Source organism: Cupressus sempervirens, chromosome 7 (assembly GCF_028749045.1).
Source record: "Cupressus sempervirens isolate cs-2001-9-10 chromosome 7, ASM2874904v1, whole genome shotgun sequence".
In the NCBI taxonomy this organism is placed as follows: Eukaryota; Viridiplantae; Streptophyta; class Pinopsida; order Cupressales; family Cupressaceae; genus Cupressus; species Cupressus sempervirens.
Window position 1 is genome coordinate 622,251,317 of NC_143124.1, and position 144,179 is coordinate 622,395,495.

Here is a 144,179-nt window from a genome sequence, read left to right on the forward strand (position 1 = left end):
TAATATCTTTATTAAATATAATAACGTAATATATATGTATATATATATATATAATTATATATATATAATTATATATTATTATATTAATATGTATGTATATTATTAATATATATGAGTCAAAGGGGGTCATAGGTCCTTTTCACCAATTAAATGACGATATATGTCCCTACAGGTCCTAGGACCCCGAGGGACATTTGAATCGTTCATATGGGTCAAAGGGGGTCATAGGGTGACCTATGACCCCATTTAACCCATTAAATGACGACATATGTCTATAGGGGTCCGAGAACCCCTAGGGACATATTTGAATGGGTAATATGGGTCAAAGGGATTCATAGGTCCCTTTCACCCATTAAATGACGACATATGTCCCTAGGGGTCCTAGGACCCCTAGGGACATACTCGAATGGGTAATATGGATCAAAGGGGGTCATAGGGTGACTTATGACTCTCTTTGACCCATTAAACGACGACATATGTCTCTAGGGGTCATAGAACCCCTAGGGACATATTCGAATGGGTAATATGGGTCACAGGGGGTCATAGGGTGACCTATGACCCTCTTTGACCTATTAAATGATGATATATGTCGCTAGGGGTCCTCAAACCCTTAGGAACATATTCGAATGGATTATATGGGTCAAAGGGGGTCATAGGGTGAGCTATGACCCCCTTTGACCCATATGAACGATTCGAATATGTCTCTAGGGGTCCTAAGACCCCTAGGGACATATTCGAATCGTTCATATGGGTCAAGGGGGTCATAGGTCTTTGATCCATTAAACGACGACATATGTCTCTAGGGGTCCTAGAATCCCTAGCGACATTTCGAATTGTTCATATAAGTCAAAGGGGGTCATAGGGTGACCTATGACTCCCTTTGACTCATTAAACGATGACATATGTCTCTAGGGGTCCTAGAACCCCTAGGGACATATTCGAATTGTTCATATGAATCAAAGGGGGTCATAGGGTGACCTATGACCCCCTTTCACCCATTAAATGATGACATATGTCCCTAGGGGTCATAAGACCCCTAAGGACATATTCGAATTATTCAAATTGGTCAAAGGGGGTCATAGGGTGACTTATGACCCCCTTTGACCCATTAAACGATGACATATGTCCCTAGGGGTCCTAGGACCCCTAGGGACATATTCGAATGGGCCATATGGGTCAAAGGGGGTCATAGAGTGACTTATGACCCCCTTTGACCCATTAAACGATGACATATGTCCCTAGGGGTTCTAGTACTCCTAAGGACATATTTGAATCATTCATATGAGTCAAAGGAGGTCATAGGGTGACCTATGACCTCCTTTGACCCATTAAACGACAACATATGTCCCTAGGGATCCTAAGAATCTTAGGGATATATTCGAATCATTCCTATGGGTCAAAGGGGGTCATAGGGTGACCTATGACTCCCTTTGACCCATTAAACGATGACATATGTCCCTAGGGGTCATGGGACCCCTAAGGACATATTCGAATCGTTCATATGGGTCAAAGGGAGTCATAAGGTGACCTATGACCCCCTTTGACCCATTAAACTAAAACATATGTCCCTAGGGGTCATAGGGACATATTCGAATAGGCCATATGGGTCAAAAGGGGTCATAGGGTAACATATGACCCCCTTTGACCCATTGAAAGATGACATATGTCCTTAGGGGTCCTAGGACCCCTAGGGACATATTCGAATCGTTCATATGGTTCAAAAGGGATCATAGGGTGATCTATGACACCCTTTGACCAGTTAAATGATGAGATATGTCCCTAGGCGTCCTATGACCCCTAGGGACATATTCGAATCGTTCATATGGATCAAAGGGGGTCATAGGGTGACCTATGATCCCTTTTGACTCATTAAACAATGACATATGTCCTTAGGGGTCCTAGGACCCCTACGGACATATTCGAATCATTCATATGGGTCAAAAGGGGTCATAGGGTGCCCTATGACCCCTTTTGACCCATTAAACGATGACATATGTCCATAGGCATCCTAAGACCCCTAGGGACATATTCAAATCATTCATATGGGTCAAAGGGGGTCATAGGGTGCCTTATGACACTTTTGGCCCATCAAACGACGATATATGTCCCTAGGGGTCCTAGGACCCACAGGGACATATTCAAATCGTTCATATGAGTCAAAGGGGGTCATAGGGTGTCTATGACCTCTTTTGACTCATTAAACGATGACATATGTCCTTACGGGTCTTAGGACCCATAGGGACATATTCGAATCGTTCATATGGTTCAAACCCTATGACCTTCTTTGACACATTAAACGACGACATATGTCCCTAGTGGTCCTAGGACCCCTAGGGACATATTCAAATCGTTCATATGGGTCAAAAGGGGTCATAGGGTGATCTATGATCCCCTTTGACCCATTAAACAATGACATATGTCCCTAGGGGTACTAGGACCCATAGGGACATATTTGAATCGTTCATATGGGTCAAAGGGGGTCATAGGGTGACTTATTACCCCTTTTGACCCATTAATTGACGACATATGTCCCTAGGGGTCCTATTACCCCTAAAGACATATTTGAATGGGCCATATGGGTCAAAGGGGGTCATAGGGTGACGTATGACCTCCTTTGACCCATTAAATGATGACATATGTCTCCAAGGATCCTAGAACCCCTAGAGACATATTTGAATTGTTCATATGGGTCAAAGGGGGTCATAGGGTGACCTATGACTCCCTTTGACCCTCTAAACGATGACATATGTCCCTAGGGGTCATAAGACCCCTAAGGACATTCGAATTGTTTAAATTGGTCAAAGGGGGTCATAGAGTAACTTATGACCCCCTTTGACGCATTAAACGACGACATATGTCCCTAGGGGTCCTAGGACCCCTAGGGACATATTCGAATGGGCCATATGGGTCAAAGGGGGTCATAGGGTGACTTATAACCACCTTTGACCCATTAAACGACAACATATGTCCCTAGGGGTTCTAGTACCCCTAAGGACATATTCGAATCGTTCATATGGGTCAAAGGTGGTCACAGGGTAACCTATGACCCCCTTTGACCTATTAAACAACGACATATGTCCCTAGGGGTCCTAGAAATCCTAAGGACATATTTGAATCGTTCCTATAGGTCAAAGGGGGTCATAGGGTGACCTATGACTCCCTTTGACCTTTTAAACGACGACATATTACCCTAGTGGTCATGGGACCTCTAAGGATATATTTGAATAGTTCATATGGATCAAAGGGGGTCATAAGGTGACCTATGACCCCTTTTGACCCATTAAACGATGACATATGTCTCTAGGCATCTTAGATTCCCTAAGAACATATTCAAAATTTTCATATGGGTCAAAAGGGGTCATAGAGTGACCTATAACTCCCTTTGACCCATTAAAAGATGATATATATCCCTAGAGGTCATAAGACCCCTAAAGACATATTCAAATTGGTCAAAGGGGGTCATAGGGTGACTTATGACCCCCTTTGACCCATTAAATGATGACATATGTCCCTAGGGGTCCTAGGACCCCTAAGGACATATTCGAATGGGTCATATGGGTCAAAGGGGGTCATAGGGTGACTTATGACCCCCTTTGACTCATTAAATGACAACATATGTCCCTAAGGATTCTAGTACCCCTAAGGACATATTCGAATCATTCATATGGGTCAAAGGTGGTCATAGGATCATCTATGACCCCCTTTGACCCATTAAGCGACGACATATGTCCCTAGGGGTCTTAGAAATCCTAAGGATATATTCGAATTGTTCTTATGGGTCAAAGGGGGTCATAGGGTGACCTATGACTTCCTTTGACCCATTAAACGATGACATATGTCCCTAAGGGTCATGGGAACCCTAACGACATATTTGAATCGTTCATATGGGTCAAAGGGAGTCATAGGGTGACCTATGTCCCCCTTTGACCCATTAAATAATAACATATGTCCCTCAAGGTCCTAGGACCCTTAGGAACATATTCGAATGGGCCATATGGGTCAAAGGGGGTCATAGGGTGACTTATGACCCCTTTTGACCCATTGAATGAAAACATATGTCTCTAGGGGTCCTAGGACCCCTAGGGACATTTTCAAATTGCTCATATGGGTCAAGGGGGTCATAGGTGACCCCCTTTGACCAATTAAACGATGACATATGTCTTTAGGGGTCCTAGAACCCCTCAAGACATATTCGAATTGTTCATATGAGTCAAAGGGGGTCATAGGGTGACCTATGACCCCCTTTAACCCATTAAACGATGACATATGTCTCTGAGGGTCCTATAACCCTTAAGGACATATTCGAATCGTTCATATGGGTCAAAGGGGGTCATAGGTTGACCTATGACCCCCTTTTACCTATTAAACGACGACATATGTCCCTAGATGTCCTGGGACCCCTAAGGACATATTCAAATCATTCATATGGGTCCAAGGGGGTCATAGGTCCCTTTGACCCATTAGACAATGACATATGTCTCTAGGAGTCCTAGAACCCCTAGGGACATATTCGAATTTTCATATCGGTCAAAGGGGGTCATAGGGTGACCTATGACCCCCTTTGACCCATTAAACGACAAAATATGTCGCTAGGGTTCATAAGACCCCTAGAGACATATTCGAATTGTTCAAATTGGTCAAAGGGGGTCATAGGGTGACTTATGACCCCATTTGACCCATTAAACGACGACATATGTCCCTAGGGGTCCTAGGACCCCTAGAGACATATTCGAATCGGCCATATGGGTCAAAGGAGTTCATAGGGTGAGTTATGACACCCTTTGACCCATTAAACGATGACATATGTCCCTAGGGGTTCTAGTACTCCTAAAGACATATTCGAATCGTTTATATGGGTCAAAGGTGGTCACAGGGTGACCTCTGACCCCTTTTGACCCATTATACGATGACATATGTCCCTAGGGGTCTTAAGAATCTTAGGGACATATTCGAATCATTCCTATGGGTCAAAGGGGGTCATAGGTTGACCTATAACTCCCTTTGACCCATTAAATGATGACATATGTCCCTAGGGGTCATGGGACCCCTAAGGGCATATTCGAATCGTTCATATGGGTCAAAGGGAGTTATAGGGTGACCTATGACCCCCTTTCACCCATTAAACAACAACATATGTCCCTAGGGGTCCTCAGACCCTTAGGGACATATTTGAATGGGCCATATGGGTTAAAGGGGATCATAGGGTGACCTATGACCCCCTTTGACCCATTGAACAATGACATATGTCTTTAGGGGTCCTAAGACCCATAAGGGGTCCTAAGACCCATTCAAATATGTCTTTAGGGGTCCTATGACCCCTAGGGATATATATTGTCGTTTAATGAGTCAAAAAGAGTCATAGGACCCCTAAAGACATATTTGAATGGTTCAAATTAGTCAAAGGGGGTCAGAGGGTGACTTATGACACCCTTTGACCCATTAAACGATGACATATGTCCTTAGGGGTCCTGAGACCTAGAGGGACATATTTGAATCGTTCATATGGGTCAAAGGGAGTCATAGGGTGACCTATGACACATTTTGATCCTTTAAACAATGAGATATGTCCCTAGCGGTCCTAGGACCCCTAGGGACATATTTGAATTGTTCATATCGGTCAAATAGGGTGACAGGGTGCCTTATGACCCCCTTTGACCCATTAAACGATGACATATGTCCCTAGGGGTCCTAGGACCCATAGGGACATATTCGAATCGTTCTTATGAGTTAAAAGGGGTCATAGGGTGACCTATGACCCCCTTTGACCCATTAAATAATGACATATGTCCCTAAGGGTCCTAAGACCCCTAAGAACATATTTGAATCATTCATATGGGTCAAAGGGGGTCATAGGGTGACCTATTACCCCCTTTGACCCATTAAATGACGACATACGTCTCTAGGGGTCCTAGGACCCCTAAGGACATATTTGAATGGGTAATATGCATCAAAGGGGGTCATAGGTCCTTTTGACCCATTAAATGAAGACATATGTCCCTAAGGGTCTTAGGACCCCTAGGGACATATTCGAATGGATAATATTGGTCAAAGGGGGTCATAGGTGACGTATGACTCTCTTTGACCCATTAAAAGATGACAAATGTCTCTAAGCGTCCTAGAACCCCTAGGGACATATTCGAATGGGTAATATGGGTCAAAGCGGGTCATAGGGTGACTTATGATCCTCTTTGACTTATTAAACAATGACATATGTCGCAAGGAGTCCTCGGACCCCTAGGAACATATTCGAATGGGTCATATGGGTCAAAGGGGGTCATAGGGTGACCTATGACCCCCTTTAACTCATATGAAAAATTCGATTATGTCTCTAGGGGTCCTAAGACCTGTAGGGACATATTCAAATCGTTCATATAGGTAAAGGGGGTCATAAGCGACATATGACCCCCTTTGACCCATTAAATGATGACATATGTCTCTAGGGGTTCTAGAACCCCCAGAAACATATTCAAATTTTTCATATGGATCAACCCTATGACCCCTTTTGACCCATTAAATGACAACATATGTCTCTGGGGGTCCTATAACCCCTAGGGACATATTCAAATCATTCACATGGTTCAAAAGGGGTCATAGGATGACCTAAACCCTTTTTGACCTATTAAACGATGACATGTCCCTAGGGGTCCTGGGACCCCTAAGGACATATTCGAATTGTTCATATGGGTCAAAGGGAGTTATAGGGTGACCTATGACCCCCTTTGACTCATTAAACGATGACATATGTCTCTAGGCATCCTAGAACCCCTTGGGACATATTCAAATTGTTCATATGGATCAAAGGGAGTCATAGGGTGACCTATGACTCCCTTTGACCCATTAAATGATGACATGTCCCTAAGGGTCATAAGACCCCTAAGGACTTTCGAATTGTTCAAATTGGTCAAAGGGGGTCATAGGGTGACTTATGACCCCCTTTGATCCATTAAATGATGATATATGTCCCTAGGGGTCCTAGGACCCCTAGGGACATATTCGAATGGGCCATATGGGTCAAAGGGGGTCATAGGGTGACTATGACCCCTTTTGACCCATTAAATGATGACATATGTCCCTAAGAGTTCTAGTACTCTTAAGGACATATTCGAATCATTCATATAGGTCAAAGGTGGTCATAGGGTGACCTATGACCCCCTTTGACCCATTAAACGACGACATATGTCCCTAGGGGTCTTAAGAATTCTAAAGACATATTTGAATCGTTCCTATGGGTCAAAGAGGGTCATAGGGTGACCTATGACTACCTTTGGCCTATTCAACGATGACATATGTCTATAGGGGTCATGGGACCCCTAAAGACATATTTGAATCATTCATATGGGTCAAAGGGAGTCATAGGGTGACCTATGACCCCCTTTGACCCATTAAACAACAACATATGTCCTTAACGGTCCTAGGACCCCTAGGGACATATTTGAATGGGTCATATGGGTCAAAGGGGGTCATAGGGTGACCTATGACCCCCTTTGACCCATTGAACGTCGACATATGTCCCTAGGGGTCCGAGGACCCTTAGGGAAAAATTTGAATCGTTCATATGGGTCAAAGGGGATCATAGGGTGACCTATGACACCCTTTGACACATTAAACAACGAGATATGTCCCTAGGCATCTTATGACCCCAGGGACATATTCGAATTGTTCATATGGGTCAAAGGGGTTCATAGGGTGACCTCTAACCCCCTTTGACTCATTAAAAGATAACATATGTCCCTAGGGGTCCTAGGACCCCTAAGGACATATTCGAATCATTCATATGGGTCAAAAGGGGTCATAGGGTACCCTATGACCCCTTTTGACCCATTAAACGATGACATATGTCCCTAGGCATCCTAGGACCCCTAGGGACATATTCAAATCATTCATATGGGTCAAAGGGGGTCATACAGTAGCTTATGACACCCTTTGACCCATTAAATGATGACATATGTCTTTAAGGTTCCTAGGACCCATAGGGACATATTCGAATCGTTCATATGGGTCAACTTTTGACCCATTAAATGATGACATATGTCCCTAGGGGTCCTAGGACCCATAGGGACATATTCGAATCATTCATATGAGTGAAAGGGGGTCGTAGGTCACCTTATGACCCCCTTTGACCCATTAAATGATGACATATGTCCCTAAGGGTCCTAGGACCCATAAGGAAATATTCAAATCATTCATATGGGTCAAAGGAGGTCATAGGGTTACTTATGACTCGCTTTGACCCATTAAACGAAGACATATGTCCCTAGGGGTTCTAGTACCCCTAAGGACTTATTCAAATCATTCATATGGATCAAAGGGGGTCATAGGGTGACCTATGACCCCCTTTGACCCATTAAACAATGACATATGTCTCTAAAGGTCCTAGAACCCCTAGGGACATATTCGAATTGTTCATATGGGTCAAAGGGGGTAATAGGGTGACCTATGACTCCCTTTGACCCATTAAACAATGACATATGTCCCTAGGGGTCATAAGACCCCTAAGGACATATTCGAATTGTTAAAATTGGTCAAAGGGGGTCATAGGGTGACTTATGACCCCCTTTGACCCATTAAACATCGACATATATCCCTAGGATTCCTACGACCTTTAGGGACATATTCAAATGGGCCATATGGGTCAAAGGGTGACTTATGACCCCCTTTGACCCATTAAATGACGACATATTTTTCTAAGGGTTCTAGTACCCCTAAGGACATATTCGAATCATTCATATGGGTCAAAGGTGGTCATAGGGTGACCTATGACCCCCTTTGACCCATTAAACGGTGACATATGTCCCTAGGGGTCCTAAGAATCCTAGGAATCATTCTTATGGGTCAAAGGGGGTCATAGGGTGACCTATGAATCCCTTTGACCCATTAAACGACGACATATGTCCCTAGGGATCATGAGACCCCTAAGGACATATTCGAATCGTTCATACGGGTCAAAGAGAGTCATAGGGTGACCTATGACCCCCTTTGACCCATTAAACAACAACATATCTCCATCCCTAGGGACATATTTGAATGGCCATATGGGTCAAAGGGGGTGATAGGGTGACCTATGACCCTCTTTTACCCATTGAACGATGACATATGTCCCTAGGGGTCCTAGGGCCCCTTGGGACATATTCGAATCGTTCAAATGGGTCAAAGGGGGTCATAGGGTAACCTATGACACCCTTTGACCCATTAAATGATGACATATATCCCTAAGGGTCCTAAGACTCCTAGGTACATATTCAAATTGTTCATTTGGGTCCTTTGACTCATTAAACGACGACATATATCCCTAGGGGTCCTAAGACCCCTAAGAACATATTCGAATCGTTCATATGGGTCAAAGGGGGTCATAGGGTGCCCTATCACCCCCTTTGATCCATTAAACGATGACATATGTCCCTAGGGGTCCTAGAACCCTTAGGGACATATTCGAATCGTTCATATGGGTCAAAGGCGGTCATAGGGTGCCTTATGACACTCTTTGACCCATTAAACGATGACATATGTCCCTAGGGGTCCTAGGACCCATAAGGACATATTTGAATCGTTCATATGGGTCAAAGGGGGTCATAGGGTGCCTTATGACACCCTTTGACCCATTAAGAGACGACATATGTCCCTAGGGGTCCTAGGACCCATAACATATTTGAATCGTTCATATGGGTGAAAGGGGGTCATAGGGTGCCTATGACCCTCTTTGACCCATTAAATGACGACATATGTTCCTAGGGGTCCTAGGACCCATAGGGACATATTCAACTCGTTCATATGGGTCAAAAGAGGTCATAGGGTGACTTATGACCCTTTTTGACCCATTAAATGACGACATATGTTCCTAAGTGTCCTAGGACCCCTAAGGACATATTCGAATTGTTCATATGGGTCAAAGGGGGTCATAGGGTGACCTATGACCCTCTTTGACCTATTAAACGACGACATATGTCCCTAGGGGTCTTAGTACCTCTAGGGACATATTTGAATCGTTCATATGGGTCAAAGGGGGTCATAGAGTGACTTTTGACCTTCTTTGACCAATTAAACGATGACATATGTCCCTAAGGGTCCTAGGACCCCTAGGGACATATTTGAATCTTTTGTATGGGTCAAAGGGGCTCATAGGGTGACCTATGACTCCCTTTGACTCATTAAATGATGACATATGTCTGTAGGGGTCATGGGACCCCTAAGGACATATTCGAATCGTTCATAGGGGTCAAAGGGAGTTATAGGGTGACTTATGTCCCCCTTTGACCCATTAAGCAACAACATATGTCTCTAAGGGTCCTAGGACCCTTAGCGACATATTCGAATGGGCCATATGGGTCAAAGGGGGTCATAGGGTGACCTATGACCCTCTTTGACCCATTGAACGAACACATACGTCTCTAGGGGTCCTAGGACCCCTAGGGACATTTTCAAATTGCTCATATGGGTCAAGGGGGTCATAGGTGACCTATGACCCCCTTTGACCAATTAAACGATGACATATGTCTTTAGGGGTCCTAGAACCCCTCGGGACATATTCGAACTGTTCATATGTGACCTATGACCCCCTTTAACCCATTAAACGATGACATATGCCTCTGAAGGTCCTATAACCCCTAGGGACATATTCGAATCGTTCATATGAGTCAAAAGAGGTCATAGGTTGACTTATGACCCCCTTTGACCCATTAAATGACAACATATGTCCCTAGGTGTCCTGGGACCCCTAAGGACATATTTGAATCATTCATATGGGTCAAAGGGGGTCATAGGGTGACCTATGACCCCCTTTGACCCATTAAATAATGACATATGTCTCTAGGGGTCTTAGAACCCCTAGGGACATATTCGAATTGTTCATATGGGTCAAAGGGGGTCATAGGTCACCCTATGACCCCCTTTGACCCAATAAATTATAAAATATGTCGCTAGGGTTCATAAGACCCCTAAGGACATATTTGAATTGTTCAAATTGGTCAAAGGGGGCCATAGGGTGACTTATGAACCCATTAAACGACGACATATGTCCCTAGGGGTCCTAGGACCCCTAGGGACATATTCGATTCGGCCATATGGGTCAAAGGGGTTCATAGGGTGAGTTATGACACCCTTTGACCAATTAAACGACAACATATGTCCCTAGGGGTTCTAGTACTCCTAAAGGCATATTCGAACCGTTCATATGGGTCAAAGGTGGTCACAGGGTAACCTATGACCCCCTTTGAACCATTAAATGACGACATATGTCCCTAGGGGTCTTAAGAATCCTAAGGACATATTCGAATTGTTCCTATGGGTCAAAGGGGGTCATAGGGTGACCTATAACTCCCTTTGACCCATTAAACGACGACATATGTCCCGAAGGGTCATGAGACCCCTAAGAACATATTCGAATCATTCATATGGGTCAAAGAGAGTTATAGGGTGACCTATGAACCCCTTTGACCTATTAAACAACAACATATGTCCCTAGGGGTCCTAGGACCCTTAGGGACATATTTGAATGGGCCATATGGGTCAAAAGGGGTCATAAGGTGACCTATGACCCCCTTTGACCCATTGAAAGATGACATAAGTCTTTAGGGGTCCTAAGACCCGTAGGGACATATTCGAATCGTTCATATGGGCAAAAGGGGGTCATAGGGTGACCTATGACACCCTTTGGCCCATTAAACGATGACATATGTCCTTAGGGATCCTAGGACCCTTAGGGACATATTTGAATTGTTCATATGGGTCAAAGGGGGTCATAGGGTGACCTATGACCCCCTTTGACTCATTAAACAACGACATATGTCCCTAGGGGTCCTAAGCCCCGTAAGGACATATTCGAATCGTTCATATGGGTCTAAGGGTGTAATAGGGTGCCTTATAACCACCTTTGACCCATTAAACGACGACATATATGACTAGGCATCCTAGGACCCATAGGGACATATTCGAATCGTTCATATGGGTCAAAGGGGGTCATAGGGTGCCTTATGACACCCTTTGACCCATTAAATGACACCATATGTCCCTAGGGGTCCTAAGACCTATAGGGACATATTTGAATCGCTCATATGGGTCAAAGGGGGTCATAGGGTGCCTCTTACCCCCTTTGACCCATTAAATGATGACATATGTCCCTACCGGTCCTAGGACCCATAGGGACATATTTGAATCGTTCGTATGGGTCAAACGAGATCATAGGGTGATCTATGACACCCTTTGATCCATTAAACGATGACATATGTCCTTAGGGGTCTTAAGACCGCTAGGGACATATTCGAATCGTTCCTATTGGTCAAAGTAGGTCATAGGGTGACCTATGACTCCTTTTGACTCATTAAATGACAATATATATCCCTAGGGGTCATAAAACCCCTAAAGACATATTCGAATGGTTCAAATTGGTCAAACGGGGTCAGAGGGTGACTTATGACACCTGTTGACCCATTAAACGATGACATATGTCTTTAGGGGTCCTAAGACCTAGAGGGACATATTCGAATCGTTCATATGGGTCATAGGGTGACCTATGACACATTTTGATCCATTAAACGATGACATATGTCCCTAGCGGTCCTAGGACCCCTAGGGACATATTCGAATCGTTCATATGGGTCAAATGGAGTGATAGGGTGCCTTATGACCCCCTTTGACCCATTAAATGACGACATATGTCCCTAGGGGTCCTAGGACCCATTGGGACATATTCGAATCGTTCATATGGGTTAAAAGGGGTCATAGGGGGACCTATGACCCCTTTGACCCATTAAACGGTGACATATGTCCCTAAGGGTCCTAAGACCCCTAAGGACATATTTGAATCATTCATATGGGTCAAAGGGGGTCATAGGGTGACCTATTAGCCCCTTTGATCCATTAAATGATGACATATGTCTCTAAGGGTCCTAGGACCCCTAAGGACATATTCGAATGGGTAATATGCATCAAAGTGGGTCATAGGTCCTTTTGACCAATTAAATGAAGACATATGTCCCTAGGGGTCTTAGGACCCCTAGGGACATATTCGAATGGATAATATTGGTCAAAGGGGGTCATAGGGTGACGTATGACTCTCTTTGACCCTTTAAAACATGACATATGTCTCTAAGGGTCCTAGAACCCCTAGGGACATATTCGAATGCGTAATATGGGTCAAAGTGCGTCATAGGGTGACCTATGACCCTCTTTGACCTATTAAACAATAACATATGTCGCAAGTAGTCCTCGGACCCCTAAGAACATATTCGAATGGGTCATGTGGGTCAAAGGGGGTCATAGGGTGACCTATGACCCCTTTTGACCCATATGAACGATTCGAATATGTCTCTAGGGGTCCTAGGACCTGTAGGGACATATTCAAATCGTTCATATGGGTAAAGGGGGTCATAGGTGACCTATGACCCACTTTGACCCATTAAATGATGACATATGTCTCTAGGGGTTCTAGAACCCCTAAGAACATATTCAAATTTTTCATATGGGTCAAAGGGGGTCATAAGGTGACCTATGACCCCCTTTGACCCATTAAACGACAACATATGTCTCTGGGGGTACTATAACCCCTAGGGACATTTTCGAATCATTCATATGGTTCAAAAGGTGTCATAGGATGACCTATGACCCCCTTTGACCCATTAAACGATGACATATGTCCCTAGGGGTCTTGGGACCCCTAAGGACATATTCAAATCATTCATATGGGTCAAAGGGGGTCATAAGGTGACCTATGACCCCCTTTGACTCATTAAACGATGACATATGTCTCTAGGGGTCCTAGAACCCCTTGGGACATATTCGAATTGTTCATATGGATCAAAAGGGGTCATAGGGTGACCTATGACTCCCTTTGACCCATTAAAAGATGACATATGTCCCTAGGGGTAATAAGACCCCTATGGACATAGTTGAATTGTTCAAATTGGTCAAAGGGGGTCACAAGGTGACTTATGACCCCCTTTGACCAATTAAACGATGACATATGTCCCTAGGGGTCCTAGGCCCCTAAGGACATATTCGAATGGGCCATATGGGTCAAAGGGGGTCATAGGGTGACTATGACCCCGTTTGACCTATTAAACGATGACATATGTCCTTAAGAGTTCTAGTACTTGTAAGGACATATTCGAATCGTTCATATGGGTCAAAGGTGGTCATAGGGTGACCTACGACCCCCTTTGACCAATTAAATGACGACATATGTCCCTAGGGGTCCTAAAAATTCTAAAGACATATTCGAATCATTCCTATGGGTCAAAGGGGTTCATAAGGTGACCTATGACTCTCTTTAACCTATTCAATGATGACATATGTCCCTAGGGGTCATGGGACCACTAAAGACATATTTGAATCGTTCATATGGGTTAAAGGGAGTCATAGGGTGACCTATGACCCCCTTTGACCCATTAAATGACAACATATGTCCTTAGGGGGTCCTAGGACCCCTAGGGACATATTTGAATGGGCCATATGGGTCAAAGGGGGTCATAGGGTGACCTATGACCCCCTTTGACCCATTGAATGTCGACATATCTCCCTAGAGGTTCGAGGACCCCTAGGTACATATTCGAATCGTTCATATGGGTCAAAGGAGATCATAGGGTCACCTATGACACCCTTTGACCCAGTAAACAATGAGATATGTCCCTAGGTGTCCTATGACCCCTAAGGACATATTCGAATCGTTCATATGCGTCAAATGGGGTCATAGGGTGACCTATGACCCCCTTTGACTCATTAAACGATAACATATGTCCCTAGGTGTCTTAGGACCCCTAAGGACATATTCGAATCATTCATATGGGTCAAAGGGGGTCATAGGGTGCCCTATGACGCCTTTGACCCATTAAACAATGACATATGTCCTTAGGCATCTTAGAACCCCTAGGGACATATTCAAATCATTCATATGGGTCAAAGGAGGTCACAGGGTGGCTTATGACACCATTTGACCCATTAAATGATGACATATGTCCCTAGGGTTCCTAGGACCCATAGGGACATATTCGAATCGTTCATATGGGTCAAAGGGGGTCATAAGGTGCCTATGACCCCCTTTGACCCATTAAACAATGACATATGTCCCTAGGGGTCCTAGGGCCCATAGGGACATATTCGAATCATTCATATGGGTCAAAGGGGGTCATAGGTCACCCTATGACCCCCTTTAACCCATTAAATGATGACATATGTCCCCAGGGGTCCTAGGACCCATAAGGACATATTCAAATCGTTCATATGGGTCAAAAGAGGTCATAAGGTTATTTATGACTCCCTTCGACCCATTAAACGAAGACATATGTCCCTAGGGGTTCTAGTACCCCTAAGGACTTATTCAAATCATTCATATGGATCAAAGGGGGTCATAGGGTGACCTATGACCCCTTTTGACCCATTAAATGACGACATATGTCTCTAGGGGTCCTAGAACCCCTAGGGACATATTTGAATTGTTCATATGGGTCAAAGGGGGTAATAGGGTGACTTGTCACCCCCTTTGACCCATTAAATGATGACATATTTTCCTAAGGGTTCTAGTACCCCTAAGGACATATTCGAATCATTCATATGGGTCAAAGGTGGTCATAGGGATACCTATGACCCCCTTTGACCCATTAAACGGTGACATATGTCCCTAGGGGTCCTCAGAATCCTAGGGACATATTCGAATCGTTCCTATGGGTCAAAGGGGGTCACACGGTGACCTATGACTCCTTTTGACCCATTAAACAACGACATATGTCCGTAGGGGTCATGAGACCCCTAAGGACATTCGAATCATTCATATGGGTCAAAGGGAGTCATAGGGTGACCTATGAACCTCTTTGACCCATTAAACAATAACATATCTCCCTAGGGGTCCTAGGACCCCTAAAGACATATTCGAATGGTCATATGGGTCAAAGGGGGTGATAGGGTGACCTATGACCCTCTTTTACCGATTGAATGATGACATATGTCCCTAGGGGTCCTAGGGCCCCTAGGGACATATTCAAATCGTTCAAATGGGTCAAAGGGGGTCATAGGGTAACCTATGACACCCTTTGACCCATTAAATGATGACATATGTCCCTAGGGGTCCTAAGACCCCTAGGTACATATTCAAATTGTTCATTTGGGTCAAAGGGGGTCATAGGTCAAAAGGGGGTCATAAGGTGACCTGTCACCCCCTTTGACCCATTAAATGATGACATATTTCCCTAAGAGTTCTAGTACCCCTAAGGACATATTTGAATCATTCATATGGGTCAAAGGTGGTCATATGGTGACCTATGACCCCCTTTGACCCATTAAATGGTGACATATGTCCCTAGGGGTCCTAAGAATCCTAGGGACATATTCAAATCGTTCCTATGGGTCAAAGGGGGTCACAGGGTGACCTATGACTCCCTTTGACCCATTAAACGATGACATATGTCCATAGGGGTCATGAGACCCCTAAGGACATATTCGAATCACTCATATGGGTCAAAGGGAGTCATAGGGTGACCTATGACCCCCTTTGACCCATTAAACAATAACATATCTCCCTAAGGGTCCTAGGACCCCTAAAGACATATTCGAATGGCCATATGGGTCAAAGGGGTTGATAGGGTGACCTATGACCCTCTTTTACCGATTGAACAACGACATATGTCCCTAGGGGTCTTAGGGCCCCTAGGGACATATTTGAATCGTTCAAATGGGTCAAAGGGGGTCATAGGGTAACCTATGACACTCTTTGACTCATTAAATGATGACATATGTCCCTAGGGGTCCTAAGACCCCTAGGTACATATTCAAATTGTTCATTTGGGTCAAAGGGGGTCATAGGTCAAAAGGGGGTCATAGGGTGACCTATGACCCCCTTTGACTCATTAAATGACAACATATGTCCCTAAGGGTCCTAAGACCCCTAAGAATATATTCAAATCGTTCATATGGGTCAAAGGGGGTCATAGGGTGCCCTATGACCCCCTTTGACCCATTAAACAATGACATATGTCCCTAGGGGTCCTAGGACCCCTAGGGACATATTTGAATCGTTCATATGGGTCAAAGGGGGTCATAGGTCCCTTTGACCCATTAAACGATGACATATGTCCCTGGGGGTCCTAGGACCCCTAGGGACATATTCGAATTGTTCATATGGGTCAAAGGGGGTCATAGGGTGACCTATAACCCCCTTTGACCCATTAAACGACGACATATGTCCCTAGGGGTCCTAGTACCCATAGGGACATATTTGAATCGTTCATATGGGTCAAAGGGGGTCATAGGGTGACCTTTGACTCCCTTTGACCCATTAAACAATGACATATGTCCCTAGGGGTCCTAGGACCCCTAGGGACATATTGGAATCATTTCTATGGGTCAAAGGGGGTCATAGGGTGACCTATGACTCCCTTTGACCCATTAAACGATGACATATGTCCCTAGGGGTCATAGGACCCCTAAGGACATATTCAAATTGTTCAAATTGGTCAAAGGGGGTCATAGGGTGACTTATGACCCCCTTTGTTTTATTAAACGACGACATATGTCCCTAAGGGTCGTAGGACCACTAGGGACATATTCGAATCATTCATATGGATCAAAGGGGTTCATAGGGTGACCTATGACACACTTTGACCCATTAAACGATGACATATGTCCTTAGGGGTCCTAGGTCCTCTAGGGACATATTCGAATCATTCAAATGGGTCAAAGGGGGTGATACAGTGACCTATGACCCGCTTTGACCCATTAAACGACGACATATGTCCATAGGGGTCCTGGGACTCCTAAGGACATATTCGAATCATTCATATGGGTCAAAGGGGGTGATAGGGTGCCCTATGACCTCCTTTGACCCATTAAATGACGACATATGTCCCTAGGGGTCCTAGGACCCATAGGGACATATTCGAATCATTCGTATGTATATGGGTTAAAAAATGAAAGGATATATATATATTATTTATACTATTTTATAATAATAATAATAGTAATATAAATAAACATTAAATATTAATATTATTATATCTATAGTAATAATAATAATAATATTATAGCTATAATAATAATATATATATTAATACTATATTGTAGCATAATAATAATAATAATATAAATAAACACTAAATATTTACACTATTATATCTATAGTAATAATATTAATACTATTATGGGTATATTAATAATATTGATACTATAGATATATTAATACTATATATTAATATTTTTACATATTAATACTATTATATATTAATACTATTGATACTTTATATTAATACTATTATACTATTGATACTATTATATATTAATACTACTATACTATTAGCTTAGTAATAAATGATAATCGGTTTCCCTCCAATGATTTTCATAATATTAATATAATTATGGAAAAGGAGGGAAATTATAGCAAGTTTTCCCCCCTAAAAATTCACTTTACATAATCGGATATCTGATTTCAATAATTCCCAATAATTCTCTATCCATGTACCTTAGGTGTTCGAATTTTTCATTTGAATAGGGAGTAGCAGTCGTCGAAAGGATAAATGCAAAAAGAAGATATCCAATGAAGACATTGCGGCATATAGGGAAAGGGACAAAATGGAACACCGAAGAAAAAGACAAGGTATGCTAAATATCAGTCAAGTTGACGATGAATTAATCGAAGGTGAAATCATAAAGTCAGATAATGAATATGTATAGTTGGGGAATGAAAATGTACCTATTGAAAATGATAATGCTAAAATTAAAAATTTGGAGAATGAAAAATTTGAAGAAGAAATGCCACCAAGTCATAATCCAAATTGCATGATTGACCATGTCGAAGATGACAATTCACAGGAACCTAATGCACAAGAACCTTACATATCTCCTAATTATAATCGACATGAAGGTTCTAAAACACCAAAATGGATAATTGAAATTGATGAAACAATTATTACTAGTTTGGAAGGAAAAAAATCAGAAAGAACCATTCGGTTATGGGCTTCAAGACTATATCATATTTTTTTCGGCAACAAGACAGTGGTAGAGCAATGTCAGCTTTTCATGCACTTATTAAAGATGCAAAAGATGAGACCTATGCTTTCCAAATTGAAGATTCGTGTCAATAAAAAGTTGGAAAGAAATGCCATTATCGTGAAGAATCTTTTCAGTGCTCTCAATAGCATTGAAAAAAATAGCAGAGAGAAGGATAATAGAGCTGCTCAAAGGGTCATTACAACCTCTTTGGTAAGTCATCATTTGAGAAAGGGTAGATATATGAGACAAACTTGTATTGATTTGAATCTAAATCGTACTACTTTGAGAAGAGCACTTAGTCGACGAGAGAAAATTGATGATCCTCTTCAAAATGAAGCATGGGCATTTGGTGGGAGACTTCCACGTTTTGATAAGAAGCTATCCGACAACGTGAAGGAAGAAATTACACAATTTTGGCACTCTAACTCACGAGTAATCACCCAATGCTAAAGATGTCTTAAAGTTGAGAATTGGCATTAGAGACTACACACCACATCCTAAACACCATTTAGAGGTAAGTCAAACTATGTTATTCAAAAAATTTAGAGAGAGTCGTCCAAGTCTTCATATATCACAAAGGGCTTTTGAATCTTTGAAGCCATTTTATTGTGTGCCACTCAATATTCGAAATACATGTTATTGCAAATATCATGTTGAGTTTTCTATGCACCATGAACTATTACGCTCCATCCGTTCTACTTTGCATAGTAAAGAAATGTTGGAGGATTGTGGGGCTAGTGGGCTTCCAAAATCATCAAGAGACTTGCTAGATCAACTCTTATGTCGTAGAGTTGATGGTTGTTCCTTTTATAGAAATGCTTGCTTAAATGAGAAGTGTTCAGAATGTGGTGGCTTATCCAAGTTTGACACATGTTTTCATGAGGGTGCGAACAAGATCTTGGAAAGACAATACTGAAAAAAAGGGTATATGAAACAGTGAAATACACATTGAAGAGTGGGAGTGAGAGCTCTATATGTGAATTGGTTAGAAAAGATATCAGTGTGGCTAATTTTATTTCAGATTTCAAGGCAAATCTTTTTTACAAGTATGCAAGACATAGTCACAGGTCTCAGTGGTCGGATCAACAATTTAGAACATGTAAGGAGACTTTTCCCATTGGCACTATTATATCAGTTGTTGATTTTGCTGAGAACTACACATTGCAACCTCAAAATGAGACACAATCTCAGTATTACAACTCCACTCAGATTGCAATTTTTGTTCACATAACATATAGACATGCCCCTGATAGTGTGGAAGATAATCGAAAGATTATTAGAGAGTATCATTTTTTTATGAATGATGATATATCTCACTCTCACGAGTTTGTGCAACATTGTTTTGAGAATTTTTTTGATTTCTTACATGAGCATGCAATTGCTATGGATAGACATATCATTTGGTCAGATAACTGTACAGGTCAATTCAAGAATGCTCGCATATTTTATTGGTTGTGTAGGATGCACGTAGAGAGAGGGGTGCCTCATATTTGGAGTTTTTTGAGTCCGGCCATGGAAAAGGGGAACATGATGGAGCAGGGGCATGTGTGAAGAGAGCTCTAGTTAAGGAGCAACTGAAGATTTCAACAACAGAGCTTCTTTATGCTCGTAGCATTGTTGATTCGTGTAGTTTAGCATTATCACAGGGGGAGACTCTTGATTCAGTGGTACGCAGGTTCTTTTGGTTGGTTGAGGAAGGGTCCATAGGTGATAGATCAGATTGTGCTACAGTGAGAGACTCATCAAAAATGCATTCATTTTAGAGCTCTGATTCTAGTACATGGACCATTTGGACACGACAACTAGCTTGTTTTTGTCGTACTTGTTTTCAGTGTGATTGGGATCACTATGAGTCAAGTGAGTGGGTGGACACATGGGCTCCACATTATCTTACTCCATTTTCTATCGTACCCTCTATCAAAAATGATGACATGGAAATTTCACTTGAGCATATCCATCTAGCAGATCTACTTCAGCCATGACATGTCTTTGCATTGGTTGCACCATAGGGGAATGATGAGAAATTCGATTATTGGTTAGCATGTTGTGTAAGAGGCAAACAAAAACTTGCACAACCGATCACAAATGATGATGGATTCACATATCCTACTGGTTCAATGGTTGTTGCTAGAACATGGCTATGGACATACATGCTTAGAAGGAATGAAATTCCTGCATTCGAAGACTATCAGAAGCACAAAGTAATTCTCATATATTCACATCTTATTATAGCAACAAATGTAAATTTATTGAAGCGTCAAGGAAGACCAAAAGTAAAAGAACTTTTTACTATTGCTAATGCTAATCATGAAGCCCTGTTGGAGACCCTAAAATAGAGAGAGGACCTTATTGGAATACTCGACTAGGTATATATACTTCTTACGTTATTTTCTTCATAATGATTTAATGAATTGATGATTATCTTATTTAATACAATAAGTTACTGATTTTTTTATGATATTGGAATGTAGGTACATCATGAAGAGTTGGAGGGGAATGGTATTGGGGAGAATTTCTAAAATTTATAATGTATTATGATGTAAAATGTGTACTTTTTTTATATATGGTTTTTGTATTTTGGTAGGTTCTTTGTAAGGAATTATAAGAGGAAGATATTGAACAAGTTCTTGCAAATCATATTTGCATGTGATACAAGGCTATAAGGACAATTTTAAGAGCATTTATAATTATATGAAAGATAATTGCATGCGGATATCTAATTACAAATTTGGTTTTTTCCTTATTTGACATAAAGCTGACATTATGATTATTAAAATTATTTTTATCAAACTAATCAATTAAAAAAAAAATTGAAAGTACGGATGAACAATTAGAATACTTGATTTATTCCATTTTGCAACCAATCATAGCATTTGAAAGCATAAAGAGTCATAATATTGTATAATGTTTTGAAAGACTTTCATATTGAAAAGTTGTATGAAGCACATTTGGGATAAGCCATGAAATCCATGAAAGAAGATAACATGTAGGATACACAATTAAAGCCAATAAGCAAGATAGCACATGCATAATGACATGATATGAAGTTGGATATGAAGGCTATGAGTGAATGAGAAAGTAAAATAGGGAATCTCATGGATAAGATAATGGTTTTCACCAAGGCACATTTTTTATCTTCTTTTCTATTTTTATTTTATTTTTTAGAAATAGGTCAACTATTTTCAAGTTAGATAGTGTTCCTAAAGGAAATATAAGTTATGATAAGCCAAGACCATAGATAGGTATGCTCAATGATGTTGATAAGGTGAAGGAAGTGAGATGATAGAAGGATAAGAGTTCATTCCTTGGAAGGATTGTATGAGTATGGATAGTAGGTAAGTGTAGCTTTGAAAACATTGCATAAGGGTAGGTGACAAAGTGGGGAAGATCAGCATTTACACACACCTTGGAGAGTTTCCAAATGATGGAGGAATCATGGAGGAAATGGATCAAGGTTTAGATGTATGATCTAGTAGGACAATGTTAGAAGAAGATTGAGTGGAATATTTGTAAGCTTTTGAGAAAGATGTTTGGAAGAAAATGGAGTGGAAGCCTTTGGAATATTGAATGTCAACTTAGATTTATGTTCAATATTAAAGTCTTTCAAGAGAGACTTTGGAGAGCTAGAAGTAGAAAGTGTAGGAGAAGGTTTGAAGACTTTAGATTAGATGGATAAGGACCAAGGATAGAATTACGAAATGCAAAGGGATAGTGACTAGGGATTTCAACATCTTTAGAGTGAGTAGCATGACCAAAGTCATCAATAGACTAATGAGTACCTTTTATAGGAGAAAGACCTTTGATAGGAGTGTTTGAATCTTGAGCATAGTTTTGAAGTGGATATGGAGAAGTAGAACATGAGGGGACACTTTGATCTTGACATCTTTATTTATATAGCATAGAAAGATCACTTTTCCCATAAGTTTCAGTAAGCTCAATGGAGGTAGTGGAAGTGGTATCCTCATCATATGTAGGAGGTGGGTAACACACAGGATATAGAAAGGTGAAATTTTGGATGAGATGAAAAGGTGTTTGATCTTGATGTTTATTTATATATTTTTTCTTTTGAGAGTCATCTTGATATGGAGCACCTTCTAAGGACAACGGAAAATGTGAGGTGTGCATGATAGAATCTTAGAACAATAATGCAAGATTAGCTAAAGTGGGCATAGTAATCATAGTATTGCATGAATTTTGAGGATCTTTAGTCTTAGTAGTATGGAAAAGGTTTGCAGACAAGTGAAGGTTAGCTTGATTTTCTTTTAGTTGTAGCCCTTGAGGGTACGCATGGTCTATATGGAAAGAATTAGGTTCTTTGTTTGGTGGAGGCATTTTCGAAAGCTTTGACACTTTAGGAGGTTCATTAGTGTTATAAGAAGTGAAGGTGTCAAGGAAATCATCACTTGACATAGGTTCATCAGCATGATCTTCTGACACATGAGTCATTAGAGGTATCAACAATCCCATCATAAATGAGATCTTCGATTTTATATTTCAACACTATGGAATCTTTAGTTTTATGAAATTTTCTTCCATGGAAGTGGCAATAATGATAATTTCCCCACCATGGAGGTTTGATTTTGGGTTCATAAGGTCTAGAGTTGTCTAGTAATGTGATGGATTCATTATCAAGAAGTGTTTGCAAGATGTTATCATGAGAATCTTCCAATGGAGTAAAAGTTCTCTCAAAAATTTCTCCATGATAATTTTGTTGTTTCTTAAGTGAATAGAATGCATCCATGTCTTCATCACTATCTCGGTCAAAGATAGGTCCATAATGAAAGTTTGGCATAGGCTCAAAGGAGGTATCACTTGCTTGTGATCTAAAGAGGTCTTTAGATCTAGAAGATGAAGATATTTGATGTCTTGGCGTAGAATATGTAGACCTTGAAGAAGATGACCCGTTTGTATGTAAAGGTCTTAAGGGAGATTAATTTAAGAATGCAATATTCTCCTCTAACCTTTTCTCAAGTTTAGAATTGATTTCTATCATGTGCTTAGAGAGATGAAGGTAAGAAAGATTATTTTTCCCTTCTAGCTCTTTGTATTGAACATATAGATCTTGAAACTCTTTAGTGGCATGGAGGATATCATGATCATCTAGATTTGTTTGAGGTTTGGTAGCACAAGGTTTGAATACCATAGTGGTAGATAGATAATAAAGCATAAAGGAGACTAGAGGAAGCTAATAAGGTGACACAAGATAACTTGATGTCCAAACTAGAGAGGTAGAGTGTTCACATGTCAAAGAGAGGTAGAAATGAATGAGTGACTTGTCAAACAAATTGTGCAAGCAGGTTACAACACTAGTGACTCAAGTCAAGAGCTATGAAAAAATCCCAAATAGCAATGTAGATAAAGAAAGAGAGATGACAAGTGAACAAATTTAAGTGTAGTCAATAGATCAAGGAAACCATTTAGTGAAAGAAATTCTTAGTATGCATAGCATAGACCATGAAGTTAGAAAATACCAATAGCTCTAAGACCAAAGAGCCATTTTAAGCATGTTCAAGCACTAGAGACATAGAAAATCAAAGTCAATTTATGAAACTCCCCTTAGCAAAAAATGCAAACAAATATTTGCACTTGACGTTTTGACTTGGTTGAAAAAGTTTGACAATAATTGATAATATTGCAAGCTTGATGTTCAAAAGCAATTTTTTTTCCAAGAAAGATAGTGACACATGGAGTAGTCTTCAAACAATCAAGCAAGGCACAAAGCAACCTTTCATGATACAAGTCAAAGGGGTCAACCTTTCTTGACAACTTTTCAAAATCTAACTCCTAATGGCTACAAGTCAGTGCCATTAGCTCCGAGTGGGTGGGTGAACCATAGTGACACCCTTTTTCCAACCACGGAGACCCTCTATCATTCATGGCCACCCCGTACCGAGGAGTCCCCAAGGCTCTCTAAGTGCGTTTTGAGGTCGATCTTCAGAGGGTCATAACTCAGAGCTCGTGAGGGCTATCGACAAACTATCAAATACTACAGGATGCTGATATTGAGGCCTAAAATAACCTTTCTCATTTTTGGGATATCACATTCTATTTGGATTCAGCATAGCAATCTCGCTCGATGCCAAAACTCGCAGTGTGCCTCAATTCATAGGTGCACCACAACGTAACTTTGAAACCATTGATCTTGGCATCGAATCATCAGTGCCATTAGCTCCGTATGGGCGGGTGAACCCTAGTCACACCCTTGTTCCAGCCACTGAGACCATCCATCATTTGCGGCCACCCCGTACCGAGGAGTCCCCAAGGTTCTCTAAGTGCATTTTGAGGTCGATCTTTCAAGGGTCATAACTCAGAGCTCATGAGGGCTATCGATGAACTATCAAATGCTACAAGATGGTGATATTGAGGCCTAAAATAACCTATCTCATTTTTGAGAGATCATATTCCGTTTGAATTTAGCATAGCGATCTCGCTTGATGCCAAAACTCACAGTGTGCCTCAGTTTATAGGTGCACCATAGCGTAACTTTGAAACCATTGATCTTGGCATCGAATCGTCAGTGCCATTAGCTCCGGATGGGCAGGTGAACCCTAGTCACACCCTTTTTCTGGCCATGAAGACCATCCATCATTTGCAACCACCCCGTACTGAGGACTCTCCAAGGTGCTCTAAGTGCATTTTGAGGTCGATCCTTCGAGGGTCATAACTCAGAGCTCGTGAGGGCTATCAATGAACCGTTAGAGGAGACAAGTTTGTAAGGATGGAGTGGCTTAGTGTTTTTGCTAAAATAAGTTAGTGGGAAGGCTTTATTAGAGGGTCTTGGCCAAACTAGTGGGGTGTTTGCCCACTCTCTAATTTTAGAGATAGTTAGGTTTTGGAGGGAGATTAGGGGAGCTCTACTACAACTATCCTTACCCTAGCATGGAACAAGGTTGGTATCTCAAACTTGCTTCTTTTCCATTTCTTTCTTTTAGCATGGTTAAGCAAATATGCAAGTGTGGAGTTTATCAATGGAGCATGCATTGCATTGCATTGTGGAGTAGCATTCATGTGAGTGCTTGAATGGTGTTCATTCCATGTAGATTAGTGTGACACCATTGTGCATCTTGTTGTATTGTGTGGAGTATTGTGAGTATGAGGTTTGGATTTCGTCTATTTCCTTGTTGTATTATGGGTGTTGATATTGTGTTGTAAAAATGTGATGTGCTCTTGAAAATTTCTTGTTTTATTTCTACCTGGTTTTGTTTTCTTGTTTTGTGCTTGAGTATTGTTATGGGTGTGGGACTTACACTCACCCTTGTGGGAAGGGAAGAGAAGTCCAGGGTGAAGGGCTTAAGTTGGGTTCAAAAAATGTATTGAGAACCTTGGAGTATGGGCTCCATTGTATGCCATAACATTTCATATCTTGCTGGGGGTGATAAGGAAAGTATGGTGTAGAAAGGAAGTTTGAGGAGTTACAGCTGATGGTAGTGGGTTTGGAGGAGGAAATGTGGAGGCCCCGAGAGGGCATCAAATTGTTGATTTATGATAGCCCTGAGAGGGCATGAAATTTTTTGAATTATGATAGCCCCGAGAGGGCATGAAAATTGTTTATTGCAGATATGGTTTGGTATGGCAAGTCTCCATTTTAGAACATACCTTCACCCTATGTTTATGGTTCCATCTGTGAAGCCATTATGAAATAGCCTTGGGGGGAAATTGTTCAAGTTTGAAATGTAATGTTTATGCATTGAAAGATTGTATGTGTATCCCAGTTTGAGCCTTGTTCCCTAGCGTGGGGGTGGTCTCTTTGAGGCCTACGGTTGGGTGGAAAGCACCCATGGTCCTTGTTATTTTATTGTGTTGCATATGCAGATTTGTTTCCAAGGGAGCAATGGAAATGGCTTGGAATGATCATCTTGCAGATTGATGTTGGATGAGAAAACTTGACATTGTGCCTTCATTTGTGAAGGAAGATTCACCAGCTTGTTCATGTTCTCAACGATCATGTTGGACAATGTTCATGCTACTCATTGTCCATATCTTTCAATGTTCATGTTCCTTATGATTTTGAAAAGTCCCTTATGTTGCCCCATTGTAATGGAAGGAGATTGTATCATTGTTACCTAATGTACGTGTAGAGGAAATAATTGATAAGGTTGTATATGCATGTTTCATTTGGAGTTTATATTGTTATGAAAGCATTGGTATGAGTCACAGATTTGCTTTGACATCATTGTTATCATTTGAAAATGTGAAAGAAAGTTTTCTCCTTGTGGTATTGTAAATGACTAGTTGATAATAACAATCCATAGATGTTATGTGATACCATTGATTGTATAAATTTAAAACTTAGTAGATTGCTTACAATCTTGTTGTGCACTCAATAATTTGGAAGGAAAATTTTATGTTCATATCACATGCATGGATAACATTGATTTTAATTACCAAGCTTAATGCAATTCTAAGCAAGGAAATCATCAAATTAATTTCATGATATAACAAAATGAAGTTTGTTGTAAGAGAAGACATAATAAAATCTATGAGATACATTGTTGTAGGCATGCATTTTCCTCTTTGGAAAATGTATGGTGAAGGCAAATAAATCCCTTCCTTAATACAGAGCAATAAAATATTAAAGAATATTCCCAGATTCTAGACTGCTATCCACTAAAAATAAAAATAATAATAGCATAAAGAGACTAATGAGTGTCCTAGACTAATATATTTCCTAAGTGACAGAATGGTACACATTACAATCTTGTGACCTCTAAGTCACATCCAACACTCAAATAATGAATTAGTAATTAAATAAATAAAGGCATATTAGTGTGCATGTTAGAGTATATGACAAATTTAAATATTTAACTCAAAAATAAAATAAAAGCCAAGATTGATCTTGACCGCCCTTCTAGAGTAGCCCCCAACATTTCCTAAGCCATCATAATGCAAAAAGTTTTCTCCACTCCCTAAGGCATATTGTTAAATTTGACATTCATTCTGACATGTCATGTCAAAAATTTTATCCTTGAGCTTGCCTCCTTGAAAAGGGGTTTCATCCCCATTAATATACTTGGGTGCATAGGAGAAAGGGTTTATTTCACATCCTTGTCTTATGCACTAGTCGTCCCCTCCTTGTAGCAGTGGTCACGTGTTCCCAAGCATAGGTAGTCGATTTGAAATTAAGGGGCAGTGGGATAGCAATCCAAGGGATTTTTACTTAGGAGAATGTCAAGTTGACATTTAATATGACTTGTTCACATTAGGATTGTTGATTGGAGGAATGAGAAAAATATGTCCTAAGGCTTGGATTAGCCAAAATTCTACACATGACCCACATGGGACCTTGTGGGGACCACGTGTAGGAAGAAATGTGGCCTTGGTAAGAGTTAGGGAATGATGAGGATTTAAGATAGATAGGAGATTCACCCTTTAGATTTGTTTTTATTTTTATTAGATAATTATTTAATCATTTCAAGTCTTGAATAGAGGATAATGACACTTAGTGTATTTGAGCTTAGTTTAAGGGTAATGTTTATATCAAGGGGCTCATTTAGAAACATGTAACAATTAAACCATATGGTAATGGAAAAGCTCAATATAGGAAAATAAATTAAATAAGCATTGAAATGGGTAGTGTCACTTGGGAGATTTTCTTGGAGATTTTTCATGAGCGATTCCTACCAGAGGAATGGAAGCAGCATAGAGCAGATGAGTTCCATAACCTGAGATAGTTCACTATGACCGTTGTAGAGTATGAGCGCAAGTTCTATGAGCTCATGCCTTTTTCGAGATTTAGTGACAACCTAGCACAGTTGGCACAACATTTCATCCGAGGCTTGAACAACTGTTTTATTGGGGGTGTTAAGGTATTTGAGCCTAAGACCCTCAAGGATGCGGTACATCGAGCTATCTTGGTAGAACAGAGTGTCAACTTTGGGCAAGGAGGATTTGTGGGAGCGCCTACTATAGCAGGATCTAAGGGCAACCACAATTTTGGTGGAATCAGGAAGCCTCCCTTCCCTAGGAGGAATCAGTATTCTCAGCAGCATTCTCAGCAGCAGCCTCAACAGCATAAGGGATTTTACCCTCAGGCATAGAGTGGTGGCAGTGGATCCAACTCTAGGATCAATCGCAATGCTCAACGTAATAGACAGAATCAGCAATCTCAGCCTGCACAAAGCAACCGGTCTTTTGCTAGCAGGGGTAGCCACCAGCGGTCAAATGCACCACCTATAGGGAGAGGATCTAGTAGAGGCACGAGATGTTATTCATGTGGACAGATTGGTCATATTGTAGCGTACTGCCCACAACGAGCATCTCAGTATTCAGGACCTAGGCCAACAGCATCTGAGCCTACAGCCGGAAATACAGGTGGATCTCATAAAGTATTTGCAGCGGTGGATCACCGTCAGGCAGACCATCAGGGGACAGTAGTTGAGACTACAGGAGCTATCTGAGGTACACCTCTCTCTGTATTATTTGATTCAGGTGCTACAGATTCTTTCATTTCTCCATCTCTAGTTGACAAGTGTAAGCTGGAGTCGGTTAAGCAAGATCATGGTTAGCAAGTGGAACTAGCCTCAGGCACTAAAGTTTCCATAGATTCTGTAGTTCATAAGTGTGGACTTAGCATAGGAGGGTTTGAGACTTAGTCAATTTTCGAGTTATTCCTCTTGGCTCCTACGATGTGGTCTTAGGTATGGATTGGCTTGGCTCTCATAAGGCTAGTATAGACTGCAGAAAGAAGACCATTATGTGTCATGATGACCAAGGGAAGGATGTTGAGATTGTGGGGATACCAAGGCCTATATCCCTACGGATGATCTCTGCTATGCAACTAAAGTGAAGCTTTCGTAAGGGATGTCAGGTATTTGCCGTTACGGTAAATGAGCTAGATGAGGAAGAATCTACGAGGAAGACCCTAGATCACCCTATTTTACAGGAGTATGCTGATGTCTTTCTGAGTGAGATTCCAGGCATGCCTCCGAAGAGAGAGCAGAACCTATCTCTAGAGCTCCGTACCGTATGACCACTCAGGAGTTAAGTGAGTTGCATTTGTAGTTAGAGGAACTTTTGGCCAAGGGTAGTATTCGACCTAGTGTATCACCATGGGGAGCTCCAGTGCTCTTCGTGAAGAAGAAGGGTGGTTCTTTGCGCCTTTGCATTGATTACAGACAGCTGAATAAGGTGACAATAAAGAACAGGTATCCTTTACCAAGGATTGATGATTTATTTGATCAAATCAAGGGGGCTACAGTGTTCTCTAAGATTGATCTTAAGTCAGGATACCATCAACTTCGCATCAAGGAGGCTGATATTCATAAGACCACCTTTCGAACTCGCTACGGGCATTATGAGTTCACAGTGGTACCCTTTGGGCTGACGAACGCTCCATCAGTATTCATGTGCTTAATGAATGGGGTGTTCTGTTCCTATCTTGATAGATTTGTTCTTGTGTTCCTCGATGATATTCTGATATATTCTAAGTCCCCAAAGGAACATGAGGAACATTTGAGTTTAGTTTTGCAGTGCTTGAGAGATAATCAACTTTATGCCAATGCGGCAAAGTGTGATTTCTTTCAATCAGAGATACAGTATTTGGGACACGTTATTTCAGGCGAAGGTATCTTTGTAGACCCTGCGAAGATCCAGGCAATAGTAGATTGGCCTGCACCCACTACTGTGTCGGAAATTCGTAGTTTCATGGGTCTAGCTGGGTATTATCGCAGATTTGTTCAAAACTTCTCCAGAATAGCACACCCTATTACCTCCCTTCAGAGGAAAGGAAAGAAGTTTCTTTGGACAGAAAAGTGTGTAGAAGCATTTCAGAAACTCAAAGAGCTTCTGACTAGTGCACCGATCTTAGCAGTACCTGATCCAGAAGGTGATTTTATGGTGTGTACAGATGCTTCCCTTGAGGGTATTGGAGCAGTTCTAATGTAGAATGGTCGAGTGATTGCATATGAGTCACGCAAACTCAAGGATCATGAGTTGAATTATCCTACACATGACCTTGAGTTAGCAGCAGTAGTTCATGCCCTAGTGAGATGGAGACATTTCTTGTTGGGACACAGATTTGAACTACATAGCGATCATCGTAGTCTTCAGTACATATTCACGCAGCCTAATCTGAATGCTAGGCAAAGGCATTGGATGGAGTTTTTGTGCGAGTATGACTTTGAGGTAAAGTATATCCAGGGGAAGGAGAATGTTATAGCTGATGCTTTGAGTCGCAGGAAACATGTGATATCATCTATGACTCTTAGTGTCGATTTGAGATGTCAGATACTTCAGGCACTCCCCACTGATTCATGGTATCTGGAGGTGTGCAGTGAGATCAATTCAGGGAGACCCTTGGAGGGTAAGTTTTCAGGCTATGTCCTAGAGTCAGATGGCCTTTTGAGACATTCAGGAAGGATCTATGTGCTGCTACTGGATGAGCTTCGCATATTGATCCTATCAGAGGCCCATCGTGCACCTTACTCGGCACATCTAGGTGTCAAGAAGATGCATGCAGATTTGTGACATTTATTCTATTGGTCCGGGATGAAGCGCGACATTGCTGATTTTGTGGCTAGATGTCTTGAGTGTCAGAGAGTCAAGGCAGAACACCAACATCCGGCAAGACTTTTGCAACCGAATCTCGTTCCTTCATGGAAGTGGGACATCATCTCTATGGATTTCATAGTAGGATTACCTATGACTCTTCGTCGTCATGATGCTATCATGGTCACCGTTGACCGGTTGACCAAGGTGGCACATTTTGCACCAATCAGGTCTTCCTACATTGCAGCTTCAGTAGCTAATGTCTTCATGCGTGACATTGTGAGACTACATGGTATTCCCCGAAAGATCATTTCTGATAGGGATCATGTTTTCACTTCCGCATTTTGGAAATCACTATAGCATGATCTTGGAGCGCAGTTGAACTTCAGTTCAGCATATCACCCAGAGACAGATGGGCAGACGGAGAGAGTGAATCAGGTTTTTGAAGATATGTTGAGGATGTATGTGATGGATAGGCAGACTCATTGGGAGGACTATCTCTACCTAGTGGAGTTTGCTTACAACAATGGGTATCACAGTTCTATTGGCATGGCACCTTTCCAAGCCTTATATGGACGCCCTTGTCATACACCTTTGAGTTGGGATAACCTTGAGGATTGCATCCTGTTGGGCCCAAAGATGCTTCGTGACATGGAGCAACAGGTGGTGCGTATCCGAGAGCACTTGACAACGGTACAGGATAGGCAGAAGAAGTATGCTGATGCACATAGGTCAGATAAGCAGTTTACTGTGGGAGAGAAGGTTTTCTTGAGAGTGCGTCCGCGAAAGAGTCCGATCCGTTATGGAAAGGGCTCGAAGCTAGCACCTTGCTTTGTGGGACCATTCAATATTCTAGAGAGGATTGGTCCAGTTGCCTATCATCTTGCTTTACCACCCAGCCTTGCTCGCATTCACGATGTTTTCCATGTTTCAGTACTTAGACAGTACATTCCTGATGTTGTACATATTCTTGATTGGAATGCATTGCAGGTAGAGGACGGGCAGCTGGCTTTGGAGCCAATACGTATTCTGGAGCAGCGGGAGTTGACCCTCAGGGGTCGAACCATAGAGTAGGTAAGGGTCCAATGGGACCCTACTAATGACTCTTCAGCTACATGGGAGGATGCATCTAGATTACGGGATTTATATCCCTATTTGTTTATAGGCTTCCAGGAGTAAGCCTAAGTCTAGGGGGGTGGATGTAGTGCCTGCCCCTAGTCTACATTTTCGAGCTACATTTATGATATGATTGCCAAACTCTTTTAGGTCAATTTATGTTTGATGATTAGTATTATTATTTTAGAGATTATCAGATGATGTTTACACTCAGTTTATTATATGATGAGATTACTTGGTACTCTATATTTCATGCATGTATGATGATTATTCAATGGTTTCAATTATCGATGATGATTAGTTAGATGGGTTATTATTTCATGTGCTTCTTATGGATACTTACCCCATACTGCATGTGTATGGTGTGTGTGTTGTTTTATTTATGTATGGTGTTTTTGATATGGTTAAGGAAGGGAGTCATAGTCACCTGCTAGTCGGGATCTACACGATGCACCACTTCCTGCCATTGTCTGTTTAGCTTAGAATATTGTGTTTGTACATGTGTGGATTGTATGCAGGTTGCAGGTACCGGGTATCGACTTCCCTGAATTGTCAGGATGAGCGTACCCTATCGTACTGTCTCAATGGTAAGAGAGGGGAGATAAACTCTTAAGTCCAAATCCTAAACCCTTTAGCCAATTGTCCTAATTGATAATTAGGACAAGTATCTGAGTTAAGTACCCTCCGAATGCATCAAATGATGTAATTTCGTGATTATAACCCTTTTGTTTGATATGGTATGTATTTTTCTATGATGGGTTTTTGTATGTTGCTTTATGAGTCCTTGGTGTATTTTCTACTAATTAAGTCTAATTAAAAAAAAAGATTAATTAATGATTTAATTAAATAGAAAATTATTATGATATCTTTATATTTAATTAATTAATTAATTAATTAAAAGAATTAAATTTGGAGATTAAAATTCAAGGATAATTTAGAACAGGATAATATTTATTTAATTTAATAATAATATATTTGGAGTTCATTTTTAAATAAATGCTAAATATTATTGTTATTTAAATTAATTAAATATGTTATCAATTAAGTTCTAAAATAAATTAAAAGTTGAAAGATATTAATTTATTAAGAATTTTAGATCGCATGATCTAAACATGAGTTTAAATATAAGAATTAAATTAAAAGATTAAATTATAGAAATTAATAATGTTATTTTAATTTCTTAAAAGTGCACATAAGATTTAAAGTAATAAATTAATTAAGAATAGAAGTCAAGTGAAATATTAAATAAAGTTATTTAATAATTCAACTTAATGTGCATGAAAGTTGAATGCAAAAGAATAAGAAAAGATAATAAAAGTTAATTTGGAGTTAACTGAGTTGTGCAAAGAGTCTTCTCGGGTAAACGCACAATTAGTGCCCTGATTTGAGGGGAAATTGTTTATCACAACTTTGGGGGGTTCATTTTTGAGATGGACGAATTTGGACGGGAATTTTTGGGAGACAATTTTTGGAAGCAAATTTCAGAAGGCTGATACCAAGAAAGTTTTCCAGGGGAAGGTTATTGAGAGGAGCGAATTCGCATACAGTTCCTAGAGATTGCATAATAGAATCAGGATCAGGTAGGGTCTTGTGTTTTGACTATCCATTAAATATGCAATTATCCCTTCCTGTCTTCTTCGTGTCTGGGGTTTGTAGATCTAAATTCTCTGTGATGAAAGTTTTAACTGTTCAATATTGTGAATTTATTAATTGCTCTTCAATAATTTATGTATCCATGGAGACTGGATGAATTATTAGAACCCTTGTTTTCTTGATTTAGAAATTAACATTTAATTTAGTAGGGGTTTTGATTTTTTTTTTTGAAATTGACAAGTTCTAGATAAATAAATAAATAAATATATATATATATATATATATATATATATATATATATATATATATATATATATATATTTATTTATATATTATATATTTATCCTTTGGAAGAAATTGTTTTATTGAAAATTAAACAAAATTAATTTTTTAAATAAAACTTGATTTATTTTATTTATATTAAAATAAAATATATATATATATATATAAATATATATATATATATATATAGTGGGGGGGGGAGGGAATCACCCCGTACCCACCCCCCCACTGTCGGAGGACGACAGTACCTGCGTCGCAGGTACTGCGATGCCAGGTACAGAGTACCTGCCGCCACAGGCCCTGCGACCGTAGGCCTGCGGCCAAGCCGACGGGCTATAAACGTTGTTTAAAATATATATATATATATATATATATATATAACTTTGATTTCGCTTTTGTTTTTTTGTTTTTTTTTTTATATAATTTTTAATTTATTAAAACAAATTTTATTTATTTAAAATTTTTAAATAATAAAATTATAATATATTTAATTTAATAATAGTTTAAACTTTATTAATATTTAATAAATAAATATTAAATGCATAGACATAGTTTGTAAATTTTAATTTATTAATAATTTTGCTTAAATATTAATAAATTAACAATTAATGGTTAGATTAAAATAAGTAATTAGATCAAATGATTATTGATTAATTTAATTAAAATTAGTTTAATTAAGTTAATTAATAATGAATTTTATTTGACTAAATTATAAATTTGGATATTGATTTAAAGAAAGTTATTATAGAAAAGGGATAATCGTAAAGGGTAGTTGAGAAAACCTAGTTACTTGAATTTGACATTAAACTGAAACAAAAACCTTACCTTAACTCAAACAATATACTTCCAGATCCAATCTCTGAGACTTTGATGTTGTCTTTGTACTTTGAATGTTTTGGGGTTGGTTTAGCGTTGACCAGTTCAGGTTGTTACCAGAGGCTCGGGGTGGTGAATGTGATGTCATGATGATTTGGTCTCGATCTTTCTTAACCTGACCATGGTAATGTGATGAAGTGCTCTATGACATGATTGTGTTACTATTTGTTGTTGCTTTCCAGTTTCCTTGTGTGAAGCTGAGGTGTATGTATTTGAGAATACCTAACTTAACCATTTTTGAGTCTCGATCAGTTATACTTGTATTACTTTCTGGTTGCTCCTTGGAGAACCATTGGATTTTGTGACTTATCATTGATGCCTTCAGTTGCTGATAGAGAACTGTCTTGATCATGTGATTACTTTTTGATGTTATCTGTTGCTCATGAAGAACTGATATAATTTTGTGGATTATCTTTTTATGATGTTTTTCAGTTGCTCGTATAGGACTGAGATGGTTTTATTATGATTCTTTGATTTACGAGTTCATGAGCTAGGGTAGGTTATCTATGTGTAGAGTCGGGAAGTGGCTTGCAATGGGGGTCGGAGCCCTAAGAGGCTGCCTTGAGAAACCCATTGTAAGTCGTTTTTAATAATTGAAAACATTTTACACTAAATGAGAGAAAATGAACCTAACAAGATAATTGTATGTTCTCTCCCATGCCATGAGTGCTAGTACAGACTAGGATGGGGTAGAGAGGACGCTTGGTTACAACCTTGCATTCCATAGTATGCCTCGTCAGTATGAGAGGATACTAGTGGCCGCAGGATCAGTAGGGACCCGAGATTCCTAAGGGATTGCTCGGGTAACTTCTACGTGACTTTTGCGATGACACTTTCCCGCTTGCATATTAGGTTTCCTACGTGTCTTGTGGTACCTCTGGGAGTTAGATGTCGATCTTTTTAGGAACCCTTGAGTTAACATACTTATAGGATTTCCTGGACTTAGAGAGTGTTTTTTATTATAGGTTTCATTATCCTATTTGGGACTTGAGACTATCTCCTCAGCGCGGTGGGAGTGGACCATTTAGGTTCCACGCAGTCGGGTGGTAGTGCTTTTACTCTTACCATTGAGATCTGTTCTGTGGTCACCGTGGCTGGAGTTTTCGTGATTGGCATTTACCTTCACTATGTTCTTGGATTATTATGATGGATGGTTAGATTTTATGATAGATGTGTTATCATTATGGATGTATGGATGTATCATGTATGGGAATAGTTTCATATATTTTTACTGTACTTTGTATCATGGATTTGAGAATGTTGTATCTTGATCTTTACATATGTATATTTTTTTAAGCCTTTCATACCCTGTGACTTGTACAGTAAATGATTGAGCATTCTGAATTAATTTGCCGAGAGGCATTCGGAACAAATGTATATTATGGACTTTGGAGTTTCTGATTATTCTTTCATATGTATGTGATAGTTGTTAGACTTAGAATTAATTAAATTTAAACGTGACTCAACGTTTTGGGATCTTTAAGAAATGTAACTTGCAATGTATGTTTGTCGGTGATTACATGTTATTGCTTCTGCTACTAGGTGTTTGATGTGTATGTCATACTTTCTTATTAAAAAAAAAAAATGTTTAGCAAACTTAGTGAAACTTTAGGTTAATTCTTTTGGATCCCTTGGCGGGGCGTTACAGAAAATTAGTTTTGAATTTATTTATGAAGATAAGTGATGCAGGAGCATCCCATGCTCATCAAGGGAACATTGAAGATCCAAGGCATTACAAAGGTCATGGAGCATCTCTTGAAGTCAATTGGGCAATCCTTGCACCAATTATGGCTCATGGAAGCATACAAAGTTATAATGTTGGACTCATATGTGGAAAAAAGTTGTAATTGGGCATGAGATAGGATTTTAGGATTTCATATGGTAGATGAGTCATTTGATAGGTTCATGTAGGTTTTCATGATCATATCTTGTCATTAGACAAGTCAAAACGTTCAATAAGCCCATTAAAAGCATAGTTTAATAGTTAGAAATTTGAATAGTAACAGTTATGTGTTTTTTGGAGGGAAACTCCATAATTTAAATTTTATGAAGAGTTAACAAATGAAACTGATTGGAGGTGGTTGAGGGGGTTACTAACCATCCCTTGAAACTTATAAATTGTGATTGTACACCTTGGAGGGTCAGATTTGTACGAACTGTCTCAGAAAATTGAATGAAAGTGCTTGGTTTTCAAGAGCAACTTGAAGAATCCTTTGTTTTGTAAGTGCTTTCTGATATTGGAATGAGTGGTAATATCATCTTAGATATGTAAATTCATGGTGAATGCTGAAGGAGAAGTTCTAGAATTGAGTTTTGGGGTTTGAACAAGCAGGCCCTAGTTTTTAAGCCATTTTAAGGAGGGTTTTGAAGTTTGGGTGTTTAGGAGTGTGACCAAGACCTATAATCTTGAAAATCCTTTGATTTGGATCATTAATAGAGACTATGAAAAAGGATTAAGTCAAAGTGCAAGTTTGAAGGGTACTTGCTTTGTAAAAGTGGTCTAATTAGGCCTAATTCTGAGACAAACTACCCTGTTTTGTACAATCTTTCCAAAGGAGTGATATTTGATTTTTGGATATGTTATAAAACTAAAAAAAGGGTATCTTAAAAACTAGTTTATTTTCTTGGTGTTTTGGAAATTTTGGGAGAAAAACTAAGAAAATAGGGTCTGTTGATCCAAAGAAGAGAATAGCCTAGTAAATGGAAAAACTGGTCTCTTTTGTATCTAGTAAAGATTTGTGGATTTGGAAACCTTAGAAACATGTTGGTTGAAGTTTTTTAAGGTGTGTAGAGGTGGAGGGAACACTTGGTGAATGTAAATCCAAGTTTGGAGTCTTTGGTGGCATTGTGTGCATTTGGGAACACCATTGAAACATAGGGGTTGGGTCCATATTGTGCTTGAATTTGCAAGTTTGTGGTTAGATCCTCCATCCTCTGCATCAAATGGTATCAAAGCATCAACAAGGTCTTTTGGAAGTAGATAAGTTGTAGGTTTCGTCATCATAGGAGTCTTTGTCATCCTTAGTGTGCTGGTCCCTTTGTTGAAGCCTTGGCGTGTCTAATTCCTCCTTGTGTGTCCCAGAGTTGAAAGGTACATAAGTGGTGTCCAAAGATTTCTTGGTGAGGAAAGAAAGAGAATTAGTGAGTTGGCCCTTGGGAAGGAAGAAAACTTCTTTTGAAAATGCCTTCTAAAAATCAAATGGCTAGAGAACTTGAAGAATTGAGAGAAGAGTTGGCAAGAGAGAAAAGAGAGAGGAGAGAACTTGAAACATCTAGAGTGAGGGAAGAAAGACAGATGAGAAGAGAGAGGCTGAAGCTTATTGCAAGGATAGAATCCTTAGAAAAGGAAAGGCAAGAACCTAGAGGAGAAGAGGTTAGAGGAAGGAATCATGGAGAGAACCATGAAGAAGAAGAGGTTGGTAATGCAAGCCAAGAGCATGAGATAATAGATGATCCTAAAGAAAGGAGATTTATGAGAATCATTAAGGAAATACAAGGTAATGGTGGGAAGAACCATATTGATTTGCCAATATAACAGGGTAAAATGGATAGTGAAGAAGTGCTAGGGTGGATAGAGGCCCTTGAGAACTACTTTGATCTTGAAGACACAGAGGCAGATAAGAAGGTAAAAGTAGCAAAAGCAAGACTGAGAGGAACATCACTCACTTGGTGGACTAGTATTCAGAATGAGAGAGAGGAAAGGTGGTGCAGGGCACCTAACCTATGTGGCAGGGGGGAACAAGTATCTATGTTGTCGAACACCTTGCCACTCCATGAAAGCGAGGATTTAAGTAGATTAGGAAGTTGGAATAAAGGTTTGGTCCATATTTGACAAGTTGGTTTATGTTTTGTAATAAAGGCACATGTAAGGCCCACAAGAATTTTGGTGTGGTTATAAACCAAGTGATTCCATGGGACCAAAAGGCCTTAGAATAGGGTATTTAGAGTCTAAACAGTATTAGCAAAAAGTGGTTGTTTGTTTGTTTTATGGTTGGGAACACCTATATGGTTGTTCCAACGGTCATGTAGACCTTTATATATGTCATATGTGATCTCAGTTGAAAGGGGGAGATCAAAGTGTACAGTGATTTGGAGAAAAAACAATAATAACTTCAATTTTTTGGAAATTTACTGGTAATCGTCGATTGTTATACTGGTACGGATCCGTATCGAACTTTTATGATTGCTAAGTGTATGAAATAGTTGCAAGGGTGAGTTAGGAAACTTTTGGTTTTGGTTTGACTCAAAAACGAGTTGGGGTTTAAAAGTTATCTGCATTTTAGTAGAAGGTGGTCTGAAAAGCCTTGTTTCCTAGACCCTTCCACCAATGCATCCCTAACTTGCATTCCCACTGGTGGCACCCTCTAAAACTGAGGGATATGCAAGTTAGGAGACTAGGAAACATAATGCCAGAGGTTGGAGGCCTGGAGAGAAGGGCAACTATTTTTCCAAGTCAGCCCTAGGTCAAGCAAGCCCATGTGCTTGACCGGTTTTTGCAAGGTAATTGGTGACAGTCATGGTTGCAAGCACTTCTGATCAGTTTGAGTGCTGGAGTTGGATGCATTGACTATGTTGGAGATTTCCTTAAGTGTTTTGGGTCTTGGTAACCCAACTTGCCCATTCTTCCTTGAAGCCCTAGCCTAACTTGATCAACTAGGCCTAGGTACCAAGAAGCAGTTTGGAGGGTGCTGGAGCAAGATCAGCCCAAAAGCTTTTGGATTCTTAGTAGGTGCCAAGAAGGGTGTTTGGACCTATAGAGAAGTCCCTATGCTGTTAAGGGATATTGGGAGAAAAGTGCAAAGAAGTTAATTGGAAGGCTACAAGGTTTGTAGGCCTAGAAGTGCATAGGTGTGTTGAGAGTTTGGTGGAACCAAACAAATTGATGATTTTGGGTTGGAACAGTATGTTTATGATTGTCTCCGTTTTTGGTGATAGTTGGTGAGGCTTTTGAAGTGGGATTGCCTTGTTTGGCTTGGAGGTTGAGTATACCCGGAGTGGGTAAGAGGACTTGCGAGAAGTCCTAGAATCCTAAGTTGGATTGTGATAGCCATTTATTGGCTTGTGGAAGGTAGTTGTTGCAGACTCTACATCAAAAGGGGATTGAATAAGATTTCAGATTGGGAGAGAATGAAGACCATGGTGAGAAATCAATTCTTGCCATCTGATTTAGCAATCCAAATAAAGATAAGAAGGAACAATTTGAAACAGAGGGATATGGATGTCATGTCCTATACTGAGCAATTCCATACCCTGAGTATTAGGGGAGGACTGGAAGATGAAGATGAGAAGGTGGCTAGATAAATTAATGGCCTCAAGTACAATATTCAAAATGAAATAGGATTGAATGTACCAAGGACACTTGGACAATGTTTTTAGTTGGCAATCTGAGCAGAGGAGAAGTTGAAAAGAAAGAATGAGAGGCAAGCAAATCAGAGAGGAGGTGGAACAATGAGAGGAAGAGGTGTAAGAAGTCAGTTTGATACTTCAAACAATCAAGACAAAGATAAAGGAAAAGAGATTACATCTGAGACAAGAGGAAGTTTCAAGGGAGGAAGATTTGGAAGTGGAAGAGGTAATAGTGTTTTCACAGGTAAATGCTTCACATGTGGAGGAGTAGGCAATCAATCCTACAAGTGCCCTGAGAATGGTGTGGATTTCAGGAAGGAGGAGGGGAGAGTCACCTTGACCCAATGAGAAGAGGAAGAAAAGAAGTATGATAATGCAAACCCTGAACTTGAAGGAGAATCTTTGATGGTGAGAAGAGGACCACAAATGCAGCAACAAAAGGAGACCAGACCATCCATTTTCAGGACAAATTGCATGAGCCATGGTAAGATTTGTAAGATGATAATAGACTCTGGTTCCTTTGATTATTTAGTGTCTTATGAAATGGTAAATAAACTAGGATTGAAGAAGTATCCTATTGATAGACCATATAGGGCATCTTGGGTCAGTGATGCACAAAATATTGTTGTAAGGGAGCAAGCAATAGTGGATTTCTCTATAGGAGAATATAAAGATCAAGTTATATGTGATGTCATTCTAATGACATGCTGCCATGTAATCCTTGGAAGGCCTTGGCAAGCCTCAAGGAACACTATTCATTTTGGCTCATAAAATGTTTATATAGTACACAAAGATGGCGTGAAGTTTAAGCTAAATACTTTCGCTGGTCATGATGAGGAAATAGTTATTTGTTTTGGCAAGAAAGAGTTTGTGGACTTGCAGGAGTAGAGGGAGAGTAAACATGATATGATAGATCTACCACTGAAGCCATCTCTTTTGGTTATGAAGGATGAGATTGTTCAAGACAAAACTCAGAATTCTGCTTACAAGCAGACAGTGATAGCAAAAGGAGTGATGATAGGAATAGTATGGTGTCCTTTGGTGATGAGAGTGAACAAAGAAGTGAACATATCCATGGAGGATAAGAGACAGGGTCAGCATGACCTCAAACAACAAGTTATTCAGCCTTTGTCAAGGATAAAACATGACTGTTCACAATCAGCAGGCAGTAAGGTTACCATGACTGGTAACAAGGATCCAATGCTTTTTGTTTCTAATGATTTGTATGCAGGTGTGCAGGGTAATACATTGCAGGTGCAAAGTTGCAAACATCCCTCTAGAAGGATGGGAGGAAAGAAGATAGTACCCCTTAACTCTTGGGACAAGAGTTGCTTTAAAGGTGGGGTGTTTGGTGCAGGGGCACCTATTAAATCATCTAAGAGAGCCTTGGTACTAGATGAAGATAGAGGATCAAAGACATCATTGATTATTAATTGGGATATATTAAAACCAATAATGGAATTATGTAATAAACAATGTACTTTGAAAGACAAAAGTCATAAAAGTCCTAGTAAGGACCTAAGGGCAACATGATGTAAAATGGCCAAAAGAGCCATATGGGGTAGTCTTAGGATAATTTCATACTTAGTTGCATTTAGTAAATCCATATGACCAATTTTGAGTCAATGGAATAGTTTAGAAAGTTAGGGAATGCATAAAAACTATAGTTTGAAATTTGAATTTCAAATTCAAACAGTCATATTAGTTTTGGAGGGAAAGTAGTAATTTGGTATTTGTTTGATTAAATGAACCTTTGTAACCAACTTGGTCGGTTGGACAGGTGCATATAAGCCTATTTTAGTTGTAATGAACATATGCAAGACATGAATCATTATTGGTATGGAAAAAATCATAGAAATTGTACAAAACAACAATCATACTTTTCTCTGCATCAATAAGAAAAATAAAAAATAAATGATACTTATACATACAATGGGGCTCTCTATGCGAATGGAAATCCCTGATGATCTAGGACGTCGAATCTGTATAGGCTCATCGCCAGTAGCCACACCCTATATACAATAAAGAATGTAATTAAATGAGATTAACACAAACATTTTACAAGAATGCATCGATATTTAATCAATTAGAAAACATCTAATTACCTTTCCTTTGTCAGTGCATGCTGGCTCATCCCCCGCACTTTGTCCCCCCGGGGTAGGTGGTATCTGCAAGATAAAAGAAAGATTAGCAACCATATATGCTACAATATCAAATAGAAAAAAAAAATGCAGACACAACATAATGTACCGTAGATGTCTCAAGGCCAAATGAAATGGCCGAGAGTGTAGCATCGTCTATCTGTCTGAGCTCCTCCTCAATCATCAACTAAACATGAATGAAGATCACATATATGTAAAAGTCAGTATAGCTTAAAAATTAAAATTACTCTATTATAAAAATTAACTTTAAATCGCATATGTCATAACAAAATAATGTATACACGTACTGACACCGAAGGAGTCCATGCCTCTGCATTCCCCTCCTCTCTCGCATCAGGGTCTATAGCCTCTGCATGTGCGTTTGGTGTATCCTCGTCTAATACAAAATGATACTCAGGAAGATCACCTATGGGACCCAGGCAAATATTCTTGCATGTAATGCAAGTGTGAGGCACACAAATGTGTGATGAGCTAGCCGATGATGAACTGGCACCAACATCATTAACACGAGGAGGCAGGACTGACCTAGCCTGAGATATCATTAGGCTACTCAACCTATGAATGGCTCTGATGGTCTGAGAGCTAGCCTCTGCCATAATATTTGGATGTTGCACTCGAGGAGGGGGGGAGATATCGAGGGGGGACAAAAGTGCCAAGTTTCTTCCACTGGGAAGAGGGTCTATCCTGAGGAGCTCCTAGTCCTAAGCCCATGTTGGGCTTCATACTCCAATAGTTCACTTTAAGTTTCAACAAAAATTCTGCATATAATTTTCTAAGGAAATAAAATGGTATGTCTAAATTTCCATGTGGAGGGATATCAAAGACCATCCACCAACGATCCTAAAAATTTGCACGTATGGCATCATTTGTGCACCATTTAATTGATAGTTTGGTTTTTTTTGGATCAACTGGTATACCCATTTTTGGGTTAGCAAAAAGGCTAGCCAAATCGTCTTTGGTTATGTTGAGGGCCGCGACCTCATCATAATCCAAACCATCATCAAACATCTAGTGCATTTCATCATGCCAACGAAGAGCGGCATTTTGTTGGTTCGTAAGGGTTTCAATGTTATCCACTATGGTGTTTAACATGGATAACATAGGAGCCAGTGCAAGTACATTATTATATGTTCTATGCAAACCTCTCAACTCGGTGAGATTTTCATTTATCAAATCCTCGATTCAAGGAGGGTTTTGAGGAGGTAGAGGATCATTTGGTGGACAGTTTTGTGGGGATACTGGATCATTTGGTGGTGGGTTACGAGGAATATTATTCCCTACCTCAGTGTCATCAATTTGATCAGCCATTCCTACTGAATTGCAAAACGTAATATATATTTTTAAAAAATATAAATTTTAACCATTTTTGTCAAAAAAACCCTACATTCAACTAAAACAAACAAAATCATCCTAAAATCTATTAAATTTAGGTTAAAAATGAGTTAGGGGAAAAAAAACATACCTGAATATCTGATATCTGATCTCGTATTTGATATCCGATCCACAGTGGTAATACTGGCCCCAAATTCGCGTAAAATGAGGGCCCTCGGGTCTGTGATTTTATTTATCCAATGCACAGGTATTGGATATCCGATACTATATCAGATATCAGATATTGTATCGGATATCCGATATCTCCCAATAAGTATCATATATATAATATAACATATAACATATAATATATATTACATTATATTACATTTTATATTTTTTTTTTATTATATTCTATATATATTATATTAATTTACTATATATTATAATATAAAATATTATATTATTATAATATTATATTATTATAATTTATAATATATTATACTTTTTTATTATATATTATATTATAAGATATTACTTTTTATTATTATATTATATCTTATATATATATATATATATATATATATAATATTATATTACTATATATTATAATATATTAAATATTATATTATATTATTATAATATAATACATTATAATATTATTATTATAGTATAATATTATACGATTATAATATAATAATAATATTATTATTATTATTTAATATGATATTATTATTATTTAATATAATATTATTATTATATCTTATTATTATTTAATAATAATATTATATTAAATAATAATAATATCATGTAATAAATATTAATATTAAATAATATATCATATTAAATAATAATAATAATAATAATATTAAATAATATATCATACTATTATATGATAATAATAATTATTATTATTATAATATTAAATAATAATAATAATAGTGGCATAATATTATTACTCTAATTATCAAATATCTGATCACATGTTGGATATTCAATTTAAAATCGGATATTCGATATTATGGGATATCCGATGTCAAATCGGATATCTGATATGATATCGGATATCCAATAAGGCTCGGCCTTACCTTCCAGGTTTGGTTCCTCGATAGGTGAAAAAAAGTCAGAGCGGATTTTGAAGCGCTTTTAGGCATCTTCAAACTCTCTTTTTTTCACATCGCCACTTTTTGGCACACCATGATCCTGCACATACCCTTAAGCATAATTAAAAAAATAAAACAATAATAAAATAATATTAATTTTAAAACCTCTCATCTTCTTTCTTTCTTTATTTTATCTGAAGTCAATTTGAGGGTATTTGAATTGAATCTTGTAATTGTAGGTAGCCATAGAGACAAGCTCCTATATTATGAATTTCTTTAGTCATCTATTGACATTCTTTTCTTCTCTCTCTTTTGGCTTCTATAAACCATTAGCAATCGAAGTTCCCTATCAACCATCACTGTATTGTCTGAACCTTGTCCAAATCATATCCTGATTAAAATTTGAACTAATATCATCTACTATGGATTGCAAAGCAAAACTGGAAAATTTATTCAAGCACAGGCCCATCTCATTGTTTGGTGAAAGAGAGCCACGTAAGATATTGTTAAACCTGTATAACCATTTCACTTCCTTTTTATGTTAAGAATGCAAGATATAATCTATGAGTCGGCAATTTTGATAATGATTTCTTTGACATTAGCAAGTGTAAATAAAACCCATATTGAATATAAGTCTATTGTTTTCCATTATCAAGTTTGATGTAATTTTTTTGAGGTTATACGACAACAATAAATACTTGAAGTCTGTCATATTCAATGAGATTTTCTTTTTATGATAATGTACACTACTTTATATAAGTTTGATGATTTTCTTTATCCTTATACATATCCAAGTATGAATTCTCTAAATCATTTAAGTTCAATGAATAGAAGATTATCTTCCAACTAGATATTAATTACATCCTGATGTAATACAAATAATTGATATTAAGATATTGAATACAGTGTACCAAGCAATTCACCTAGCAAAAATGCCAATATATGGTGAAGATGGTGTAAAATATCCATGTGAAGTTAATATGAAGGCACCAAGGAATCACCGGCTTGAAGGCCTAGATTTGGTGAGGAGGTGTAGAGATATCTGCAAAACAAGAATGATATCAGAATTAAAATAAATAATGCATTAGCTCATGCATGTTCAACTCATGAAGTAAGTTGTCAAGCCAAGTGGTGGAGATGGGGTTGTTAACCCACAATTTGAAATCCTTGGCTAGGGTGAAATTAGGCAGATTTGCCGAAACAAGTGATCTATGTTGTTGTCCAAATGCTTCAGTTATTTTGTCGAATAACTATTGGGACCTCAACCCACCAAGATACTCTGATGGCTAGATTTATAAACATCCCAAGCCCAACCTCGGGGTAGGGAGGGCCGTTCTATTAAAATAGAATAAGTGGGGATAAGTAGTGGTCCATGGTTGAGAGGTTAAGCCTATGTCAATGCTTCTCCTCTCACCAATGTCAGGGCTTGGACAATGAGTAAAAGAAGTTTCACAATTTTCACTGTATATTCTTTTCACCTCTAAATGTATAGTATTTCTTTTCAAGATGAAAATTATTTACTTTACAAATAGTTTCTTCGTTAAGATAGTTAAATGGTCATAAATATATTGTTAGATATCTCTTATTTCTTTTCGAAGAGAATTTTCCATTTAATTTTTGGGATGAAATATTAGAAGTTGTTAAATAAATACATCTAATATTTACTTTCAACCGATTAAGTTACTTGATAACATCTCATTTTTTATTCTTGATAATTTAGTATCATAAATAGATTTCTTTTCAGTTTAAACAGTTGTTGGAAATCTTAGTCATGTGAATAGAGTTAGAAATCAGTTAGTTTGAGACTAAAACTAGTTAATGAAAAATCATATGTTACAATTTATAGTTTTGGTAAGACAATCTACTTTGACCTTATCTTCACTGTGCCAATTAATTCCTTTAATAATGTCATATGACCCAAGGGGTGCTACATATAAGTTCAGTTCCATTGAAAAATTTGATTCGTCAATCTGAGCTTCAAATAGACATTACTCTACCTTAGCCCTTGACTAGTTTGCATATTCGACTATCCATAGTTTTGCCATAAAACTAGATCTTTTCAAAAACCTACTTAGTAGTCTAGGTGGTATAAAACATTCAGATGCTCCAATATCAATTAATATGGACACAGGGTTTCCATAGATCTTACCTGGATATCTTTTGTTGAAAAACTTATTATTACTGAGGTAAAGGTGGTCGCTATGGCTGAATGATGTTGGGTTTACTACAACACCAGTTTACATAATGATCTCCTCCACAGTTAAAACATCCTCCCGGTGGTCTTTTCTTTTCATTATTCTTGTTGTTTTTACTTGTATTATAATTGCTTTTGGAATCCTTAGCTCCATTGTCCTTTAGCTCTGGTTTGATGTATTTGTAGTCCTTAAATTGCTTTTTTTGAGGCTTGAAATCAGCACTATCTGAATTTCCAGGTTGTCTTACTCTTGTTGTCTCAAATGGAGTCATCTTTTCTGATCTTGTGTTCTTGCCAAACAGCCTTCTCTAGGGCTTCTTCCATGGTTCGCGGAGCGAGAACATCAATAGATCCTCCTATCCTATTGTTCAAACCCATGATGAATTTACTCACCTTCAAATTGGTGTCCTGTTGATATGGTGGCACGTATTTTAGCAATCAAGTGAACTTCTCCCAGTGCTTATGTACCGACATGTCTCCTTGCTTTAAGTTTTGGTAATCTAAAAGCTTCTGATCATAAAAGGTTTGAGGCAGCCAACGGTTCTAGAAAAAGTTCACAAGCTTTTCCCACGTGATCTCAGTGGTTCTTATGTTCTGTTCAAGAATGATATCAGAATTAAAATAAATAATGCATTAGCTCATGCATGTTCCACTCATGAAGTAAGTTGTCAAGCCAAGTGGTGGAGATGGGGTTGTTAACCCACAATTTGAAATCCTTAGCCAGGGTGAAATTAGGTAGATTTGTCAAAACAAGTGATCTATGTTGTTGTCCAAATGCTTCAGTTATTTTGTCGAATAACTATTGGGACCTCAACCCACCAAGATACTCTGATGGCTAGATTTATAAACATCCCAAGCCCAACCTCGAGGTAGGGAGGGCTGTTCTATTAAAATAGAATAAGTGGGGATAAGTAGTGGTCCATGGTTGGGAGGTTAAGCCTATGTCAATGCTTCTCCTCTCACCAATGTCAGGGCTTGGACAATGAGTAAAAGAAGTTTCACAATTTTCACTGCATGTTCTTTTCACCTCTAAATGTATAGTATTTCTTTTCAAGATGAAAATTATTTACTTTACAAATAGTTTCTTCGTTAAGATAGTTAAATGATCATAAATATCTCAAATATATTGTTAGATATCTCTTATTTCTTTTAAAAGAGTATTTGCCATTTAATTTTTGGGATGAAATATTAGAAGTTGTTAAATAAATACATCTAATATTTACTTTCAACCGATTAAGTTACTTGATAACATCTCATTTTGTATTCTTGATAATTTAGTATCATAAATAGATTTCTTTTCAGTTTAAACAATTGTTGGAAATCTTAGTAATGTGAATAGAGTTAGAAATCAGTTAGTTTGAGACTAAAACTAGTTAATGAAAAATCATATGTTACAATTTATAGTTTTGGTAAGAAAATCTACTTTGACATTATGTTCATTGAGCCAATTAATTCCTGTAATAATGTCATATGACCCAAGGGGTGCTACATATAAGATCAGTTCCATTGAAAAATTTGATTCATCAATTTGAGCTTCAAATAGACATTACTCTACCTTAGCCCTTGACTAGTTTGCATATTCGACTATCCATGGTTTTGCCATAAAACTAGATCTTTTCAAAAACCTACTTAGCAGTCTAGGTGATATAAAACATTCAGATGCTCCAATATCAATTAATATGGACATAGGGTTTCCATAGTTCTTACCTGGATGTCCTTTGTTGAAAAACTTATTGTTGCTGAGGTAAAGGTGGTTGCTATGGCTGACTGACGTTGGGTTTACTACAGCACCAGTTTACATAATGATCTCCTCCATAGTTAAAACATCCTCCCGATGGTCCTTTCTTTTCATTATTCCTATTGTTGTTACTTGTATTATAATTTCTTTTGGAATCCTTAGCTCCATTGTCCTTTAGCTCTGGTTTGATGTATTTGTAGTCCTTAAATTGCTTTTTCTGAGGCTTGAAATCAGCACTATCTAAATTTCCAAGTTGTCTTACTCTTGTTTTCTCGAATGGAGTCATCTTTTTTGATATTGTGTTCTTGCCAAATAGCCTTCTCTAGGGCTTCTTCCATGGTTCACGGAGTGAGAACATCAATAGATCCTCCTATCCTATCGTTCAAACCCATGATGAATTTACTCACCTTCAAATTGGTGTCCTGCTGATATGGTGGCACGTATTTTAGCAATCAAGTGAACTTCTCCCAGTGCTTATGTACCGACATGTCTCCTTGCTTTAAGTTTTGGAAATCTAAAAGCTTCTGATCATAAAAGGTTTGAGGCAGCCAATGGTTCTGGAAAAAGTTCACAAGCTTTTCCCACATGATCTCAGTGGTTCTTATGTTCTGTTCAACCTTGTTATTTCCCCCACTAGGTTGCAGCTTTTCTGGTAAAATGATATGTTCCACAAAATGCCTTTGACATTTTAGAGAAATTCCCAATCTCAAAATATTGTTCCATCTCAGTTAACCATGCGTCTGCTTCCTCCCCGGACTCAGAACTGAAAAACTTAGGTGGTTTTATTGTCTTAATGTCTACTAATAAATCAGCCACTATCTCTTTCTTCTTTTGTTTCTCTGATTGCTTGGGAGAGGGAGTTTTTTTATGCTCAGAGACTTCTGTCTCTACTCTAGGAGGTGGTGGGGTTTGAGTTTCCTCGCAGTTCTGCGCTCTTTGGGCTATCATTTCACTCATTCTTCTTTCCATAGTTTCTAACTTTAGTTGTGTTTCTTGCAAGATCTGGAGTAGCAATTCATTAGAAGATTGAGGGTTCTCACATATTATATCTTGATTTACATTGTTCTTGTTCCTATTCATTTTTATGTTTATGGTTCCCACCTGTTAATTTACAATTGTGTCAATTATGTGGGAAAAGAAGAGATCTTTACAAAAAGAAAAGTCTTACAAACGCATGATTTTCAAATAACTTAATTTAATTTATTATTTCATTTTGTTGCTTCACTTAAAGCAACCTTATTTACAAAATTTCATCTATTGAGGATGTTTACATCAACATAACATTTAATCTTGCTTTGCATCACTTAATCTTGGTTCAATTTGGTATATATCCTGCACCATCTAGGATCTATGAAACTATAAGAGAGGATTTCTTTGTCGAGTGTTCTAGCTTTGAATCAGCTTGTTTCTATATGCTACTATGCTAGCAGGAGTCCACTTGACTCTTTCCTTCTTCATCGGTTGAATTGCCTGATTTAGAGTTTCATTATCTCGGGGTATGGAACAACAAGTGTAATCATATTTAGTCATATTTTTAATGAGATAGAGAAAGATGGGGTGTCAAGTCTTCTTACAGGGTGTTTTTTGTACTTGCATCCTATAATTAGTCCAGAATTCTTTCAGGTTTTAAAAAGCTAGGGTGCCCTAGGTTCAGTGTCGAACCCAGTGCTCTGATACCATATGTAACAAACAAAATTTCCTAAACAATTTAAAACTCGTAATGATCTAATAACTAATTCCATTTCACATGAAAAATATTTCCTTCAAATAATTTTAACTAGAAGGGAGTAACTACTATAAATTATAATCATCTATTGAAATTAAATAAATAAATGAATACATTGCTAACATATTTAATCATTCTAACTGATAACATGTTTAGCTGAAAGGAAAGAACAACTATCAACCAATATCTTTAATCTAACTGATAAAATGTTCAGCTGAAAATAAAGTAACAACTAATATCTTCAATCTTTCTGATAACATATTCAGCTGAAAGTAAAGTGACATCTATCTATTTAATCTTCTATGAATCTAAAAGTAAAGGTGCAAAGAACATACAAAAATTAATGGAGAAATCCCTTTGTCATATTGTTCAAGCCTTGGCATTGGTGAGAGGAGAAGCATTGACATAGGCTTAACCTCCCAACCAAGGACCATACTTATCCCCACACATCCTAACTAAATAGAACAGACCTCCCTACCTCGAGATCGGGCTTGGGATGTTCTTAAGTCTAGCCATCCGAGCTACCTGGTGGTTTGAGTGTCTCATCAGTTATTCCTAAACAACTGAAGCATCTAGACAAACAAAAAGATCTCATGATCATCACATCTGCCTATATCTCCCTTGGCCAAGGATTTCAAATTGGGTTCGCAAACCCGACCTCCACCACTTAGCTTAATAACATGTTTCATCATTAGGACATGCATGAGCTATTGTATGTTTTTGTTACTTGGTTATCTGATTTCAATCTTGATCCTTACAGGTTATCTTCACCTCTTCACCATTTATGGCTTCCATGCCGGTGAATCCTAGGTGCATGAGAGATTATATTCACTCTATCTTGATTTACACCTCTTCACCATTGATGGCATCCTGGCCAGTGAATTCCTTGGTGTTTAGACTTCATGATATTATTTACACCTATGCATGATGTATAAAAGAAATAGAAATAAATTCGGATAGGATCATTAGTTCATGGTTATCATTATAAATTTCGTCTTCCATATCCAAGGCTAAGACAATCTCATGGTTAATGAATAGGAGGTTACACGATAACAAACCCTATGAAAATCTAACTAAGGAAGCTATGTTTATATATGCATATTCCATTTAGACTGTATATAAATCTAGCAATAGTATTTACTTTAACATGGAAAGATGAACATAATAGAACATCGACTCGTATGGTAGTAAGAAAAGAGGAAATGATAGATCAAATGCGAATCAATTGAACTTAGCATGACTCACGTGACTTGTACCAAATTGTTCCTTCCTCCCATGGCTAGAAATGATGAAGTTCTACGTTTCCCTTGCTCTAAACTCGTGGATGAATAAAGATGTGAAGGTGAAAAGAAGTGGGATGGCAAGTTATGAGACCGATATTATTCTCAAAATCACTTGATTTTTCTTAAATGCATTAGCAAGTGAATAGAAGGGTAATGGAAATGAAGAGAGGAAAGAGTTATATCAAATGTGATCAATGATACTCTATTAAATGGCCGGCTTGGCTCTTCGGCTACCTTTGGTTATCAAGAAAGTCATTCGAATGCCTCAAAAATTGAGTTATAAAAGAAGAAATAAAGAGGGAAAGAATAAGGAGTTGAAGAGTTTTAAAATATTTATTTTATTATTATTATGCATTCTTATTAATGTTCATGTGTACATATTGGTGAATGACATCATTAGATTATAATTTTATAATTTTTTGGTGTCACCTCATTTTTATATACATGTGTTCGTATTCAAGGATTTATAATAATGATTAAATAAGAGATTTCAATAATAAATCTTTAAAGGTATGAATTTTATATTTTTAATTTAGATTATTTAAGTTTTATTACATCATTTTCTTAATAGCTCATGTGGTCCTATAATGCAATCTGTGGTCAAGTCTTCGTATCCTTTCCAAGGTAGTCGTAGGTCATACTTGTCGATCCTGATGAGTGGACCAATCGACCATCCCCTTCCGATGATCCCATTTAGCAATATTTCTCCTCTTTTCAGTCTTCTTCCTACAATCACCCAAGCAAAACATTCTCGCCAAGAAATTAATTCAAAAATATATTGATCATTAATTCTAATCAATTAATTGTCATTCATCTAATGATAGTTATAGGTTGCTTGATTAATTTCCTCAACGTCTATAATAACTAACTCATTTCACATGATCATGAAAGAAATAATTCATTATCAGTTGGAACAACATATATAATTAACTACTCATTTCACATGATCAGGAAAGAAGAAATAATCTGTTAACAGTTGATAAAACTTATATAATTAACTAACTTGTTTCAGATGATTAGGAAAAAGAAATAATTCGTTAAACCAATAGTCATGATCAAATCCAAAAAAAAAAAAAAAAAAAGGGGCAAAATTTGGGATGTAACAACTAATAACCTTGTTGTTGAAGAGATGGTTCAGAAACTTGGTTTGAAGAGAGTGAGACATCTTTATCCTTATTAGATTGGCTAGTTGCAAGGTAAGCATGCTTTGTAAGCGCAGGAGCAATGCCTTGTTAATTTCCAGATTGGGCAATATAAGGATCAAGTGTTGTGTGATATTGTGGACATGAACAGTTGTCATGTGTTGTTTAGTAGACCTTGGTAGTATGATTGCAGGGTTGTGCATGATTGTATTAGGAATGTGTTTAATATTGAGAAAGGTGGGAGGAGGTTTTCCTTGACTCCTTTGTAGAATGAAGAGCTCGCCAGAAGGAACCTAAGTATTGGCAGCTGAGTGGAGTTGGCAAATTCTAAGAAGGTTGGAGATCAGCATGAAAAGCAGACCTATGGAACACATGTGGTGGATGTGAAGAAGAAGAAGAAAAACAAGGGAAAGAGTGTGCAAGTTGAAGACTTGGAAGACATGTATGCAAAGAACCAGTTTGGGATTTATGTGTTGAATCCCAGAAGATGTTCTTCTAGTTACTAGAACATCTTTTCGAACCTGGGGTGTCTAATGCAGGAGCATCCTAGGCTGTTTGGAGAGATTTTGGTTAAGTGTTGAGGAGCACCGAGCTTGGATTTTAGTGGAGTTATGTATTCATGGTTAGGGATGTGTTGGAGACACATCAGAGAACCTTTCCTCATGATTTCATAGAGATTGGATGGATTGAGTTGAAGTTTGATCTGTTTCTACATTGTTGCTGGAACTGCATTTTTTCTAGTTTCTAGGTGGTTGTTGCAGACTGTGTAACTAATTATCCTTAATGAGTTAGAGGCTGCACACTTCAGGGATTGAATTCATCCTAGAGTAATTTCCATGATCCAAGGAGCAAGTTCTAATTCATTATGAGTTGAGAGATATGGCAATTCTCCTACAATATCGATTTCTGGCAGACTACACGACAAGTTTTTGTGTGTGACTTTCGGGATAGATGCACACTTTTCCTTGATGAATCAGCCTTTTCGCATTTAAGGGGTTGTAGAGGACTTAAAGTACTACCTATGGTTCAAAGTATGACTTCTAATTCAACCGGAGCTAGAAGATATTGCGATTTTACTTGGGTATCGATTTTTGGGCATTTAATTGTTGTTACAAGCCAACTTGTGGCATTTAATTTATGTATGGGTATTTAATTTATGTTCTAGGCCGACTTGTGATTTAGATTGGTATAAGTAGGGGTATTTTGAAGTCTTTTAATTATGGAGAAAGGAGTGAATCATTCATTCAGAAGAGGATTGAGTGTGGGAACAGCTAAAGGGCAAAATTTATTGAGTCTGTGAGCAGAGGACCGAATGTGAGGCAGTTTACAATAGGATTGTGATGAAATTGTGAATGTGTGGATAGAGCACTGAATGTGAGGTAGTCTACACTTGGATCTTGGATCGAGTTTGAGAAGAGCTAGTAGTTGCAGCTTGAAAAAGAAGGAGATTGCTTGGAGGACTTGCAAGCACAAGTTTAGATTTCCTTGGTGGTTTCTTCTAGATTGTTGTTATGTTACAGATCTGGGCTAGCTGGGATAGTGTATGGATTGGATCTTAAGGGATCTTGCTAAACTATTGCTTGCTTTGTATTTGGCCATAACCGAGAAGGCCTTACAGTCTGGTGCATTGCATGTAATCAGTTATATCTATGAATATATTAATGTAATTTGGTATCACATCTTGCATTATTGCTTCTTGCTATTGTGTTTCCGCTGCGTGGTTATATTGTTGGGGGCTAGGACATCTCCTTTGGGGATCCTCCTATCTAGCACTGCATCAGTTTATAGACTCTTAACAAGGTCCATCCTCTAATAAGCAACATTTATATTAGTACATCATCTAGTGGGTATCATCCTCACCGGGGTTTTCCCTTGGCCAAGGTTTCCCTAGTTAACAAAAAATGGTGTTATGAGTTCTATCTATGCATGGTTACTTTGTTGTTCAGCATTACTGGTTTACTTTCTTATACATGGTTCAAAGTAATAAATAATATCTAGTTGGTGACAAAAGTTTGTAGAATACTGATTCACCCCCCGCCCTCAGTATTCCCTATTTCTAACAATTGGTATCAAAGTACAGTTACTCAAAAGAGGCTTAATAGCTTGAGTAAGATCCCTATGGATATGGAACAATTGATAAAGAACCTTGAAGAGGCACTTGAACAAATTGATCTCCTTACTAAAGAAAGAGATAAGATGAAAGATAGATATGAGGACTCCAAAGTATACATCAGACAACTGAAGGACAATATTGAACATCTTAAATCCAAGCCTAAATCTACTAAATCTAAAGCTAGTGATGATGAATATTCAAAACTAAAGATTGAGTACAAGATTTTGAAGCATGAATTGAACATTAGCAATCTAAAATCGAGTTTGAAGAATGATACCAACAAAGTTGAATCTAATATGAAGACTGAAAATTTAGATCTTAGAGCGAATCTAGCAAAGAGGACATTTGAATTTGAAACATTAAAAGAAGATCATGAAGAACTTCATAAGCACAACACTATTGTGAAAGGTGAACTAACTTAGTGCAAGCTACAGCTTGAAAAGCTTTATTCTAGCAAAGAAATGCTTGATGAATCAATGTTAATACAAGACCTACCTATAATAAAATTGGTCTTGATTCCCTATTTAACATGTTTGCAAAGAAACCTAAAAGTGGAACAAATCTGAAAGAAAAAGATAACCCTGATGATAAGATTGAATCCAGTAAATCTTCTGATAAATCCAAAGAAGTTGGACAAGAGAAGGAAACTGTGAAATTGGATGAACTTAAACAAGTGGAATTGCCTAAGGAAGCCAAGTATGAATTTAAAGGTAACTGTTTTTCATGTAATGAAATAGGTCATATGAAAAGAAATTGTGCAAATAAGTTAATTAATCATGTTTCGAATTTTTATTGTCATAATTGTCATGGTATGGGTCATAAAACAATTGATTGTAAGAAACCCAAATGTGATAATGATAAAAGAAATAGCAGAATGTCTGGAAATACTAATCCTGTAGATAGAAGAAGATCTAATGAGAGGACATCAAGAGAAAGAAGACCTTTTGATGAAAGAAAGCAGATCATGTGTTATAAATGTAACAACATCAGACACATAGCCTAGAATTGTCAAGCACCTATTCATCAACAGAATTCTAGAAGCAAAATCCTAGTATGTCAGTTATGCAACAACTTTGGACATACAACAAAGTACTACAGAATGGACAGAAGCAACAATGGAAGAAATTTTGGAAATGACAGAAGGAATCATGAAAGAAACTTCGAGAACAGAAGCAACAATAGAAGAAACTTCGAAATGATAAAAGGAATCATGAAAGTAACTCTGGAACTAAGAAAGACAATGAAGATCAAACAAATGTAGTCAGTGAACTTCGAGAAGAACTTGATGAGGCATTTGTAAAGGGTTAAATATTTTTGAGGAAAAGTTAGAAGATGTAGAGACATGAAGATTGAAGTCAAGAATTGATTTTGATTCAACCAAGTTGAATTAACCTTGTTCACAGCACCAGAATTTGAAACTTCATTTAGAGATCAAGCTATGAGCAGTGAGGTTTAGAGAAGATGTATCTAGAAGAGTTGAGATTGTAGCTAAGCTCACTTGCAATTTGGAGCTTATCGAAACAAGTTATGAAGGCAATAAGAGTTATTGTTATAGCAAAGAACATTTATTCTATGACTGATGATGAAATCTATGTTTTCATAGCAAATTTCATGAAGCGAAGTCTTTTGGAGCATTTTCATGATGAAAGGAAGCTATGATTAACCTCAGATAGCATCAAAAGATTGAATAGATGATCTTGAGCAGATATTTGATTTCAGAAGCAAAATAAATAGCTTTTTCAATTTGACAAAGTACACAATTAATGCAAGTTGTAGCTAAATAAATGAAGTATGAACTCGATTATTTCCACATTGCAATTATCTCAAAAGCTTAGAGCACTCACAAGCAATTTGACAAGGCGATTTCAAGCAAAACTGTACTTTGAAAAAAGGTATTTTATCATTTTTCGCACATAAATTCTTTGATAAAATTCTATTTGGTGTAATCATGGACATGTCTATAGTTCATAATATTGAGAATATTGAGGCACCCAAATTGAAGGTTACTCCTATGAAACTCGTAAAGGAAAACCCTAATTCGGCTTTATCTATTACTCCGAACAATGTCGTATATTTGGAAGATGTAGGAAGTTAGTTGTCTAGTAAATTTGAAAATATTGGAGGAGAATTCATGAACAAAGATATGGAAAAAAAATTCAATCATGATATGACTACAAAGTTCGGATATGAGCATCTAAAGGATTTAGACTTAGTCAGATATTACTTTTACCACGAACTTGATACTAAAGCGTGGACTTAGATTATATTAAGCAAAATTCATAATGGAAAAATTTGGATGGGAGAAAATGTAGTGGACATCTCTACCAACCTTATTCATGAGATTACTAGTCTTAGCAAACAAGGCAGTATACCCATTGGTGAGAAACTAGTTAAGAAGGTGGAACTTAACACTAAGGCAATTTATAATGGTAAGGCAATGGTGATCAACACCATCAGACAACATGATGTGAGATTCTTGAGCAGAATCATTGCATACTCTATTTGTGCAAGTTCTAATAGTGATGAGTTGTCGGCAAAATTTATCTATGCAGCCTACAAGATCTGTGTTGAGAAGGAGCAAGTAAATTTAAGTGAGATTCTGAGAGTACAACTCCTTGAGAATTTGGAAAAGATTAAGAGAACTAAAAATGGTGTATTCAGATTTTGGTCTCTGATTAATCATATTTTCTTTCATGTATTCAAGAGATTTCCATTTTTGTCAATTACAAAGATTATTAGCTATGAAAGATGCACTATGGATAAGATAATAGATGTATGCAGAAGGCATCCTGTAGAGAAAATCTTGGATTGTGCTAATTTAATCACGAGGACATTTCAAAATGAGATGAAACAGAGATTCAGAATTGTACCTACAATTGTTGACAAATTTAAGAATGATATATGTTTGATGGTGGATACAAACCTAACTTATTTTAAAGTAGTAGAACCTCGGGAAATATTTCTTGATCCTTAGGTTATGAGTTAAGTGATGATGTAGCTATTAGTTACATTGATTTTTTGTTGAAATCCGAAATAGATCAAGCATCATATAGATTTGGAACGTATGAGGAGATAACTTTGTCATCTTACCAGGCATCATTAGAGAAAGCATCTTGTATGGAGGTTGCAACTATAATGAAGAAAGCACTATTTGAGGCCGGTATGTCAGAAGAAGAATCACAGGCAATTAGACAAAAAATCTTCGGATTGAAACAAACTAGTGAACAAGGTGTGATGTATGTAAAACCTCTGTTAGTTTGCCAAGCATCCAATGCATCCATTGCAGAAACTCCTGCAAAATAGAGCATTCCATATGTTGTTGTATCAGTCGAGCAACCTAGTGGATCTACAAGGCAATCATAGAGAGATAAGCAGCAAGCTACTAGACCAGAGAAAAGAAAGAAGATATTGTTGACAATTAAAGATTCTAGTGATGAAGAAGAAGAGGAACAAGAAGACAAACAACCAAAGAAAGTTATTGTTTCCAAGCAGCCAACAAGTAAAACAAGGCAACCTTGGAAACCAAAGATAGAGAAAATTAAAACATCAATTTTTAATGAAGGGAACTTTGTGCAAATGAACAAGTTCTATGATTTGTACAATGACATTAAGAAAGAACACATTGATATCTCTACTGTGAGATATATGATTATTAACAATTTGCAATTCAAAGACATTAAAGGTTTTGTCAATCAAAAAGTCTATGACAGACTTATAGCAAAGAAAGCACCAATTTGGGAAGAAGATGTGGAACTTCAAAAATCGATGATAAGAACTATGTTCAAGATTGAAGATGAAGAAGAAATAAAGAAATTGATGGGTAAACTAGCGCCCTGTCTATGAAACAAAATGAGGCCAATTCTATTTATGGGTGGTGACAAGAATATAATTGGAAGTGAAACTATTGCAGCTATCAATAAAATGATGATTAAGGTAGAGGCAGCTACTACCACTGCGGAAGTCTTAGTAGGTGGTGACACCATGAAAATTGATCAAACTAATATTACTATTAACATTGATGATTTTGAAAGCTTTGATCAGCCTGAGCCCCATTCCGAAGATATTCAGGATCAGTTGAGATTAACTGAAAAAGAGAAATGATGGTTAGAAGAAGAAAAGAAGAACATTGAAGAAGCCAACCTAAAATTGCTTGAAGAGGAGAAGAAGAAGAAACAGGAAGAAAAGAGGAGAAAAGTAGAAAAAGAAAAGAAATTAGAGGAAGAAAAGAAAGAAAAAGAAAGAAACGAAAGTGAGGAAAAGGAATCAGAAGAGAGAAAATCAAAGAAGGCAACAGAGAAGAAATAAGAGGAAGATGAGGTGAAAGCATCTAGTTCATCCACTCCTATATCTCTTGCTAACCTTACAGGTGATGATGATGATCAATCTAACTTAATCTCATCTTTGAACAAGTTAATTGAGAAGAACAAAGCAATCAAGAGTCTACAGAGAGTATTAATGGAGGTGACTGACAGATTGCACAGCACCCTCACAGCCAAACATACAAAAGCAGACCTCGAACAGAGAGTACATGCACTTGTAAAATCATTTGATGATGAGTTTACAAATTTGTTGAATCTAAAACTCAAAATTTACACGATGCTAATCTTTTTAGCACCATTTGTCAAAACATTCAGAATGATTTGTTGAGTCTTGATACTTATCAAGGAACTTCGAAGATGTCAACAAGTTGACAAGGTATTGTACATCAAATGTACTTTATCTCATAAGTTGACCAAAGATTTGGATAGTAAGATTCAAGGGAAGCTAAGTGAGCTAGAAGCTCTAACTAGTCAGATACAACAACCCTCTTGCAAAGTTGATGAGTTTGAAGGACAAGTTGTTGGTGTTCATGCAGACATCAGGATACTACAACTTCAAAAAGAGCAATTTATGAGAAGACTATCCAAATTGAAAGAGTCTATTGCTCTAAAGATATCAGCCATTGAGAGACAGTTGGAATAATGTGTGAAAACAGCGGACACTTATTCCAATTTCACCTACTCTGACCTTAATGCAATTGAGATTGTATCATATGCCTTATGTGCAATGCTCACTACTTCCGAAGCAATAAAGGACACATGGGAGAAAGGTATGAATAGTCTGAAGGCAAACTTTGATGATTGTATGAAGATGATAGCAGCTTGAGGTAGCAAGACAGAAATTTTGACAGTTTTTGAAAGTTTTTTTTACAATAGATAGACAACACTTTTTTGACAGTTTTTAAAATTTTAACCTTTGTCATTGATGTCAAAGCAGGAGAATTTGTAGAAGAAAATTGTAGTAAGTTATGTATGTAGTAATCATATCGAAAGGGGGAGCATTTGTAATATGAAGTATATGTAATATATGATAAGCATTGTAAGTTTTGATAAGGTTTTGTTGCTTAGCCAATTTTACTTAATTTGTTACCATCAATGCCAAAGAGGGATAGTGTTGACAACTGGCTATATGTAGTGATGTAATTTTTGTCATTAATGGCAACACATGATGTACATGTTGTAGAAAACCTCGAGAATAAAGATACTTAGCTTTTTGGTACTCAAAAAATTGTCTAAGTATGAAACAGGTTTACAACAGTGTATCATTTTGATGTATAACTTGTTTAAATGGTGTTATTTGTGAAAAAGAGGTTAGATGGAGACAATGTACATGTTGATGATGATGTGTATGACCTTGAATATCAGTACAGACAGTACAAAAAAGAGTTATGTAAGATTTATAGAACAGTGAAATGAAAGGTAAAGGAATTATTTAGTTTACAAAATAATTACTTGACCAATTAGGGCCGACATCCTAGATGTTTACTCTAAGATGGAAAAGTATATTGTGGTCCTAGCCAACCCAATAGCAATTTGTGAAAAGGCGTGGTATTTATGCAAGGGAATCTTGCGAGATTATTGTGAAGTGATTTTGGTAGTGTAATGCAAAAGTTGTGAATGCAAAGTTTTGTATCACATGCATAAGCGAATTTTGATAACTTGATTTTATGATCCGAGATTGAGATGAGGTCAAAGATCAGTTGAAAGAAGGTACAACATCCATACTTCTATATTCAAGGAACTTTAATCACTTGTTTGGGAAATGAGCTCTTCTTGTAATTGAAAGTGCATGTTTAGGAAGTGAGCTCTTCTTGCACTCATTGTACCACAACTCCTAACAGCATTGGAATCTCCTAAAAGGGATTCAAAGTCTCCTAACAAAGACTCATATGTATTGAATAAGTTTATAGACTCCTAATAGGGTCCACCCTCTAACAAGGAACATTTATATTAGTATATCATCTAGTGGGTATCATCCCCACCAGGGTTTTCCCTTGGCCAGGGTTTCCCTAGTTAAAAAAATATGGTGTTATGAGTTCTATCCATTTATGCAAGGATCAAAGTAATAAATAATATCTAGTTGGCAATAAAAGTTTCACAGGCTCACCTAGTTCCTTCCCTATAGCTAAAGGTGGAGCTAGATCAAGGAGGTGTGGTCCAATCAAGGTTCCTACTCACTAGTTCACCAACCTACCCCGATATAGCTTATACAGAGTAGGAGCCACCAACCTAATCATCTCATGTCATTGAGGTCTATATCTAGACTAGGATAGGGGTAATTCTAGTATGCTTGAGAATATTATGCAATCAGTGTCTTCTTATATGCCCAATGTGACATAGGGGTGAAGACTTTCAATGAGGCCTTTAAAATTTCAATAGTAGTTGAATATCATTTCCATTTTCTAATGACCCACTTATTTTCTCTGCTAATGGGAGTGGGTGATTGATAGACCCAATATTATTCAGGTGGGTGGCCCCTTGAATCAATAATCACCAATTCAAACTTAAACTTACGCCCAATCAAATTGATTAACACTTTGACCTCTTAAACATTCAATTAGCATAATAGGTAATATCAAAATCCACACAAATTAGTAATCACCAATTCAAACTTAAACTTACACCCAATCAAATTGATTAACACTTTAACCTCTTAAACATTTAATTAGCATAATTAGTAATATCAACTTCAAGCAACATGTAAACACATGAAAATAATCCACACAAATTTGACACAAGATATATCTCATGGAAACCCAATCAAAGTGAAAACTAGGGTGTGAGAAAGATGCTCACAAATTGTGTACTCTTCTAGAATATGCCATGTTAGAAGCTTGCTCGATTAAAGGTTACAAAAGCATTGTTAAATGCTACCATGTTAAGGGATTCGCCTATAGAACTGTTAAAGTCTTTACCCTGCTACGAGTAGCTTGATTAGAGGATTTTGAACACTCCTTACACCCGACTAGAAAAATTTACAATAGGACATGTTAGGATCCACCCATTTAAGGGATTATGTTGTTACAATTACTAAAGAGAAATAGATAGAAAATGATTTGTAAAATACCTTTGCAAGATAATATCCAATTATGTATTGTAACTCAAAAACATGCCATACTTGATTCCCATGCATCCTTTGTGACTGCAACCTAGTCCAACTTCACATTCCACTTGCAATCATCAATCAACCTCTTCTTTGTTTTTCCCTTACATACAAATCATTTCCACTACCTTAACAAAACTTAAATCCAATGATCCAAATTAATTATGTCATCACAAATCACATCTAACCATTCATTCCATATTTTCTCCTACCCATGTCAACTAACAATCAATTTATACCTTGGAAATTGTTCAAACTTCGTATGTTGTTTTGACTCAATAGAAACTTCTTGAAGAATCTTCCTCAAATGTATTACCTCTATTAATGTGTTGTCAATTCTTTCCATAAATCATGCATATACCTTCTAACTCTTTGAAAATCATCATCGATCCCAATAATAATTCAAAATTCACGATCGCTCCTCAAATCTTTACAAACTGTTCTTTATTATCAATTTGCCATTCTCCTATTCACTTGCTCATTCTTTCTACATTTTCGTCCAATTCCCCTCTTTGCCTCATACACCTATTTGTCGATGCCTATCAACATCACTTCTTGATCACTAAAATACCTTTACCTCTAATCATTTTAGGGTGCTATCATAACCATATCATCTTTACATAATCATCAACCATGTCTCATAATTGATCCAACTAATTAATAACAAATCTAAAGTAACATTCAAATCATGTTTATTAGATGTCCACAATCCATATTAGATGCTTAATTTCTTTTATGGGATCGATTGTGTGATAGTTTTTAGCATCAACATTTTGGATCATACTACTTGATTCATCATCATGATGCTGGAGAGAAAGGGCATGATCTGAAATGTTGATGCTAAAAACTATCACACAATCAATCCCAGAAGAGAAATTAAGTAATATTCAAATCATTTATCTAGTTGTCACTAACTAGTTTAGCAATAAACCCTATTTGATTCCATCACACATAACTTACTCAATTCTTCAAATTAATTAGTTGTCAACATATACATAAAATCATGACTCATTTCTTAACCTTCTTGTAAGATAGCAACACTTGATTCACTCATCCTTTGCTCCAATGAATGTGTTAACATACTAAAGCACTAACTCAAACATCAACGACAACCAAATAATTGATTTACCTATCATCAAATATTTTCCAATCTTCATCAACTCATCATCAATCATAGCTAACAATTTCCTGGTGGCATTTCCTCAAGAGTTATGCTAGCAAACATCATCATTAATGAGTTATGCCAACAAAGGGAGGTGGGTTGCCCTACAATTCAACTGGGGAATTATAGGACCAATAAACAATTTTGTCTCATCCTATTGCAATGAATAGCTTGTTGCAAAATCAGTAGGAAGGATAAGAGACACAAAGGGCATTCATTGAAGGTTTGATTCTACTATTCTAGATGGGAGATGGCTGGGTGGCAATAGTTGATAAGTGTCATGTCACGATTCGTTTAGAGATGCAATGAAAGGATAATGCTTTGATTCCCATCCTTGTAAAGAACCCACATCAGTCATTTAGGATTTTGTTGGGGGATCTACAATAGGCATTAGTAGACCCTCAATCAACCCCTTCTCCCAAGTTGTTATAGTGGATGTAGTGCCTCTAGTCTCGAACCAAATGGATGGAGACATTTGAACTAGATAGATACCGGTTGGGGTAGGAAGAATGAATCTTTAAGAGTTTGATATTATTTGAGTTAGGCTCCTTGTTCAACCCATACCCTTGTTTCCACTCATGTAGTCCCTCAATCACTCTAGTCCATCTCCCTTATCATTCATTGGACCCACTAAGTGAGAAGTTTTATCAATCTTTTCATGGATCAAGGCTCCTTGTGTGCCACATAGATATATATTATTTTATAACCACTCCAATGCTAGTTCTCCCCCACTTCAATGGCTCGAACTAGATACAAGGAGATCTATAACCAGTAAAGAATCATAGAAAATGGGATTGAGCATTTGATCACCTTGCCCCAATTATCATCAATTAGGGTTTTCCAGAATAGAGAAGTTGATCTAGGAGAAGGTTTTAACCACTCCTCAGGAGGTATATTACCGTAAGTGCCACTATGTCAAGGTCGTTATTTTGTGTTTTTGGAGGTAGGAGCTTTTACAGGGCCTTTTGTGGCAATGGGAGAGGGGTGGGATATAGATTGATGGTCTCTATGGTGGTGGCAAATAAAGATACTAATTCTGAGGGAAGGAAGGAAGTTGTAGAGAAAATCTATAGGGGGTTAGGTCATAAATAAAAGAAAGATATGGGTGGGGTAGGATAGGTAGGTTAGGATGGTTGTGTCGATGTAGAGCTACAGAGGTTTGGGTGGATCATCCATGATTATTATATTAATCTCTTATCCCTACTATTGAGTCAGGGCAACTTATTCCCTTCCTGCCACTTTGAACTGATTCTGCCCAAAAAAGAACATATTTTGGTTTGCACTTTAACAGAGCGACATTCCAATTTAAGGTGACATATTTAGTCACTTTTTTGTTATGATACTGAATAGTAGGCCTTTGAAACACCATTATGAGCTAGCTACTCTAATATTAGTGAAAAGTGGAACTACTTGTGGAGGCATTCCAATTGAAAATCAAATATTACTTGGTTGAATCTAGCTATATCCCCACTAGGAACATCTTGTCGGTACACAAAAATTGAGGTCACCACCCCCTATATTGAAAGGGTCACCCCTACCTCTATATAGGCAGGTTTTGGAGGATTCATTTAGATGCTAACATATATAATATAGGAGGTTAAAATGGAATAGGATATTAGGTTCAAAGGGTGGGGCTTCCTACTAATCATGTGATGTGATGTATAGATCATTTAACTTAGCTCATATCTCAATCTCAATGAATGGAATAATAGTAGGGGGCCCTTACATCTAGTCATCGTTTTACATGGAGAATAACAACTTAGATGGCGGGTGTACACTAGAAATGTGTCACGCTCTAAACCCTTCTATCCAAACAATTCCATGAGTTGGAATGCCTGGATGCTGGCTTAGAGCTCCCTATCCACGGAGTGCAAGAAGGTATTGTTTCAAGTTTGAAGGCTCTCAGCCAAGCCTTAGAGATAAGCTTCTTACTAGTAAACCATGCAACAGGAGGTTCTTTGAGATAAGAGCAAGAATGCAAGTGTCTACAATGAATCCATCAAGGATACAAATGCGAATATGAAGACTACACTAGAATGAATATGCAAAGTACAACTATTCTAAGCATGAATGAGAGTGTTACAATACTATTATTAAGCTATGTGAGATTAAGCTACATGTAAAAATGAAAGCTAAGATAAGCTAGAATGCCATGATGTCATGGATGAGAGAATGTAGACAAGAAATAGAAGTTCTCCACAAAGCTCCAAAGAAATCTATTAGAAAACCTGCAGCATAACAATATTCAAAATGAGGATGGATCCTTTGAGGAGGAAAGCTCTCTCCTTTTTAAAGTCATACGGACGGTAGAGATCAAGATGAAGATGGTGGATGATCAACAGTGAAATTTGAAAAGAGGAGTGATCCATGTGCACACACAAGTCAACCAATAGAATATAAGTTGACTTGTCATATAAGACAAAAGTCACAAAGCCTTTTCTTTTAATTGAAAAATAGAAAAAGGACTTTATGTGTGCACTTTAAGTGGGTTAAAAGAATGGGATCTTTTATTTAATTAAAAGGGTACATGTTCTTTTAATCAAATAATGAACTTAGGATGGCATGGTCAAACTATAGGTTATAATCAAATAAATTGATTATTAGCAATTTGCTCTAGGTAAATGATTAAATTAATTTAGCCAAAATGTTGAAAAGGGGGCTAATAGTCTAAATGACCATTTTTAGATGATTACATTTGCCCCTCTTTGACTAATGCGTGATCAATCTAGGAATACATTATGTCAAAGAAAATAGAAAGCCATGTAGGCGGTGATAGATATAGATATCTGATTTTGAAGAATGAAATGTAGAAAAAGATACCAAGTCCTATATGTACAACTTGATAGTGGTAGTACTGAACACTAGGAAAAGATGATGTTAGAATTCAAGAAGAATGCTAACACTTAGCAAAGTAGATAGATCAAGAACAAGTGAGAAGATCAAACAAATGCTCCTAACAAATAGATAGTTGTAGTAATCAGTGATAGAGTATTTCTGCCCCCTCGGGATCGAAATTGAAATGAGGTAAGGGGATGCAAAAATCGGCTAGACATGAGAAAATTAGAATATAGCAATTTCTGATATGATAGATAAATGATTAGAACCCAAGAATGACTATAAAAAACTAATAAAATGCCCTAGTTTGACCAAAGTTGACCGTGAAAAATAAATCATAAAAATTAGGTCAAATTGAGTAGAAAGAGGATTTAGATGTGAAAAGGTGAATAGAAGTAGATATGAAGCATAGAAATGATGAAGTCATGAAGAAATGAAGATGCCCCAGCGATGATTCAAAGATTAGACCTCAAACGGTCAGCTAACTGCTTAGAAGAAGATAAAATTTTAAAATGCGATTTTCACCATCAAGATGAACTCGAATTTGGATTTCGATCCCGAAAATGAATCTGGGACGTCAAAATTATTTAAGAGGTCAAACTTTATATAATGTGATGATAAGATAGAAAAGAGATGAAGTGAAAGATTAAGAAGGTGAAAAGACATGAACAAGAAGAAAGTAAAGAAATATATGAAAGGAGTTAGCCGATGTGTCTATGAAAAGATGAAGAGAGAGCTCTCCCCATATGCAAGAATGCAAGACTAAGCTAGAAAATGAACCTAAAATGCAAGCTAATATCCAAAGTGGTTTACCAGCAAGAAGCGCATAACATTTAGACTCTTAATTTCATCATTGAGCATTTATTAGGGACATCATGAGATCATACAACCATCACTAGTATAACTATGAGGATATGAATATGATCGATATCAGATAGGTATGTGAAAATCCAATTTAAGCATCAGAGACATGTAAGTCAAGATAACTATGCGATTAGATTCCCTAAGTTTAATTTAGCAAGATTACACCTGTATCAAGGCATAAGCGCTAGGATAAACCCCAAGTATGGTCTTGCGAAATAGTCAAGGATGATACATTTATAAGTCAAAGTGTTGAATAGGACAAGCACGAATGCTTACAACACTATAGACAAACAAAGTATACCCACAAGCAGAAATCAAGAAAACATGCCCCATGCCCCTAGTCTTCTAGTCAATGACATCCTTGAAAGACTATTAGGGATGAAACATATAGTAAATAAATCATCATAGACATCACACAAAGTAGATAAAGATTAGCATAGCTTAGTTGTTTTAAGTGTTAAAGTGTGTGTGTGTAAGTCACTTGGCCATTTCTTCAAGACTTAATTCTAATAGTGAGAAATATCATGACATCAGAGACCGTAGGTAAACTATTTGAAAAGTGTTGAAAAACACTTGATGTCAAGGTGGGGGAAGTGTTGAGAAACACTATTTTGTGAGTTGTCCAAGAAACCCTAATGCACAAAAATACCTCAATAGGCTAAGCAGTTGTGCCCCCAAGATGAGGACAAGAAACAATTCCAAGCCAGGAAATGTGTAGCAAAATAGGTGATTTTTTCACTGACAGCCAGAGGTGCAAGGGTCTCAAGTAGCACCTATTTCCAGATTTTCACCACTTGACATATTTTTTCAGGACTTTTTTCAATTTTTTTGTATTTTTTTATTTTTAAATTTTTTTGGTGATACATCAAAGCACCTATTGCTGGGTTTTCACTAAGATGATCATTTTTCAGGACATTTTCTGATTTTTAGGATTTTTTAGAAGGTTTTAGAGATCACTAGTTTTCAAGAAAGATCACATCATTTTCTCCCAATGTCTAGCAAGGTGTAGGACATGATGGAGCAGAAAGTTGGTGGATAGACAAAGATGGATAAGAAAGGAGTATGAAGCAAGTGAAAGTGATCATCAAGGACGCACTCCTCAAGAGTACCCAAGCTAGGGAAAGAGGTGAAATAGTCATATGAAGCATATTTTGGATAAGAAATGGAAGCAATGAAAAAGATAGCATGTAGGATAAGCGGTGAAGCCAAAGAGTGTGATAGCATATAAGATAAGTGATGGAAGCCAATGAGTAAGATAGCATGAAAGCGTGTAATCCAAGAGAGTAGACATGTCAAGAGGCCTATGAGAACCATGTTTTATATATTGTGATCAAGACTCAGGGGTCAACTAGATAAGATAGTAATGGGATAGAGTAATAAGAATAAAGCTCCAAATAGAGGCTATGAGTGAATGGAAGAGCACAATAGAAAATCTCGTGGATAAGATAGCCAGTATGCAAAGATAGCTCAACAATGTCAAGATCAAAGAGAGAAGAGGGGATAGATGGATGATGGAAGAATTGCGCATGATGCCTGTTTGCCAGGTTTTCATCATGGTACTTATCCAAGGTACCACAAGATGTAGTTTTCACCATAGGACGCATTTATTTCTCTTTACTTTTGCTACCAAGGTGTCACAAGAAGTAGTTTTCACCAAGGCACATTTTCTTTTTTCTTTTTCTTTTTTGCTTTTCTTTCTTTTTCTTTTTCTTTTTTGAATTTTTAGAAAGAGCTCAAGCTGTTTGAATGTAGATAGTGCTCTGATAGAAAAGATAAGTCATGATAAGCCAAGACCATAGAAAGGTATGCTCAAAGATGTTGATACGGTGATGAAAGAGAAATGTTAGTAGGAAGAGTATATGGAGGATAATAGTTCATGCATAGAAAGTTAGTGTAAGCTTTAGAGAATTTCATGAGGGTAGTTGAAATATTGTACAAGATCAACATTGACACACACCTTGAAGGGTATTGGAATGATGGAGGAATCATGGATGAAGTAGCTCGAGGTTTAGATGTATGAGGTGGTAGAAGAGATTTGGAAAAAAGTGGAGTGGAAGGCTTTGGAATAATTTTAGGAAGATTTTTGGAAGAAGATGGAATGGAAGCCTTTGGAAGCTTGAATATCAACTTTGCAATATTTTCAATATTCAAGTCTTTTAAAAGAGACTTGGGAATCCACATAGCTTTAGATTTTCCTCGTTCTTTGGGTGCTTGAGAGTGCCTTTGTATAATGATGGATTTAGGAACCCATATTTTTTTTGGTTTAGCTCTTTGAGTAGTGGACCTTTGCGGTCTCTTTTGTGCATTCTCCTTCTTAGCATTCACATGTCGATTAGATGGGACATAGTGATCTTTCTTTTTCAATGGATTCTTATGTTTATTCTCACTTCCAAAGGACTTGGGATTTGTGGATGAATAAGGATGATATGACTGGTTTAGATGTATAGATGGGTGAAAAGTCATCAAGGATGAGTGTCTTTGTTGATCTTGAGGTAATATAGGAGAGCTAGGGAATGAGCTATGAGTGAATGTAGGAGATGGAGGAACATAAGGCCCCAATATGGATGGAAGGTTTGAATGCTTTAGCTTAGATGGATAAGGACCAAGGATAGATTTAGAAGATGCAAAGGGATAGTGGGAAGGGATATCAACATCTTTAGAATGAGAAACATGGTCAAAGCCATCAATAGACTCATAAGTACCTTTGATAGGAACAACATTTTTAATAGAAGCACTTGAAGCTTGAGCACAATTTTGAAGTGGATGTGGAGAAGTAGAACATGAGGCAATGCTTTGATCTTGACAAGTAGCTTTGGATAACATATGAAGAGAACATTTCTCATAATTTTCAGTAAGCTCAAGGGAGATAATGGAAGTGGTATCTTCATCATACTTGGGGGGTGGACAAGATATAGGATATGGAGGGGGAAAATATTGAAAGAGATGAAAGGGTGCTTGATCTTGATCTTTCTTTAAATTTATAGCTTTTTCTTTTTGAGAGTCCTCTTGACATGGAGCCACTTCCAAGGACAAGGGAGAATGAAGAGTGAATGGAGTAGTGTTTGGATTAGGCATAGTAGTGCATGAAGGTTGAGGATGTTTAGGATTAGTAGCATGGAAAAGGTTTGCAACCAAGTGAAGGTTAGCTTGAGTTTCTTTTAGAGATAGCCCTTGAGGATACACATAGTCAATGTGGAAAGCATTAGGTTCTTTATTTGATGGAGGCATGTTGGAAAGATTTGAAGTGTTGGGAGATGCACGAGTGTTGGAAGAAGTGGAAGATGTAATAGAGCTGCTACTAGACATAGGTTCATTAATGTAATCTTGCTCAAGAAAAGTATCCTCATCGCATGAATCATTAGAGGTATCAATAATTCCATTATCAATAAGATCTTGGATTTTATGTTTTAGCTCAATGCAATCTAAAGTACTATGCTCATTATATTGATGATAAGCAAAATAGATATCCAAGAATGGGTTTCCATATGAGCTAGACGTTGGTAACATGATGATCTTATTGCTAAGAAGTTTTTGCAAAGTGTCATCATAAAAATCTTCCAAGGGAGAAAAATTTCTATTAGAAGTATGTCTAAGATCTTCTTGTTGTTTCTCAAGTGAATAGAATGCATTCATGTCTTCATCATCATCTTGGTCAAAGATAGGTCCATCATGAAATTTTGGCATAGGCTCAAAGAAGGTATCACTTGCTTGTTCTCTAAAGAGGTCTTTAGATCTAGAAGATGAAGACATTTGATGTCTTGAAGTAGAGCATGTAGACCTAGAAGAAGAGGATGACCTCAAAGAAGGTGACTCACATGCATGTAAAAACCTTAAGGAAGATTCATGTAATGATGCAATCTTCTCCTCCAACCTTTTCTCAAGTTTAGACTTCATTTCTATCATGCGCTTAGAGAGATGAAGGTAAGAAAGATCATTTGTCTCTTCTAGTTCTTTGTATTGTGCATATAGATCTTGAAACTCTTTAGTGACATGGAGGATATCATGATCATCTAGATTTGGTTGAAGTTTGGTAGCACAAGGTTTAGATCCCATAGTTTTAGATGCAAAGCCAAGCATAAAAGAGCCTAAAAGATAACTTGACGTTGAAACTATAGGAGGTAGAGTGTTTACTTGCCAAGATAGTAGAAAGAGATTAAAGTGACTTGTCAAACAATATGTCCAAGAAACTTACGACATGAATGACTCAAGTCAATAGCTAGGCAAGATGCCCAAATAGCCAAATAGATAGAGCAAGCAAGGTGACAAGTGAACAACTCTCCAACCCAAGAGTGTAGTCAAGAAATCAAGGCAACCATTTCAGCAAAAATATAACTAGCAAGTGGACATAGACCATGAAGATAGAAAGACCAAGAGTACCAAGACCAAAGAGTTACTTTAAGCATGTTCAAGAACTAGAGACATAAAAAATAAAAATCAAATGATGAGAATCCCCTTTGATGTTTTGACTTGGTTGACAAAGTTTGACAATAGTTGATAGCATAGCAAGTTTGATGTTCAAAAGCAATTTCTTTCCAAGCAAGATAGTGACACATGGAGTAGTCTTCAAACAATCAAGCAAGGGACAAAGAAACCTTGCATGATACAAGCATATGTGAGGTCTTAAAAAAAAGCCGTATAACTATCATCATGTGTATGTTCCAAAGATTTCCACAGGTCTAGCACATTCGAGAACACATCAAGCAATATCTACCTAAAGGTCATGGTTCATTACTCAACAACTTGGCCCACGCTTGATGCTCCTTCACCTCACACCAAGTGGTTGCCCACAAGAGATATTGGCTTTGTCATGGAAATTTCATAAGCATAACCAAGGGAACACATATGGTGAGTGTAAATCTTGGGGTGATCCGGGTAGTCCACTAGGATCAATCCTTGCACCAAGAAGTTGAGCGGCTAAAAAGGGTAGTTACTAACTTACGGTGTTTAGATAGGGCTTTTGTTCATAGTGTTCCTCTTGCTCCCAATTATGAGACACCTCATCTTGCGATGAGTAACCGATCTCACAACCACAAGAGTACCTTAAGCATTTTTGCCTAGTGATCTCCCTATGGTCGAAATCCCATAAGCGATCACACTAGGCGAAGACAAACACTATGTCTACCAAAGTTTTGTGTCCTTGATAGCCTTGAGTTTATAGTGGGTTGGAAGAGTTGGGTAATCTGCTTGTCCCCACTTGGGTCGTTCCTCTCAGGTTGTTCGAGAGCAGGCCCTCTAAAGGATTCTAACTAGACTAAGAGTGGATCAACTTTCAGAAAACAAGATTTTTGATTCGCCACAAGGGTGAAGAGCATACTCTCCTATTCCAATCATTTTCTCCCAAACATGCCAAAAAGATTCAGTTGCGTCTTACTTTTGAAATCAAATGGTAAGTCAAGATTTCTGATTCACCACAAGGGTGAAGAGCATACTCTCCTATCACCAAAAGATCCCAATTGTAAGTTTTAATGTGCCTAAAAATAAACAAATAGTATATGCCGCACATGTAAAAGTAAAAAACAAGCAAAATTGGGTTTTTATGCGTTGGGCAGCCCTACAAACAATCGTTAGTAGCCCTTGTGCATTTGAAGTTTTGACATGCGTTCTTTTTACGCAATGTTTCAATTTTTTTCACAAGGATGGCAACCTGCAATCACAACTTGTTAGCACCACAAGTTAGTGTGAAATAACATAAAAAACTAAAATAAAAAGTGGTTAGTTTCCTCAAATATCCAAGTTATCTTCCAATCAAGTGTATGCAAAGAAAGGGCAAACTAATCACAAATGCTCTCATTTTTACTCTTTGCTTTTGATCTAGTCAACAAGATTATACTTTTTTGTTATTATTTCGGATCCAAAAACAAAAACGAAAAGAAGAGACCCCTACTAAAAATCAGAGAGCTTTCCAAAAATGCAAGAAATTTAAAAATATCTCTTCATTTGCTCCCTAGAGACCAATTTTGTCAAAACAGGCCAAATTTATCAAATCGGGTTTTTGATCCCTAATACCACCTCAAAAGTCAAAACACAAAGAGAGTACCCCTCTTAGAATTCAAAAAAAATTCTAAAAATGTAGGTTTTTCTGAAAAAATTCGCTAATTTGCGATCATAAATGACTTTTTATGAAAAATAAAGAAAAATTCATAACTCTCGAAAGTCACATCAAAATACTCTAAAAATTGGATTGAGACATTACGAACACATACCCAAATTGCAAAAAAAAATTATCACTTTGGTTTTAAGGCTAACCCATAAGTAGATTGGTTTGAAGGCCAAAAACTTAGTTGGTTTAAAGTCTACTTATGGGTTAGCCTTAAAACCAAAGTGATAATTCTACAAAAGCACTTGATTAGATCCAATATGCTGCTATAAAAAAACCAGAAATAAGAAATGAAAGCAAATGGAGCTAGAAACTTGATTCATGCCCCACGGTGGGCGCCAAAAATGTACACTCAAATTGTGTCCCACTCTAAACCCTTATATCCAAACGATTTCATGAGTTCGGAATGCTTGGATGCCGGCTTAGAGCTCCCTATCCACGGAGTGCAAGAGAGTGTATTTCAAGTTCAAGGGCTCTCAGATGAGCCTTAAAGATACTCTTCTTGCTAGTAAACCATGCAATGGGAGGTTCCAAAAATGTACACTAGAAATGTGTCATGCTCTAAACCCTTCTATCCAAACGATTCCATGAGTTGGAATGCTTGGATACTGGCTTAGAGCTCCCTATCCACGAAGTGCAAGAAGGTATTGTTTCAAGTTTGAAGGCTCTCAGCCGAGCCTTAGAGATAAGCTTCTTGCTAGTAAACCATGCAACGGGAGGTTCTTTGAGACAAGAGCAAGAATGCAAGTGTCTACAATGAATCCCTCAAGGATACAAATGCGAATATGAAGACTACACTAGAATGAATATGCAAAGTACAACTATTCTAAGCATGAATGAGAGTGTTACAATACCATTATTAAGCTATGTGAGATTAAGCTACATGTAAAAATGAAAGCTAAGCTAAGCTAGAATGCTATGATGCCATGGATGAGAGAATGTAGACAAGAAATAGAAGTTCTCCACAAAGCTCCAAAGAAATCTGCTAGAAAACCTGCAGCATAACAATATTCAAAATGAGGATGAATCCTTTGAGGGGGAAAACTCTCTCCCTTTTAAAGTCATACGAACGATAGAGATCAAGATGAAGATGGTGGATGATCAACAGTGGAATTTGAAAAGAGGAGTGATCCATGTGCACACACAAGTCAACCAATAGAATATAAGTTGACTTGTCATATAAGACAAAAGTCACAAAGCCTTTTCTTTTAATTGCAAAATAGAAAAAAGACTTTATGTGTGCACTTTAAGTGGGTTAGAAGAATGGGGTCTTTTATTTAATTAAAAGGGGACATGTTCTTTTAATCAAATAATGAACTTAGGATGGCATGGTCAAACTATAGGTTATAATCAAATAAATTGATTATTAGCAATTTGGTCTAGGTAAATGATTAAATTAGTTTAGCCAAAATGTTGAAAAGGGGGCTAATAGTCTAGATGACCATTTTTAGGTGATTAAAGCGGGGAAAACAAAATAGATCAGATTAAGGAAGGGGGTCTCAATTCAAGTTGGGAGATATCATAACATATGGGTAGATAATGAGTGGGTGAAAATAAAGGCAGGCTTGTCTGAACATTTTATTAAGGTGGGGTTTAATATCTTTAGTCACATTAGAGAAGACTTTGGTGATGGGGGAGATACAGGAGCCCAGGATCAAGTGGGATAAGAGAATTAAAAAAAAAAAACCCTCAAGACACTTGCTCAAAAGAGATATGTCATCACTATATAGGGTGAGATAGCTAAGTAATGACAACTCCCCAATTTGAAAATATTAAGGTAACAAAATAGGATTGTGGTAGAGCTCACCTCCCTGCCCATAGATATATAGTTGAAGTAAAGAGTAAGAACTAGGTGAAATGGAGTTAGAGAATGATAGAAACTGATATTACCCTAATATAGCTAGTAGTAAGCCAAACAGTATCCTTATTAGGATCTATTAGAGGATAGAAGGCTACTAGTTGACTAGGCTATTTTGAGGTGGGTACAATGATTTATTTGGTTTTGTATGTTGAATATTCACAAAACTTTATAGGGCTCTATATTGGAGAGGTGAGGTAAACTATGCTAATGTCTACTTTAGGGGAGGTTGGTAATCAATAAGATCTCTGCCCTACTAAACATTGGATTGAACCTCCCCACTATCAATCAAATTTTTTGATCGCAGAAATTTCCTAAATATGCCCCATTTCTTCATCTCATTCTCCCACTGCACTAATATAATAGCAGCATTCATAGAAGAAACAAATCTAATAACAACTATAGAAATTAGGGTTAGATTTAATTATAACTAGAATAGGGTGGTTCTATTTTTTCCTCATATCACAAATGGGATGTTAGCCCTTTACACCACTACAAACCTCACTTCACATCTATGAAGGATAACTAAGCACACATTCAGGATGAACACTCCACAAGGAAAGATTAATAGATCAAAAGGAGAGATGGAAGTAAAGATGGATTGATTGATGAAATTAAGGGGTGGGGGATTACAATAATAGACTATTATCGTTACCTCCCTTTCAAGAAGGGAATCAAAATTCAATTCCCAGGTAATGAAATATAAATTGAATGGAACAGTTCATGATAGAATAATAGGGCAACCCTACTAGCCTAAAAACAACAAAGCTGGGGGTGAAGGATAACCTTTTTACCAAGAGTTGCCAAACAAGCCCCTAACAATAAGCATTTCAACGTGGATGAAAGTAGGGAATGATGGATTAGATACAGTTTGATCCTGAAAAACACCTTACCCTTCTAATTGATTACTATTCTTATCTAATCGACATCAATAGAGGTTCTTAATTGAAGGCAAATTATATGTGTAACATGATATAGTAGGAAGTCATGTTCCACCCTGACACATACTCAAGCACATGCTTTATTTTGTATTATACTAGCTCAAAATGGATACTTTATATGTCCTAATATATTATGACTCGCTTATAGAATTTTATGGCACCCATCACCTGCTAGTATAGAGGTAGGGGTGCATCAATCTAGAACTAGCCAAAAATTATCAATATCCCCTTACCCCTACACCTACTATTTATAAGTGTTAAGGACTAAGGGTCGCCCCTCCAAAATAGTATAGGGTGTCAAGGGTGCCTCGTACAAGCTTAATCAAAGTAGAAAGGTTTCAAGTGCTAAGAGGTCCTTCTCTAAATAGCATGACATGGATGTTGTCTCGACGATCACTTGATTTGCTAGAACATTTTCTGAGACTGCAAAACCTATATCTACCTCTGTAGTAATCCTAGATCTGGCAATAAATCCTAGATCAATTTTTATACTCTATTTTTAAAGTGGCCCTATTTTATATTAAATGATTCCATCTGTAACAAAAAAAAATGAATTTCTCCATCCTTAACTTTCTAACTAAGCAAAATTGGACACCTCTATGAAGGGAAATATCTTTGGAATGTGAGGCCAAAGGTCATGAAAATAAAATTTTCATGAATAGCATGGAACGATAAGGGATTAGACTCAAGGATGGATGGATGTCATATGTTTCTAATCAACATCCTACTATTCTATGGTGGAACACATCCATAACCAAAAAGTGACTCCATCCATCACTCACCAAAAATAGTGTCCCTGACATTCCCACTTTACCTAATAAGGGGATTGGGTGCCTCAATAAGATAACTATGTTGGAAAAGGTGAGGAGTAAGGTTTTTCTCAAAAACTGTGGGTGGACACTAAGGTTCACAGATCAATTCTCTAACTCCTAGATCTCCCTCTTTGATGTGCTTCACATCTATCGAACATTATCTTATCCTCCCTTGATCCTTATTAGATATGAATCTTGTTCATCACTTCTATGAAAAAAAGTTAAATAAAATGTGAATGCGAAAAATCTAGCTATTAGCCCCTATAGAATTGCACGTGGATCAATGCATATAGGATTTTGTTGTTTAGTCAATTATAACTTTTTAAGTTCTAAGAAAGGAGAGATCCTTAAATAACTTTACTTCAATATTCAAAATAGGGAATTCTATTGTGCAAACTTATGCAAAATTCTAGCTTTAATCTCTCACCCCTACTATTTTAAAGGGAGGGCCCTATAATTCTAAGGTTGGTGTTGAGATTATGTGTGTTGAATATGGATGTCGTAGAGGAGATATCTAGAATATTAGAGTTATAAAATATTTGAAAAATATAAATAGGGTAGGCAGTGTATCTAAAATGGTGATGGTAAGTTTCTACATATCTTATGTGTTGTTTGATAATAAATGATTTAAACATTATACATTGAGGTTCAATTCATAGTCTAAAAGTATTAAATAGTCAAAACTAACTATTTTTTTCCAAATTTAATGCTTGCTATATTTTTTTGAACGGGCATTGTCATCCAGAAGACAATGAAGATGGTCTATCCATTTTTGTTTCCATACAACTACCCTGCTATACAAAATGTGGTAGCACAATTTACAAAATGCCATGTTGAAACACACATGGTGGCACCTCCTGCAAGCTAAACTCTTAACAAATAATTTAATTTTCATTTCATCTGATTTTTTATTAATTATAGTTATTTTGCTTCATCTTTCTAAATGATGCTAGTAACAATCTTCACAAGAGAGGATTAATATGCATTGTTTGAGACAAAAACGTTAGTCAAGAAAGGGAGGAAGGTAAAAATTTTGAATAGCTTAACCCTCTACTAACAAATATTAGGTAAGAACTTTTGAAAATGAATGGGATTTTTAAGGCCATTGTTAATGCAAACAAGGTAATAGCTTCGGTTGAAGCAAACCCTGAAATGGTAAAGGATTTCTTTCTCTAAGAGACTAGACCTATCTGTGACTAGATTCACCCCATGTCCCAATACTCTACCTTGAGAATGCAAAGTATTTGTATCAAGTCTCTGTTGATGGTATCTCGTGTCTGATTTAGAGATTTCTTACTATTTGAGAGGCATTGCTCTACAAAGCATAGTTTGTCATTTTCTTCTAGATATAAGCTCTCATGTTAAGAACTACAAATCTATCTCACATACCCTAATGGTATGTCTAATATCAACTATGAAGTTAAGGTTCCTATAGAGTGATTACAAAACCTCATCACAGTCATCTAGATGTGATTCGAAGATACACTCCCATTCCTAAGGGTTCGTTTGGCAGCAGGAATATGAGTGGAATAGGCATATGTAAATTCTTAAAAATTTAAATTCTCCATTTGGGTGCACCAAATCAGAATTGTGAATAGGAATACATATTCCAATTTTGGCCTTAAAATGAGCATTTGCAATTCCAATTGGAATACGTATTCCTATTCCAGTTTTATTTATTCTAGAAAACATAAATTTTTGGGTCCGTGAATTCCCCATCAAATTTCGACTAAACCAAACAAGAATAGGAATACATATTCTTATTTTCCATTCTAGAATATGTATTCCTATTCCCATATTCTTATTCCCGCAGCCAAACGGACCCTGTAAAAGTATCTCCAAACCTTTGGTGTTCACCAAATAACTTCATCTTGGAAAGGAATAAGGGGGTTGCCCCCAATCCAATGGTAGAGGTTGTTCTTCTACGTGTGTGTGTGTGTGTGTGTGTGTGTGTGTGTGTGTGTGTGTGTGTGGGTGTGTGGGTGTGTGTGCGTGCGTGCGTGCGTGTGCGTGTGTGCGTGTGCGTGTGCGTGCGTGCGTGCGTGTGTGTGTGTGTGTGTGGGTGTGTGTGTGTGTGTGTGTGTGTGTGTGTGTGTGTGTGTGGGTGTGTGTGTGTGTGTGTGTGTGTGTGTGTGTGGGTGTGTGTGCGTGTGTGCGTGTGTGTGTGCGTGCGTGTGTGCGTGTGTGTGTGTGTGTGCGTGTGTGTGTGTGTGTGCGTGCGTGCGTGTGTGCGTGTGAGTGTGCGTGTGCGTGTGTGCGTGTGCGTGTGTGTGTGTGTGTGTGCGTGTGTGTGTGTACGTGTGTGCATGTGTGCGTGTGTGCATGTGTGTGTGCGTGCGTGTGTGTGTGTGTGTGCGTGCGTGCGTGCGTGCGTGTGTGCGTGTGCGTGTGCGTGTGTGTGTGTGTGCGTGTGTGTGAGTGTGTGCGTGTGTGCGTGTGTGCGTGTGTGTGTGAATTTTTTGGAAGAATTATTTTTAAAATATTTGCACATTTTATCCTATATATATAGTAAATTGTGATTTTTTTGAAAGAGTTATTTAAAAAATATTTGCACATAAATTATCTTTTATTAAATTCAATCGCTAACATTCAATATAAATCCTAACAAAAAAGCATAATCCTAACTCTGCCCTTGTTATGATTATAGTCTAAACCCTATCCTGAACCATGACATTAATCATAAGCCTAACCTAATAGTGACCATATATCAAACTATCTAACCCAAACCCTAATCCTAAGCATAATCCTAACCATATGTAGCATAATTCGAACCAATATTTGAATGCTAACTCTAACGTAATCATAATCTTGAATTTAAACATATTATAACTATTATTCTATCATAATCATACTACTAATCTCAACCACTCTAACCATAATTCTAACACCTAACCCTATCTTTGATGTAAACTTAAACGAACTATCCTAACCATGACACAAAATTATAATCACAAAGATAAATGTAACCCTAACACTAAACATTAACATTGAACCCCAACCTTAACTATAACCCTAATCATAAGCCTAACAATAATTATATAACTAAACAAAATCCTAACCTTAATGCTAATCTTAGCCTTAATCCTAACCTTGACTCTAACCCTAAACCACCCTAATCACACCTAAATCCTCACCCAATCTCTAATTATAATTCCAATTCTAACCCTAATAACAATTCAAACTATATCCTAAACACTTACCAAAACCCTATTTTCAAACCTATTTCTATTATAATTATAATCCAAACCCTAACCCTAACCATAATTCTAGACCTATCCCCATGCTAATAATGACACTTAACCTAACTATATTTTTAACCTAATCTATAATCCTAATCATAATCCTAACTATTATGTATAATCTAGCCCTAACACTTGCCTTATTCCTAATCTTGAGCTTAAACGTATCATAATTCTTATTTTATCATAATCGTAATCCTAAACCCTACCCTAACCTTTATGCTAACCTTACCCATAATTATAATTCTTGCGCTTACCATGATGTAACCCTTAAACATTATTCTCACATTGATATTGAACCCTAATCGTAAGCATAAACCACCCTAACATTAAACCTAAACCAAAATTGTAATAATAAATCTAAACTAGACCTTAAACTTAATGCTAACTCTTAACATGATTGGTGCCTACCCATAATGCTAACCCTAATCATAATATTTGAATATATATTTTTTAACAACAAAATTATTATTATATTAAATTATATACAAGTATATATTATGACATGCATTCATTGCAATGTTGGGTAGAGACAGTTCACTAGAGCTTGTACTTGGCAAGGGCGAGCATTTTCCTTTAAATCAAAAGAGTTGGTGGCTTTGTTCATCCTTTGGGTTGTGTCTCGTTTTGCATTGTGTGTGCCCTTTTCTGTTGCCATGGAAGCAAACTTTTCTCTGGAAACTTCCGACTAAATCCCTAAGTTTTACTAGCCCCATTTCAATTCACAGAATGAAAATGTGTTGAAGTTTGATCAGGTGAGGTTATGGGAAGCGATGCCGGAAATCTTGGGTGATGAATTTTTGAAAACGTTCAAGCGCATGAGGACTAATTTAATTCATCCTTGTTTTTGGGCTTAGCTCTTTTGGTCGATTCATCTCAGTGGAAGTGCTCAGGGTGGCATGTGCATGTTTGGAGCCAAAGTGGGCTGGAGGGATGGAGAGAATTGTCAATCGAGATGAGGTCAGGGTGGGTCTTCACATGTACCACTGACCTTCCTGTTTGATTGGGGGTGGAAGAGAAGAACTCCAACCTCTGTGGTTTTCACTTGCACTCAGCCTCAAGAGAAACATCTGGTGGATGCATGCAAGGGCTAGCATGCCTTGTTGAGTTTTCTGCATGACTTGGAGGAGAAGGAGTCGCAAAGTGACGCCAGTGAGATCTATGACTCCTCGTGGGAGGGAGGGTCGTCCCATGCTACATAGGCAGCTCAAGGTGAGGGATCAGGATGGTGGAGAGTCTGGTGGAAGTGCATGGGAAGTCGGGGAGTTCGGTGGCTCAATGGCGGCTGGTGGCCCAGCTACGGTGGGTAGCCTAAATTTCACAAAAGTGGACACGATAGGTTGGTTCAAATAGTTCACTGGGCGGTTTGATGTTGGGGACTTTTTGAATTGATATCATCTTTCTTGGTTTGGTCTACCTTTGTTTGTGTATGTATTGCAGTGTCCTAAGTTGCAGGAGGGATGAGTTTTGTAATGTAAATTGGCCAAATGAGCGGCTAGTTTTTGTGGGTCTTGCTTGTCTTAGTGTATCTGTCAACTTTGTGGCTTGTCTTTTGATGGTGCTATAAATTCATTTTGGCCAAGGAGTTTTTTTGGAATGGCCTAATTATGTACTGAACTTTCTATCTATATTTTAAAAATCAAATATTATCAATCAAAAAATATATTTCTCTAAAAATACTTAATAAAATTCTACAAAATTCAAGATTCTACAAAGTTTCATTTTTCTCAACGTATGATGATTCTACAATTGTTTAACTGGAACATCTATACTAGCACTCGTCAAAATTAAGTATCTAGTGATGTTCAGTTCTTGGAATTCTATTTTCCATAGCGAATAGAAAGACTTACTTATTTAGTGATAGCTGTAAATTATTAGAAACCCAAATTCGATGCTAGTGATCACAATTAGGTGCAATATTTATCAAAGATAGGTTAAAAATGGAAGGTTGTAGAAATGGTTTATGGAACTCTGAATAGTTCTTAGACAGTACTGGATAGAAGATAATTAATTTATATTCTATTAACTTTTCATTTCTAGCACTTGATGGTTGAGTGACCATTTAAATTTAAGCACTAACTCTACAGTGGTTATAGAAATTTGACGATGCATTTTTTTCCTACTTTAATTTGTTGAGTGACGAAGTGCCACCGTACGGTGAGTTCCCATACGGTGAATCCCTGTAGATGGTATGTCACCGTACGGTGACTGTTTTAATTTTTTAGTTTTTTAAAATTTTGCACGTACGGCGTTGGTACAGTGATGCAAAGTGTATGGCGTTTAACATTATTTGGTGTCGGATGCATTGTGCCGGTGGTGTCATGGTGTCCGAGGCGTGGTGTCGGATGTGGTGCTGAAGGCATGGTGCCGGACAGTATGATGACAGTACGTGGTGTCAGACGGTGAAGTCATGTTGTGTATGGCAAAGCAATCTGTGTTCATCGAAGGCATCAATTGACACATGGTTGGCAAACTGTTTTGCCTGTAATTGTTGGTGGTATTTTGTAACGAATTTGCAGGATGTTTTAATGGTTGCAAAAATTCGTTTGAATGCATGTTGATAAATTCAGGTTGATTGAAAAGACAGTCTGAGCCTGTGAAAATCTAGAGTGTTATATGTAAACTTCGTTTACTGTAATACTATTGAAAATATTGAATATAGAGAGAAATACACAGAGAGAAGACAGAATAAAACTGAGAAAGCAAGACAAATTTTATTGATCTGTAAACTCTTTATATAATCGATCCATTGTGGTTAAGCCTCTATATATAGAGCACATTCACCAGTCGGATATCAATAACAAGTTTCCAGAACTATCTCCTAAGTGGGCAAAGTCAAGTGTGCGTGGAAGGAGGAGTGTTACAGCACTGATAGTTTATTTATTTGTTGATTAGGCAAGCACTACAGACTAGCATTAGACTGAAAGATCTGTTGTAACTTATTGATGACAGACTGGCAGTAGACTGAATGTTCTATCATAGCTATTTGATGGTAGGTGTTTGACTACTTCTAACACAAGGAGATGTGGATTTTATAGAGTTGTATGACCTATTCTAGAGGACAGCATCCATATCCGTTCAACAAAAAAATTTGTAGCGATTATAATAAAAGCTGATGTGGATTTGATTGGCATGGGTTTTTGACTTTTCTAACACCCTCCCTTAATTTCTACCACTAAAGAATCTCTGAGTGGGAGAAATTACAATAAGAAATTTAAACATGATAGGCCCCGGCATTAAGCCTTTTGAGGTACCCATTTACAACATAGAAATTTTTAGTTTCCCCTTCTGTAGGGCTTTTCACCCAAACAAGTGGTTTGATTTACCACAAACCCTTCAAGACTTTTAGGTTTTTCACCTAAATAAGTGGTTTTGGCTTACCACAAACCGTTCAATAAATTTACTTAAACAAGTGGTTTTGGATTACCACAAACCCTTCAAACTTCACAAAACCATTACTCCAATGATAGGGAAACCAACTCTAAACTTTTCTCTTGCATACTAATATTGAGTCCATATGAAAAATAATCCATCTATCGAGTCACATGGGTACCCAGCCGCTGTGCTCGCTAGTCTCTAGGAATATTTTTCAGATACATGATTCATCAATATAGTAAAAACTTTTAAGGTGTCGGGTACAACCAATAATGCAACTCTTACAATGGATTAGGTACAATACTCACTTGAGGGATATTTGATTCAACAATCTTCCATTATATGACCAAAACTTGACAACATAGTCTTCCCATTTAGATAGACACATCCGCTTACTACCAATCCATACACTTACATCCCTTGTCATCTTCATTGTGATAGCAAAAACAAACTCTAACATACCATCTCACAACTATTTCTATACCTAGACACTCAACTTCAATAAAAGAACACAGATTAAACAGCCAACATAAAGCCCAAACTATCCAATTTTTTTTAAGAATTACACAAACATCAATATCTTTTCTTACTATGATTTTCAGCATTTTTCTGATCTTTCTTCAGCTGGAGAGTATAATTGCTTCAAACAATGCCTCTTTCTTTCTAATCTTGAGCTCCCATAGCCACAACAAATGCACTCACCACAAATGATATAATCATCCAAGGCTTTGAACAGTAGTTTTCCCTTAACTGAATCAGTCATAACTTCCAAACACTCTTACAATGCGTTCTGCAATCTTTCATTACTTTGTCAATTTTTGGAACTCCTCTGAACATGAGGCCATCTCCAAGATGATTGAGCATAATAGCAACCTCTTCCTCAGTGCCAAGATTGCTGCTACTGATTAGATATTTACGCAGTACAGCAACTTCCCTCTGTGAATCCTATTAAAAAATAGAAAAGAATCTTCACAGCCCAAAAAGATCTAAATGCTCTGATACCATATTGAAAATTAAAACTATAAAGAAACATGGTGACAGCAGATAACAAAATTATTTCATTAATCTAACTGCACACAAACAACCAATTACATAACCTCTATAAATAGAGGATTCCAGCTACAAAACCAGTAGAGGAAAATTCTAGACTTTTGACAAGTGGATGGTTGCATGAGCTGTAAGACTTAGTCCACAAGGAGATGTGGATTTTATAGAGTTGTATGACCTATTCTGGAGGACAGCATCCATATCCGTTTAGCAAGAAAATCTGTAGCGATTATAATAGAAGCTGATGTGGATTTGACTGGCATGGGTTTTTGGCTTTTCTAACAAATACAAGAATTTGCTCGGGTTTTGGGTGGTGGGTTTTTTCCCGAAAGAGTTTCTCACGTTAAATTTGTGTTTTCTCTGTGTCATGTGTTTGATATGGTTTTCTAATAGTTTATTAATCTACACATCTCTGTAAGTTTGTTTATGCTTATTTCCCTGTCAGTTGACATTCGGAAAGCATTTCTGCACCATTGCTTTCCTAACATAATTGAGCAATTTGTTTTCCACAACGACTTGAGAGGCTGAATCTTTCAACCCTATCATGATTAGTCTAAAGAAAAAGAAAAATATATTATATCAAGATCCACAAATGGATTAGTGGGTCGAAGAGAATTAATTAGTCCATTTAGTTGTAAGAGAGATCATTCAAGATTAAGGGAAGCCTCATTTTTTAATCTATTCAGCTGCTTCTTTGAATAAAGATGGAGGCTGGAAATTCGAATGAAATGCTAAAAAAAATAAAAAAGATCCGTGCGTGTACAGACTTAACAATTAGGATCAATGTGTAGGTGGCTTGGAGGGTAAGTTCTAACAGATGATGCCAGAGGCTTCCAGTACTTAGAATCTGATGAAGTGAAAGTGCATTTAGCCGGCCTTCATCTTCAGGAGTTTATATATCCTTTTTGTGTACCTTAATTACACATATTTGTAAGTTAATCTTATAAATTTGATTCATGGTAGATATGGAACACTGTCTCATCTGCAAATGAATACAAGATGAAACTTCAAACTAAAAAATGATAAATAAATAGCCAATAGGTTTTATTAAAGTAACTTGGAGAATGAATATTCTTTATAGATTGAGAGGATCACTAGTGGGTCCAGTATAATCTCAGTAGAAAATAACTGTGAATTGAGTTGAACAAACACATTACAAATCTGTTAACAACAATAGGATGCTGTAGCTACCTATCATAAAAATCAAGCATAACGAGAGGCAATGAAACAAGAACCCATTGATAGAAACTATAGCGGAGGACAATGCCTCTGGAGCAGGGCTGAAGGAAAACATTGAAAACTAGTATATAAGTAGTGTTATTTTCCTCAAACAAAACAGTGCCTTTTCCCTCTGTCAAGATTTACTCTGTAAACAACCATGAGCAATTTGAAGGGGTGGATGGAGTGGATCAATTATTTTTATCAAAACAAAATCACACAAATTTAAAAATACACATCCAAATGTAATATACAAAATATTCAAATATATAAATTCTGAGCTATAGGACAAATCTTCATTAATCAATATAACAAACTTTATTACATCTCCAAATGCATCAGTATTCTACTTCCACACAAGATTGACATTGATCAGATAAACATCTAATGATTAATCCTTACACAATGCCTTTATTTATAGAGGACTTAGAACTGTTTGGAACTATCATAATATTCATGTGTTGGATATGGATGTCGGTAGAGGAGACATCTAGAATATTAGAGTAATAAAACATGTGCAGAATATAAATAGGGTAGGCAGTGTATTCAAAATGGTGATGGGAAGTTGTTATTTCTAATGTTCTGGTTGACAATAAATAGTTTAAATATTATACATTAAAGTTTAATTCATAGTCTAAAAGTGTTAAATAGTCAAAACTGACTTATATTTACGAAATTTAATGCTTGCTACATTTTCTGAATAGGCATTGCCATCCAGAAGACAGTGAAGATGGTGTATCCGTTTTTGTTTCCATACAACTGCCCTGCTATGCAAAATGTGGCAGACAGTTTACAGAATGCCATGTTGAAACACACATGGTAGGACCTCCTCCAATCTAAAACAACTCTAATAAATTCTTTAATTTTTCATTTCATCTGATTTCTGATTGATTACAGTTATTTTGCTTCAACTGTCTAAACGACACTAGTAACAATCTTCACGAGAGAGGATTAATATGCATTGTTTCAGACAAAAACGTTAGCCTATACAGACAGGGACTGATAATACAAACGATTGGACCCTAGTCAAGAAAGGGAGGAGGTAAAAATTTTGAATAGCTTAAAAAGGATGGTTGGGTCCACAGTCAAGGTTTCAAGGGTTTAGGACAATATTGTTTACCTACATTTTTAATGTTTCCACTTTTACTCAGATTGAGTTTTATACTTTGATCTTATATTATTATATCATACTATCTATAGATTGAATGCTAAGTCTATATTGATACATCTCACTTTTATAATCAGTTATTGATCTATTATTATTGTATTAATAGATTATATTTTGAGCCTAAATTGATGTATTAAACATGCAAACTCACTTATAGACCTTGTTTTATTACAAAATGCTTCTAGAGTATATCATTTACATCTTTTGTGCATTCCCTTGTCCATGTGCGTATATGTATTCTTACATTTGAGGTGTTATTCATTTCCTCTACATAAATTTCACCTTGATTGTTACATCTGTACATTGGGAGGCACTATGCCTTCCTCATTAGGGACAACATGATTTTATCTTGGCATATTTTATCATATGTTCCTTACATATGGGGCGCATCGATTGGTAACTTGAACAAGACCTTGTGTTTTGTATATGTACTCTATGATCTTTTTAACTAGTGTATACCATTATGTGCTAATATATTGGTCACCACATTAGAGGCAAATATTTGTCTAGTGCCTTAATACCTTCACAAAAGTGTCTACACAAATTAAGGGTTTGTTTGTTTCACAGAATTAGCAAAACTAGGATTTGATTTAAAACATGGTTTTGTCAAAATTGGGTTTTGAATTTTGAAATCTAATTTTGAGAAAACAATTATTCCTATTTAGTTAACCTAGAAGATTAGTGGGCATCTTCCTCGTTTGGTTCGTAAAATTGGAATTGGATTTTTTTTCAAATTTTCTATTTTTTTAATTTATTAAATTTGAATATTTTTATTATTTAATTAATTTTTCTATTTTAAAATTTATTTTTATTTATTAAATATTAAAATTAAAATTTATTTGTGAATGAGATTATTTTTTCCAAGTTATAAAAACTAGTTAAAAATAACAAAATAGTTCATGAACTGAAGAACAAAACATCTAGTATGCATACCTATGGAGCAACTGCAAGTTGAACTAAAAAAAAGTAGAGGCAATAATGATAAGCGGAAAACCAAAGGCAGAAATGACAAACCAAATAGGTTTGTGGTAGACATAAAAAAAATTGCTTTCAAAAACCTCCCTCAGAAACTCCCCACCCCTAGAGCCAAAGCAAAATCCCAAAAAATGTTGGAAGACACACCTGGAAAATATAGTCGCCTTCAATCGCCATGATACAAAAAATAATTTTCAGTCAATGGTGAAAACCATGGCAGCGTGATAGTTTGAGTTTCCTTTTAGGTTAGAAATTCAACGGATGCCAAAAATTGTTCATTTCAATTTTGTTATAATCCCCAAAATGTCAAACCTTGGATTCAATTCCCAATTCTTGCTATTTCGACGGAAGACTAGTATCCTCATTTTGGGTCAAAATTAGAAGACTACAATTCTAATTCCATTTTCACAATTTTGATCCAAATGCCCATTTTGACAAAACTAGGTTTTGTCAAACCCAATTCTGGTCCAATTTCATGAAACAACCTAAGGGTCACATCACACTTCCCATGGTGTCTTGGACGACATCATGTCTTGATATCCTATCTCTAATTTGTATATGCTCATGTTACACTTGGTCATTCTACATGTCAAGTGCAATTATGACATGATGTACTAATTATTCTTCAAGTATTTTATGTTACTCATATGCTTACATGCTTATTTATAGATTTCACTTTTATGTGTGACTTTTCCTCTCTTTCAATTCTTTAGTTCCTACATAACCAATTGAATATATATATATATATATATATATATATATATATATATATATATATATATATATATATACATATATAAATATACACATATACATATATGTGTATATGTATATATATGTATATGTATATGTATATGTACATATATATACATATATACATATATGTATATACATATATGTATATATGTATATATATATGTGTGTGTGTGTGTATATATATATATATATATACATACATATACATACCTGTATATACATATACATATTATATATATATATATATATATATATGTATGTATATATATGTATATGTATATGTATATACATACATACATACATATTTATTTATTTATTTATTATTTTTTTTTTTTTTAATTTTTAAATTTTTTTGTCACTGATTTTTATGTTGATTTATCTAATAGTGGAGCATATTGCACCTCAATACCATAATGAAATAAATTATAATCACATGGCATGTCTTATGTTTCATTTACCTTGACATGTTATGGCCCATCAAACCAAGTAGAAAAAGCATGTCATTATTGTTTAGGGGAAAAGAGAGACTCCTTAATAGGACGTAGATATCCACCTTCCATTGCTAAGACATTCAAAAGGAAAGGAATGGACAAAGGGAAAGAGATGATCCCCAAATATGATTCCTCTCTATAACCCAAGTTAGATTCACTAGGACCCAAAAGAGAAAGGGCATCAATTCTGAAATAGAATTATAAAGGAGAATACAATATAAGGAAATACACTCGTTGGCCCTTATAGGATAAGGTGCATGCAAAATTGAACTAATTGACTGAATAATATAAATCTAGATGTTAAGTGTACAAAACCAACCCAATTAAGATATAGATCTAGGATAAAGACATGAAAAGAAATAAAATATAAAAGAACCACCTTGAAATATGTAGTAGAAGATGTATTTTAGCTCCAAAAGTTGGTGATCTAAGCATGTTTCTAAATATTATGGATTCCAAAATGAAATAACAAGATGAACAAAACCAAGAAATCATTTTTTCTAGAAAAGTGGTGTAAGAGCACCTAGGGTAACGTCAAACCCTAAGTCTAATTTTTGGTTTTTAGATGGTATAACAAAGCCATTGGGATAATAAGGTCTAATGGTAAAGTCCCAAGGTGGGATTAAGAAGTTTGAGTTGATAGATTTTGATTTGGGAGTCTAATTTGGTCAATTAGGTCCTGATAAGAGGAAATTGCAAAAATTGCCCTAGGAGGAAAATTGAGGAGAAATGACATGAAAAGGGGAAAAGAGGTGTGTAAATATGTCCCTTAGATATTCTAAGGTAATCCTAGGATGTTTTATAACATTATTTTCAATTTTGAAGAGTCTAGGAGCAAAATTACAATTGTAGTCAAAAAGTTGCATTGACAACTTTGCAATTTTGTGAAATTGCTTGACAACTTTTTAGGAGGTTTTTGCAAAACCAATGAATTTGGTAGTTATGATTCAAACCATAGTCTAGGATGAAGGATGAAGTATATTTAAGACTTTTCCAACTCAATTCCAAGGGTTGGATAGTTGGGTGTACAGACAACACTAGCAACAAGATAGTTTTTGAGCATTTGAAACGTAGTTTAAAGTTTTGCTTGGAATTTTGGATTGAAAAAGGAACTATTTTTTATGGAGTAGGATCTTGTGTTCATGTCTTGAATCTATGTGTTGTTTTTTTTTCTTTCAAATAGGAATTTAATAAGGTTTAGACAATTGTTTATTTTTGGTAATCCTATTGGTCAATTTTGTGTAACAAGTATGGATTGGGCTATAGCTTGAGTGTCCTTGGTCTAATCACCATGACTCTTGGAAACCAAGAAATAGCCTCTTTACATAGTGTAAATATGGTCTACAGAGGTTTTGAAAGGCCAAATTCTATTTTTACAAGTGAGCCCTGGGTAAGAAAACAAGCTTGACAAGGTGCAAGCAGATGCTTGTTAGGAGTTGTTGTGAAGAGCAAATGATTGGCATGGGTCAATCTTGAATTAGTCAAGTAGGAGAAATGTGTGAAGGAAGGTAAACTCAAAGTAGGAGGCTAGGTATAGAGTTTGATGCTGGTAAAGAAGAGAACACCAACATTGCTTTCAAAACACTTAAAAGTAGGGTTTTCTGAATTCGTACAATACAAACATTGTTGGAATCCTAGACCTACAAAATGTTTAAGGGTTGGTTGTAGGGAAAAAAATTCTAGTACACACCAAGGGGTCTTATTAAGTGTTTTTGTGAGTTATAGCTCTTTCCTTGTTTCTCTAGGAGGGCTAATAGGGGCTCTTAGGGCTACAAGGCCTAACTAGTCAATTTGGTGTTTTGGGTGAGAGAAACTTGAAAGAATGGTGTGGAATGATGGTGAATGAGTCAAGAACCTTAAAAGGAAGGTTCAATTTTTTATTGAGGCACTTTTTGTGCTCGAGGGAGCTTTGGAAAACTAGACCAAAGAATGCACTTTGGGTGAATTGGAAGAATGACATTGAAGTTTGAATTAGTGGGTGAGCTTCTTGGGAAAATGGAATTGTAGAGGGATCCTCTAAGCTAGGGTTAGGAGAGAAGACCCTACAGTGGACCAAGGGTATCCTGGGAAGAGCTAGAAAGGCTCTTAGTTGAAGAAGCACCCCATCAAAGTGGTATCAAATCCATAAGATTAAACTTGTGGTGGCATGTTGTATTCCACTGAGTCAAGTGGATCTTCCAAGATGGTGACCAATGCATATTTAGCAAAGGAAATGGATAAGAAAAAATCTCTTAGAAGAGAAGATCAGGGTTTTAGATGATTCCCTAGAGGAGATGAGAGACAAGTTGAAAGAGATAGAGGATGGAGCCCTGGCTAAGTAAGATGAAGACTTTGGAAAGGGAAAAGAGATGGTGAGTATGGAGGATGAGATACCTAAACCAGATCCTCCACTTGGTGTGTAGGAACCATTCCTAAAATCCCTTAGAGAATTTGGAGGGAAGAGTCTAGAGAATGTTTCCTTATTCCATGGCAAGATGGATGCAGAGGTAGTCTTAGAATGACTTGAGAGCATTGAGAACTACTTTGAGTGTGAAGGGACAAAAGAGGCCCAAAAGGTGAGGTTTACAAAGTCTAGGTTGAAAGTTCAAGCTTTGACATGGTGGAAGTTTGTGCAGGAAGAAAGAGAAAGTGAAGGGAAGAAGCCTATAGCTAATTCAAAAGAAATGTTGGCAAAGATAAAAGAAACATATCTACCAAAAGATTACGAGATTTAGATCCATAAGCAGAGGTAGAACCTCAAGCAAAAATATCTTGATGTAGCTACCTATACTGAGGAGTTTTAGAAGTTGGAATTAAAATCAAGGGCGCAAGAAGAAAAGATTATCAAGGTGGCAAGGTACTTAAATGGCCTTAAATGGTCCACACAAGATGAGTTGATTTTGGTTATCCTCACCACTCTTCAAAGTTATTTTTGAATGGCTAGGAAGGTGGAAGAAAAGCTAAGGAAGAAAGGGGACTCTAGTTCTAAGAATAGGGGCAGAGGTAAGGACTTCATAGGTGGTTCAAAGGGAGGCTCTAGTGGTAGGAGTAATGAGTATAGAAGGTATTGAGACTCTAAATTGAGTGAGTAGACCAATGAGACCAATTCGAAAGGAGGATCTAGCAGAGGTAGAGGATCCAACAATGGTGGTAGAGGTAGATATGAAAATAGCAACAGAGGTTCACACTTTAGTAACATGAAGTGCTACAACTGTGGTAAGCTAGGACACCCTACTTAAAAATGTCCAAAAAAGGCATCATCTTCTTATCAGGAAAATAAGATTACCTATGTCCAAGAAGAGGACAATCAGAAGGTAGGAGAAGTGGACCTTGATGTGGAGAAAGGTGAAAACCTTATGTTGAGGAGGGTATTAGTTAAGGAGTCAGTCAAGGATGAGCCAAAGTAGAGGAGAGCATTGTTTAAAACCACATGCAAAATATTGAGCAAAGTATGCAAGGTGATCATAATGTCCTATCAGAGGAGGTTATACAAAAAATTGGTTTGACCAGGATTCCACATGTGTGTCCTTACTAGGTGACTTGGTTGAATAAGGGGTAGAATATCCTAGTGAATGAGCAAGTGTGGGCAAACATCACCATTGGAAACTATTAGGATAAAATCTTGTGTGATGTGATTCCCATGGATGCTTGTCACTTACTATTGGGAAGACCTTGGCAGTATGAAAGGAAGGCAGTACACCATGGGAAAGAGAACAAGTATTCCTTCAAGAAGGATGGAGTCACTTATAGGATTCAGTCTATAGTGGAAGAAGACAAGGTGGAGAGGTCTAATGTGCTCATGAGTGGAAAGGAATTCCTTAAGGATTTGAAGGAGGGTGAAGGAGTAGGTTATGTCATTATGCTAAAACCTAAGGAGGAAAATACATCTTCATCTACACCTATACTTGCATAAGTGCAATAGCTATTGGACCAGTTTAAAGACATAATTTGTGATGGAGGACCACCAACCCTACCACCTAAGAGGGTCATAATTCATCAAAATGACTTCATACCATGAGCGTCAGTATCGAGAAAAGATGCACACAGGATGACTCCATAGTAGAACAAGGAGATTGCAAGGAAAGTTCAAGAGTTGCTTGATTAGGGGCTAATTAGGAAGAGCATCAGTCCATGTGTCCTACCAGTGGTCATAGTACCCAAAAAGGGAAGTAAGTGGAGAATGTGTATTGATTCTAGGGTAATTAATAGAATCACAATTAGGTATAGAATCCCTTTTACTAGGATAGAAGACTTGATGGAATGTCTAGTTGGATCTACATACTTCTCCAAAATTGATCATAAAAGTGGATACTATCAGATTAGGATGAAAGAAGGGGATGAGTGGAAGTCTACATTTAAGACTAATGAGGGTCTCTATGAGTGGTTGGTAATGCCATTTGACCTTCCCAATGCAACAAGTACCTTCATGAGAGTCATGAATGAGGTTTTGAAGGACTATTTAGGGGTATTTGTTGTAGTATACCTACATGACATTCTCATCTTCAACAAGACCAAGGAGGAACATATGAAACACCTAGAGTTGGTATTGAGGAAGCTCCAAGAGGAGAAGTTGACAGTAAATTTAGAAAAAAGCGAGTTCATGAAAGAGGAACTGGTATATTTAGGGTTTGTAGTATCCCAAGGGAGTATTAAAATGGAGAACGACAAGGTAGAGCTATTTTGAGTTGGCCTACACCTAGATCTGCTACTGAGGTTAGGAGCTTTCATGGATTGGCACAATCTTATAGGAAGTTTGTAAGAAGGTTTTGTGAAATTTGTGCACCTATGATGGATACAATCAAAGGGGGCATGAAGACTACATTTACATGAACCAAGTCTGTAGGTTAGATTTTTGAGAGACTAAAGAAGGAGGTAGCAATCCAACCTATCTTTGTTCTACCTAGTTTTGAGAAACCATTTGTGATGGAGTGTGATGCTAGTAACATAGCAGTTGGGGCAGTTTTGATCCAAGAGGGTAGATCAATAGCATTTTTTAGTGAGAGGCTTAATGAAGCCAAGACAAGGTACTCAACATATGACCTAAAGTTTAATGCACTTGTCCAAGCCCTCAAGAAGTGGAGGCACTACTTGTTGCCAAAGGAGTCAGTTTTCTTCACAAATAACCAAGCTTTGAGTTTCACTAACTCAAAAGAGAAAATAAGTCCAAGAGACATCAAGTGGATGGATTTTTTATAGTCCTATACCTTCACTATCAAGCATAAGAAGGGGACAAATAATAAGGTGGTAGATTCTTTGAGTAGGAGGTTGCTGACAATGCAAGAAGTCAATTTGCAAAGTAATGGCTTGGAAGGCTTCAAAGATTTGTATGAGGAGTACACTGATTTTTCAGAGGCTTATAAGGTATGTACTAATTTTTCTAATCATTTTCATAGTGATTCTGTTGAATATACCCTGTAGAATATACTATTGTTCAAGGGTCAACAATTTTGCATCCCAAGGGGATCCATGAGGGAGAATCTCAAACAAGAGAAGCACAATGAGAGCGTGAGTGGATGCTTTGGTCTTAAGAATACCTTGGACCTTGTGGAAAGGTTCTATTAATGGCCTAAAATGTAGAGAGATGTTAGGAGCTTTCTGGAGTAATGCATCATATGTCAAAAGGCAAAGGGAACTTCATCAAATGCATGGCTCTACCAATTTCTCCCCATTTCTTATAGGCATTAGGAATGTATCAGCATGGAATTTATAGTAGGATTACCAAGGACTAGGATAGGGATGGATAGTGTCTTTGTGGTGGTAGACAAGTTTAGTAAGATGAGCCACTTCATACCATGCAAGAATACACATGATGCAAGTAATGTTGTCAACCTATTCTTCAAGTAGGTAGTTAGAATACATGGCTTGCCAAGGAGCATAGTAGATGACAGGGATTTTGATTTTATGGGGCACTTTTGAAAAACCCAATGGTAGAGGCTTGGGACAAACCTAGCACATATCTCTTCCTACCATCCTCAAACTAATGGTTAGACATAGGTGATAAATAGGGTATTGGGCAACCTATTAAGGTGCATCACCAAGGAATGTGGACAAAGTTGGGAGCAAGTTATTCCCTAAGCTGAATTTGCATACAATGATAGAAAGAATAGGACAACAAGGTCAAGTCCTTTCCAAGTGGTGTATGGCACTCACCTAAGAGGTATAATGGAGTTGAGGGACCTATCTTCACATGACAAGATCAGTGGACAAGCTAATGACTTTGTCCAATCAATGAAGGCGATACATGATCACGTGAAGCAAACTTTGATGGAAGCCAATTAGAAGTTGAAGGAGAAGAAGGATGAGGGGAGGAGATAGTTGCAATTTCAAGTGAAAGACTTGGTGATGGTGTATCTCAATAAGGCCAGGTTACAAAAAGGAATCCCTAGCAAGTTGCAGATGAGGAGGATTGGGCCATGCAAGATCCTTGAGAAGTATGTACCCAATGCCTACAAGATATATCTACCAAAGGACATGTCTCTTTCTCCAATTTTTAATGTAAAAGACCTAGTACCATATAGAGTTCCTAAGATGGATGACATAGAGTATTAGGAAGATTTGAACAAGGATTTGGTAGACTTGAAAGTACTTGAAAAGAAGCAACCACAGATTGAGAAGATATTAGATTCCAAGGTGAAGAAGGGCACAAGAAATAAGGCCTACAAGGAGAATTTGGTTAAATGGATGGATTTACTTGAGGCTGAGGCAACTTGGATTGCTAAGGGTGACTTCAATAAGCTAGGCATTATCACTGAGTTCTTATCTCCAACAGTACCTTAACTTCTTCATGCAGGGGAAGAATGCTGCAAGAGCACCTAGGGTAAGGTCAAACCCTAAGTCTAATTTTTTTGTTTGTAGATGGTCTTACAAGCCATTGGGATAATAAGGATTGATGATAAATTCTCAAGGTGTTATTAGGAGGTTTGAGTAGGCAGGTTTTGATTTAGGAGTCTAATTTGGTCAATTAGGTCCTGATAAGAGGAAATTGTAAAAATTGCCTTGGGAGGAAAAATGAGGAGAACTACCATGAAAAGTGGAAAATTGGTGTGTAAATATGACCCTTAGATGTTCTAATGTCATCCTAGGAGGTTTGATAACATTATTTTCAAATTTGAAGAGTCTACGAATAAAATTGCAAAAGTTGTCAAAAAGTTCCATTGACAACTTTGTAATTTTCCAAAATTGCTTGACAACTTTTCAGGTAGTTTTTGTAAAACCAATGAATTGATAATTTATGGTTCAAACCACAGTAAAGGATGAATGATGAAGTCTATTTGATACTTTTCCAACTCAATTCCAAGGATTGGACAGTTGGATGCATGAACAACACTAGTAACAGGACAATTTTTGAGCATTTGAAGCATAGTTTGAAGTTTTTCTTAGAATTTTGGACTGAATAAGGAACTATTTTTGATGGAGTAGGATCGTGCATTCATTCCTTGAATCTATGTGCATTTTTTTTTTTCAAATAAGTATTTAATAAGGTTTAGAAAATTGTTTGTTTTCACTAACCCTGTTGGTCAGTTTTGTGTAACAAGTATGGAATGGGCTATAGCTTGAGTGTCCTTGGTCTAATCACATTTCTCTTGGAGAATGAGAAATAGCCTCTGTAAATATCGTAAATATGGTCTATGGAGGTTTTGGAATCCCAAATTTTATTTTTACAAGTGAGCCCTAGGAAAGCAAACAAGCTTGGCAAGGTACAAGGAGATGCTTGTAAGGGGTTTTTGTGAAGAACAAGAAATTGGCATGGGTCAATCTTGAATTGGAAAAGTAGGAGAAATTTTTGAAGGAAGGTAAACTCAAAGGAGGAGGTTAGGTATAGAGTTTGATGCTTGTAAAGAATAGAACACCAACATTGCTTTCAAAACCCTTAAAAGTTGGGTTTTCTAAATTTGTATAGTATGGATATTGCTGGAACCCTAGATCTACAAAATCTTTAAGGGTTGGTCATAGGGGAAAAAAGTATAGTATACACCAAGGGGTGTTATTAATGGTTTTTGTGAGTTATATCTCTTTCCTTGTTTTTAGGAGGGCTAATAGGGGATCTTAGGGCTACAAGGCCTAACTAGTCAATTTGGTGTTTTGAGTGAGAGAGACTTTAAAGAGTGGTGCAGGATGATGGGGATTGGGTCAAGAACCTTGAATGGAAGGTTAAATTTTGTTTTTGAGGCACCTATTGTACTTAAGGAAGTTTTGGCAAACTAGACCAAAGAATGCACTTTGCATGAATTGGAAGAATGGCATTGAAGTTTGAATTGGTGGGTGAGCTTCTTGGGAAAAGGGGATTGTACAAGGATCCTCTAACCTAGGGTTATGAGAGAAGACCCTATAGTGGGCTAAGGGTGGCCTAGGAAGAGCTAGAAAGGCTCTTAGTTGAAGAAGCTCCCCATAAAAAAGTAGCAAGGTGTAGGAAGACTTAGAGGCTCATATTCTCATGAGGTTGACATGTAACAAGGGTGCTATAATAGATTCAAACTCTCATGGAGTGATTTTCATAATCACATGTGAAATCTTGCTATCTTGTTCCTACACATAGATAATGAAGGGTTTTTTTTTGTTTGGTGGGTGAGAGCTTACCTTGGTCAAGCCCTTGATTGAGGAATCTAGCTTGAAATGATAAATATAAGTGTAAATATAAATGACTAAAACAAGATAAATGTTAGGATTCACCTTGCTTAAAACCCATGTCAATAAGGATTTTGTTTGTAGTATGTTGTAGATCTTGAATCCACTGTATGAATGTAGGATATCTCCATAATTTGTAATGGATCTACCACAATCACATCATGGTGTCATGGATGTAAGTGTGCATCGATGTAGAAGATAATGAATGGTTCAATGCAAATCTCATCCCTTGATGGCCAACAATAAGCTAGATCTTAAAGAGGAAATGCCCATAAAAGATCCTTTAATGTTTGATAGAAATCTCCCTTTCTTGAATGCTTGAACTCCTTGAATGAAAATTATGTTGGCAATATGGTCAGTAAGATGTTTTGAGTGTTGTCATTTATGGCAACATAGATTCAACATTTCATCTATGCATTTAGAGTTAGAAAAATTTCTAAGCATTAGACAGTTTTTAGCAACACTAAGATGGATATGATGTGTGTGGATGACACACTTTGAATTACCTTATGCATAGTTGAGGATGTCTTTAGGACAATGTCATGATGATGTGGTTAAGTATGCATAGGTATATAGACAATACGACACAAGTTATATATGAAATACCAATACAGGTATTTGATAAAGCAAAATAGAGCATAACAAAGAATTGAGTTGTTTGACTTAAGGAATTATTTTGGTAACAAAATAATTACTAAGTCATGATGAGCTGACTTTGTGGATATTATTCCATAATTTATTTTACATTACATCAAGCACATGAACACATGAAGGCCAACTGAGTAGAGAATTATTAATTTGCGAAGTATAAGTACAAATCTTATCTTGCGCAAAGAATGTGAAGTCGATGAGATGATATATATGATATGTGAACTAAGCCTTATCTGATGTGAGATCTAATGTATGATCAAAGAAAGTGTGAATTACAACAGTGAGAAAGTATTGTATGTATATCTATTCTTGTGAAGAACTTATTGTATAAATACATGTTAGGCCAGTGGGCTCTTCATGCATAAATTGTATTTGATCTACCAACTCCTAATAGGGTTGAAACAAATCATAAAAGGGTTGAATCTTCTAACAAAGCCTAGTCCCCTAACAAGGACTTGAGATACTATATGTACTTCATAGACTCCTAGCAAGGTCAATATCCTTAATAGGATCCTTTTGTTTAGTGAATCATCTCGTAGATATCATCCCCATCAAGGTTTTCCCTTGGCCAAGGTTTCCCTAGTTAACAAGTAATGGTATTTGAGTTCTCTATGCATATGGTTATATTTACTATTCAACATTGTTGGTTTACTTTCATATGCAAGTTATAAAGTAATTAACAATATTCAAAAATGGGAAAAAGTTTGTAGAATACTAATCCACACCCTCCCCTTCTTAGTATTATCTATTTCTAAAAATTGGTACCAGAGCCCAGTTACTCTGAAGAAGCTTAACAATTCGAGTAAGATCCCTATGGATATGGAATAGTTAAAGAGAAACATTGAAGAAGCTCTTGAACAGATTGACCTTCTTACAGAAGAAAGAGATAACCTAAAATATAGGTGTGAAGATGCACATGTTTACATTAGCAAACTAAAAGACAAGATTGATAATCTGAAATCTAGCAAGGAATTAATTGTGTAGACTAATGGCAATGATGAAGTAGGAAATCTCAAGAAAGAAATTAGATATTGAAACATGAGCTGAAAATTGTTGAACTTAAGTTGAGTCTTAAGAAAAATGGTAGTAAGAGTGAACCTAATTTGAAATTAGAGAATGCAGACCTTAGACCCCAGTTGAGTTAAATAATATTTGAATTAGATTCTATGAAGATTGAGCATGCAAAATTAGGAAAGTAAAATATCATTGTGAAAGGAGAATTGACACAAGCTAAGCAACAATTAGAAAAACTTTATTCCATAAGTGAAAAGATTGATGAACAAATATTTCACTAGAGACCTTCTTATGAAAAGATAGGACTTGGATATCTTAATGTTGCAAAATCAGCCAAGAAAGTTGAAATTAGAAGAAAACTAGACCCAATTGTTGAATTCTCTAAAGAATCTGATCCGGGTAAAGTTGAATCAAGCACAACTACTGAAGTATCTAAAGAGATTGAATTAGTTGATTAATAAGAAAAATATGATGAACCTAAGAACACATAGCAAGTTGATAAACCTAAGCAAGATGAATCACCCAAGGAAGTGAGAGATGAATTTAGAGGTAGATGTTTCATATGCAACAAAGTTGGTCATATGAAAAGAGATTGCATAGGTGAGTCTTTTAAACCTAATACTAATTTTTATTGTTATAACTATCATGTTTATGGACATAAAGCAGTAAATTGTAAGAAAACTAATTTTGATGATAATAATACAAATAATAGAATATTTAGAACACTAACCCTATAGGTAAGCTAAGAGGGAGATCATAGAGAAGATCTAATTATGGATGAAGATTTATTGGAGAAAAGAAATAGTTTGTGTGTTACAAGTGTAACAAACCTAGACACATTGTAAGGAATTGTAGAGCACTTGATAGTCAAAATGGAACCAATCAAAGAAGGAATGCACCTATATGTCAATTATGTAATAAATTTGGACACACAATGAGATATTGTAGAATGGATAGAATGGATTTCAATAGGAATCCAAATAACATAAGGAACAATAGCATAAATGGTAGAAGGAATGGAAATGGCAATGATAACAGTCAAAAGGAAGCAATCAAGGGACATGTTGATGAATTCAAGGAAGTATTTTTGAAAGATAAGGATCTAGAAAGTTCTTATAAAGTGTTGGAGGAACAATATTTTGATGTACCTAATCAAACATTGAAGTCAACAATTTTTTGTGACTCATCCTACCTCAAATGAGTAGTTGTAGCAGAGATAATGTGTCAGTTGGTCAAAATTGATAGTAGAGAAAGGATTAGACGTTGCACAGTTAATAGAAGGTAGAAGACATAAAAAGGAAGCTGTAGTCGAGTGCGCAAGAAAATTTATGATCTTAGGAAGATTTAAGAAAGAAAATTATGTTACTAGTAAATAGAGACAATTTGTAAATTTGTGTAGATACACATTTAATGCGTAGTGCGATTTGAAATGATTTAAGGATCACAAACAAGATTGTGAGTACCATTTGATCAAGAAAACTATCTAGAGAGAATTGAAGAGTGATTTGACAACAATTTGGAGTGCAAAAAGAAATTCTTGAAATGCAAAGTTGCAGAAGCTCTAAACATGATTTTAAGGTATTTTGCGAAGCACAAATTAAGTTTTTAGTGCATACAGTTAAGATATAATGTCCAGACAATCAATTTATGATGTTAGTGATAGAGCAAGATATGTATTAAAGAAACATCCATTTGTTTTTCTTGTGGATGATCCATTAGGCACATTTTTACAAATCCTACAGAATGTGCTTCATGTTGAAGACATTAGAAGTTATATTCATTGCAAGATTGAGAGTATAGGAGATGAAGATATACACAAGGACTTAGGAGTCATGTGTAATAATGACATAACTTTGAATTCTGAGTATGCACACCTAAACAAGTTAAACCTAGTGAAGTATATGTTCTATATTGAGTTTGATAATCACGAATGGACCCGAATCATTTTGAGTAGGATACATGGTGAAATATTTTGATTAGGAGATTTGCATGTCAGAATTGATAATGACCTAATTCAAAAGGTCGCAAGACTAATTAATGAGCGATGCAATCCTATAAATGAGAAGAATGTAAGGAATATGGTTGAAACAAAACTAAATACAAGATTTTACATGGAAAAAAACATGAAGGTTGATACTATTCAAGACAAATGAGTAAAGCTATTAAGCTATTAAGTATAATTTTAGGATACAATTTTAACCATGGTTCAAGGGTTAATTAAGTACTAGTTAGTTTCTTGCATGCAACATATGTTATGGTAGTTCAAGGAAGGAAAATGTGAGATAATCATATTGTAGTTGCTGGAAAACATTGCTAAATTGAAGAAGACCAAGAACATAGTATTTATATTTGAGTCCTTATCATCATTTGTTTTTCTATGCAAATAAAAAGTTCTCAAGAATAACTAATTGGGAGAGCAATAAGTGCGTAATGAAGTTGGTATCTTAGTGCTACAGATCAAAGCTAGAGAATGTCAGAAATAATGGCATTTACAAAATGATGAATATTTTCCAGTCTAAAATGAAATAAAGGAGGTATTTACATAATACCTCCCTCCATGGTGGAGAATTACAAGAATGATATATGCTTCATGGTGGAAATTGATAACACTTGCATGGAAGTTGTGGAACCAAGGGTAAATTTCATAGAGCCCATGAGATATGAGATGAGCACAAAACTTATTGAAGGATATCTACATACCATATAGTGAGTGCCCTAGATGGGGAACCTATGAAGAGAAGATGACATAATTTCATTTTGAACTTCATAGTAAAGAGATAAATAAGGTGTGCAAAAGAAGATTGATTCCATCCTTAAGGAATCAAGTATGTTTCATGAGGAGTTTAGTGAAATTAAAGGCATTGCATTAGAAATGGAGGCAAGTGGGCAATCTGAGGTGATAGCAACAACACCTATTGCTATTTCAGCACCTTTAGTAGGTGTAAGTATAGCTAAACCTAGTGCAAAGGCACCTTATGCAATAGTTGCAAGTGCAACCAGTAAGGTCAAGAAGTGATCAACCAAGGAGGTAGTCAGAGGTGGATACACCAGTTGCACAATGAAAGTCAGAGAGACTAGTAAAGGGTAAGCATGAATCATCACCATCCACCAAGAAAATGGTTAAGAAAACCACAAGTGGACTGGGAAAGAGAAGGAAGACATTACAAGTCAGTGATTTTGAGGATTTTGAGGATGAAGCAAATGGTAGACTGGTAGAGAAAGTCACATAGGAAGGAAGAACACCAGGAAGAAAGAAAGCATGGAAGCACAAGGTAGAAAACTTTAACATGCAAATAATTAATGATGACAATTTTGTACAATTGAATAAATACTATAGTTTGTACAATAATATGGATAGAGGGAAATTAGAGAATGCAATGGTCTGAAATATGATTTTGCGAAAAAAGAGGTTTTATAGCATTTTGAATAAGATACCAGAAGACCCATATAATAATGTTGTTAAGTAGAAAGAAAAGAGTTATAGAAGAAGATACTAAGTTAAGAGAGATTATGGTTAATAAGATATGTCTAAGGAGGATTTAGATAGAATTTAGAAGGCTATAAAGCCCTTGCTGAGCAACAAAAGAAGAGCAATTATTCTAATGGGAGGCAACTATGAGGATGTGAAAAAGGAGACACAGGAGGCCATTGTGAAATACATGACCTCGATGCCTACAGTAGCAAAGGTGAGTGCATAGTACAAGCCCAAGAGCCCCATTTTGTACATGTAATCACACGTTTGAGTGATGAGGAAGAAGCATGAGAGACACAACAAACATTGTTACCACCACATATTGTTATGGGTATTGAATCCATGCAAGTTGATAGTACACACATAAATATTGATGCAAAGGAGAATCCTTTTGTCATATTTGGCCAATCCATTATTGGAAATATCACAACTTATTTAAGCTTTGATGATGATAAAGAAGAGGAAACGAAGAAATAGACTGAGGATAAGGGAAAAGAATAGGTAAAGAGGAGGGAAGAAGAAAGGAGAGAGGTAGAAGAAGAGAAAAAGAAAGAAATAGAGAGATTAGGAGGGAAAAAGAGGATAGAAAAGGAAAAGAAAAAGAAAGAAGAAGAGGAAAGGAAGAAAGATGAACAAAAGTCAGAGAAAGAAGCCAAAAAAATGGAAGAAGAGAGAAAGAAGTTTAAGGAAGAGAAGAAGAGTGTTGAACTAAAATCATTAACACTCATCCCAATAGTAACTCCAATAGTAGTAGTAGCAGTAGTAGCAATTTCATCTGATGATGATGATGATAAAAAAGGACTAATGAGTTCTTTGAGCAAGTTGCTCCAAAAGATCAAATCTGTAAATTCTTTGGAGAAGACTCTAACTAAAATCTTGGATAGAAGCAAAAGACAGTTACCACAACTGTAGCTAATCTATACTTGTAGAGAAAATCAAAGGCATCAGGGAAGACCTTTGATGAGGAATTCACAACTCTAGTTGAGGTAGCTACAATGCAACAAGCCAAGCATGATGCAACACTATTTGATACAGTGTGCACAAGAATGAGAAAGAACTTGAAAGCACTTGATGCAAGCATCAAAGAATTAAGAAAATACATTGATGAAGGTAAGAAGTTGTATGGATAGTGTGTGTTATCATACAAATACTTGACAAACTTTAAGAGTCAGATTAAAAGGTAAGTTGAGTGATCTTGACACACTCATTACAAAATCATAGCTCGCTGAGACTAGTATTAAGGAATGTGGAACATAAGTGGTGAAGATCCATAATGTGATTAGAGGTTTGGAGTCTGACAAGGAAAAGATGGCTAAAATATTCTCTACTCTTAGAGAAATTCGGTCACTAAAAATTAGCATATTGCAGACACAACTGGAGGAATGTCTTGCAGCTAAGACTTCTTATGATAAGTGTAAGAATTTGTCTTAGGGAGAAATTCACCTAGGAACTAAGAAATCAAACACAAGCACAATTGTAGACCAGAAAGAGAAAGTATGATCACAATGATAATTTATTCATTCAATATGCATTCAGAGTACACTAGGAGTACCTATATATAAAGGCATCTGAGATGCATCTAGAATGCCTCAGAATCAACTACATGATAAGTCATACAACTAGGCACATGTCCACTAGATATGGGTTATCCTCCATTAAGCATGAAAGTAAGTGTGATGATGAGAGGATAAGCCTACAAGGGTGTAACACACAAATCAGTGTTGTAGACATGTGCTAAAAAGGGAGTGCAGATAACTGTGTTGTCTACATGATAACTCAGTGAATGATGCAAATTCTAATGTTGTAGACACCATTTTCTGAAATAAAATTGTGTACTTATGTGTTGTCAACATGAAAACTCAAAAAGGTACACAAACTCCTAAGTGTCTCACAAAATAAAATAATAAAATAATGCATTAACCTAAGTAAACTTAAGTGAGTGTAAATAGTAAATATGTATTTACACCAAAACCCCCCCTTGAGTGTAACATAGGAGAATTCCCTTAAGCTTATGAAAACTAGGATGAAATGCATAATGGGTCTCAGCTACTAGGCCATGTTAGGTACCCATGTACGTAATGAAATGCAATCTCTCATAAAGTGGAGAAAGAGGGAAAACCTCATGGGAAAAACCCTCCCCTAAAAAGAGAAATAAAAGGGATGAATGGATGGATGGAATAATCAAGGACCCTCCCCCCCCAATTATGATATACATCCACTATATACAATAGTGGAGAATGAGAAGAATTAAACCTCATAAGAGGAAAAAGTCCTCCCCATAAGAAAGAAAAGGAAGAGAGACAGGGTAGCCCCCCCCCCCCCCCCCCCTCCCAAAATGAAGAATGTCGACCAGTGACAGCTACCTTCAAGGAAGAAGCTAGTCGAAGAGTGCAAAATGTTGTTCCTTCCCTTTGGAAGAAACAATGGCAAAGGTACAATCCTAAAGATGTATGGTGGCCCTGAAACCTGCTCAAGTATCCCTGTGTTGATGGTGATGTTTGCCCCTTCCAACTGTGGTGTAAAGAATGAATGCACACCTAGAAAGGATGTTTGTTGAACCTATTCTAATGGACCATTTGTCTCCTCTACTGATAAAAAGACCTCCGATAGCTGCTGTTCATAAGGATCCACAATCATGCCAACTTGTAAAGATTGATCATGTAGAGAATGGACATGAGGGTTACAGTGAGAACTTGCAACAACTATAGAAGGATCACCATCATCAAAGAGAAGATATAAATCATCAAGGTTGTCTCCCAAATCTGTGGTGTGTAACTCCATGAACAAACCTACAATGTCTGCCATGTAGTCATCAACTAAAGCTGGAGCTAGAAGGCAACATGTACCATACTATGTTGGACCTTTCACTGTGGCAATATAAGCATGTGGACTAGACTGATGTTGTGACCTCTCACTGCAACTGTTAATAGAACCCCACGTGTCTAAATCTATTGAAGCATTATTGTTGTTGTCACTATCAGTTTCCACAGTATATGAAGTGAACTTTCCTCGAAGTGAACATCCTTCTCCATAAAAATCTCACGAGTCTCTAGATCCATAGGTTTGTAAGCCTTCACATTGTCTTCATATCTGATGAAAGTACAAGTCCAAGGTGTTGGTGCCTTGCATCCCCTGGAAGATAGGTTTGCACATGCTGGACAACTAAAGACTCTAAAGTGACTCACAACTAGTTTTCTACTGCACCATGCCTCAAAAGGAGTTTTTCCATCTAAGGCATTATGAGGAGACCTATTAAGTATGTGAGTAGCATTACTAATGGCTTCAACTTCAAGTGTTAGATCAAGAGACTTGGCTTTTATCATGCAACTTGCCATGATCTTGAGAGTTCTAATCCTCATAGCTGCAACATCTGTCTTGTGTAGACTGAATGCTAGTGGGTTTTGAAGATCAATTATCTCATGTTTGCAAAAGTCCTTAAGTCTTCTATTCACATATCTACTTTCATTGTCCATCCGTAGAACCTTGATGGCTTTCCTTGATTTTTGTTCAATATGGCTCTTAAAGGCTTGAAGCTTATCAACCACTTCATTCTTGTGATAAAGAAAGTAGACCCATGTGAAACATCAAAAGTCATCAAAAAAAGTAAGGATATAGTGGCCTTGGTTGATTGATGTCATTGCAAAAGGTCCTACTAAAACCATGTAAACTAACTGGAGAACAAATGGTGCTCTTGAAGACTTCCCTTTATCATACTTCTCCTCAAGATGCATATCCACTGAACATGAGAAACACTCACCATTAGAAAAGTTGATGTTAGGTAGACCTTTAACCATGTGTTTTGAGAAAAGTTTCTAAAGAGAGCGGAAGTCAAGATGACCAAACCACTCATGCCATAATGTAGTTTGTGAAGTAGAGTAAGTTAACAAGGCTTGAGAAGGAGACTTGGGAAAAAATGGGAAAAGGAATAAAGCTTCTTGTCATGATTGACTTTCCCCACTACAACCAATGAATCATCTCTAAGAATCATCTGTAAGACTACACACCATTACTAAATCTAGAAGTAAGTCAACTTTGTGACCATCTCCAAGGTGAGTGATTTGGTAAACTGATAGGAGATTGGAGCTAAGGTTTGGAACATAGAGAACATCTTTGAATTCTCCATTGTCCTTTTCCACATGTCCTTTCGCTTCAACTTCCATTTTAGTATCATCTCCTACGAATATGTGTGGTACCTTTGACTGCTTCAATGAAGAAAAGTCTTCCTTTGAAGAACCCATATGATAGGAGGCACCTGAGTCAAGCATCCATTCTGAAGAAGAACTTGTTTGCCATAAGTGCTTGCCCTTTTCCCTTTGAAGAGGTTGGAATTGAATCCTTGGAAGTACCTGGCACTTGTATCTTGTTCCTCCTGAGTAGGTTTTCCAACTCATCAATTCTTTTAGTCTTGCAATGATGCTCATCACGATTTGGATTTTTACAATATGCACAAAAAAGTTTGTCCTTCTTTTCATTACTTCCCTTCTTGTTGGGAGAAGAATTACCTTACTATGAGGAGGATTATTGTGTCTTAGATTATGATTTTTTCTTCCACTACTTCTTCTTCTTGTTGCTAGAACTTTTCCCTCCTTAACTTGATTGGTGCTCATCACTAACCACCAAGGCTTTGGTCTTTGATGTCATGAGAAGTCCTAAATCCATCAAGTCAGATTGTTCAACAATCAACATCTATGTAAATGCATCAAATGTAGGCTTCTGGCAAGCAATTCCCATGGTCAACCTGTGAGTATTAAAACTCAAAACAAATGAAGCATACCCTAAAGGTAGCCTCTTCAGGATGTGATGAATCAACTTGTCATCCTTCATGGGATTACCACAATCTTTAAGAAGTGTCATATAATCATTGGTTTTGTTGATGTAATTCTAAATTGTGTCAAAGTTCTTTGGATCCAAGAGAAGTAGATCATCCTCAATCTAAAACCCCTTTTCCTCATTCACCTTACCATACAATGATTCAAGTTTTTCCCAAGCTAGTTTGGATTCTGTGAAATTGGCAATGTGGAAGAAGAGATCTCTATGTACATAACTCCTAATAATTCCTAAAGCCTATTGGTCTTGTTTTTTCCATTCAATGAGTTCTTTAACATCGGTAGGTTTGGTAATTATACCATCAACATAAAGACTATAACCTTTTTCCATTAATCTTCTCCATGCAATATCTTTCCATGTAGAGAAATTGTGTGAAGTTAGAGGTGGACATTTAAATGAACCCATGATGTAGAAATAAAAAGAGCACAAAAGAGAGACACAAGAAACACAATACACACCCCCCCCCCCCCCCCCCCCCCTCGCCCCCCCACTTTCATTGAATCAAAAGACTCCCCCCCCAAAAAAAAATGCTTTATGCACTTTATAAGTAGTGCGTGTACAATGGGCCACTTGTCAAAATGAACAAAGCGAACTTTTTGATTTTGCTTTTACAATTGCCTTTTGAGGCCCAAATCTATCGCTAAGCACTATAGCTTAGATGTACAACAATTCTGAAAAGTAATTAAAGCTTTACAATGCAAAAAAAGGCCTAATTCTGAAAGTGAGAATTTTGTCCACACAACCCTAGAATCTGACTGTAGATCTGGAAATTAGACAAAAAATAATGCACTTCAGAAAAAAATGAAACCTGAAAAGGTGACCAGATGAACCTGTACAGAGCATTTGAAGTTGCAAAGTATAGGATTAAGTAGGTATAGTCACCAAAAAGCATAATTTCTACAAAATCCTTGCACCAAACTAGAAAAGAACACCCCCACTTGAAAGTTTAAGAAATTCTACCCAATTTTTAAAACAATTGCACTTGAATTGGAGTCTGGATGACCAAGTTATGGGCTCACAAAGTAAGGTTTCCAAATCAAAAAGTAATCTGGAGAGGGGTCTGGAAGGAAAACTATGTGCTTGAATTTGACGGTCAAACGACTATCGCAGCAATTCTAAATTGCTTGGGAATGACAATCAGATGGTTGTCAATTTTTTTCTCATAAAATGCTGATGTCAACAAAAAAATAGTAGCCTGGTGACTAGACTTTTTGTATAGTATAGACTATATGGCCATGTGATGTGGCAATGTATGGAATTGTTGACATGTGTTGTACAAGTGATAGGTATGATGTGTCACCTACCATGGCATCTGAAGTCACCTACACAGCTAAGATGGCAAGTTAGGTAAAGCTTATGTGGTGGATTTTGGATAGTTTACGTGGAGGGGTTGATCACTGCAAGAAGCCACGTATGTCACTAGAAAACAGTCGCGGCCGGGAGCAGTGAAACCCTTACTAGAATAGTTTAGTAGGCTGAAAATCCTTCATACAACTAGAAATGAATGGTAGGCTGAGCATTTTAGTTACAATCATTGCTAGTATATATGTGAGCTAAATATTGGTAACATGACTTTGGAGAGACAATGAGCTAGGAACACTCAAATCAACACCAAAAAGGAGGAAATAGGTGCTGGAATAGATAAATCAATGCCAAATTTAATGTGCGAGATTGAAAGTTAAATTTTTTTATCCCACATTCATGGGTTAGTAGCAGACATGGTTTATAAAATGAATGCCACTAGAAACATATGCAACAATGAGCCACTGAGTTATGGGGCTCTGGCCAGATTGCTTGTTGTCTACCAAATTTATAAGTAAAGGTTGGTGGTGATGGAGCTTACCAAAAATATTTTGTGTGGTCCACTGCCAATAAATACTGTGATAAATCCCACCATACTAATGGAATATTTTTAGTAGAATATTCTTTGCATAGGGCCAAGATCTAACAACCTCGTACCTGCAAAAAAATTTCTCTACTGGTTACTTGAAGAGAAATTTTTTTTTGAAATAATATAGACAAAAATGGTAGAGAATTTAAAATGCAAACCCACAAAATTAATCAAATAGATCTGCAAAAAATGACCGTACCCAAACTGCAAATCAGGGCCTCTGGGTGCCGATTTGCAAAATATTTTGCCTCATGATCAACTTTGGCCTAGGGTATTTGATTTTATAGTTGATCTTCACCAAATCAGCATTCCAGATGTAATGGCGAGGTCAGATTTGGCTCTTGATGCTCCCAATTTTCTACAGTACTCTAGATTCAAGCTAAGGTGCTAAAGCAACAATGGTCTCAAATGGCTATGTGTTGAGAAAATCTCCAAGATCTGATACTATGTAATAATTTTTCTTAGGGAAAAATTCACCCAGGAACTAAGAACTCAAACACAAGCACACCTGTAGACCAGAAAGAGAGAGTATGATCAGAATGACGATTTATTCATTCAATATGCATTCAAAGTACACTAGGAGTGCCTATATATAAAGGCCTCTGAGATGCATCTAGAATATCTCAGAATCAACTACATGATAAGTCATACAACTAGGCACATGTCCATCAGATATGAGTTATCCTCCATTAAGCATGAAAGTAAGTGTGATGATGAGAGGATAATCCTACAAGGGTGTAACACACAAATCAGTGTTGTAGACAACATGTGCTAAAAAGGGAGTGTAGATAACTATGTTGTCTACATGACAACTCAGTGAATGATGCAAACTCTAGTGTTGTAGACATCATGTGCTGAAATAGAGTTGCATACTTCTATGTTGTCAACATGACAACTCAAAAAGGTACACAAACTCCTAAGTGTCTCACAAAATAAAATAATAAAATAATGCATTAACCTAAGTAAACTTAAGTAAGTGTAAATAGTAAATACATATTTACACCAACAATAAGTTTTCCTATACTGACTTGAGCGCAATTGAAGTGGCATCCTATGCACTATACACATTAATCAGTATCTCTGATATAGTAAAGGAGAACTAGAAGAAAGAAGTGGAATGACTAAAACCTATATATGCAAATAATTTTTCCAGGATATCAAATTGATCGGTAGTAGGCCACAAGTTTTTGTATACATGTTTTGATAGCTTTGCCATTCATGTCAAAGGGGGAGTAATATGCAAGGAAAATTGTATGTATGGAAAAAAGAAATAATATGTAAATCATATGGTTGTATATGTGAAGGGGGAGTAGTCTTATGTATCAATGTAAGGAGTGACAAGGAATGTAATGATCCATCAAAACATGAATAAAATTGTTATGTTTTGAAGGCAATTTTGTGTAGTTACTTTTATTTGTTTTGTTATGCATGACATCATTTTGGGATTTAGCCAATTTTTCCAAATGTTTCCATTAATGCCAAAGGGGGAGATTGTTGGTAATATGGTCAATAAGATGTTTTGAGTATTTTTATTTATGGAAACATATATTCAACATTTCATCTATGCATTTAGAATTAAAAAATTGTTTAAGTGTTAGATAGTTTGCAACAACACAGTGACAGATATGATGTCTATAGATGAAACACTTCAAATTAGCTTATGCAAAGTTGATGATGTCTTTATGATAATGTCATGATGATTTGGTTAAGTGCATAGAGGTGTACAAACAATGTGGCATAAGTTACAGATGAAATACCAGTACAGGTATTTGATAGAGCAGAACATAGCATATAACAGAATTGAGTTCTACGACTTAAGGAATTATTTTGGTAACAAAATAATTACTAAGTCATGATGAGCCAACTTTGTGGATATTATTCCATAATTTATTTTGTATTATGTCAGGCATGTGAAAAATTGAAGGTCGACTGAGTAGAGAATTATTAATTTGTGATAAGTATAGAGCTTATCTTGCACAAAGAATGTGAAATTGATGAGATGATATATATGATATGCAAACTAAGCCTTATGTGATGTGAGATTTGATGTATGATCAGAGAAAATATGAATTGTAACAATGAGAAAGTATTGTATCCATATCTATTCTTGTGAAGAACTTTATTGTATAAATGCATGTTAGGGTAGTGCGCTCTTCTTGCATACATTGTATTTTATCTACCAACTCCTAATAGGGTTGAGGCTTCTAACAAGGCCTAGTCCTCTAACAAGGGCTTGAGACACTATATGTACTTCATAGACTCCTAACAAGGTCAATATCCTTAACATGATCCTTCTGTTTAGTGAATCATCTCATGGGTATCACCCCCATCGGGGTTTTCCCTTAGCTAGGATTTCCCTAGTTAACAAATAATGATGTTATGAGTACTCTATGTGTATGGTTATATTTACTATTCAACATTGTTGGTTTATTTTCATTTACAAGTTATAAAGTTATTAACAATATTCAATTATGGGCAAAAGTTTGTTGAATACTAATTCACCACCCCCCTTCTCAATATTATCTATTTCTAACAAAGTATAGCTTGCTTGTCTTCTCAAAAAGTGGTGATTCGTAATGTGTGTGAATTGAGATATGAATTATGAAAACAAAGCATCTTGTTGTAGATCTTGAGTGTTTTTTACAATTCAAGCGAATCCATAATCTTGATTGTAAATTAATAGAGTCTTAACTAGGAGTAATTTTTTGAAAGTCTATTTTGAGATATGTTCTTGGTTATAATGTGATTTTTATTGTATTAGTCAGTAGGAGTATATGTATTATGATACATGAAATAATTATGCATATGCAATAACCATCTGGTGGCATATGAGTAGGAAATGTGATTCAAGTGGATCCACACTCTCGGTGGTAGATCAATAGAGTATATTTTGTAAGTAATGCCAACAATATACATAATATATGGATGTAAATGTGGTGCTTGAACATGTCATAATGTACAATTGTGTTTTCTTTGATGAATTTTATGTTTGTGTGTGTACCTAGTTGTTTTGTCTTATTGTCATATTTTCTATATTTGGAATTGTTTTTGTGTCCTCATTTATTTAATATTCTTGATTGGTCATGTGTTCCTTGTACTCCCTTGGTTGAGTTGTGATCTTGTCTTTATTATGATGTGCATCCTTGTGTAAAAGGAATATTGGTGCCTTGTGTTTGTTAGAAATAATTTGCATGTTTATTTATGTGTGTTCTTGCATTGTATTATACCTATGAGCAAAGTGGGGAGGGCATGAGCGTTACTCTTGGTCAGGTGGCATGACTGGATTAACCACCATTGGGGTTAGTGAATATGATGAGTAGTCCTAGAATTATTCTACATCTTCTTCATGACCCTATGACATCTTAGTGGTGCAATCAAACACCTATGATGTTATCTTGATGTATTTATACTCCTTGTAATGATCTTATATTTTTTGGGCAATGGATAAATGATGTGTTAATAATATATCCTTATTTAATGGGAGTTTTTAAAAAAATTTAATAGCATTAAATATTGTATATTTGATATGTTAGAATAAATATTTCATGTGGTTAAGTAATTGGTTTTTTTTTTTTCTTAAAAACCTTGTTTTGTGATGTAGGAGCATCTTGGGTTAATGAGTAATCTTGCATCAACCTAAAATATTCATGTTTTTCTATACCAATCTACTACTCATGAAGTGGCTATTGTCGATGTTGGTTTCAAGTTGAGTGTAATTCACAACATGTTGAGGACCTATCCTAGATCCTTTTCCTAAGTGTGTGCATTTTGATGTTTCATATTCTTCAAGTTCTGTACCATTCTTTGTGCTCTTTATTCCTTGTAGTTTTCTTCTAGCAATGCATTTTGTTTTTGTTCATGCAATTTTTAGTGATGTCACAGTGCTTTGCTCAGTTGGGAGCTAACTCCTAATTCCTGTGAGTATCTATTGTTAATTGCATGTGATCATATCTTGTTATTTTCTTTGGTTTTGGTTTACTCTTCCAAGACTATACCTATAATGTAATTAATGCCTGACTAGCTGACTTGTGGATTAGTTGGCTATACAAGAAGCTTGGTTAGATGTAGGAAGAGGGAGTCATCTATGGATTTATTTTAGATCTAGAAGGTAGTAGATGTGATCTTGGACTCTAAATTATGACTCTTACTCTTCTTATAAAGACTGTAACACCAAAGGCCTTACAGTTAGGCATGTTTCTTTTTTACATACAAAGTTAAATAATTATACATGTTGAATTGTTTCGTATGGCCTCTTGCTCCTTGTTGTATATTTAATTGATCTTCCATGTATAAATTGTAGCAAGGGTAGTTTGTGGTTTTTCTCCTTGAGATACCTTGGCCTGGTGTTAGGTGGTATCAAAGTCTAGTTTTTTCTTCAGGTTTGGATTGTGGAGAACCTTGTTGAATTGGTTGCAGGGTGGCAGATCTAAAATATGACCTATAACTTGTAGAAGGTTATGATCTTCCAGGAACTATAGTCAAGATGGTTCATGGTAGAGAAAATGTTATAATGGACATGTTGAAGCATATTGTGACGAGAAATGAAATTGTTGAGACAATGCAAAGAAGAGGTGTACATCTTTAAGATGTTAATGATGATGAAGAAGTAGTACCTAATCCTAATCGTGAACCTAAGGTTGAACAAGATGTGGAAAGGTTTTTGAGATTTTTGTCTAGGGCACATACTAGACCCGTTATTGAAGTTTCTTGCTATGATGGAAGAATTGACATTGATGGTGTATTGGATCGGATCTTTGAGATGGATAAGTACTTTGAGTATGAAGGTACTCCTAATAATAAGGTCAAGATAGTAGTCACCAAGTTGAAGGGTCATGCTTCACTTTGGTAGGACCATTTACACACTAAAAGAAAGAAGAGAGGAAAATAAAATATCAATACATGGGCAAACATGATTGGAAAAATGAAGAAGATGTTTCTCCCTATAGTTTCCAAAGTTAACTTGTTGAGGAAAATGTAGAATCTGAGACAAAAAAGAAATGAGTGTGAAGGAATATACTAAGGAATTCTACAAGTTGGATATTAGATTTGGACATGTAGATGATGAGGTTGAGAAAGTGGCTAGATACATGAATGGTTTGTAGACATCAGTTCAAGATGAGATCAGTTATGTTAAGATGGACAGTGTGGAAGAAGCATATGAGTATTCTCTAAAAGATGAAGAAATATTGGCAAAGAATCATGATCAAATATAGAGAAGTAAAGGTGGAAAATTTCAAAGAAACAAAGGCAAAACCTATGGAGAAAGTAGTAGATCTGAAGTACAACAGAAAGGGAAATCTGATTGGAAAGATGACAATGTTGGAAAGAGAGATAACTATAATAAGGGTAGCTATACCAGTTACTCTAAGAATATTAATAATGGTACGAGGGTGAAAGATCTTGGTTTAAAGGTACTTTTTATAAATGTGGTGAAGAAGAACATAGGGCTTTTGAATGCACTAATTCTAGTAACAAGGTTGGAGGAAGTGGTAGAAATGTTTTTTCTTGTGAAGAATTTATGAAAATCCCTAATGAGCCTAAGAATGGTGAGAATAAATGATAAGAATAGTCTTTTGGAATGAGAAATCCAATAAAGTACCTATTTTGGGGAGAAATCTATTCAAAACTAGATGTAAAATTGTTGGGCAATGTTGCAAAGTAATCATTGATACTAGTAGTTCAAAAAATTTTGCTACTAAGGAACTGGTAAATAGGATGAAGTTGTAGATGTTGAGACATATAAACATTTATCATGTTGCTTGGATTTAGAATGAGCATAAATTACTAGTAAGTAAACAATGGCTTGTAAAATTTAAAATTTGGAATTATTATGATGAAGTCTTGTGTGATATTATGCCTATGGATTGTTGTCACATTTTGTTGGGTAGACCTTCTCAATATGATTAACAAGCATTACATGATGGTAGATTGAATCAGTATACTATTTGGGCAAATGGGAAGAAGCAAATTTTGTTACCTTTGATTGAGAAAATTGATGAGAACCACTGTACTACAATAAAAGTTTATTTGGTAGATAGAAATCAATTTGTTAAAGATATGAATGAAAAAAACATATGCATTGCCTTGATTCCTAGGAAGGGTGGAAAACAAGATGAAATTGAGCATGCACCCAAGATAAAAGATTTGTTAAATGAGTTTCAAAATGTTATTTATAAGGATGTAGCTAATGGATTGCCTCCTATGAGAAGTATTTTTCACTGTATGGATTTGATACCTAGAGCTAGCTTATCAAATAAAGCACCACATAGACTAACCCCTAAGAAAATGTTGAATTGAATGGAGAAGCGCAATAATTTATTGAGAGATGTTTGATAGGAGAAAGTTTGAGTCCTTGTGCAATACCTATTGTGTCAGCACCTAAGAAGAATAGAAAATGGAGAATGTGTACCAATTCCTAAATTGATACAAAGATAAAATATTACATTTGATTGGAAGGGTGAAGGAGGAGAATAAAAATGCCAAAGATAGAGGAATTTTCATTGACATGGAGGTAATTTTATAGGAAATCAATGATGACACCAAGATCGAGGAGGTAGGTCTTGATTTTCATGCTTGTTTCCTTCCATCTTCCTTATCCTTTTCTGTACTCTATAGATTAGAGAGTGATTCTGGTCATAGGTAGGTATTTTTGAGGCTGACCTATTCCTAGGAATTCAACATGTTCCCAAGGTTTATATTTTCTTTCAAGGGAGCAAGTTGACCTAATCTTAGGGAAGTTGACTTTCTCTCTAGGAGGTTGACCTATTCCTAGGGAGGTTCACTTTTTCTTGAGACATCAACCTATTGCTGAGATCAGCAAGAAAGTAGATATCATATATTGATGTGTTGATACATTATGCAGTAAGGCCATGAATTAATAATGTTTTCTACCTTGACTAGTATGATTTTAAGAAATTTTGATAGACTTGCACATAGTAGAGAATAACTTTTGACTTGGCTATTATTTTCCAAATCACATTGTTGAAAATGTATACTTTAGGATTTCACCAACATATCCAAAAATGAAGGAGATCCAATTGTGGGATAAAATGTTATGCCCCCCATACCAAGATCTAATTTGACTACTAGAAATATTTTAGTTTGCACAATGTAAAAAATATCTTCGTTTTGTTTTAACATATTCAAATCCCACCTATCTTAATCTATTGAGATTATCTAGAACTGTTGAAAGTTATCTTTCTAAGTTATTGATTTCAAATGCTTGTAAAAGGTGTTAAGTATAAGTATAGAAAAATAATCAAATTGAATGAGAAGATATTAAAAAAAATGGATAATTTTTTCAAGAATTAGTTATAAGATTAGAGTGTTATGAAAAATATCTCTATATTGTAAAAGATCTAATGAGATAGGGTTCTCTCTTTTTTTTGAGGAGTCTTTAGCTACAAGGAAAGGAGGGGATTGTTTGTTTTTGAAATGTTAAAAAGTTATATTTTTAGATTTAATTTATTGTGTGGATTAAAATGATAGTCTCTAGGAAATCATTCTTTATTAAAAGAAAGATTTGATATGTTTGGAATCTTTTAGTTTTGAATATAATTGTTTGATTGAAAATTACCCTTGTATCAAGGTGGTTATGTTTGAAAAATCCCCATCCATTGATTTCTTTTTGTGTACAAAGGGGTCCTTGAATTTCATATATCATGTAACCTAAAATAAATTTTGATATTTTCCTTGATTTACTTATTTGAATGTTGAACTGGGAATCTTTGTGTTCTTAGTTTGCGCTTACATATTTCTAAATTATCAACATCTATACTATCTTAAAATGGATACATTTCATTTTAAGACGTTTTAGCCCTCCTTAGCATGGTTTCAATCTCTTTTTATCCTCTCCTCCTTCATTTCATATTTCATCATCATATCTAGCATTATGATATCATCTTCTAGTTTATTTTTTGTGAGGCCTCACCCTGACCCATCATAGCATAGATACTGTATTTCCATTTTTTTGTTTAGGATGGGATATCTTGACATATATTTTGATACTTGATAGACCATAAATTTTGCTACTTACTGATGATATTTACCTTGTGGTCTTCCATTATGATATGTATTAGGACTTATTTGGCATAGTCAATAGATTAATGGATATTTATTCAGTATTTCACTTTTATGATAAGAAATGGAAATATGATGTGTTTCAAATGCTTAATTTGATCTTGTTAGGAAAGTTAGTAACATGTAGTTGTTTTTGAGGATTAATGATTAAATGCTTTATATGTGAATTATGGAGAATAAGAAGTTAATTATGGAACATGTTGTATGTGAATGATAGAATAATGAAGTTATCATGTATTTTTACTTTCATATGTATTTTATATGTGGCTTTTCATTGGACTACTGATGCTCGAGTTTAGTGTGGATGAAAGGAACCATGAAAACATAATGGGGAAACAAGGTGTAAACAGATGTTAAAATGACACTGTCAAGGTGACTATTTATAAGATTCATAAACCTCATTGTGATATGTTTATTTTGTAAAAATGAGATGTATGTGTGTAGTATGTATTTCATGTGTAGATTATGAATGTGTCATGTATGATGTATAGTGAATTTTGTGTGTCACTTGACACTTGTACTCATTATGTGAAAATGACATGTTCTTTGATGATGGATCATGTGGCCACCTTATTCTGAGTTAAATACCTTAATTGAGAAATTTGACTTATTGCCTTAATTAGTAAAGAGAACAAGGTTACCACCATAGGAAATTTGAAATTTGAACTTAACTAGCATTGTGAGGGCCATAAAGTAGCTCTAAGGTGAATTTGTGATAAAAATAAACCCTACCCATGTTAATACTTTAAGTTAGGAGACTAATAATGACCACTAGGGTGCCTAGAAGACCTAGCAGAACCCAAAAGACTACATTTTTTATTGAATCCAAAAATGAGAGTGATATATAGAGGCATGGTCAAATTGGAAACTCCCTTGGCCACTCTCTATCTTTAGAGACAAGTAGGTTTTGGAGGAAGAGGATAAGGAGCTCTACTACAACTTTTCATTGCCATTGCTTGGAGTGAGGTTGGTACCCATGATTCTTGGAGTTCTTCTTTTGCATATAGAGTTGATATCGTATTATTCTTTTTATGGTAGATTTTATGTATTGTAGATGTGGTTTGTGAAAGAAGATCTTTTTGTTTTGAGTGTTGCATGTGAGAAGTTTATGTGAATTCTTTCTTGGATCTTGTTTTTATTTCATGTTGTGTGTTTGTGTAATAGGTGTGAAGCATCACTCACCCTTGGGAGGGAAGAGATGCTTGGGTGAAGGGGTTAGTTGGGCTCACTCATGTAGTTGAGGAACTCTCCCATGTGTGGAGATGATTTTTGTGTGTTCAATGGAATAAGGACTTCTTGTTTACTTGGATATTGAGAGGTATAAGGAGGTGTGTGAAGAGGGAAGTCATTGTAAGCCTCAAAAGGGCAAGTTGATGAATATGTGCATATTGTAAATAATTGTTTGGAAATTCTCCTCATGGAGAGAGCCCACCTTCACCCTATAACTTGATTCATTTGTTGAATCTTTGTGCAAGCCTTGGGTTGGGTTGTCTTGTAATGTATTGTGTAGAGTTTTGTTATATTGTTGTGATCATGCATGACATGTGATTGTGTAACATGCAACCATTTTTGCCTTGTTTCCCCAAGCTCGGTGGGTGGCCTCCTTGAGGCCTAGGTTGGGAGATGAGCCTCCATGGTTCTACATTTGTCTCTTATCTCAGGTTTTTGCTTGAGGCCTTGGACATTTGGAGATTGTGAAGTCTTACCATTGCATAAAAGAAGAGAACACTATTGTTTCTTTTGGTATTGAAATGGAAGACAACTTCATCTTATTATGTGAATTCATTGTATTTTAGTACCTGAATATCCCCTATTCAGAGGGCACTGTCGGCATCCTCAAGCCTTATCGGCGCTGCGAATTGAGGGCACTGCCGGCATCCTCGTTTAGGCTCGTTCTAGTTCAAGATTTTTTATCTTGTCAGGAGTTTTTATCTTGGAACTTTTTTTATCTAGCCATTTTTTTACAGGGCCTTTTTGCACAATTACGTAGCCATACCTTATTGATCTCATGCATATGCCAAATAGATAGATTGTGAAACACCTTGTTTGTGAGGTCCTTCCACTGTGTATCTTGATATGATGATTCCACCACCCCTTTGCTTGCTTGATATTGTGTTGATGTTGCCTTATAATTACTTTAAATTAGAATGTGTTAAATAAAATAAATTTTTATTATGATATCCCTTGGAAGAATGAATAGGACTTTATCATTTCAATATTCTTATCTCCTCAAATTTCATAAGAATGATTTAGTTGCATTAGTGTTCAGTATTGCTTTTGAATTTTTTGTAGATTATACAATTGATAGTTAATGGATATGTAGATAGTTTAAATTATGAAATTGGATGTCAATGAGGTATATTGAATATTTGATGTTCATGAAATTACAATTAAAGGATCTCATTAAGTTCCATGTTAGTGTATCTCGCAGTTAGATTTTGTTAGTAATGCAATAGTTGTTTACATTAGAATTGCTTATTAGAATAGAAATTATAATGCATAATGCAATGTTAAAATATCATCATCTCAAATCTAACAATCTTAGAGAATACATGAAAAGAACTAGAAAAATAAGTTAAGCTCAAATAAAAACTTGTAGATGCATATTCTTTCTGGAAAATGTATGGGCAAAATCCAATAAGACCCTTTGCTATTACAGTCAAATAAAATAATAGACCTTGAATAAAATAATAATATCTCGATTGGTAAGTAGAAATAAATTATTTCCAAAATTCTTCCTATTAAATAAATGTCAGACTTAGTCCTTATTTCATGATATGACCCTATACAAAAGATATATAAATACAAAAAGCAAGAAAATAAAGTAAATCTTTTATAATCCTAAACTAACCACATTAGACTTTCTTATTACTCCATTTGGATCCTATGATGTAGTCCTTGGTATGGATTGGCTTAGCACCCATAGTGCCAAGGTGGATTATAGATAGAAGAGAATCAAGTGTGTAGATGACCTTGGTATGCCTAGGGTGATTTTAGGGATTCAGAGGCTAGTATCCCTTCATATAATTTTTGCCATGCAACTCAAGTGGTGCATGTGGAAGGGGTGCTAGCTGTTTGCCATCAACATCATTTATAGAGAGGAGGATGTAGGGGAGGAACCTTCCCTTGATGACCATCTAATATTATAGGAGTTTGCAGATGTGTTTCCATCAGAGCTTTTTGGTATGCCACCACTAAGGGCAGTTGATTTCCATATTGATCTCATACCAGGAGCTGAACCCGTATCTAGAGCACCTTACAAGATGACCACCAATGAGCTTAGTGAGCTAAGATTTAGCTAGAGGAACTTTTGGAGAAGGGACATATTCAATCCAGTGTGTCATCTTGGGGAGCACCGGTGATATTTGTTAAGAAGAAGGATGGGTCACTCAGATTGTGCATTGATTATTGGTAGTTGAATAAGGTAACTATCAAGAACTGATATGTGTTGCCTAGACTTGATGACCTATTTGATCAATTATAGGGTGCCCGAGTTTTCTCCAAAATAGATTTGTAGTTAGGGTACCATCAGTTGCGCATTGTGGAAAATGACATCCACAAGACTATATTATGTACAAGATATGGTCACTATGAGTTCATAGTGGTACCTTTTGGTTTGATAAATGCCCTAGCTGTATTTATGAGCCTCATGAATGGAGTATTTTGCACATTCCTAGACAAGTTTGTAGTAGTGTTCCTAGATGATATACTGGTCTATTCTCATGATGAGAAGGAACATGAAGAGCACCTACAGTAGGTACTAAAATAGTTAAGGGAGAATCAACTTTATAGTAGGTTGTCAAAGTGTGCCTTTTTCAAACATGAAGTGCATTATTTGGGTCATGTGATATCAGGGGATGGGATCTCAGTGGACCCATCCAAGATTTGAGCCATCATGGATTGGACAACACCTACCAACATCACAGAGGTCAAAAGTTTCATGGGTTTAGCAGGATACTATAGACAGTTTGTGGCAGGTTTCTCTAAGGTAGCTCATCCTATTACCTCTCTTCAGAGGAAGGGAAAGACGTTTGATTGGACAGACAAGTGTGAGGAGGCCTTTTAGAAGCTTAAGAGAGCACTCACTAGTGCACCCCTTTTAGCAGTACCCTACCCCTCATTGGACTTTGTAGTATGCACAAATTCTTCCTTGGATGGAATTGGAGCTATTCTGATGCAAGTTGGTCGAGCCATAGCTTACGAGTCTAAGAAATTCAAGGGGCATGAGTTTAATTACCCTATTCATGATCTCGAGCTTGCAATAGTGGTCCATGCATTGACACAATGGTGTCAATGTCTTTTGGGGTGATGATTTGAACTTCATTTAGATCACCAGAGCTCTCAATATATTTTCACATAGCCAAATCTTAATGCTAGGAAAAGGAGATGGATGGTTCTATGTGAGTATGATTTTGATGTGCATTACATTAAGGGTAAGGAAAATGTAGTGGCAGATGCCTTGAGAAGACATCATCATGAGCTCACTTTCATGGTTATAGACACTGATTTGAGGGAGCGTATTATGCACCACTTACCAGAGCATGAATTTTATGCAAAAAATTTCTAGATAGTCCACTCTTAGACACCCCTTGAGGGAAAGTTTGCTGATTATTCATTGGATTTTGAGGGATTATTATGACATAAAGGATGCATCTATGTACCCTCCATAGGTGACTTGCATGAGTTCATTATTCTAGAGGCTCATCGAGCACCTTATGCACCACATCCTAGAGTTAAGAAACTCCATGCTGACTTAAGACATCTATATGATTGGCCTTGTATGAGGATGCATATTGGTAATATTGTTGTCAGATGTCTTGAGTGTCAAAGGGATAAGGTAGAACATGGTCATCCAGGTGGACTCTTGCAACCCCATGAGATACCAGAGTGGAAGTGGGGCACAATTTTCATGGATTTCATCATTGGCCTTTTGATGTCTTCTCATTGTCACAATGCCATCACGGTGATGGTTGACACCTTGACCAAAGTTGACCATTTTTTTCTAGTTTGGACTAGCTTCACCACCCTTAAAGTTGCATAGGTACTTTTACGAGACATTTTTAGACTTTATGGCATTCCTCGTAAGATCATCTCAAATAGAGATTCCTTGTTTACATCATCTTTTAGGAGGGAATCATAGATATCATTGGGCACCAAGCTCAACTTCAACACCAATTATCATCCTCAAACAGATGGACAAATAGAGAAGGTTAATAAGATTTTAGAGGATATGTTGCGGATGTATGTGATGGATAATAGGTTAAGTGGGAGGAATACTTGCATCTTGCCGAGTTTGCCTATAATAATGAGCATCATTCTTCCATTGGTATGCCACCCTATCAAGCCTTGCATGGTAGGCCCTATAGGATACCCTTAAGCTAGGATAGAATCAAGGACGGAGTGTCCATTAGATCACAATTGGTCAAGGACATGGAGCAACAGGTGACATAGATTAGGCAATGACTCAGAGAGGCCCAAGATAGACAAAAGAAGTATGTAGATGCCAACAAGGTAGATAGAGAATATATGGTGGGTGATAGAGTATTCCTAAGAGTGCAACCTCATAAAAGTCCAATCCATTATGGAAAGGGCTCTAAGTTAGCACCTCAATTTGTTGGACCCTTTGAGATTTTAGAGTGGATAGGACTAGTCACCTATTGTCTAGCCATGCCACCTAGCCTGTCACGTATCCACGATGTATTTCATATTTTTGTATTATGGAAGTATATTTATGATGAGTCTTACCTCATAGATTGGGATGCATTACAGGTGGATTTAGATGAACAGATAGCCTTGGAGCCCATTTACATATTAGCTTGGCAGACCCCTTCACTTCGAGGTAGAGAACTAGACCAGGTTAGAGTTCATCAAAATTGTTATGATGAGGTCACAACATCATGGGAGGATGTAACACATATGAGAGCATAGTACCCCTATCTTTTTGATGAACTCTAGGAGGAAGTTCATACCTAGAAGGGAGGATGTGAGGCCTCACACTTACCCATCATAGCATAGATACTATATTTCTATTTTTTTATTTAGGACTAGATATCTCTACATATATTTTGATACTTGTTGGACTGTAAATTTTGCTACTCATTAATGATATTTACCTTGTGGTCTTCCATTATGATATGTATTAGGACTTATTTGGCATAGTCGATGGATTAATGGATATTTATTCAATATTTCACTTTTATGATAAGAAATGGAAATATGATGTGTTTCAAATGCTTAATTTAATCTTGTTAGGAAAGTTAGTAACATGCAATTATTTTTGAGGATTAATGATTAAATGCTTTATATGTGAATTATGGAGAATAAGAAGTTAATTATGGAATGTGTTGTATGTGGATGATAGAATAATGATGTTATCATGTATTTTTACTTTCATATGTATTTTATATGTGGCTTTTCATTGGACAACTGATGCTCGAGTTTAGTTTGTAGGAAAGGAACCATGGAAACATAATGGGAAAACAAGGTATAAACACATGTTAAAATGACACTGCCAAGGTGAATCTTTATAAGATTCATAAACCTCGTTGTTATGTATTTATTTTGTAAACGTGAGATATGTGTGTGTAGTGTGTATTTCATGTGTAGATTTTGAACGTGTCATGTGTGATGTGTAGTAAATTTTGTGTGTGTCACTTGACACTTGTACTCATTATGTGAAAATGACATGTTCTTTGATGATGGATCATGTAGCCACCTTAAATACCTTAATTGAGAAATTTGACTTATTTCCTTAATTAGTAAAGAGAACAAGGTTACCACCATAGGAAATTTGAAATTTGAACTTACCTAGCATTGTGAGGGCCATAAAGTAGCTCTAAGGTGAATTTGTGATAAAAATAAACCCTACCCATGTTAATACTTTAAGTTAGGAGGCTAATAATGACCACTAGGGTACCTAGAAGACCTAGGAGACTCCAAAAAGAATGCATTTTTTATTGAATCCGAAAATGAGATTGATATATAGAGACATGGCCAAATTGAAAACTCACTTGGCCACTCTCTATCTTTAGAGACAAGTAGGGTTTGGAGGAAGAGGATAAGGAGATCTACTACAAATTTTCATTGCCATTACTTGGAGTGAGGTTGGTACCCATGATCCGTGGAGTTCTTCTTTTGTATGTAGAGTTGATATGGTATTCTTCTTTTCATGGTGGATTTGGTGTATTGTAGATGTGGTTTGTGAAAGAAGATATTTTTGTTTTGAGAGTTGCATGTGAGAAATTTATGTGAATTCTTTCTTGGATCTTGTTTTTGTTTCATGTTGTGTGTTTGTGTAATGGGTGTGAAGCATCACTCACCCTTGGGAGGGAAGAGATGCTTGGGTGAAGGGGTTAGTTGGGCTCACTCGTGTAGTTGAGGAACTCTCCCATGTGTGGAGATGATTTTTATGTGTTCAATGGAATATGGACTTCTTGTTTACTTGCATATTGGGAGGTATAAAGAGGTGTCTGAAGAGGGAAGTCATTGTAAGCCTCAAAAGGGAAAGTTGATAATGAGAATATGTGCATATTATGAATCATTGTTTGGAAAATCTCCTCATGAAGAGAGCCCACCTTCACCCTATAACTTGATTCATTTGTTGAATCTTTGTGCAAGCCTTGGGTTGGGTTGTCTTGTAATGTATTCTGTAGAGTTTTGTTATATTGTTGTGATCATGCATGACATGTGATTGTGTAGCATGCAACCATTTCTGCCTTACTTCCCCAAGCTCGGTGGGTGGCCTCCTTGAGGCCTAGGTTGGGAGGTGAGCCTCCACGATTCTACATTTGTCTCTTATTGTAGGTTTTTTCTTGAGGCCTTGGACATTTGGAGATTGTGAAGTCTTACCATTGCATAAAAAAAGAGAACACTATTGTTTTTTTGGGTATTGAAATGGAAGACAACTTCATCTTATTATGTGAATTCATTGTATTGTATAAGTGTTGTTATTTATCTCATGCATATGCCAAATAGATATATTGTGAAACACCTTGTTTGTGAGGTCCTTCCATTGTGTATCTTGATATGATGATTCCACCACCCCATTGCTTGCTTGATATTGTGTTGATGTTGCCTTATCATTAATTTAAATTAGAATGTGTTGAAGAAAATAAATTTGTATTATGATATCCCTTGGAAGAATGAATAGGACTTTATCATTTCGATATTCTTATCTCCTCAAATTTCATAAGAATAATTCATTTGCATTAGTGTTTAGTATTGCTTTCAAATTTGTTGTAGATTATATAATTGATAGTTAATGGATATGTAGATAGTTTAAATTATGAAATTGGATTTCAATGAGGTATATTGAATATTTGATGTTCATGAAATTACAATCAAAGGATTTCATTAAGTTCCATGTTAGTGTATCTCACAAGTGGATTTTGTTAGTAATGCAATAGTTGTTTACATTAACATTTCTTATTAGAATAGAAATTATAATGAATAATGCAATGTTAAAATATCATCATCTCAAATCTAACAATCTTAGAGAATAAATGAAAAGAACTAGACAAAAAAGTTAAGCTCATACAAAAACTTGCAGATGCATATTATTTCTAGAAAATGTATGAGCGAAATCCAATAAGACCCTTTTCTATTACAATCAAATAAAATAATAGACCTTGAATAAAATAATAATATCTTGATTGGTAAGTAGAAATAAATCATTTCCAAAATTCTTCCTATTAAATAAATGTCAGATGTAGTCCTTATTTCATGATATCACCCTATACAAAAGATATATACATACAAAAAGCAAGAAAAGAAAGTAAATCTTTTATAATCCTAAACTAACCTAACATAATAAATAAAGAAATATATACATTATGACCTAGCCCATTCCTTCTTACCTATGCATACCATAATTCATACTATTTAAAAAGCTACCCAAGACCAAAAAAAAAAAAAAAACTAAAGGTGATGGGATGCCTAGGTCGCCATGCAAGCGGCTGACCTTGGGAAAAGAAATGAGTAATTATACAAGTTGGTAGACTTCCTCGCTAGGCACCTAGCATGGGAGAGGATAAAAATTAAATATCATAAGTAATAATTTAACTTAACTTTTTAATATTAAGTAAATTTACCCATGCCTGTGAAAAGGTGGGAGTACTTGGGAGAAATATCAAGCAAATTTTTTAACTGTTTTATTGTAACTACCTTGGGGAAAAGTAGAACCCACGTCCACCTACCCCACGCTGATCCCAAGGCACCAAGTGGGTAATAAATTCTTGTTTGTTTAAAAAAAAAAACAATAAAATTTTTTGTGGGAACCATCCTAAGTGTCCCATTGGTTAAGATTTGATGCACGCCCACGTGGGAAGTAAAGTGGGTGGCAGGTAGTGTTTAAAATGAAGCTTGCTTTTGACTTGGATTATAAAAAAATTTAGTAGCACGTGGCCCATGAGAAGGAAAATCGATTTGGGTAGGGAGATTTGTAGAATTAATAAAGTTAAGAGGTTTAGACATGAGAGGTAGGGGTTAGATGTGTTATAGGACATAGAATTAGATAAGTGATGAACTTAGGATATTTTGGTAGGGGTGGGGGGGAGGGGGGGGTGGTGTGGGGGGGTTAGTATTATGTTAAGTAAGTGTAGTAGTTGTTTAGTGTAGAATAGTTTAGGAAGATGGGTGAATAGGATATGATGATAGTCTGATCTGTTTATTAATTGAGGATCATTGTATTTATAGTAGTCTTATTTTAATGTTAGATAATAATAATAATATTACCAATTAAGATAAACGATGTATATTAAATATAGAAGACATACGTGTTTTAAAAATAATAACTATAATAATAATAAAATAATATTAATAATATTAATATAATGATAATCCAATATTAATGGAAATCAAATGATTAAATGATAAACCATATTCTAGTTGCATCCTAGAACTTCGTATCCTACATTGACACAAATTGAGTCTTTACTTACCCATCATAGTGTCTCATATTGGGTGTAGAAGGTTAAGAGCTCTCAACCATTACATCTTAACATAGTTTGCATTCAGTATCTAGAAAATAGGCGACATCCTCATAGTGAACTCAAGATCCAAATTTTGATTGGAGCAAACTTCATTCCACCTTCTAACTTCATCACCTCCTAGTTTAAGGATAGATTAATTTTCTTACCTTCAATTTTCTACATTTCAAAAAAAAAGAAGCTTTTTTTTTTCCTTGTTGGATTATGGGCATGACATTTTTCTACCCTTTTAACCATATATCCTGATCAACTCGTTATCTATCAATTTCACCTGCATCTCCTTTCAAGCATTTCTCAGGCCTTCATTTCCTAACCTCTGGGACCATGTCAACCTAGGTTGACCTTGAATAGACCAGGTCAACCTAATTTGACCTTGTCTAGGACTAGGTCAACTTAGGTCAACCTAGTCTTCAAGGGTTGTGAGATTCAGGGTCTAAAAGTACTCGAATATGCCAATTAATTTAATTTACTCCTTGATCGGCCTAAGTCTTTTTCCCACCTTAAAAAAAAAGTATATAAGGAGGATTGGGGATTCATTTTCATATCTCACATTCTCAAAGTTATCCACAAGAAAGTAATCAAAGCATTCTTCTTCAAGAAAGCATCTTCAAGCATTCAAGTCTAAGCATCTCCTTCTTGTGTCAAACTTTTTTCTTCAAGGTGGTAGTGGAGTTTGGCTCTAAGGAGAAGATCAATTGTTGCAATCACTCATGCTCTACTATTATCCATCCATGACATGTCACATACATTTCCATACAAGAATTTTTTACATCTTTGATGTCTTTATGGTTTCTTTGAGTCAAGGCTATCACACTAATTACATATGTGCTCACATATCAAATGCAATTGCATCTTTGAAGGTTATTATATATTTCATTTGATATTATTCATATCTAATATGTCCAGTCATTTCCTTTATCAATTATATTTCAATTTATGGTTAATTCCTTAACCTAGGGCTTGACCAAGGAAAGCCCTCATCTAACCCCACAACAAACCTCTTCATTTTTTGTGTGTAGGAGTAGGATAGCAGAATTTCACATGTAGATCAGGAAATAACTCTCTGAAATCTTTTTGGAGAAGTTCATTCAATTTTTTACAGTGTCATCAGACTATGTCAGCTTGTGAGAATTTGTCCTTCTGTAGGTCAACCTACTCATTCTCTAGGTTGACCTAGTCCTTTCTTCTTTTCTAGATGAACAATTTTTGGGTTTTGTTCCTTTTGTTGTTTCCTTTAGCAATCTACAATATGATATTTAGAAATAGGCTCAGATTTGTGACATTCTAAGCTAAAAAGCATCTTCCTTTACATATTTCAAGGTGATTCTTTTATATTTTATTTCCTATCATATCCATATCTTATATCTATATCTTAATTGGGGTGATTATATACATATTGCATCTAGATTTACATTATTTAAGCAATTGGTTCAATTTGGCATAGACATTATCCTATAAGGGCCAAAGAGTGTGTTTCCTTGTATTTCATTCTCCTTCATAATTTGAATTCAATATTAGCACTCTTATTCCTTTGGTTTCTAGCTAACCTAATTTGGATTAATTAAATTGGAAATTCACCTCTTTCCCTCACATACATATTTGAATGGCTTAGTGGCCCAAAAAATAAGAGATCTACAATCCTATTACCTCCAAAAAAACATCTATCCCAAGTTTATGGATAGGTGGTTACTTGCCTTCCATGCCTTTTGGTTAAAGCAATACCAATAATTTCATTCTTTGTATATCAAATGGAGGAAGTTATCCTTCCATACCAAAATTTAGAGAGCACTCATGTATTAAAACTATGAGTGACTCAATTGTTAGCTATAGATTATGCCTTCTTGTTTGGGTATGCAAGAGTCATTTTGAAATGGTTTTGTTGAAAGAAAGATCTATTTGCTAACAAATTTTTGGTAACTCTACTAGGGATCTAGAACTATAAGAAAAGTGTTTCTTTCCTCTCTGATGATTAGTATTTATATACATAAAAATATTGGTGACTCTATGTCTTGATTTGCAAAATATTTTGGTTAAAGAGTTATGTTGTATGTTAAGGATTTAGTTGTAGCACAACCACATGGAGCTCATATTTGGCCATTTTCCTTTTCTCAGTATTCATACTTTCCTAAGGGGTCAATAGAATTCCTTCTGAAGTTTTTTGGAGATAGAACACATGATCCAAATATTACATTAGAGCAGTTACAGTCCCTTGTGGGATTCTTGGCGTACAAGAAGAGAATTTCTTCATTAGATTATTTGATAGAAGTCTCATTAGAGATGTGACTGCTTATTTTCAAAACCTAGAAGATTTTTGTATTACTTGTTGGAACTATCTTAAGGTTAAATTCCTTGAAATATTTAAGCTTGTAGTTGATGTTGGAAAATTGTTATTAAATTTCTTTCAAATTCAAATGGAAGAGAATGAATCTATAAGGGATTTTATTGATGGATTCAACATGTGTGTTGGAGAGATCCTCAATCCTATCAACCAAGTGAAAGTAATCATTTTTTTATTGCTGTGATGCAAACTGAGGTTAGGTTATTGTTAAAGCATCTAAAAGTGAAAATATTGAAAGATGCACAAAGGGAGGCCATTGGATTAGTTGATTATATGACTCTAAGTGGGGTAAAGTATGCAGAAGTTTCACAAGAAGAAATCTTCCTTTATGAAAAAAAATGTTACTCAAAGACAAATCCTACATAAATAGAGTCTATCATAAACACATCAACACCAATGCCTCCATATATTTTTACCAAAAATTAATGGTTTCTAATAATAAAGACCTTCAAGAACCTATATCATCCATTAAAAAACTCTTCTAATGTAGCACATTTATCATTTACAAGTTGAGAATGACATTTATTACATACCACAGTGGGATGATTTATAGGATTTCCTAGGTGTGCCTCCTATTGAGAAAAGACTAGGTAATGAAAAGTTAACTGAAATTCTACCTGTAGCTATTTCTTTTTTAGAATTTGAATCTTTTACATTTGAAGATAATAATCTCATTTCAATAAATTATGGTAATCAAGAAAGTGTGGCAGATCAACACAAGCAAGAAGAAATTATTAATGAGGAAATAAAAGACATCCCTCATCTTGATTGGTAGATAAAGTATGAGGTATTTTCATTTGGTTGCACATCGCATCAAGAAGAATGGTTGCAACCTAAAGAATTGGAGGATTGTGAAGACATTAGAAAAGAAAACTAAGAAAAACTCATTCACCCTTGTGTTACCACATACTGAAAGCTGAAATAGAGGCTTTCCAAGTTGTCCACGAAGATGAGACACTTAATGGTTATCCCATAATGAAGGTATTTGATTTTGAACATGAACTTGGTGAACTCTTAATTGGGGACAACCTCTTAGCAAGACAAAATTCAGATTTTGACAAGCACTCTTGCAAGGAATCCTCCCAACCATTCTCCTATCAAATATTTCACTTACATTTTTGAGAGGGATGATCTTATTTATGTTCATGATGCAAATCAATTCATTCAAAATGATGTCAATATGATGGAACCAGAAGTCTATGATGCAAAGTGGCTCTTTGGACCCAATATACTATTTCAAAAGTTTATTCAATATATTGTGGTTGGGTCTTTTCTCATGGTTATTGTAGGGTGTTTGTTTGGAGATGTATATCTCATAATTCAATAAATTTTTCACACCAACATATATTTCTCTCAATCAGTCAATGGTTTTGCATGAGTGGTTGGACGCATTCCTAGAGGTAAGGGTTGCTTTCCCTACCCTTTGTAAATAGAAACTTTGGTGTGTTATAGGAGTAGTTTTCTTTTTCTTTATTTTTGATTTGATGTTTTCCATGCTTCCCTCCACCCTCTTACAATAAGCTCTCAATGCTTTGATTCTTTCATGACTCTATTGCCTGATGGGGCTAGGCACTTATCTTTTCAACTAGATATGCTAAAGCTATCTACTTTTGAATGAAAAAAGTCCCAAAATTAAGCCAATTATTGGCCCATGAATGGTCCCCAAATTTAGAATTCTAAAATTAGATTATCTACACTTCATATTGTGCCTTAGAAAAAATTTATCTTTCTAAAATTACATGTTAAATTTTGAGAAGTGAAAGCATAGACCTTGAATTCCTTTGAATTGCTTCAAGCTAGTTAAATAGGATACATATAGGATTAACCAAGTTCAAACTAGTTCAACATAGTTCAAAGTGGTTCAAAATGGTTCAAACCAATTTAGGTTGGTTCGACTAGGTTCAAGATGGTTTGAGATGGCTCAATTTGATTCATATATTTTTATGGGTTTAGTGTTGTCTAGTGTGGAGCTTGATTAGTCTCCAAGTGAGAGATTGTTGTTTGTGGTGATTGATGACAGAAGCACTATACATACTCCATAATTCCTCGATAGGGTTTGGGGCTATTTGGTTGACATTTTTGGGCCAAGATGTTGTATCTAATTTTAACCCTAAAGTGGTAAAATACTTGTATAAAATGGCTTAGGGTTAGGGATTTTTCATAAGGTGTGATGCGATAATTGCTTCTTGCGGTGGTATTGAGATGTAAGGGATTACATATTGTAATCAGGTTGTAATCATTGGATGATAGTAATATTAAACTCGTTGTTTAGTGAACATAGCCTAGGGATTGTATGAACCATGTTAAATCTTTATGTCTTGTGCTATCTTCTGTGCAATTTATTATTTTATGATATTGGTTATATTTTCATGTAATTAGTATTTATGTTTGTGGTTTAATCCTAACAAGTGGTATCATAGCCTAGTTGTTTTTTAGTTATCATCTACAAGAAAGCCTCATAGTTGGGTGGGAGCGATGGAAGCCGAGGGTAAGCTAAAGGTTGAGAATTTTAATGGGAAAAACTTTTAATTATGAAAAATGAAAATGGAGGACTATCTTTATCAAAAGGATTTATGGAAGCCATTAGAAGGAAAAGCCAAGAAACAAGGAACTATGAAAGATGAGGAATGAGCAATTTTAGATAGAAAGGGGCTTGGAAGCATTCAATATGCTTGATACCATTAGTGATATTTAAAATTACAAAAGGGAAGATGATAGAAGAGTTGCAAAGCCTAGCAAAACTATATGAAAAACCCTATGCTTCAAACAAGGTATTCCTTTTGAAGTGTTTATTTAATATGAAGATGACAGAAGGTGGATTTGTTGCAGATCATTTAAATGAGTCACTAGTACATTTTGACAAATACGTGACTATGTGACTAAAAATTTTAGTCACACCACTAAAACTTCCAGTCACGTGACTAAAACTGATCACATTTCACTATTTCTTTGTAATTTATAGCTACACGTGACTAAATAAGTGACTATATAATTAGTCACTAATAACTAGTCATGTAAACATAAACAACTAAATAAACTACCAAATAAATGAATAAATAAGTGATTGTATATAAATTAGTATCATCATGGTACATCTAAGATGAAATATTATCTAAAGCCATCACAATCACTGGACATCACCATTGAAAACACTAATCACACACTTTTCATTCTACAATGGCAAGTATCATTTCAATTTGTATGTTAAAACTATCACATGGGTGGAAAACATTAAACAATACCCAATTAAAAAGAATCAATAATTTCAAACATGGGTAAGAATAATATATAAGACCTCATATATGTGTTTCTCATGACACATCATCGTGCTATGGGGTCATCCCCATATGGCATTATATTTACTAGTCACTAGAAAAACAAATTAATTAATTAATTAATTTTAAAAAAATTATAAATTAGAATTTAAATATTAGCTTAAGTGAATGGTGTCAATACTTTGCAATGCCAAAGTAATCCCACCTAATTTATTATTTTTTGAATACACGTTTTAATCATTTCATAGAGTTTTTTTAAAAATATTTTAATGGGATCTGATGGAATTCTTTTATAATTATTTGATGGGTTCCTTTTATAATTTAATTATATAGTTTTTTTGTTAATTTTAACTCTATTAAATATAAATTATTTTAATAAAATAATAGTTAAAAAATAATATTTTTTTATATCACTCTTCCATTTTTACCCATTTTAATAACATTTTATTGAAATAAAAAAAATAGAGATAGGAAATAATTTTATCATTCACTTTAGAAACTCAAGCCTAATTCATATTCCATAATCTTGGCTAACCATAGAGAATTCAGAGGATTTAGTTGGGTTTAAAAAAATGCAAAAATGAATTCCCAACCATCATTAATGCCAAGTGAAACACTTTGTGTGGGCTAAAACTCTTGGTGCCAAACTCAAATTCATTTGTGCAAGCTAAAACTCATTTGTGTCAAGAAAAGTTCCATTCACTATTATTTATTGCCTTGTTCCTTTGATTCATTAAATGTTGGAGTTATTGAATGAGAAATGAGATTACTACAGCCTCTTCGTCAGGTATATTTTATCTTTGTTATTCTCTTATTGTATTTCTCAGGGTTTTGTACATATATACTCATATTTCAATCTAGATTAATAAATATTTTATTTGTACAATCAAATAAGCAATCTTTTTGTAATATGGTTTCCATTTTGATATGTGTCAAAGACCCAAAATGGTAGGGTTCACTATAAAATCTTCCATTTAAATTAATATAGTTTTTAATGCATAATTAGTTCTTTTAGACTTATTTCAAAATATCATAAATCAATGCTTGTGCATGACAAAAATTATTTATATTTTCTCCCATCTATTATATTCCTATCATTGGTTTGCCAAAGCATTTAAGCCACAAAATATGGGTTAGTGTAATGAAGATGTTGAAGATCATTACAATATTGATAATCATTGAAGAAGAGGAGATATATTGAAAGATTGCAATGAAAAAGAGTTGAAACTATCACTAGAAGTTGCCTGGGATGTTGCAACTAAAAAGAAATCCATGTTTAAACCATAAAACTATAGAATAAATGGGAGGGCTTGTCTTTGATGAATTAATATTAGTTTTAGTAAGCATAGTATAAAATAAGAAATTATTTAAAATCTTATAAGTCATAAGAGGAGAGATCTCTGCGAGACATATTGTTATAACAGACTAGGGGAAAAGATCAAGTAATTTCCAGGGGTCCAATGATCATGATGGTTTCATGATAGACACTTCCAATTATTACTTATGAAAAGCCTTAAAATATGATAACACATGTACTAATAGTTGATCATTTTTTAGCTTTCTTGGCTGTTGATTGGTCCATTTGTGTTAGAACTACTGGTTTTTTTTTTTTTGTGAGTAGCTATTAGGGAGTGATTCAACATAAGAGTATTGGCTAAGCATTTTAAAATGGCACTTTTTAACTACTTCATACTCCACAATGTCTAACGAAAGATCCATTAATGCCCAAATACTAAAATCTTATCTTTAAGCCCTTGAATCTGAAAAACATTTATCATAATTTAACTTATAGTTTTAAAAGATCTACATGTGAAAAGTTAACCTGATAACTAGTAGATCTCTTCTCCTATTTATCTTGTAACAAATTTTTTTTATTGAACCACAAAAATATACTAACCTAAAAATATTGGCCCTTGCAAGTTGGGAGATGCACATAGTGGTTCATAGAATGATGCACTGAATTCCCTCATTTAGTTTCTCCTTCTGATCTAAAATTTGCTTATTCAAATGCATAATTTGCTTGCCAAGATTAAGAATCCTTCTAAAAACATCAAGACACTCACTTTTTTTCTCAGACATATGAGTAAGTCTCTCTAATAGAAATCCCAACATACAAAGTGTTATTCCTACTTGAGGATTTTTCTTAGAGCCTTTGAGCACTTCTATACAAACTTTTTCAATCTTTCCAATTGGGTTATCACTAGATTTTTTTTGTAGAAAAATTATCCAAGAATATTTTTGATTTCTCAAACCTCTATACTTACAACCTAAGTTGTTGGTCTGAATTCAGGTTTGGGTTCGAGTTTGAGATTTGGGTTTGAAACTTTTTCAATTTTTTTGGGTTCAATTTGGATTTGTTTAGAGTTCATTTGTACAAGAGTATATATATATGTAGCAAATAAATTCATACACCATTATGCTAATTTAAAAGTAACATAGAAAAATACACCACCATATCAATGTTCGGGTTCAAAAATAATAATGTGAAGTCCTGAACATTAATAATTAGCCATCATGATTAAATATCATCAAACACCACCAAGTGAATCGTCATCATTCTACTGTCACAAATCAAAATCACAACAGATAATGCTATGGGCCCATTGAAGGCTAATGTTATGATTGTCCCACATTGTAAGCTTCACACATTAAATGTCATAAATGATTCAAAGACAATAGGTTTGGATCAAATAGGATGAAGTCAAGAAAATAGGCTTTGGATCTAGATTTAACCACAGTAAATATCTCTTTAAAATTTGTTCAATTCATAGTTTTCTATACATGTTAACCTATATGCACAACACGCATTCCATAATAGATGTGTGACACTTTTATCATCCTAATTCTTCTGAAGTAGAATTTAATTCAAAATAAATACGATTAGTAATTTGAGTTTAATAATGTGTTTTAGTCTAATTTGGCAATAATAACTTTTTGAAAAAGTAAACAAAAAGGTGTTTTAAAATAAATTCTCTAGAACTCTATCCGAGTTCCTATGCTGGACCACAAAATTTCTCAAAATTCATCTAAATTCTACTAGAGTTCCTTTGAGAGAATTCCCAATGAAACTCGATCTCTATGGCAAATTTTGATGGAATTTGATAAGGAACAAACTTTTGAGAGAATTGAACCATGAGTTCTCCTAGGTCTAGGAGAGAATCTGGTAATATAGTAGGAAAAACCAACTGAATAAGAATGCTTTTGTTTTTGTATATTAAAGTATCTAATAATCTAATTGATTTAGACAACAACTTGTTTAGATGGGTTATACATTAGTATCGATCAAGTTCATAACTAATAGAAAAAATCAATTGAAATAAATTGTAAATCAACAACATTGTCAGAAGATGCCATTCCTTTATCTGGCATTATCCCATCTCTCAAAACATGATGTTCAACCTATGCTACCTTCCATCCATTACAAAAAATTATCTTCTTGACTCCTTTGAGCATATGGGTGATTGACTCTTGGGGTAACTGGAATAGTCTGTGCAACTGGAGGTACTAGAGTAGCTAGAGGAGCAACAACAAGAGGTGTTTCCAGAATAGGATCTACTATTGTTTATTACAATTATTTTGTGTTCTTAATGCTGTAATAAATTTTTGAAGGGATATTTCAAAGTGTGTTTTTTCTGTTGAGCCTCTTGCTCTTGTGTGTCCATGCAAGCTCTCTTCTCTAAACACCTTTATGGTTATTCTATCATTAAGAAGATTCTCTAATTTTCTTCTAGCAAGCCTCATAGTACTTGCCAGTGAAGATATTGTCATCAATGAGTAATCAACTTAGCAGAAAGTGATAGTCCTCGTGTCCTAAGGTCTTTCAATCCCACATCTCCAACTCTCCTACGTATTGTACACCTCCCCTTTACAACATGATGTTTTTTACCCCCTCTGCCATCCAACCATAGAAAGGTCTTGATTGGCTTTTGGATAAGGATAAAATGGAATTGGTAGAAGAGACATGTTGAGGTGTAGTATATGTTGTAGGAGGATAGCACCTATTGGGATACCTGATATCTTCTAAGTGCTAATGAAAAATATAGCTTATTCCATTTTCCCATCTTCTTATCACTCTTATATTTTTCAAGTTTAGAGAGATTTTAGAATGGGATTCCCAAGTACCTTGACCTAGTACTTAGGACCCCCCACAAATCAATCCATATTCAAAGAATCAAGCTAGGGGATTCCTATCCCAATCCAACATAATGGATTTGGAAAAATTACATAGATAAGGATACAAATACAAATACAAACATAGTATTGGATACAGATATGCCCATTTTTTAAGATCACCAATATGGATATAGCTAGACACCAGATGAATAAATAAAAAATACACACATATTTAACATAGTTATAGAGTTATTATAGGATATTTTCATTACTTTAAAAATAATATTGACACATATAAGTTAATTTAACACTCCACAATTTGTATACATAATAGAGTTACATTGGAAGATAAACAAAAAAAATGGGTTGCTGAAATAGAAAAATATTTTATTTGTATTTCTCATTTGATGCAAGTTTTATTTAAATCATTTTAAAAAATTGCTTTAATAAAGTACTTTTTGAAGTCAAATTTGGAAATATTTACATCAAATCATTTAAAAAATCAAATCCCATAGTATTTAGCATGGTTGGAAAATCAAGTTCTTTTAGGTAGACATGGGTACAATATTTGACATGTATCCAGGTAGTATCATATATGTTTCCAAATTAGATATGTGGATACGAGCGCCCAAGGAAGGATAGAGAAGTTTATGACAACTCTAGGATTTGGAGAGTGAGATTTCTCTCCCGGATGCTTTGCAAAAGAGGCCAAGTTTATCTATGAGTCTTTTCATGTTATCTTCTTCCAAAGTGAGAAGAATTGCAATATCATCTACAAATTGGGCATTAAGGAGCTCATCTAAATTGGGGAGGGCAATCCCCTGCACCTTGGGAGAAATGGAGTCATCCCTTAACAAGTAGAATAAGTTCTTAAAATAGGTATAATTATTTAAAATAAATCCCAAACTTAAACTAAGATAATAATTAAAATTAAAAATTAAAAGAAAAGTTCAAAGATATCAAAATCTAAATATTAAGTAAAATACTAATAAGTAATGCTAGAGAAAGGGCTATTCGAGAGTTGATCTCTACTCATTCTTTTGATGGTGTTTCCATTTAGGAAACTCATGTTGGTGGATGGTATGATAGATAAAACTTCTAGGATTCAGGCTATTAGGTCACTTGCCTCTTATCTTTTCTAGTATGGAGGAGAAAAGGGAGGCAAGGTCAGCTTTTAAGTATTTTGTGGGCTTCTACAAGATAATATAGATTTCTTGAATTCGATGGATATAAAGCCTAACAATTGCCCATTGACATGGATTTTTGAGGAATACCAAAAATTCCTTGAATTTAATGGATATAAAGCCTAAAAGAGGTTTGTCTACATGTAATAAGAATGGATTTGAGGGGGATGTTATTTTTGAACTTGGTTAGATAGATTCATGATTTCTATGCATTGGGTTGGTAGTAATCGGTGGTTACTAGTTTAATGATCTTAGATTGGAGAGAATTTGACCATTAGCAAATCAAATATTCTACTAGTTCTTTGAGAGCCTCAAAAAATCCCTCTATTAAGTTTTAGCTTATTCTTTCAAGACCATTCTCTTCAAGATATTATGCTTGGGGTGGTGACATGGAGGGAGTAAGCTATATCATACTAATGTACTCCTTCGTTAAGATAGAACAATGCCATTTTCTAGAACTTAATTAGAGGCAAAAGGAATGGGAATCTTATCACTTCTCTAATAGGACAAATGAATCAATTGATTTCTTTATTGAATAACATGAGGAGCCTTTATAGTTTATACAATGCCAATGAAAGTTGTTTGTCGACCATAACCATACGTAGGAAAACTATACTAGACACCAACAATCTAGAAAATTTAATATGATTATGTAGATGTTGAATATCAATTCAAGGAATAAATCATCTACATGACTAGACTATTGTCATGCTCATGCATGTCATTATCCATAAACTCTCAATTAAAGATGTCTCATTGCCCTTCTTCCTCCAAAAAAATCCTTGATCATTAAACTTCAATCATATTGGAGGAATTTACACTTCTTTATAGAATTATAAGAAACACAATAAAATAGTTTATGAAACAACTAAAAAAATAAAGTTCTCTTATCTTGGGAGAAACAAAGCTTGAAATAGTAGACGAAAAATCCTTTGCTGAAAAGGAATGATGAAAATCAGATAATAGTTCCACATGTTCTTCTTTATGAATATGGAATAAGCATTTATCAATAGCCCAAGTGTGTGTTTTTACTTTTATATTGGTTTATGTTGCATCTTGCATTCATTTTCCTTGTCAAAACCTAAGCAACTCCTAGTGGTCAAAAGCTAGTCAAAGCTAGTCAAATAGCCAAGGCATGGTCACAAGCATGAAGAAAGGTGGAGTGAAGTATGATAAGGCTTAAAGTACCATGAGACATGCATTATACATCCATTTGTGGCAAGGAAGCCAAATGTTGTTAAAAAGATGTCAACTTTGCATACAAAAAGTGAAAAATTGCAATATTGCAACTTTGTGCAACTTAGGCAACTAGGTGAGGTGTTTACAATAACACTTAGTTTTCAGCTTTAAAATGTTGTTATAATAATTAATCATATATATAATCCCTTTTCCCAAGGTAGTCGTATGGGTTAGAAGCAAGGTATTGCTCAAGATTGAATGAAAACTGAGTTTTATGACTAAAATCATGTTGTTATACTTGTCAATCATGTGATCAGTGATTAGATGTACAATTTATTCATAAATATGAACTACTATTAGTTTTTATCTTGGTTTTTAACTGGTCTTTATTGCATTTCATTGAGTTTTTTGCATATTTTCTTCAAGTTTATTAAGAGATTCTAGTTTTCCTTCATAATTGGACAATGTTAGGAATATGGAGGTTATTTCTTTTTTCCATGGTTGAAATTTGATGAAACTTTGGGGAGTAGGAGTAGAATCCCTGTATTATACAATGCAAAAGATTGGAGTTTAAAAAATTCAATTGGTGAATTTTACTAGCTAGCCCTAGGCGGGTTAATAGTGAATCTGGCTTGAAATGAATGGAAAATGAGCCTACCAAATGCATGGGAAAGAAGATGAAGACCCAATTTATTTTGGAGATGAAAGAGAATTGAATGAATGTTCTTTCTTAATAGATAAGAGTTTCCACCAATCAGTTGAAGTGAGTTAGAAGAGCATTTCTTGCATACATCCAAGAAAAGCCATAAAACCCTTAGAAACCCTCATTATTGAGAAATGTGCTTGGTATTTACCCTAGCTAGGGATCTTAGGAGTCTAACATATCCTTGATCAAGTTTGGGTTCTTCCTCCTTGATTTATTCTTCTTTTTCACTCACATCATCAACATGTCAACCTCTTCTCTAGGCGATTTTAATGACTACAGTCTATCTCAACATATCCAACATATTTCAGTCTCCTCTTGGTCCAAAGCCTCTAGAATTTTCTCTTTGAGTTAGTTTTGTGTAAGTCCTCTACAATTGTAGGTTAAATTCATACTCTTCCATGATATAACAAATATATCTAGGGCCTTGCATGCTTAAGAACAAGGATTTGCCAACGTAGGAATGAAATCTCACCTTGATACCACTCAGTTCGGTCATAGTAGGAGGATCCTCAAAGAGGATAGTGCAATGATCTATAGGTCAATATGAGGAGTTTAATGTCACTTATTACTTAAGGATTTAGATATTCCTTCGCACAATGTTTAAAAGTCTAAGGCCTTCCATTTGCAATTGGGAAAAAAATTTGGCTTAAGAAGGATTAAATTGGTTATGGATGTAGCAGCTAACATAGACATAAGTGTTTTTTTGGTTGGCACTTCAGGACAAAAATCTCACCCAGGAAAATCTCATTAAAAGAGGTCATATCATGCCCAGCAAATGTGTTTTATGCAAAGAAGAGTTAGAGACGGGTAATCATTTGTTCGTTCTTTGCTCTTACTCTAGGATAGTCCGGGGCTTCCTCACCCAAGACCTTGGCCACAGTTGGTGCATTCCTTCCAACCTTCTAGACTTTCTTTGCCAATGGTAAGGCATGTTCAACGGGTCTTCCTTGCAGGAAATCAGCTCCTGGTTCCTGCCCCATTTTTGTTGGAGCATATGGAAGGAGAGAAACAATTGGATTTTCAGAGATAGGGAGGAGCCGACTTTGGTTGTTGGAAGGAAGATCTTTAGTAACATAAAGGAAAATTTTTTCGTGAGGAAGGGGGGAGCTTTTGAGGCAGGAGGTAGGAAAAAGGAGAAGGTAAAAGATAAAGCGAGGAAAAGACAGGAAGCCAAGTGGCTCCTCCCCCCTGAAGGCTGGCACAAAGCCAACTTCGATGGAGCCTCCAAGGGCAACCCTAGATCCTCTGGTAGTGGAGGTGTGGTTAGAAATGAAAATAGAGATAGTATAGCAGCTTTCGCTCTCCCATTGGGTTTCCAAAAAAATCATTTTGCGGAAGCCAATGCAGCGTGCAATGTTGTTAAACTGGCTTTTGAAATTGGGGTCACCAATTTATGGCTTGAAGGGGACTTGAATAACATTATTAAGTGCATCAATGGCAATTCGTATCCATCTTGGATGATTACAAATCTCATTAATGAGACTAGCGAGACCCTTGCCAAATTCAATAAATTCCATGTCACCCATACTTTCTGAGAAGCAAACTTGGTTGCTGAGAGGTTGGCAAATATAGGGGTTAGCACAGACCCAAAAATGACTTGGCTTCCCAAAACTTGTTTACCAACGGACGTCAAGTGTCTGTAATGTCCCCTTTTTAGCATTCATAGAATGATGTTGTCGTTAGCCTATTTCCCTACAGTCCCGTAGGCTAACCAGGACATTAAAGGGGCTTAGAGGCCATTTGGCCTAGATAGTTTCAGTTGTAGGTCTTTTTGAGTAGTTTTGAGGCAACTTTGGGCATACTTACTATTTATAGTAAGTCATCTTGGATATGGTCGGACATCCAGTGGTAGCAGTATGTTGATGGTAATTGTTTAAAATCAGCAAGAAGACTTGTTTATCATTGATAAGATTTGTTATGCATTGATAAAGCTATTTTATAAAGTTAAATTTAAATATTTAACTTTATTTATGCATAGACTATAGTTTGTGGGAAATATTTAAATTAAAAGAGTCCCCTTTATTTTATAGCACATTGGAGACATAAGTTACATAAAGGGAGTGATGTTTTATCCCACATTGAGAAAATGAAGGATTGAGCTCTTGTGAGAACACTATAAAAGAAAGGGAATAGCTTCTTTTTAGTATGGTTGGAAATATCAAAGAAATTGGGGAATTTGCTGGAGATTATGTCTCAATAGTTTGGAGGACGAAATCCCTTCAAGCTGGAAATCTTGATGCCATTGAAAGATATGGTCTTGAAATTCAACATAGTAGCAATCCGAAAAAGAAAGTACGAAAAAGCAGTCCGAAAAAGTGGAATAAAAAAAATAGGCTAAAAAAGCAGATACGAAAAAGCAGTCTAAAAAAAGTGGAACCGAAAAAGCAGGCCGAAAAAGCAATCTGGAAAAAGCAAAATTGAAAAAGCAGGCTAAAAAAGCGAGTACAAAAAAGCTGTTCGAAAAAGCAGAACCGAAAAAAGCAGGCCGAAAAAGCAGTTTGAAAAAAGCAAAGCAGAAGGGGCAACATAGAAGGAAATTAGTACAGCCATCTACAACCAGGTTCTTTTGTTAGTATTGTTTTTTAGGGTGTTATAAGCTTTCAGCTATAAGTGTGCATTATACCAGCATTATCATTTTGTAATCCATGTAAATGCCAAAGTCTTGGCCATATTTCATGAGCATTGTAATTTTCATTGCAATTGAGAAGATAATAGTTGCTGGTGTCATTTAAGCAATTTAATATCATTATTTATCAGCTAGTTAGTTTGCATACCAACTGTTTGTAAAAATGCTAGTTGGCTATAGGTGTTCATTTCTCATGCTTAGATCATAAATATGTACTGAATATTGTCAAAATTAGTAGCACACTCATGTTAGGCCATTCTGTAGTCCATTGTAGTCTTCTAGCACAAGATTCTCATTGATGCAAATTGAAGAAAAAGTCATTTTAAGCTAGCTGAAATACTATATCAGTCATACGTCCCTTGCATGTGAATTGTTTGATGAAATTCCTTGAGCTTTCATCAGCATTTTTGAGGGCAAATTTGAGGAGGGTCATTACAGTGGTATCAGAGCTTGCTTGCAAAGTGTTTGATGAAATGTCAAACAATTGAAATATAAAGATTTTTGGTGTTTGAAGAAGTTATAACCTATTGGGGTTGT